General features: G+C 51.3%; 7 protein-coding genes across 17 annotated transcripts; 3 read left to right on the top strand and 4 right to left on the bottom strand.

Moving 5' to 3' along the window:
• The first annotated feature begins 8,848 nt into the window (after window positions 1-8,848).
• CTSF (cathepsin F) lies at window positions 8,849-13,950 on the top strand. 3 transcript variants are annotated; one of them, XM_068555888.1, is made up of 14 exons: window positions 8,851-9,209; window positions 9,471-9,569; window positions 9,886-9,970; window positions 10,062-10,123; window positions 10,250-10,325; window positions 10,899-11,012; window positions 11,123-11,268; window positions 11,357-11,453; window positions 11,534-11,614; window positions 12,413-12,532; window positions 12,613-12,677; window positions 12,771-12,861; window positions 13,271-13,329; window positions 13,409-13,950. In XM_068555888.1, the coding sequence occupies exons 1-14, from the start codon at window positions 8,997-8,999 to the stop codon at window positions 13,481-13,483; spliced, it is 1,383 nt and encodes a 460-aa protein (XP_068411989.1). In that variant the 5' UTR covers window positions 8,851-8,996; the 3' UTR covers window positions 13,484-13,950. The 3 variants fall into 3 exon arrangements, with proteins under 3 accessions (XP_068411990.1, XP_068411991.1, XP_068411989.1); XM_068555890.1 differs by lacking the exon at window positions 12,771-12,861 and having other exon boundaries at window positions 8,850-9,209; XM_068555889.1 differs by lacking the exons at window positions 12,771-12,861; window positions 13,271-13,329; window positions 13,409-13,950 and adding an exon at window positions 12,904-13,145 and having other exon boundaries at window positions 8,849-9,209.
• A 153-nt stretch (window positions 13,951-14,103) lies between these two features.
• Window positions 14,104-27,127, bottom strand: ACTN3 (actinin alpha 3). Its single transcript, XM_068554067.1, has 21 exons — window positions 26,947-27,127; window positions 23,262-23,376; window positions 22,964-23,083; window positions 22,575-22,661; window positions 22,406-22,493; window positions 21,850-21,928; window positions 21,680-21,761; window positions 20,847-20,932; window positions 20,435-20,527; window positions 19,740-19,970; window positions 19,467-19,614; window positions 18,282-18,432; window positions 17,610-17,718; window positions 17,373-17,513; window positions 16,943-17,125; window positions 16,130-16,264; window positions 15,855-16,034; window positions 15,285-15,431; window positions 15,124-15,189; window positions 14,469-14,627; window positions 14,104-14,386 (listed from the first exon to the last, which is right to left on the bottom strand). The coding sequence occupies exons 1-21, from the start codon at window positions 27,094-27,096 to the stop codon at window positions 14,228-14,230; spliced, it is 2,709 nt and encodes a 902-aa protein (XP_068410168.1). The 5' UTR covers window positions 27,097-27,127; the 3' UTR covers window positions 14,104-14,227.
• Window positions 27,128-27,982: 855 nt separating this feature from the next.
• ZDHHC24 (zinc finger DHHC-type containing 24) lies at window positions 27,983-35,960 on the top strand. The gene is made up of 3 exons (XM_068555312.1): window positions 27,983-28,308; window positions 29,492-29,769; window positions 33,064-35,960. The coding sequence occupies exons 1-3, from the start codon at window positions 28,028-28,030 to the stop codon at window positions 33,357-33,359; spliced, it is 855 nt and encodes a 284-aa protein (XP_068411413.1). The 5' UTR covers window positions 27,983-28,027; the 3' UTR covers window positions 33,360-35,960.
• Window positions 35,961-38,790: 2,830 nt separating this feature from the next.
• BBS1 (Bardet-Biedl syndrome 1) lies at window positions 38,791-57,183 on the bottom strand. Of its 3 annotated transcripts, none has more exons than XM_068555310.1 (17): window positions 57,109-57,183; window positions 56,686-56,762; window positions 56,536-56,570; window positions 53,599-53,871; window positions 53,437-53,483; window positions 53,257-53,295; window positions 53,062-53,134; window positions 50,940-51,071; window positions 49,989-50,095; window positions 48,483-48,603; window positions 48,148-48,306; window positions 46,974-47,043; window positions 46,228-46,386; window positions 43,610-43,743; window positions 42,428-42,562; window positions 41,525-41,611; window positions 38,791-38,995 (listed from the first exon to the last, which is right to left on the bottom strand). In XM_068555310.1, the coding sequence occupies exons 1-17, from the start codon at window positions 57,153-57,155 to the stop codon at window positions 38,918-38,920; spliced, it is 1,773 nt and encodes a 590-aa protein (XP_068411411.1). In that variant the 5' UTR covers window positions 57,156-57,183; the 3' UTR covers window positions 38,791-38,917. The 3 variants fall into 3 exon arrangements, with proteins under 3 accessions (XP_068411411.1, XP_068411410.1, XP_068411412.1); XM_068555309.1 differs by lacking the exon at window positions 38,791-38,995 and adding an exon at window positions 39,121-41,291; XM_068555311.1 differs by lacking the exon at window positions 38,791-38,995 and adding an exon at window positions 39,121-41,291 and having other exon boundaries at window positions 42,428-42,517.
• Window positions 57,184-57,869: 686 nt separating this feature from the next.
• DPP3 (dipeptidyl peptidase 3) lies at window positions 57,870-91,612 on the bottom strand. Of its 5 annotated transcripts, none has more exons than XM_068555304.1 (18): window positions 91,559-91,612; window positions 90,099-90,373; window positions 81,247-81,336; window positions 80,500-80,637; window positions 79,844-79,918; window positions 79,125-79,218; window positions 75,557-75,687; window positions 75,317-75,447; window positions 75,183-75,241; window positions 72,259-72,453; window positions 71,928-72,040; window positions 71,471-71,563; window positions 69,939-70,001; window positions 69,715-69,839; window positions 69,471-69,591; window positions 67,540-67,719; window positions 60,646-60,808; window positions 57,870-58,419 (listed from the first exon to the last, which is right to left on the bottom strand). In XM_068555304.1, the coding sequence occupies exons 2-18, from the start codon at window positions 90,366-90,368 to the stop codon at window positions 58,247-58,249; spliced, it is 2,214 nt and encodes a 737-aa protein (XP_068411405.1). In that variant the 5' UTR covers window positions 90,369-90,373; window positions 91,559-91,612; the 3' UTR covers window positions 57,870-58,246. The 5 variants fall into 5 exon arrangements, with proteins under 5 accessions (XP_068411405.1, XP_068411404.1, XP_068411406.1 ...); XM_068555303.1 differs by having other exon boundaries at window positions 91,564-91,606; XM_068555305.1 differs by having other exon boundaries at window positions 90,099-90,376; window positions 91,559-91,597.
• A 3,690-nt stretch (window positions 91,613-95,302) lies between these two features.
• On the bottom strand, window positions 95,303-104,158 carry PELI3 (pellino E3 ubiquitin protein ligase family member 3). Of its 3 annotated transcripts, XM_068555106.1 has the most exons (8): window positions 104,075-104,158; window positions 102,784-102,936; window positions 102,171-102,242; window positions 99,936-100,065; window positions 99,239-99,340; window positions 98,247-98,441; window positions 97,741-97,929; window positions 95,303-96,375 (listed from the first exon to the last, which is right to left on the bottom strand). In XM_068555106.1, exons 2-8 carry the CDS (start codon window positions 102,933-102,935, stop codon window positions 95,806-95,808), a joined length of 1,410 nt encoding a protein of 469 aa, XP_068411207.1. In that variant the 5' UTR covers window position 102,936; window positions 104,075-104,158; the 3' UTR covers window positions 95,303-95,805. The 3 variants fall into 3 exon arrangements, with proteins under 3 accessions (XP_068411207.1, XP_068411209.1, XP_068411208.1); XM_068555108.1 differs by lacking the exon at window positions 97,741-97,929; XM_068555107.1 differs by lacking the exon at window positions 102,171-102,242.
• Window positions 104,159-121,728: 17,570 nt separating this feature from the next.
• On the top strand, window positions 121,729-124,651 carry MRPL11 (mitochondrial ribosomal protein L11). The gene is made up of 5 exons (XM_068554983.1): window positions 121,729-121,949; window positions 122,325-122,420; window positions 122,845-122,938; window positions 123,023-123,182; window positions 124,372-124,651. Exons 1-5 carry the CDS (start codon window positions 121,827-121,829, stop codon window positions 124,475-124,477), a joined length of 579 nt encoding a protein of 192 aa, XP_068411084.1. The 5' UTR covers window positions 121,729-121,826; the 3' UTR covers window positions 124,478-124,651.
• The last annotated feature ends 1,018 nt before the right edge of the window (window positions 124,652-125,669 follow it).

Genomic DNA, 125,669 nt, shown 5'->3' with positions numbered 1-125,669 from the left:
TTATAGTTTTGCTTTTGAAATTATCTGACTTCATGTAACTTGTTTAAATTATGATTTGCTAGAAAAATGTAAAAAAAAAAAAGAAAACAGAAACAAACAAAAATAAAACAGTCCAATGGGAATAAGCAAAATAAGGACAGGGTATGATGGATGCTGAAAGATATAGTGTTCTGAGAGAGAGGGAGGGGGCTCCTTTAGACGAGGTGGTCCTTACTCTGAAGAAATAGCATTTAGGCTGAGACAGGACAGCTGGGAAGGAACCTGCCCCCTACAGAGCAGGGGGAGTCTCTCCAGGCAGAGGGAACAGCCAGTGCAAAGGCCCTGAACCTGGAAAGCACTTAGCTTGTGGACAGGAAGAGGGTCATTGAGGCAGGGGCTGAGTGAGGGGCAGTGAGAGAGCACGAGATTAGTTCAGACAGGAGGGCAGGGGCCAGGTGATGCCCAGCTGTACAGACCATGGTACGGAGTTGAGATTTTGTTCTAAGTGGAGAGCGCCACTTAGGTTGGGCCCCCTGGGGAGCAGATTCAGAGAGGGTGATTGGCGGGCAGGAGGTCCATTAAGGAGTGCTCTCAGGATCAACACCAGGGGAAGAGAGGGGAGGGAGGCAAGACTGAGCAGAGTGAGAATTTGAGCTGCCGTGCAGTCTCAATGGACACCTCCCCTGACGCAGCAGGGAGTTCTGAAGCTGGGATGACCCTTCAGATTTGTCATTAGATGCAGCTGCCTGGGGGAGTGGGTATGACTCTTCAGCCGAGGCCCTGAGGGGCTGACAGCGGAGGGCAGTGAGCCAGTAGCTGGACACCAAGTCCATCCCTGAAGGAGAATCTGGTCTGTGCGTCACAGCCCACAACCTGATCCAGTTTATGTTTAATGAGGTCCCTCTAGCTGCTGCGTGGAGAGGATTATTGGAGGGAAGAGTGGGTCCAGCCAGGCCAGCAGTGATGGTGGTTTGGCCATGAGCGATGGCTGTGGGAATACAGATAAGTGGATGTTTCTTGGAGACATTGGGAGGTGGAACCAGGGCACTTGAAGATGGATTAGATGTGAAGCATGCAGGGAAGGGAAGAAGCAAGGACGCTTCAGGTCTGTGGACTGAACAACCGAGGGAACAGAGATGCCATATGCTGCGATGTGGGATTCCTGAGGGAAGTGGCTGGGTGGGAGGTGAGAGAGCAGGGAGAGAGCGCCCCTCAACTTCTTTACAGGCTCGAGACCCTGGGAGTGTCCAGGACCAAACCTCAACAGCGCCATCGTGTGGTGGTAATAAGTCATAACAGCAGTGGACTCCAGACCTCAGTTGCCTGCAAGGTGGGGAAAGAGGTCAGACCGCAGGAAGTACCCTCAGAAACCAGCCCCACGGCGCCTCTTTCGGACTAAGTAAATCACTGCGGATTTTGGACAACTCAGAGTGGGACGGAGATGAGGAGCCTCAAAAGAAAGAGATAGCTAGGCAACGGAGTTTGAGGAATTATTTGAGAATGATAAAATGGTGTTATTGTACCTGTGCCATAAAGGAATCAATCAACATAATAATAATGTTGACAGCTACCATTCAGTGAGCAGATAGGAGGAGCTGCATGAGCCCTTGTAATCTACACGCATCAATACAAGGAGGCTCAGAGAGGTGAAAAGATGTGTCCCAGGTTATATAATAGTAGATGGTGGTGGAGTTAGGATTAAAACCCAGGTCAGCCTACCAATGGATCTCAACTCTGTCAGATCCAACATGCCATTTTAACAGTAAATATTTTACAATGCCCTCTTTACATCCCAACATCTGGATTGTGCCTGATGCATTATTGTGCACTCGGTCAATATTTGTTAAATGAATTAAATAAAATTCATGGATAGTATCCTACCTAACGACATAATTTTTTAAATCAAGTAAAAAGAAAATGAAAGCAATTTATGCTAAAGAAATCTGCATTTCCACATGTACATGCTCAGTCAGGATCACATGGGAAGACGTAACAAGGTGATTATTGTGAACTGGGATCACCCCAAATACTGATCTAGGCATGATCTTTTTCTTTTCTTTTTTTAAATTAATTAATTAATTAATTTATTTTTAGCTGCGTTGGGTCTTCGTTGCTGCATGTGAGCTTTCTCTAGTTGTGGCGAGCGGGGGCTACTCTTCCTTGCGGTGCGTGGGCTTCTTACTGCTGTGGCTTCTCTTGTTGCAGAGCACGGGCTCTAGGCGCGCGGGCTTCAGTAGTTGTGGCACGTGGGCTTAGTTGCTCCGTGGCACGTGGGATCTTCCCAGACCAGGGCTTAAACCCGTGTCCCCTGCCTTGGCAGGCGGATTCTTAACCACTGTGCCACCAGGGAAGTCTGAGACATGATCTTCTGAAATGGTGAATGCCCTTTGTAAAGATCTGAACTCATACAAGGAAAATTCTTCCCTGGATTTTCATTTTAGTAGACTTCCTGGAAAATTCAGTGTACGCTATAACTGTGCACATAATATTACATGTTTACATATATAACAGAGTTAGTGTTCTTGGCACAGATAATTATAAACAGGTTTTTCTTCTTACATAAATGACCAGTGGGACATCAGAAAGCTGTGCAGGACACGGAACAATTCTTCTATGTGGGACTGTCCTGAACATTGAAGGATGTCTAACATCTCTGGCGCCTGTCTACTAAGGACCAGAAGAGCCCCTATCAATGTGAAAACAAAAATGCCCCTACATATTTCCAAATTCAAATTTCCAGGGACAGTAGAGCTCCCTTGAAACCTCTGGTGTATGTGAAAGCCTAGCCACCTAAGCTTTGCTTAACTGGCCTTCTCCTCTTTCCGAGCCCACCCCTCCCCCCCCCCCCACCCCCACCGCAAAGACCTGGGCTTTCACACTCTCACTTCTCATCCCACCCTTTAGGACTCTCTCTGCAAGTGTTTGTTTGTTTGTTGCTAGAAGACTAGAACTGAGGTAATGAATGAGCTACATTTCTATCTTATTTCTGCAAATAGGCTCAGAGAAGTAAAGTAACTTGCTCATAGCCACACAGCCAATTTGAAGTGGCTAAACCAGAATTAAAAGCTAGTCAGTCGGGCTTCCCCGGTGGCGCAGTGGTTAAGAATCCGCCTGCCAATGCAGGAGACACGGGTTCAAACCCTGGTCCGGGAAGATCCCACATGCCGCGGAGCAACTAAGCCCATGCACCACAACTACTGAGCCTGCACTCTAGAGCCCATGAGCCACAACTACTGAGCCCACGCGCTGTATCTACTGAAGCCCGTGCGCTCTAGAGCCCGTGCTCTGCAACAAGAGAAGCCACCACAGTGAGAAGCCCGCGCACCGCAACGAAGAGTAGCCCCCGCTCGCTGCAACTAGAGAAAGCCCACACACAGCAACGAAGACCCAACACAGCCAAAATTAATAAATAAATAAATAGAAAATTTAAAAAAAAAAAAAAAAAAGCTAGTCAGTCAGTCTGACTCTAAAGCCTGTGATTTTGCCCTCTTTTCTAATCCCTCCTCACTGTCTCCTACCTCTCAGTCTTGGGGAAACAAGTCTTAGGAAACTGAAGTACTTCACTTACTGGGTAAAATTTTTAGAAGTTGTCCACCATTTCCAAAGGTCAGGAGGTGAGCTAGAGGGATCTGGAATGGATTCAGACCATACAGCTGTTAACTACCATTTTCATAAATCAGGTGAAATTCCCGGAAGGAAACCCTGCTGTTTGCCCTACCTTGTCCTAGAAAGGGAAGTTCCATTTGGCCAGGTCCAGGGTGTTGGGCCATCCCCTAGACATTTTCATTTCTGGGTAGCGTTTGCTTCAGTGTAAATGCAGACCTTCTCAAACCCTAGTGGCAGAAGAGGGTGAAATCAACCCCTTATCCTGGGACCTAGGGATGAGCTGCAAGCAACTACCATTTCATTGAAAATTCAGGTCTTTAAAGAAGTGCTGCTGGAATTCCCTGGCAGTCCGATGGTCAGGATTCATTTGGCGCTTTCACTGCCATGGCCTGGGTTCAATCCCTGGTCAGGGAAATGAGATCCCTTAAGCCACTTGGCACTGCCAAAAAAAAAAAAAAAAAAAAATACTGTAAATTTTGCACACCATCCCTAATATTTGGGGGACGTTCCAATGGAAAATAAATTTAAAATAAACTTCATCTCAGTGTAGAAATTGACATATAAGAGCATACTTTTCAAACATAAATATTTCTAAGATTCACCCACATATTCCAAGTTCCTTACCTAGACCTACCTAGACCTGAAGCAGAAGCCAGGACCATGCATTGTCAACTACTCCCCCATTCCTCACTCCACACCCCCAGGCCACTGGGTGACTGATCTATTTTTTTTTTTCTCTTCTTTTTTTTGACTGCGCGGCTTACGGGATCTTAGTTCCCAGACCAAGGATCGAACCCGTGTCCCCTGCTGTGGAAGCGCAGAGTCCTAACCACCGGACGGCCAGGGAACTCCGGTGGCTGATCTATTTAGTTCATTGAGCTTACTTGGGGGAACAATGCTCTGTTTATCCTCTGGCTTTAAATGGCACCCCTCCTGTACTCCGGGGTCTGCAGAGGCCAGTTTGAGAAGCAGAATCTCTATCTGTATTAGAACTGGATTCAAACCCTGCTTCCATCTTCACCCTTTCTACAACTTGGGCAAGTAACTGAATCTCTTGTTGCCTTAGTTTCCTTATCTGCATCACAGCTGTTTTGTGGGGTTGTTGTGGGGTTCAGCGGGCTAATACATATGCATGTACTGAGAATGCTGAGTGCCTAGCATGTAGTTAACTGCTCATAAAATGTTAGACATTATTTTTACTGTTGTTAATATTTTTGTGTACTGGGCTCTCTTCTGGGGAACACGCATGCAGACAGACCTCTAAGGTGGGCCCCATGATCCCCACCTCCTGGTGTTCACATCTTTGTGTAATCCTCTCCCCTCCCCTTGAGTATGGGAGAGACCTGTGACTTGCTTCTAGCCAGCAGAAAACAGCAGAAGTGTGAGACTTCCCTGGTGGCGCAGTGGTTAAGAATCCGCCTGCCAATGCAGGGGACATGGCTTCGAGCCCTGGTCAGGGTACTAAGATCCCACATGCCATGGGGCAACTAAGCCTGCGCACCACTACTACTGAGCCCACATGGTCTGGTGCCTGAGCACTACAACTAGAGAGCCTGTGTGCCACAACTAGAGAGAAGCCCACACTCCGCAACAAGAGATCCCGGCTGCCGCAACTAAGACCCGATGCAGCCAAAAATAAATAAATAAATAAATAAATAGTAAAAAAAAAAAAGGAAAGGAAAACAGCAGAGGTGATTGATACAAGTGATTACATGTGTGATTATATTAGACAAGACTTTAATATCCTCGCTTTCCCTTTCCCGCTTTGAGGAAGCAAGCAGCCGTGTTGGGAAGGTCCACATGGCAAGGAGCTGAGGGTGGCAGACAGCCATCAGCCAGCAAACAACTGAGGCCCAAGTCTGAGGTCCCACAAGGAGCTGAGTGCTGCCAACAGCCCCATGAGCTTGGAAGCAGATCCTTCCTCAGTCCAGCCTCCAATGAGACTGCAGCCCTAGCCATTCGTTTTGTGATAATGTTCCACACAGCGATAGAGAACTGATACACCACCCCTCTCCTTTCAAACTCTTGGTTCCTACAATTCTCCCCTCACTCTCCTGAATCATCAATATCTCCCTTTCTATTCCATCAACTCATAAGCATACTCTAGTGTCTCTCATCTTAAAAACACGCTTTTTGGCTGTGCCCCAAGGCATGCAGGACCTTGGTTCCCCCACCAGGGATCGAACCCTGGACTCCTGGCAGTGGAAGCATGGAGTCCCAACCACTGGACCACCAGGGAATTCCCAACTCACCACTCTTAATGAGGTCCCCCATGACCTACATGTTGCCCAATCCCAAGGTCACTTCTGTCTCCTCATCTTACTTGCCCTCTCTATGGCATTTGACACAGCCAGCCACTTCCTCTTTCTTGAAATCCACTCTCTTCTTCTACTTTCTTGACCTCATCCTCTCAGACTTCCTTCTCTCTCAATGTCCATTTCTTCCCAGTCTCCTCTGCTGCCTCCCTCTTTTCAGCTCAGCTCCTGAATGTTGCCATGCCCCTGGCTTCACTTTCCTCATGTGTAATTGTACAATTTCTCTCTTGAAGGTTTTTGTGAGAATTGCCTGAGATAACATACGTGTGACTTAAAAAAAATTCCTCCCTTTCGTTTGTGAATTACAAGTATGCGCTCTTCCCTCGCTCTGATGAGAAAATGAGGCACCCTTTCCCCCAGACACTTGTCAGGTGGCTCCGGTGTCCAAGGAACAGACTTTGGGGAAGATGACTGTTTCCCACGAAGGTGAAATATGACAGCAATGTGGATCTCTGGAAACCCAGATCTAAGAAAAGTCTCACTGCCTCTGCTGGGCCTTAGAAATTGCTAGACCTTTCAGGAGGAGGAAGTTCAGGGGGCTAAGAGTCTAGGAGTACAGAGGCAGTGGCATTGAGCTCAGCCAGGGTCAGTGGGGGTGAAACCATGCACCTCAGATTGGGACTCGAACCCAAGCAGCCGGGACTCAAAACTGACCAAAAGCCTTGGTCTTCCAACTGAGAGCACACACCTGCTTTCAGAACTTAATGCAGCTCAGGTTCTTGATGTCTCATTGCAGAAAGAATTCAGTGAGAGACAAAGTGATAGGTAAGAAGTGGATTTATTAAGAGAGAAACACTCTCCACAGACAGAGTGTGGGCCACCTCAGAAGGTGAGAAAGGCACCAGGTATGGCGTTGTCAGTTTTTATAAGGGTGGGTAATTTCTTAGGCTAATGAGTGGGAGGAGTATTCTAGCTATTTCGGGAAGGGGCGGGGATTTCCAGGAATTGGGCCACCGCCCACTTTTTGATCCTTACGGTTGGGCTTGGAACTGTCACGGCGCCTGTAGGTGTGTCATTTAGCTTGCTGACGTGTTACAGTGAGTGTATACTGAGGCTCAAGGTCTAGTGGAAGTCGACTTGTCCGCCATCTTGGACCCATTTGGTTCTGATCAGTTTATGTCATGTCCTCGGGCTGTGTCATTCTTTCAAAGGTTGTGCCCTGCCCCCTTCCCTCCTGTTTCAGGGGTGGGTCAGGGATGCCTTCCTGAGGAATCGTCCTCTAAACCGAAAGCTGAAAGGTTTCTGGGAGTTTGGCCAAGGGAAGAGCAATGTGAAGCTTCCAAGGTGCGCAAGAGCTTGAACTCCTGCAAATAGAATGACACTGGAGTGTCAAGTGCACAGCACAAGGTGATGGCCAAGGTGCTTCTGGACCTGGAGGGGGCCTTAGGAGCCAGATTAAGGACCTGGGACTGTCTCCTGTAAGAGAGACAAAGGGAGCCCCGAAGAGCTGCAACTGGGGAGGGCACAAGCAGAGATCAGCCACTGCTGGGCTCCCTCAGGCCCTCCCCTCTCAGACATCAGCTGGGAGCTTGGAGCTGACTCTGGTCTGGCTCCAGCACTCAGTTTTGAGTAGCTGAAAGTCACTTCGTCTCTATAGCCCTCTGCTACCAAAAGAAGTCAGGTGTGGACCGGATGATCTTTAGGACCTGCTCTCCCCACTCTCCATGCCCAAACTAACCCTCTACCCACTTCTGGGGCTTCCCCAACTCCCTTAAAAACTCTCTTCCCTGTTTCCTGTCCCCCAGCTGGTAACATCTTGGAGGAAAACTCCTTTTTCTCATCTCTCTCCACTAGACTGGGAGCTCCGAATAGGCAGCACTATGCCTAGTGTATCTGTTCATGCTTCCTCTTGCTAGGCCTTGAACACAGTGGTGAGTGCTTGGTGGAACAAAAGAACGGTCCCAACCCTGTGCGCTTTCCCAAGTTTGTGTTTGATCCCCATGACAGCCTGAGGCAGTACCAGTGCAGGGAATTTTAGCTGCCATTTTCCTGATGAGAAGAGGGGCCTGGAAGAGCTGGTGGAGCTGTGAACTCAAGCTCTGAAGCCAACTCTCTGGGTTCAAGTCCAGCTCTTTCACTTAGAGCAGATGTTTGGCAAGCCACTTAATCTCCCTAAACCTGTATTTTCTCAGTTATAAGTCGGGGATAATAACATCTACTTCACAGGATTGCTACAAAGATTAAAGGGAGATGGCATATAACATGTATAATAAGCATGCAATAAATGCTAGTTATTTTTATTCTCAGGCCAGCATCCTTTCTCCTCCCCAAATGTTACCGAGTCCAAGCTCGCCCTGCTCGCCGCACGACAGGCCAATAAATCGGGAGACGAGGTGTTGAGGCAAGGAAAACGACTTTATTCAGAAAGCCGGCAGACTGAGAAGATGGTGGACTAGGGTCCCCCAAAACCATCTTATCGGGGTCTGGATGCCAGTTTCTTTTATAGAACAGAGACGGGGAGGAGGTGAGGAAGTAAAGTAAAAATGCCACTTATCTTGCAAAATAGGAGGGGATGTGTTAATCTCTTCTTTTGTGCAGCCACTCACAGATGGACAGTGTCAGAATGTCTCTCTGTGAGCTGAACAAAGGCACTTTAGTTTAACAGGCAGAGGGGCAGGGTTCCCTGTGGCAGGATGCTCACAGCTATAGACAGTGATTATAATAACAAAAGCAACGAAAAGCAAAGGTTAAAGTAAAAGAAACAGATCCAACAGGGAGTCAGAACTGGCTCTTCCCTGCTACACAAACAGCAGCTCCAAGACGTAAGAAGATTACTTCAAGGCTGCGGCTGGGGCCACCCCTCCCCAGACCCGGCTGGTGCAAGGACGCGTTAGTCAGCGCGGGACTGACGCCAGGCTGCCCGCACAGCCAGCGCGCCCCATGAGCCTCACGTGAATAAGCGAGCGCGCAGGCGCCCCCACCCGGCGCCCATTGGCCGGCACCCCGCCGCCCTGGAGCTGAGGGAGGGGCGGAGGGAGGGACCCCCAGGGCTCCCCCCAACACCCCCGATCCCCCGGGCCGCGGGCTGCTCCGCCCGGTCGGTTGGGCGGCGCGTCTGTCAGAGCGTGAGGACGGGACGCCGGCTTCGCCCTCGCCATGGCGCCCTGGCTGCAGCTGCTGTTGCTTTTGGGGCTGCTCCCGGGCGCCGCTCCGGCCCCCAACGAGCCCCGAGCGGCCGGCGCGCAGGCCTGGGAGCTGGCGTCCCCGGAGCTGCTGGAGCCCGCCCGCTTCGCCCTAGAGATGTACAACCGCGGCCGGGCTGCCAGGACGCGGGCCGCGCTGAGGGTCGTGCGCGGTCGCGTCCGCCGGGTGAGGACGCGCTGGGGGCGGCGGCGGCGGCGGCGGCGGGTGGGGGGCCGGTGCGGGGTGAGCGGGGCTCTCGTCCGAGGGCTGGGAGCTTTGGGGTAGACTTGGGGCTGGGGCGTTGGACGCCTGACTTGGGATGGGGGCGTTGGACCTCTAGGGATTGGGAAGGGGAACGGCACGGTGGGGCTGTGAGCCCCACGAAGGCCGGACTGAGGAGGGAGTGGCTGTGCCCGCCTCACGGCGCCCCCCTCCCCCCCCATCCAGGCGGGCCAGGGGTCGCTGTACTCCCTGAAGGCGACCCTGGTGGAGCCGCCCTGCAACGACCCCACGGTGTGCCAGCTCCCTGTGTCCAAGAAAACCCTGGTGAGTGATGGGGTTCCTGCAATACCCTGCCCCCAGACTGAGTCTGGCAGTAGTTGGGATGATCGGTCAAGTCTAGAGGGAGGGATCTGAGGCCGCAGCTACCCCACCGTGAGTCACTCCCCAGGCCTGGAAGGGCAGAGACCAAGATGCTGTAAAAGGGAGGGTGTCTGGGTGCTCACTCCCGTACTGTGCCTCGCTGTCCCCTATGGGGATGGTTGCCTTGGAGGTGGTCCTCATTGGGGGACCCTCCGGCTCCGTCTTGCCAAGGCCTTGCTCCTGTCCCAGCCCCGCGACGGGCTTACTCCTCTTCCTCCAGCTTTGCAGCTTTGAAGTCCTGAATGAGCTGGGGAAACACATGCTGCTGAGGCGGGACTGTGGCCCAGTGGATACCAAGATTACAGGTGCTGGGTTAGCCCAGGGATGCTGGGATAGCTCAGGTCAGACTTCGCTCAGGGGTCAGTCCTGATGCTTCTCTGTTCCAACCCTCTCCAGATGACAAAAATGAGACTTTCAGTTCATTCCTTCCACTGTTGAACAAGGATCCCCTGCCCCAGGTGAGGAACCTGTTTGTCTGGGGAACTGGCTGCTGCCTTATATTCCCTCTCTTCCCCTCACCCTGGCCTGGGGCTCCCGGGTCATTCTGAGAAGGACGCCTTGTAAAGACCCCTCTGCCTTTCCAGGACTTTTCTGTGAAGATGGCTTCAATCTTCAAGGACTTTGTCACCACCTATAACCGGACATATGATACGAAGGAGGGTGAGGACCTAGCCTTGGCTGTACCTGTCCCGATCAGATCAGGACCTTCCCCCCAACTTGGCACCTTGGTGTGGGAGAGGGGAAGGGCACAAGGGGCAGTGCCTCCTTTCAAGGGCCCCTAAATCCCCAACTTCTTGCTCAGCCTCCCAGGACTTGGCAGCCGTCTCAGGCACCTGGCCCCTTCTCCCATCTGATTTTCCTGGTCAGAAACCATAGGTCTCCATCATCCTGGGTAGAGTGGGATGGGGCAAAGGCCAGATTTTCTCTGCTGGAGGACCCCTGGCATGGTGGCCTTTTCCCACAACCTCCTGTCTCAGGATGTCCTCTGGAGCCCATTTCGGTTCTGCCTTCGTACCTGGGAAGTCATCACCCCGGTTTGGCCCCATTATTATCACTTGCAGGTCTGGCCCCCTACCCTCACCCACCCCAGGGTTCTGCCCTTCTTGAAATAAGCTTCAGGCCTGATCCAGAGCTTACCATTCCCCAGGGAAACCTCTGCCTCTTATCCCCAAGCACCTCTCCTTTTATGATCTGCCTGGGGCCCAAGCCTCTCTTCTACTCCTTGTTCCTCAGAAGCCAGGTGGCGCATGTCCGTCTTTGCCAGTAACATGGTGCGAGCGCAGAAGATCCAGGCCCTGGACCGTGGCACAGCTCGGTATGGGGTCACCAAGTTCAGTGACCTTACAGGTAGGGGTGGTGGCCAGAGCCATCATGGTACCTGGAAGAGACAGGGCCTGCTCCCAAGGCCCCTGGTCAGGACTGGCTTAGAATACTCTTTTCCCATCCCCTGCCCACAGAGGAGGAGTTCCGCACCATCTACCTGAATCCCCTCCTAAAAGGGGAGCCTGGCAAGAAGATGCGCCTGGCCCAGTCCATCCCTGACCTTCCTCCACCTGAGTGGGACTGGAGGAGTAAGGGGGCTGTCACCAAAGTCAAGGACCAGGTTGGACCCCCAAGAGGTGAGGGTGGGACATGAGGACTGCACTGGCGTTTGGAAGGGACCCAGCCCTGACTCTCCCTGTCTCTCGCAGGGCATGTGCGGCTCCTGCTGGGCCTTCTCAGTCACAGGCAACGTGGAGGGCCAGTGGTTCCTGAAACGGGGGGCCCTGCTCTCCCTCTCTGAGCAGGGTGAGCACCCCGCTCTGCCCGCCCCGCCCCCAGCCCAGCCCCTCCGGAGGGCTCCTCGGGACCAGCCTTGTGTCTCCTAGAGCTCTTGGACTGTGACAAGGTGGACAAGGCCTGCCTGGGCGGCTTGCCCTCCAGCGCCTACTCAGCCATAAGGACTCTGGGTACGCAGTCATGGGCTTCAGGAGGGGCAGCGGGAGCCCCGGCTCCCTCCACAGGAAGTCACTTTGGGAGGGGAGAGACAGGAGTGTGGCAGTCACGTGAACTGGGTTCAGGTCTCAATGCTGACCCTTACCGGCTGAAGACCTTGGGCAGGTCAGCTCTTTCAGAGCCTCAGTTGTCTCACCTGGGAAATGGGGCTCCTCGTGCCCACTTTGTAGGATCGTCTTAAGTGTCAAGTGAGGAAATATCTGTGAAGTCCCTGGTGCACAGCAGGGGGTCTCGGTATTTTCACTGCTTGGCGGTCTGTATTTCTATAATGCTGCTAAAGCAGGGAGCAGCACACCTCACCCCTGAGAGGAGGCATTGTCCTAAATTGGCGATTCAGTTGAGCAGTGGCAGGAAAATGAGGGCTGAGGGATTGAGGTGGCTGTACCAAGATTGGTGAGGGAATCTGGCGGGGGTCTGGGCCAGATTGGGAGCAAACTGTCAGGGCCGGACAAGCAAGCCAAGGTCAGGAGTCCCAGGAATGCTGGGATGAGTGAGGAGTCAGAAGCTGGGAGCTGGATTCCATCTCTGCCACATTTCTCACTGGTGGCTCCCCCATCCCTCTGGGCCTCGGTTGTGTCACCTCTAGAACGAGGCCTCCCTCAGAGAGGATGGCCTGTCGCTGGGGGTGGATAGAGAACGTGAGGCCTTGTGTAGGAGGGGCTTAGCACAGCCCCTGGCTGGGAGCAGATGAGTATTGTGAACTGGGGCCCACGTTTTCTCTAACCCCCGATCTGCCCCCCGCCATTCCCCAGGAGGGCTGGAGACAGAGGACGACTACAGCTACCGCGGCCACTTGCAGACCTGCAGCTTCTCTGCAGAGAAGGCCAAGGTCTACATCAACGACTCAGTGGAGCTGAGCCAGAATGAGCAAAGTGAGTGAGGGAGGGGGTGAGGACAGGCCAGGTGGGGCTGGGGCCTGGATGCCCCTGACACTGCCCCTCTTCTGTCTTAGAGCTGGCGGCCTGGCTAGCCAAGAAGGGCCCCATCTCCGTCGCCATCAACGCCTTTGGCATGCAGGTAGGACCCCAGCCTCACTGCTCCTGCTCCAGTTCTTGCTGACTCCTCCCCCACTTCTCAGAGCTGGCCCCCTACTCGTATTCTCCCCCTCAGTTCTACCGCCATGGGATCTCCCACCCACTGCGGCCCCTCTGCAGCCCCTGGCTTATCGACCACGCTGTGCTGCTCGTGGGCTACGGCAACCGTGAGTTCCGCTGACCCTGCTCTGCCCATCCATCCACCCCAGGTCACAGGCAGAGGCTGGACCACAGCATCTCAGGACCTCTGGAGGGGGCATCAGGGGAACGCCGAGGAACCTTGTCCTTACCTCTGCCTCGGGCTATGGGCCAGGCAGGATCATCCGTCCTCTCTATGAATGGGAAAGCCAAGGCACTGGGAGGTTGAGGTGTTATGAATGGATACCCTGCTAGAGGCAGGTGGGGGTGTCCTCCCCAAACCCCAGAGCCGCACCAGGTCTCCAGGAGCGTGGTAGGTGGGCCTGTCTTGCTTTCCGCTCTTTTCCTAGTACCTGGCACACAGTAGGCCCACAGCAGACGTTTGAAGAGTGCAAAGTGCTTGGGGCCCTGACCCCCTGCTCTCCGCATTGCTCCCAGGCTCTGCCACTCCCTTCTGGGCCATCAAGAACAGCTGGGGCACTGACTGGGGCGAGGAGGTGAGTGTCGCCTGCTTGGCCCCAGCCCTCCAGCCCCCATCCTGCCCCAGTGCCCTCACCCACGCCCCCTCTCTCCCAGGGTTACTACTACTTGCACCGTGGCTCCGGGGCCTGTGGTGTGAACATCATGGCCAGCTCAGCAGTGGTGGACTGAGGCGCACCAGCTCAGGGCCTGGTGCTGACCAGAGCAGCCCCTTCCCCTGCCTGACCTGCATGACCAGGCCCCTCCCCAGGAGGCACAGCTGGCTGAGGGATGGGCACCAGGTACCTCAGGGTGAGCAAAGGCCACTGGGCTAGGGGCACAGCCCCTACTCCCACCCTGAAGTTCCCCAACTGCACCTTTGTTGAATTGTGGTAGCTAGGAGGATCTTGGGGTGAAGGATGATGTCTTGGCAGCCAAAGCTGGGGCAAGAACCCTGGGCTCGGGTAAGGAGCAGGGGGAAGAAAATATTCTGGTCTTAAAGCCAGCTTTGTCCTCTGTAGGCTCTGGCTTCCTGCCCCAGCTTTCCTCTGATGCTATAAATTTTCTGGTCCCCCTGGATCTGGGGACAGTGTTGCCTTCCATGTCTAGAGAAACTGTTGTAACCAACCTTTTCTAACACAATAAAGAGGTGTCCTGGACCCCAGTGTAGTGTGAATGTCGGACCCTGAGGGCAAGGAGGGGTGGTGGGGACCCCTGGAGGAGGGTCAAGGTCAGGCATCTGGTCCTGCCCAGAAGCCTGAGGGCCCAGCTTCTGCTTCAGGAAGCAAAAGGAGATGGAGAGAGGCCCACTATGGCTTTTTATTGAGAAACACTTGGCCGGTCATTCTCTAGGGCCCTTGCTCCGAGGGATGGATGGGATCAGCCAGAGGAAGCACCCTCTCTCCGGACTTGCATAGAGAACCTCAGGGGTCGAGGTCAGAGGTCGCTCTCCCCGTAGAGGGCACTGGAGAAGGCCACATAGTCCAGGGCTCCAGCTGGAGCCCCGGCCCCCTTGTAGGGTACCATGCGGTGGATGCAGTACTCGGCCTGCTCAGCTGGGAGTTCCCGCCGCAGCTCCTCAGGCATGATGTAGTTCTGGGGAAGAAGAGGGATTGAGGGCTCACAGGTCCTGTTCCCTGCCCCCGCCCGCCAGCCCCCTGCACCGCCAGGGACTCACCTTGTCTCCCGCCAGGATCTTGAACGAGGCCACAACCTGCTCAGCCGTGTCAGTCTCGGCTGTCTCTCGGGTCATGAAGTCGATGAAGGCCTGGAAGATCACGACCCCAGCTGCGTTGGGGTCCACCATGGTCATGATTCGAGCAAACTCCACTTCCCCCTGCAGGGTTAGAGGCCGGGCACCGTGCCCGGGGGTGCTTAAGCCAGGAGGGCTCCTGGTGTCCCCCTGGCCTGACAGCTCCAGTGACAAGGTGCCCCCTTTCTCCATAGACCGTCCGCTGCAGCCTTAGCTCTAGGTCTGGGAAATCCTTTCTGCTAGGCTGTGCTCTGCTTCCTGCCCGCGGCAGTGCTTCCTGCCCATGGCAGTGCCCCCTGCTGCCCGTCGGTCCTGACCTTTTCCTGGGCCTCTCTGTAGTGCTGTTTCTGTGATGTAGAAACGTTGCAAGCTCAGGCTTTGGAGTCACACAGAACAAGGTCCAAATCTAGTGTCTTTGGGCAAGTTAATTTACCTCTCTGAGCCTTTGGTAGCCCCTGTGTGAAATGGGGTAATTCTCCCCAGCCCCAGGGGGTGGGTGAGGAGGAAATGAGGTCATGTGTGATGTGGAAGGGACACGGGCACAGGTGGGATGGCTGGGACGCGGCTGGGGGACACTCACCAGGTCGTAGCCCATGGAGATGAGGCAGGCCCGGAAGTCGTCGGGCTCCATCATGCCATTCCGCTTCTGTAGTGAGGGAGCAGATGTCAGGCTCAGTCCCCAACACCCGCCCCCCCGCTGCCCCTAAGTCCACCACCGCACAGGGCTAAGCCCCTGCTGACCCGGTCAAAGTGGTTGAAGGATGCCCGGAACTCGTTGAGCTGCTCCTGGCTCAGGCCCTTGGCGTCTCGGGTCAGTATCTGGTTCTCCACCTCGTTGATGGTGCGGGCAATGGAGGTGAGCAGCTGCTCCCAGCCCACACGGATGTGCTGGGAAAGCAGAAAACAGGCTGGGTCAGTGGGTGGCCAGTGCCTGGCCACTAGGTCTGGCTCCACCCCCAATTCACTGTATGACCCTGGACAAGTCCTCCCCCTTGCTGGGCCTCTGTCCCCATCTGGAGTTTCCACAGAGTGACGTCCAGTGGCCCTTCCTGCCTTAAAGTTTGGTGATTTATTATGTATTACGTATTGATCAACCAGCCATGGCCAATCCAGGCCTGGGTTTAGACTGCTCTGTGACTGGCCAGGTCACTTTCACTCGCTGGGTCTCAGTATCCCCACAAGTACATTGGGGGACCTGGCCATGCTGAACTGGGGAACCCCTGGGGCAGATGTGCTGTGTCTAGCTGTGGCCGCCCCAGGCTTCCCCAGCCACTGCCGCCTCCCCTCTGTCCTGAGCGGGTGTGATCCCACCTCCATGCTGTAGACGGTGTGCTTATTGTCGAACACCGAGCCCTCCTGCAGCAGCTGGTGGTCACCCTCCAGCCGGTCGATGTTGCTCTTGTAGTTGATGATGTTCTGCTCCTGCTGCCGCAGCCCCGCTATCTGCTCCTCCAGAGAGCCAGCCATTCCCGCTGCCAGGCGCCCCACTTCCTGCAGGGGGAGCCGGGCAGAATGAGGGCTCCCAGCTGCCGGTGGCCCAGCCCTGGCCCTACTCCCCCGGGCTGGCTTCATGATCCCAGCCTTACCTCCACCTTCCCCTGGATCCAGGGCCCGATGGCATTGGCCTGGGCTGCAAACTGCCGCCGGAGCCTCTCGTTCACCTGTTGCGTTGTCAGCTCCTCGTGCAGCGTCTGGTCACGGCTGGGTACCAGCTTTAGGACCTGGGAGGGAGGCTGGTTGTGCCAGGGGCAGCTCTGGGAGTGGGAGATGGGCTCCAGCCCCTCACACTGCTCCTGCCGCTCTGAACCAAGGCCTCAGGGCTCTGTGGGGGGCAAGCTCTGAGCACTCAGCCTCTCTAGGATCGTTTCCTCGTCTGCAAAATGGGGCCCATGACATCATTCTTAATGAACTTAGATTGTTTTATAAAGGATGTCCACACACCGGATCTAATTCTGCTTCAGTCAGGCCTGACAGGGGCTTCCCTGGTGGCACAGTGGTTAAGAATCCGCCTGCCGATGCAAGGGACATGGGTTCGAGCCCTGGTCCGGGAAGATCACACATGCCGCGGAGCAACTAAGCCCATGTGCGCCACCACTACTGAGCCTGCGCTCTAGAGCCCACGAGCCACAACTACTGAAGCCCGCGTGCCTAGAGCCCGTGCTCCACAACAAGAGAAGCCGCCTCAATGAGACGCCCGCGCACCACAATGAAGCAGTCCCCACTCGCCGCAACTAGAGAAAGCCCGCGCGTAGCAACAAAGACCCAACGCAGCCAAAAAAAAAGAAAGAAAAAATCACGCCTCACAGGAAAATGCTGCTGTTACGGCCATTTTACAGATCAGGGTGGTTAGAACGCATCTGAGCGGGGGGAGGCAGGGAAAGGTCACAGGTGGCACTGACCGTGTCCCACTTGGTGTTGATGTCCTGTGGGCTGAGGGCGATGTAGGGGTTGGTGGAGCTGGGCCGCAGCCCGTATGTTTGGCAGATCTTCTGGATCTCACCCTGGATGTTCAGGATGGCTCCCCTCTCTCGGTCGGCCTCGGGCAACGTTGCCTTGAACTGCTCGTGTGCTGTCACCAGGCTCTGGGGAGGGCAGGCAGGAGGCATCAACCAGCGCCCCTACTTCCCGCAGCAACAAAGGGCAGCAGCGTGCTCTGGGCCATCCAGTGGGGCCAGGGCAGCAGTGGCAGGAGAACCCAGGCCTTCCGTCTCCCAGCACTCGTTTCTCTGGCCTCCCATTCCCCAGGAGCCCAAAGGGGTGGCTGACAGAAACAGGCCGCTTCCCTGTCATCTCATCCCACCGCCCCACACCTGGAACCCCTGTGCCCACCTGGGTCTCCTCCACCGAGCGCACCAGCCACACGTCCTGCAGGTCCTCCACGGCGCCGTCCAGCCAGTTGTTGAAGGGCGCTACCCGCCGGGCAAACTCCAGCTGCAGCTGGTCGATGGTCTCTAGGAGCTTCTCCATCCGCTAGGGGCCACAGGGACGGCCAGTCAGCAGCCTGCCCAGCAGGCCCTCTCACCTCCTCCAGTGTCCAGCCTCCACCTCCCTGAACCCCAACCTCACCTCTAGCGCATCCCGCCTCTTCTGGGTCAACGTGCCCAGGTTGTCCCACTGGTCGCAGATGGCCTGGCAGCGGCTGTTCACCGAGGCCACCTCGTGGTAGTCTAGATCACTGGGGGCAGGAAGGGGGGCAACTTTGGGGCCAGACTCCAGCCCAGATTTCTTCCTGACTGCCCTCCAGGGGCTGGAACCTGGGCACAGTGGTGGTGAAGGCATAAGGGAGCCAGGGGAGGTGGGGGCGAAGCGGGGCTTTCCTAGAGCAGGGGCTTCCCAGCGCATTCCTGGGAGAAGGGGGTCCTCAGCTCCAGTCCCTGGAGGAGCTTGGGTGGAGGGGCAGGGCCTGGAGTTTCGGGGGCCGGTTTCCAAGAGGTGGCACAAGGCCCGGGCTGCTGGTGAGGATTGGGCCTGCCTGAAGCTGAAGGGAGCTGCCAGGTTTGGGGGCAGGTCGAGCGCCAGTGTGGGAAGAACGTGGGTAGCAGAGCGGGGTCTGGAGATGGGGAGAGGGTTACAGGAGGAGGGCAGAGTAAGTGGTGACGGGGAAGGACATGAGTACCAAGGCAGGGTTACCAAACCAGGGAAAGCAAAAGGTCTGGAGGGCTATGGGAGCAGGGAGAAGGGGTGGAGCCAGGTAGGGGCATGGTCACCCCGGGCTGCCCGGCGGCAATCCGCGCCTACTTGAGCTCCTGGGCCAGCGCAGCGATGTGCTCCACGCGGTCCTGGTGCGCCGCCAGGTCGCCCTCAGAGGCCTCGTGGCGCCGCAGCAGCGCCCGCACCTCCTGCAGCGAAGCCGACTCGTAGTCCCGCTGGCTCAGCATCTCCTCCTTCCCTGCTCGGAGAGAGGCCCGGCTCAGGTCAGCCAGCAGCAGCCGCGGCAGGAGCAGGGGGTCCAAGCCGGGCTGTGTGACCATGGAGGGCCCTCATCTGTGAAACGTAGGTGACCACACCTGCCCAGCCTACCCTCGGGGTTTGCTCTGAGACACTAGTGTGATAAAGCTAAGTGAAGCTCCTGTTCCAGGGCATGGCCCGTGAGTGATGTCAGGGTCCCTTGACCCTGCACGATTTGGGGTGGCCCTTGGTACACTTTTGGTGTCATTCGATCGCAAAGTGCTTTCCAATGACTCTGTGAACCCAGTGAGCCCTTGATCCATTTTTCCTTTGCTTACCCAGTGCCTGACACTTGGTAGACCCTCTATGAATATTTGTTGGATGAATGAATAATGAATGTAAAAGTGCTTTGAGAATGACAGTTACCATAATTATGCAAATAAGACCACAGTCACAGTAATTGCAGCAGCAACCATTTATTGAGTGCCTCTGCATTTTGCAGAGAAGGTAACTGAGGTTTAGAGGTTCAAAGACCTGTTAGGATCACATAAGTGGCCGTATATTTAAGGAATTATTCTGTCAAACCACTGCTATGCAATATGTCCATAATCCATTATTAGCGTTCATTATTTTTTTAAGCAGGACTCATTCAGTTATAGGATTAAAATCCTTGATAGAATACAGAGCGAATGTTTTCACCCAGTGATATATTTGATTCATGCAATATTTTGGCATCAGTATACTTTGGGTATAATGTAAATGATGTTAGTGTGGGGACTCACCTTTGGACACCTGCCACATACACAAATAAAGTGCTAAATGACAAATTAATCAGAGCAGACCTACAGAAGACCAGAGCCAGGAGAAAGGGGCCTGAGTCTACAGATAAAGAAACTGTGGCCCCAAAAGGGGCAGTGACTTGACTGCACAGCAAGTCAGGGTGGGACTAGAAAACAGATCTCCAGCTTCCTTGCAGAACACCTACCCCCGACCAGTCTCCACCCCAGGACAGAATCAGGCCCCAGAGGTACCTACTCTGGGTCCAGGCTTCGTGCAGGGAGGCCTTCTGCTGGAACTTCTCTGCCAGGTGCTGCAGCCGCTGCAGGCGCCGGATCTCCGAGAGCAGCCAGTCCTCATAGCCCTTCTCCGCTTGCTGCAGCGCCCCCCATGCGTTGGCGATGTCCTGTGGGGCAGGCAGAGGTGTCCGCCATCACAGTTCACCCATTGTACAGATGGGGACAGAGAGTCCAAGGTCACCCGGAGGATGTGGGCAGGGCTGGGGTCACCACCTCCCTTGGCCTGGCTCACCGAGACCAGCTTGCCCTCAGATGGCATGAAGGCGGGCCGTTGGCTCAGCCGCAGCTTGGTTTGCAATGTGTTGAAGTTGATCTCCAGCTGGCACTTCTCCTGCACGCGGGGTGGCTTGTGCAGGCGCCGGTAGTCCCGGAAGTCCTCCAGCCTGCGCTGCATGGCGTTCATGCTGGGCTCGCCGATGCGGTTCTCCAGCCACGGCACGGTGCGGCGGATCCATTCCAGCAGCTGCGGGGCCAGGCAGGGGCAGAGCAGAGAGCGCTGAGTGGGCCTGCTCACCTCGCCCACCCCTCTCCACCCACACCCAAGCTGTGGCCAGAAGGCCGGGCCTCAAGCAGGGTGGGGGTCCCCGCTTGTCAGGGCAGGAGCAGGATGGTTAACTTCTGAGTCCAGGGACCAGTGTAGGTCGGCAAAGCACAAAGGGCCAGGAGACTGGCTAAAGATGAGTGAATGGAGAAATGAACGAGTAGCTGGATGGATGATGAGTGAATGACAGGAGCCTGGGTGGGCGGAAGGGGGCAGGGGGTGGGTAAAGATGGCAGGAGGAGGCTGGGAGAGGCCACGGCTACTCTGAGGAGAGGGAGGCTCTGCAGGTCCAGGCCAGGGCTCAGCTGGGTTGGGAGGAGCGGCAGGGCCGGGTTGGGAGAGCACAGGTAGGGGAGAGGGGGCGGTCCTCTCAGCCCCAGCCTCACCTCACTGGCCAGCTTCTCGTACTCCTCCATCAGCTTCTCGTTCTCCTGGTTCACGGCCAGCACCTTGCAGATCCTGTTGGCGGCTGTCTCTGCCTGTGGTGGGAGTGGGCAGAAGGGCTGGCGTTAGAACAAGCTGCCACAGACACCCCCGACCCAGCCTCCCTCTGTAAACCCTTCAAACCTGGGCCCATGCAACAGAGGAGAGGATGAGGGGGCACATCTTGTAGGGTAAGGATGGGCTTCCAGGCCAGAGGCCTCCGCGCCTGAGCTCCCCCAAGGATCGACTATGTGCGGCTGGGACGGTGGCACTCCCACCCACGTGGGGCCTGGCACCTCCAAATGTGGAGGTGCTGCCAAGCCTGGGCCCCTGGACCCACACGCCCAGCCCAGGCAGCAGCAGCTGAGCCCCTACCTGCTCCGCCCCCGCGAAGGCGTGGTAGAAGCAGGAAACGTAGGTCATGACGGCCTTCTCATCGGGCTTTGGGGTGTTCACGATGTCTGCGGGATGGCAGCGAGGTGTCGACTGGCTGAAGCCAGGGATGGGGAGTGGGCCCCTGTCCCCACCCAGGCAGAGAGTTCCCTCGGGACGGTAGGGTGCAGAGACATCTAGTCATGTCCACTAGCTGCCAGATGCCCCAAACCCAGCTGTTCCCTGGAGCCCTCTCGGATCACCCCAGGGCCTAGCAACCTCCCCCTCCCTGGGGTGAGGGGAGCATGAGGGCGTGGGTGAGTGAGCAGACACTGTAGCCCTGATGAGGCCCCAGTCCGCACTGCCTGGTGTCTCTAACCATCCCATACCTTGGTCTGTCTGCCTGTCTGTCTTTCTCCTAAGTTCACATCCAGGGTACCAGGCACAGTAGGTGCCCAGAAAATGTTTGCTGGTTCAACTGACTAAAGCCTTTATGGGCACAGGGACAAGAGGCAGGACCCACCCGAGAGCAGCTCCCAGGATGGGTGACCGTCATGCCGCCAGGTGACCCAGGTAACTGGGCTATGAGGTAGAAGGTGGAGCCATTACATAAGGCAGAGGCGGCAGAGCCTGGTTCCACTGGGTGGAGAGGGACAGGGGACCGGATAAGGGCTCCTGGAGAAGGGGGCCTGTTGGCAAGGAGGATTCCGCCCAGGGAGCAGGGTGAGGGGCAGAGCATTCCAGGAGGAGGGAGGAGCAGGGGCAAAGGTGTGGAGGTAGGACCGTGCCGACTGGTGCGTAAGCGGAGTCCTCGCCCGGGCGAGGCTTACTCTCACCTTCTGCATCCAACATCTTGGGGATGTCCAGGTACTTCTCTGCCACCTCGAAAGCAGTGTTCAGGTTGCCGATGGGGTCATCCTAGATGGTGTGCGGGAGGGGGGTAGAGGTGAAAGGTCAGCTGAGGGCAGAGACTGGGGAGTCGGGGCTGGGGGTGGCGGAGGCCTACCTTGCGCAGTTTGGTGTAGTCAATGAGGTCGGGGCGGTGCCGGTGGATGAGAGCACAGAGGGCCAGGCCATCCTTCCAGCTGGACAGAGAGAAGGGGAGTGTGGGCGTCAAGCCTGGGTTCAAGCTGCGGCCCTGTCCTACCCTCGTCCCAGGAGCACCCCTATCAGGACGGCCTCATCTGTAAAATGGAGTAAAGTCCAAACTCCTTGGCTTGGCATTTAAGGCCCTTGATTGCCAACCTGGGACCATTTCCTCCAAGCTCATCATGGTTCCTTCACATCCTTGTGCTTAAGCTACACCAGTTTCTAGATGTTTTTGGTCTCCAGGTCTTTGCTCACAAGGTTCCCTCTGGCTGGAACACCCTTCCCGGGATGTCTCCCGTGCTCCCTCCTCCAGGAATTTCCCCCCTTGCCCTCCTGGATTCGATTCAACATTGACCGAGTCCTCCTATTTTCAGACACTGTTGCAGGAACTTGGCTGTGACCTCTTCTGCCTCGTGGCTTATGCCAGGGCCCAGAGCCCGGCTGAGGCCCCACACGCTGATGGGCAGACGGACCTGGTATGGAAGTTCTGCACGTTGACGTTGCGGTACGGCGCCGTCTTCCGCTGACACCACAGGAGCAAGCCCTCCTTGGCCGAGGTTTCTGGGCGGGGACGGGGGTGAGTGTTGGTTGGGGACGGCTTTGGGCCAGCCCTCTCACCCTACCTGCCTCCTTGCCGCTCACCTTCCACGGAGATGTCCTGGATGGCGAAGCGAAGGATGATGGTCCAGATCATGCCCAGGGTCATCTTCAGGTTCCCGTCGACAACCTCTGAAGAGTGGGGGGGTGGAGACACACTCCGCCTGGCACTCGAGGCCTTGGCTGCCCTCCCCCTGCTCCGCCCTCTGGCCCTTGTCCCCATCCCAGGGCCGGCACCTAGTAGGTAGGTGCTCAATCATTTTCCTTCAAAATGATTCACTGAACACCTACTGGGTGCCAGGTCCTGCGCTGGCACTTTGCGTACCTTGGCTCCTGACAGTCCCGCCTGCGAGGCACGGACGGTTATCCCCATTGTTGCGATGAGGGACCGCACCCCCGGCCCCTGCCCAGGCCTCCTCCTGCCATCACCTCACCTTCGGCACCGATGGACACCAGCTTCACCCCCTTGCTGGCAATGAAGTCCAGGGCCTTGTTGACATTGGCGATCTTGTGGAAGCGCATTTTGCCTTTGTCTGGCCTGGACAGCCTCTCTCCTGGGTGTGAGGGGAGAGGTCAAGGGTCAAAGGTCATGAGAGGAAGCTGAAGACATGGTCCTCAAACTTCCCCCTCCCTCAGCAATCCCCCTCCAGCACTCTGATGCCACTACTCCCCCAGCTCTCTGGGTTTTCCCCTGGGTCCTGGGGTCCCTGTGCACTGATTTGCACCCCTCACCTGAAATGACCTCCAGGAGCAACATGAGTTTGAGGCCATTGCGGAAATCCTCCTCGATGTTCTCGATCTGGGTGCCAGCCTTGCGCAGGTGCGAGTTGCACCAGGCAGTGAAGGTCTGGGGGCAGAGGACAGTGCTCAGACCCTAGTGCTGAGGACAGCGCCCTGGCTCCTCTGTCAGGGCAGATCTCAGAGCCCAAGGCCCTGGATTCAAGTACCGGCTCAGCCACTGACTTGCTGTGCATCTGGGGCCAGCCCCTTTCCCTCTCTGAGATTTAATTCTCCTGGAAAAGGAGAAATGGGGTCTGGGGCCCATTCAGGTCCCAGTGTGGACTTGGGGTGCCTCACTGCCGGCACAACAGCTTGTGCCAGTCTCAAGCACTGAAGGGGGAATTAGAAACCTGTAAAGCAGACACTCCAAAGTGTGGGGCTCTCTGAGGCACAAGGGTCAGTGCAGGGTGATACTGCCTCAAATCTGAAAAATTCTGGGTCGAAGCACAGATAGCTCTGAGGGACTGTGCACCTGTGTTTTTATTATCTCAGCCTCACCGACCTCTTAAGGCTGTTGTGAACTGGCCTTCAAGCAGACCGTGAGGCTGCAAGAGCTTTCTGCAGGCTGTAGAGGATCAGCTGGACACTCAGGCCCAGCCTGACCTAGTTTCTGGAGGAGACTGCCCTCCCTCTCCGGCCAGTGTGCTTCCGCCTCAGCCTCTGTCTGAGATGGGCGGGGTGGTATATGGCTGTGTGTCTTTGGGGGATGGCAGTGACCTAGAGCTTGGTGCACAAGTTTCTACCAACCTACCAAGGCTCAAGGCCCTGGATTCTGCCATCAGCACTCCTTGGTGGAATCCATACTTGGGCTCCAATCCCAGCTGAGCTACTCACTCTCTGTGACCTGGGATGTGCCCCTTGACCTCTCTTGGGCTCAGTCTCTCCATTTGCACAATTAAGGGTTCAGACTCAGTGATGTCTCAGGTCCTTCTTCCCCTGACCTTGCAGGATTCTGGAATTGAGAGCATCCCCCTGCCACCGCAAAGCAGATACTCCAGGGAGGTGGCCCTGGAAATCATTTGGAATTCTTTCCCTCCGCTGTGTAAGTGGGTGCTGAGCACTAAATTGACGGGGCCCCGAGCACAAGAGAGGGCAGTTGGATTCTCTGGACTTCCTTCCAACCCTGGAGTCTCAGATGCTCTGGGTCGAGATAGGGCAGGAGGAAAGGCAGGACTGGGTGAGGCCTCCGTGGTGGAGGAAGGGGCATTCTTTCATTTGACAAACATGACTTTTAATGAGATTTGCTCCTTGCCCTAAAGGAACTCACAGTCAGTCAAAGAGTCCTGTTGGTCTGAGAAGTGCTGGGAGAGACAAGTATTGGGGAGACTAGGGGAGGAGTTCTTCATATCAAGTGAGGGACCTCTTGGGGAAGGTTAATAATTGATCAGAACTGTGATGGAAGAGCAGGAGTTACTCAGGCAGGGAAGGGCAGGCAAGGGCATTCCAGGCAGGGGCAGCCACATGGGCAAGTGCTTGGCGATGAGAAACAGTTACTAGGTCTGCGGGGCTACAGCTATCTGGGCACTGCTCTGGGGGTGTTGGGGTATACGTGGTGAGAGGCAGGCCAGAGGGGCGGCAGAGGCCAGGTCATGCACGATCTTGAGTGCTAAGCCAGGGAGTCTGAACTTGATCTTGAGGGCAACAGGGGAAGCTTTCAGGCACAGGAGGGGGAGGGGCAGCACTGTGTTTTAGAAAGCTCATTCTGGTTGCAGAGGGGAGGCAAATGGCTTGGCAGAGCAGAAGGGAGAAGTGAGGAGGTGCCGACTGAGACCAGGGTGAGGGAGGAAGGGTGTCAGTGAGTGGGACAGGGCAGGATCAAGTGGATGAGATGGAAACATTTGTCCTTGCTAGAATATAAGCTCCCTGAGGCGGGGTCTTTACTTTTGTCCCCTGCTGAATTGCTGGCACCTAAAACAGTGCCTGGCACATACTAGGACCTCCCTAAGAAACAATGAATGAATGTTTGCAATGAGGTTGAATAAAGAGGACTCGGTTATCAGGTGGGAGGAGGCAGGAGTGCTTCAAGACATGGAGGAGAAGCAGGCATGGGGGTGGGACTAAAGCTGAGCACAGAGATGTTCATTACATTGTAATAAACAATGTTAGATGAGAAACAACCAGAATGTCCAACTCCAGGGGGTGCTGATGAATTTACAGAGCATCTACTCTATGCAATCATTGAATGAGTCGATGAGGTGGGTGGCTGTAAGTTGGGTTGGAAGGATGCTCCTGATATTTTAAGTGATGAAAGCAAGTTACAGACTAGCCTGTATCTTATGAGGGGCATGTGGACCTGGATCTGGGAGAGGCCTGGGTGGGTGGGTGGGTGGGGGGATAGGAGTTGTTGCAGAGCAGATGGCAGCTGGAGCCAGGGGCAGGGATGACATCACCGGGAGATTGCTGGACCCAAGGACCACAGCCCTGCTTGGAGACAGGTGCAGGAGGAGCCTGGGGGGAGGCGTGTCACCCCGGGCACCCTAGCTGAGTCAGCTGAGCCTCCCAGCCCCTGGGGTCATCTCCTGTCAACTAACCCAGTGGAAATGCTCTGATTCTAAATTCTGGGATTCTCAGATCCTGCAAATTCCACCAAACACCCCTGTTCCCCTGCCCTTTCCTGGACTTATACACTGTTGGCAAGTGCTGAGCAGGGTCTAATGACCTTGTGGTACACTCCTACCGCTGTCCTGCCACACTCCCCAAAGTTTCCTCACTCCAGCCTGGATCATTTTCTCTTTTGGGTCCCCAGGTGTCCTGCCCCCTCCACTTGGGAAAGTCTGGGAGTGAAAATAGATCGGGGAGGGGAGGCCCGAGTGCCTTACAAGGCTGGGCCTGGGCAGCAGCTGCCCATGTGCCCCTCTCAGCTCCTCCAAGGTGCTGCCTCAGCACGAAATGTCTATCTGGCCAGAGAGTCAGGTTACCTACCACGAAAGGGAACCCAGGGCTCCCCTCCTCCCCGACCTCATGGCCTTTTCAGCAGATTCAGGGCCGCTGGGGTGAGGAGGGGTATCTTGGGAAAGAATGGGGGTGGGGCAAGCAATGGGCAAAGACCCTCAGGTTGCGGGGTGTCCTGTTTTCTGACAGCATATGATTTGGGTCCTATCTCAGCCCCCGTTTCCTCATTTGACAGTTGGGATAGAGTGACCACGGACACCACGCTGGAGAGAACATAGAGAGGGTGGGGAAGGGGTCTGGGACGGTTACCCCTTCCCCACACTCCCAAGTCCTCTAGCTGCCTGGCTGCAAGTCCGCAGGTGGGGTCTGGGAATATTTCACTAGAGAGTGGGGTTGTGGAGACAAAGATCATTCTTCCCGACCCCACCCACACCCCGAACTTGGATCTCCCGGGCTTTGCCCAAACCATATTCCTTAGCAGAAGTGGAGCAGTGGGCCCAGGGGAATGAACCCTGTGGGGTGGGGACCCCAGAAACTCTTCTTGTCCTCCTAAACCCCTCGTGAGGGTCTCCAGCCCTCTATTCGGGCCCTGGGGGACAGCAGAGGACTGATGGGCAGAGCCTGGGGGAGGAAGTGGCACTGAGGGTTAAGACAGGCTCTGCCCTTGACCTGCTGAGATGCCAAGGACAAACCGCCTGGCTTCTCAGGCCTCAGTTTTGCCATGAGGAAATGGGCTAGCACTCACTTTCCGCTGCTGCTTCTCCCAGGCCGGGTCCAGCAGCAGGTCGCGGTCCCAGTCCTCCTCCTGTTCCATGTACTCGCCGCCCCTGCCGCCGCCGCCCGCGAAGGGCCCCTCCGCGGTCCCCAGACCCTCGGGTTGCATAACCATCATCATCTCGCTCGGGCTCCTGGCTCCGCTCCGCTCGGCGGGCTCCAGAACATGGGGGCCGCGTTAAGTAGCGCCCGGCCCAGCCCCGGATCGGATTCCCGCTAAATATGGGGGAGGAGGGAGGGGCCGGATGGGGGCGAGGCCACTCGGGTCGGGACCAGGCAGCAGGTTGTCCTGAGGCTAGGAGACTGCAGAATTTGGGGGCACTGGGGTGTACCCCGTGGCGGAGGTCCGGGGTTCGCGTTCCGGCTCCGCAGCTTGGGCGCTGTGTGACTCTTGGGAAAGCCACGGGCCCTCTTTGAGTCTGTTTCCTCACGTGTACAACGAAGATGACGATAATAATAGTGGCTGGAGACTGCTCTAGAAGCTACCTTTTGGGCCTCCTCATGACCCTTTTCCTGCGCCGCGCTGGTGGGGAACAGGGAGCACTATTCCCATTTCACAGTCAGAAACACCGAGGCGCCGAGCTGTTTTGAATGTTTTCTGGGGTGATGAAGGGAGACACTAGAGCATGGGGATGGGCTCCAAGCCAGCTGGATGGGCCAAGGCAGGGGTAATATCGGGGCGACTAGGGTGAGAGGGGTAATGTGCTGAGCCGCGAATCCCCGACGCCACCGAGGCTGCAACTCAATCCTCCCGGAGTGCCGGCCAGCGGCACCAGTGTGCGGGACTTCTGCGGGAGGGGCGGGGCCTGCGCGGGTGGGCTGTAACCGCGCTGCCCTACCGGCTTTAGCGCCAACGAGATTCCAAGCATCTCTTTGGCTCGTTCGGCCGTTCAATCACATCTCCGTATCTGCGGGCCCTCCCCGTGAACCAGAACGCTCACTCACCCCTTCAGAGCTTCTATTGGTCGTAGCAGACGTCCGTTTGCCACTCTCCCCGCCCCAATACGGAAGCGGCGGGGTACCCGGGATCCGACCGCTAGTGGGTCCAGGCCATGGGGCAACCCTGGGCTGTGGGGGGCGCGGAGGTGGCGTCCGCGCGGCTTCCTCTTGTGCTCACCGCGCTGTGGGCCGCGGCCGTGGGCCTGGAGCTGGCCTACGTGCTGGTACTGGGTCCCGGACCGCCCCCACTGGGACCCTTGGCCCGGACCTTGCAGCTTGCGCTGGCAACCTTCCAGCTGCTCAACCTACTGGGCAACGTGGGGCTCTTCCTGCGCTCGGACCCCAGCATCCGGGGTGTGATGCTGGCCGGCCGTGGTCTGGGCCAGGGCTGGGCGTGAGTGGGGCACGGGATCTGGCGGGGGGAGAAGCGGGAGCTTTGGGCAGGGGGAGGGCCTCAGGACCTGAAGATGTTAGAACCAGTTTACAGTAAGATCCGCTTGAACCAGACGGCAGAAGGAGTATCATTCATCCACTTACAATATTCGAGTACCTACTACGTGCAAGGTACTATTCCAGGCACTGGAGGTACAATAAAACATATTCCTGATTTCAGGGAGAGGGCAGATGATAAACTTTAGGCGTAATAAGTCAGCAAATAATGTAGTATGTTAGAAGGTGTTGGTGGTAAGGAAACAGAGAGAGCAGGATAAAGGAGACTCAAATTGCAGTTTGAAATAGGATGGTCAAGGTAGGCCTCATTGAGAAGGTGGCATTTGAGCAAAGACTTGAAGGAGGGGGGAGAGTTAGCCACAGTCATCTGGGGGAAGAATGTTCCAGGCAGAGGGAACAGATAATGCAAAGACTCTGAGGCATTTGTGTGCCCAGCATGTTCCAGGAACAGCAAGACAGCAAGTGTGGCCAAGGTGGAGTGAGGGGGGAGAAGTCAGAGACATAAAGACCTTGTAAGACCTCGAAGACTTTGCTTTTCACTGGAAGTGAAATGGAGAGCCATTGGAGGGTTTTGAGCAGAGGAGGGACATGACTTAGATTTTATTTATTTGATTTATTTTTTTCTTGGCCGTGCCAGGGATCGAACCCGGGCCCTCGGCAGTGAAAGCACGGAGTCCTAAGCACTGGACCTCCAGGGAGTTCCCCTGACTTAGATTTTTAAAAGGATCAGTCTGGCTGCTGGGGTGAGACTACACCAGTTGGGACAAAGGTGGAGTCAGGGAAGCCAGGCAAGAGGCTGTTGCAATAATCCAGGGGGGAGCTCATGGTGACTTGGACGGAGGTGGTAACAGTGGAGGACAGGAGAAGTTTGCTTCCGGATGTTAGAGACCAGAGAAAGGCCTCAGGACTGGGGCTCTCAGAGCTGGAAGAGCCCTCAGACCTGCTGTGCCAGGAATGGAAGGGCCTGGGAAGTGGTGTTTAGCCTGCATTTACCTGTGAAGAACCTGAAGCTTAGAGAGGGCAGGGGCTGTGCCTGCTTCCCCAGGATGGGCTCAGGGGCTGACCGGGCATGAAATGGGGCACTCAGAGCTGCTGGGGGAACTGACCCTGTGGTTCCTTCCCTGCAGTTACTGCTACCAGTGCCAAAGCCAGGTGCCACCGCGCAGCGGGCATTGCTCTGCCTGCCGCATCTGCATCCTTCGCCGGGACCACCACTGCCGCCTGCTGGGCCGCTGCGTGGGCTTCCACAACTACCGGCCCTTCCTGTGTCTGCTGCTTCACGCCGCAGGTGTCCTGCTGCACATCTCTGTGCTGCTGGGCCCTGCCCTGTCAGCCCTGCTGCGAGCGCAGACACCCCTCCACACCGCCGCCCTCCTCCTGCTGCCCTGGCTCATGCTGCTCACAGGTGGGGGGCCGGGGAGGCCTGCACAGGGAGGCAGAGGCCCATTCTGGTGGGCGATGGGATTTCCGGCTGGTTCTCCGGGCAGCGCCCTGGGGACCTAGTCCCAATGTCAATTACGGGAGGTGAGGGGGGCCTGGTATTCACTTGGGTGTGCGGTCTGGTAAAATACAGGGCCTCAACGTAGGTACAGAGTTCTGGCTGAGCGAATCAGGGGAGGGTTCCAGAAGGTGGTGGCAGGGGAGGAAAGACTAGTGGGATTTCACCTAGAGGGGGATGGGACGGTGAGAGAGCATTCTAAGTGGGGGGCATTCGGAGCTAGGGGAGCAGCGTGAACAAAGGCTTGGAGGTTGGGCACGGAGTAGTGAAGGCATTTGATGGGAATTGTGAGAATTAAGGCTAGGGCAGTAAGTGAGGACTGGATGGTGGAGGGCCTTGAATGGAGTGTGAGGAGATGGTCCTTACTTGACTGGGCAGTGGGGAGCCAGTGAAAGTTACAGGCAGGGGAAGGTCCAGTCTTGGAAGTGGGGAGGGGACGTTTTGAATCAGGAGACTGATTGAGAGGCTGTGTGGTTGACACTTTCCTCTGACACCACCCAAGGTAGAAACCCCACTGGTTTTTTATACTTTGTTCTCTGCCCCCCAAAATGCTTCGGGCTTTCTTTTCCCTGACTCCTTCCTCCTGACCTGTCCACGGTCCTCTCTGTAACCTTGTCCTGCAATTACTAAACTCCCTGACCACTCTGAATAGTGGCTCTGTCTCCTCATCCTATCCAAGCCCAGCTCTGTCCCCAGGACCCCCCTCCCTGCAGCCCAGAGGGGGTCTTGGGAGGCCCAGTGGGGCTGTCAGGGTCTTCCTGTGCCCACACTGGCTTCCTGAGCAGCCCTCCTCTGCCCTCCTCATGACCCCCTGCCTCCACTGAGACTCAAGCCCTCCAGCTGCTCCTGTCTGCGCGCCCCCAACCCCTGGTCATCCACGGTCTCCCACTCGTTCCCCGCAGTCACTGAAGACTTGCGCTCCGGTCCCTCGTCTCCCTCTCAGCCCTGGGCCTTGCTGAAGGCATAGGTATCTGAAAGCGTGGGTGAATGGCCCCAGTCGTTCAGCCTCTTGACCGTCTCCTCCCCTCCTCCCTTCCCCTACTCCCACATCCCCCCGCCCCGAGTCGTGTCAGAATCCAAAATGTGTCACCTCCCAGAGCACCCCATGTCACCCCTCTCTCTGCCCCCACCGCCTCTCCTATCCATCTCTCACTCTGTGCTCCGAGACACCTGCTCCGGAGCTCCTGGCCCTCACCTTTCTGTCCATCAGCACCTTCCCCGCTCACTGCCCCAGGTCCAGCGCAGCGCCCTCATTCCACCGGCCTTCTGCAACATTTCATCTCAAGCCTTTTTGCTCCGTCCTCCTTCCGCTGTGCCTTCCTGGCTTCTCTGTGTCTGCCCTTGGCTGCGGAGAGCTGCCAGAGATGCCTGGGACTATGTGGCAGTTGCTATCATGCCACGTTCATGGCTGCTGACCTCAACAGGCCCTCAGCGGTGCCTGGCTGCCCTGCTTTCTCATAAGCTTCCTCCCCCTAATGGCTGCAGCTCAATTCTTCCCACTTTCCTGTCCTCCAAGCCCCAACCTCTCTTGAAAATACACCACAGAGGAAATTAGACATCAGATGGCACGTCCAGAATCGGCTGTCCTGTCCTGGGGGCAGAAGCTGACTGCCCCAGCTCCTCCTGGTGCCCGACCCCTCCTCCCCGCTTGGAGGCCTCACACCGTGTGTCGCTTCTCCTCCTGCCACTCCAGGCTCCCTCCACTGGCTTCCTTCGGGTTTTCCCACCTGGTACAAAGCCTCTCTTCACCCCACGTCCTCCTCTTCCAGCTCATGCCTTCTGGCTCTTCCACCAGCAGCCAAGTCAAAGGACTTGCCTGGGCTCATAGGCTGCTTTTCCTTGCCTCCCACCCATTCCTCCACCTGCTCCAAACTGACTTCTGCCCCGACCCGTCCTCCAAGACTGCCACAGTCCCCAGGCCTCTGTCTCCACAAAACCCAGAGGACCCTTCTGTGTTCTTTTCTTGCTTATGAGACCTTTCAGCCTCATAAAACTGCTGGCCTTCAGCCTCCTTAAAGGGCTCTACGCTTGACGTCCCCGACAGCTTGTACTTTGGGGTTTCCTCCTTCCTTCCTGGTTTCCCTATATCTGATCCCTAAGGACCTGGTTTCCTGGCTGAGGTCGAGACGCCGTTCTCATCTCCCTACACACTCTGCCGGGTCTCGGAACCGCCCGGGTACCAACCACTCACAAATCTGCGCATCCAGCCTGGGCTTCTCTCCTGAGCTTCCAGAACTGTCCACTCACTTGTCTCGCAGGCACCTCTCCATCCTGCCTCAGGACCTTCAAACAGAATGTGTTCTCCCCTCTTCACTTAGCAAGTACCTCCTTAACCTTCAGGCATCACCCAAAATATCACTGTCAAAATAGATGAAGTTTATTTCCCTGAGCCTCTTAATAAGTTTCCATGTCATCTCCCCGCCAGTAGGCTCTCTTTTTTTATTGAAAAAACATTCACATAACATGAAACTCATAATTTTAACCATTTTCAAGTGCACAATTCAGTTGCATTTAGTATATTCGCAGTGTTGTGCAGCCATCACCACTGTCTAATTCCAGACCATTTTCATCGCCCCCAAAAGAAACCCTGTACCCATTAAGCAGTCACTCCCTATTTCCCCCTAGTGCCCCCAGCCCCTGGCAACCACTAATCTTCTGTCTCTATGGATTTGTCTGTTAGGGACATTTCATATAAATGGCACCATACGATACATAACCTTTTGTGTCTGGCTTCTCTCGCTCGACATAACATTTCACGGCACCTTGTAGTTCATTAGTTCACCTGATACTTATTACCTACTGTGGGTCAAGATGATGCAAGATGCTGTACTTTTCCATTGTCACACACATCACAGCTGTAATTAAGTAACTGAGACATGATCTCTTGAATGTCTGTCTGTGAGCTCCCTGAGGTCGGAGATGCTACCTGCCATTCATCCTGGTATTCATGGGGGGTGCTCACAAGTTTGTGATGCATGAGTGAAAGTCACATCTAGGGCAGGGGGCTGTGTCTGCCCGTTTCACCAGTGTGTTCCCATCAGCCGGCATGGGTTGGCCAGGGAGCAACAACTCAGTGTTTGCTGAGCGGAGCAATGCGCCCTGCTTCATGGTGGAGTAGGGGACGGGAGGAGGGCAGGAGCTGGGCTCTGGGACGGCTGTGCCTGCTGCTTCTCCTTGACCCTCTCTGCTCTCTCCTTGCAGGCAGAGTGTCTCTGGCGCAGTTTGCACTGGCCTTCGTGACCGACACGTGTGTGGCGGGTGCACTGTTGTGCGGGGCTGGACTGCTCTTCCATGGGATGTTGCTGCTGAGGGGCCAGACCACGTGGGAGTGGGCTCGGGGCCAGCACGCTTACGACCTGGGCCTCTCCCACAACCTGCAGGCGGTCCTGGGGCCCCGCTGGGTCCTTGTCTGGCTCTGGCCCTTCCTGGCCTCCCCGTTGCCGGGGGACGGCATCACCTTCCAGACCACAGCTGATGTGGGACTCATGGCTTCCTGACTCCAGGAAGAGCCTGAGCTGTACGAGGAGTGGGGAACAGGAGAGGGGACTCAAATAACTCATTTCAGGCCCACCCCCAGCCTCAGAAGGGGAGGCAGGCTGGTACGCTGGTACTTGATGCCTGCTTTCAGCAACTCGAGCCCCGCCCTTAGCCTTGCCCTTGCCCAGCTTGGACTCCTAGTGTCCAGGGCTTGGGCCCTGCGGCTCTGCCTCTATCAGTGGCCCCTGAGTACAGCGAAGGGTCTGGCAGGGGGCTGCTCGGCCTGCCCAGCTGCCCCTTTGCCAGGTTAATAAAGTGCCCACTTGGTTCTTGGACTCCCTCCATCTTTGTGGGTTTCTGGACCTTCAATGTTTCCCGGGCTGCTGTTTTTAGTTCCTCTGATTGTCAGGCCTGGGAACCACAGAATGCCTGAGGGTGTGAGGAGCCAGGGCTCTGCCTCCTGCGGCCTTGGGGCGGGGGGTGGCCAGCAGCTTAAGGCAGAATGTAGTGATCCAGGGTATGAGAATCCAGAATTCTTTCCCAGGTTCAGTGCTTTATAGTTAGGAACATTTCACAGCAACAATTTCAATGAACTTCTCTCCAGCTAACCCGGTGCACTGGGCAGCAATTATGTGGGTGATAAAGCCCTGAGAGTTGATGTGATAAGATCACGTGGTAGTAAATGGAGGAGTCCAGATTTGAACCCAGATCTTTGTGCTTTCTCCTTCACCCTTGAACAGCCGAAAAAATCAAGGCAGAGAAATCAGGTGGGGATGTTCAAGCATCTGTGCTGGCTGGATGGTGCTGAGACTGGTAAGCTCCTCCTCTCTGGACTCTTCAGGAGCTACTTGTTAAACACTTTTATTTAAATATAGTAAATAGACATTTCCAGTTAAATGTGGCAGGTTTAAACATGTGAGTTTGTTTCCTCTTAAAATCTAAAATGATAGTAAAGAAATTAAAAATGATGTAAATTTACAAAGACAAAGAAAATAGGAGGGAGACAGCACTAGACCAAAGAGCCTGACAACATTCTGAAAGATGGAAAGTGGATAGAGGCTAATTTACTCTCTTAGAGAATTAGAACTTGAAATTAAGCGTTCCCCTCTTGGAGGGGCCGAGAGGCAGCCCGATTGCCCCCAGGAGCCCTGGAGATGTTCACCGTGGAAGGCAAGGTTTGGGGCTGACAGTAGGGACGGGACTGATTCAAGGTCTCTATGAGAAGCAGCTAGGTTGCCCCGCCCCCCAGGACCCACCTGACCCCTTGCTACCCCGCTGGGGTGGAGGCGGGGGCTTTTCGAAGAAGCTTTGCATCTCGGGGGCCCTGGGGAGGGTGGGGGTGAGGGACTGGACCAAAAATGGAGTTAAGTGAAAACCTACAAGTGCTGCTGGGGGAGGGGGGTAGTCCTTCAGTGACATGGCAGGCTTGCCTTCCAAGAACCCTCAGAGAAGCCCACCCTTCTGACAGGCCCCGCCCATGCCCACAAAGGTTTGAGCTGCTAAGACTTCTTTGTTTTTCTGAACAGCATGCTCTGTTACTAGTTTTTAACTCTGTTAGGAACTTGGTGTACTTGTCACTTTGTGCTGTACATAAGCATTGGCAGACTTCTGTTTCCTCTACTGCTTTACCCCTCACCCTCCAGAATATATTTTCGTGTTTTTTTTTTTTAAACTACAGCTTTTTTTTTTTTTGTATTAATTAATTTATTTATGGCTGTGTTGTGGGTCTTCGTTTCCGTGCAAGGGCCTTCTCCAGTTGCGGCGAGCGGGGGCCACTCTTCATCGCGGTGCGCGGGCCTCTCACCGTCGCGGCCTCTCTTGTTGCGGAGCACAGGCTCCAGACGCGCAGGCTCAGCAGTTGTGGCTCACGGGCCCAGTCGCTCCGCGGCATGTGGGATCTTCCCAGACCAGGGCCCGAACCTGTGTCCCCTGCATTGGCAGGCAGACTCCCAACCGCTGCGCCACCAGGGAAGCCCTTGTTTTTTTTTATAGTGAAAATATACAAGGAAATATTTATAAAATAGAAACAACACCCTCCCCCCCCCCATTTAAGAAATGGATACTATTTCCTTTGAGGCCCCTGCTGTGCCCCTCCCTGGTAGAGGAAACACTGTGCTGTCTTAACCATCCCCTTGCTTTGCTCTGTGAATTTATTACATATGTTTGTACTGGTTTTGCATGTTTTTGAATTTTATATAAACGGAGCCACACCTTGTTTATTCTTCTGTGATTTGCTTTTTCCTTCAATAATGTGTTTCTAAGATTTATCCAAATTAATGTGTGTGGCTGTAGAGCATTCCTTTTCCTTGCTGTATAGCGATCCATTGAATATACCACAATTTATTTTTCTCTCTTGTCCCACTGATCATTTTATCTACCCCTGTGTATGATCTCCTAAGATCTATACTTGGCCCTTGCTCTTCCATATAAATTTTAGAATCAGCTTGTCAAGTTCTACCAATAAAAACCCCCCTTGAAATTGTGAATGGAACCTAACTGACTCTATATAGATCAGTTTGGGGAAAATCAACATCCACATGAAATTGAATTTTCCAGTTCGTGAACATGGTGTATCTCTCCATTTAATGTTTTCAATAAAGTTATGTATGTTTTCTCATAAAGATCATGCCTTTTTTGGTGAGATTTATTCTTATGTATTTGATATTGTGATGCTATCATTCATAGTTTATGAAAATAATTTTCTTATGTCCAGCAAATCTAAAACTTATTATTTACTTGAAAATTCTTCTGGGTTTTCTGTATTTATAATCATATCTATGAAAAGATAGTTTTGTTCTTCCTTTTTAATTTTTATATCTCTTACCTTTAATTTTTTTGGCTGTGCCACGTGGCCTACAGGATCTCAGTTCCCCGACCAGGGATTGAACCCAGGCCATGGCAGTGAAAGCCAAGCATCCTAACCACTAGACCACCGGGGAACTATCTCTTATTTTTCTTGCCTCTCTGGGTGGAAGAAAGGGTGGCTACCCTTGACTTGTTTCTCACATTAGACGGAATGATTTCAATATTTCACCATAAAATATGTTTGCTGTGTTTACTTATTTAATAGATGACTTTTATTAGGCTGAGAAAGTTCCCTTCTATTCCAAGTATGTTGAGTTTTGATTCTTTTACTTTCATTCTCTGCCTCTTAAGAATGGCCTGTAGATGGATTGTTTAAATCTTTGTCTTCTAATAACTGAAGTATAGTCAATTTTTTTTGGCCACGCCACACAGCATGTGGGATCTTAGTTCCCTGACCAGGGATCAAACCTGTGCCCCTTGCAGTGGAAGCACAGAGTCTTAACCACTGGACTGCCGGCCAGGGAAGTCCCAGTATTTAGTCATTTTATCTGTTGTAATTAACGTTCTTGGATATATTTCTACTCCTTTATTTTGTGCTATTGTCCTATCTTGTCTAGTTTTTTACCCTTTTAAATTATTTTTTGCTGGGTGTAGAATTCTAGAATAAATTCTAGTTATTTCCTGTCAACATATTGAAAATATTATTCTGTCTTCTGGTGTCTATTGTTGCTGTAAGTCAGCTGTCATCTATTTCATTGTTTTGTTGTTACTGTTCCTTTGAAGATACTTTCTGTCTCCAATTGCTTTTAAGATATTTTTGTCTTTGGTATTCTACATTTTACTGTGATGTGTCCAAGTGTGGTTTTCTTTATATTTATCTAAATGGGATTCCTTAGGTTTCTTGATTCTATGAATTGATGTCTTTCATCAGTTCTAGAAAGTTCTCAGTCATATCTTCAGATGTTTTCTCTGCCTCTACTGGAACTCTGATTAGACCTTCCTACTCCATCCTCCTTGTCTTTTTAAAAAAAAATATTTGGCTGTGTTGGGTCTTAGTTGCAGCACACAGGATCTTTAGTTGCAGCATGCGAACTCTCAGTTGTGGCATGTGGGATCCAGTTCCCTGACCAGGGATCGAACCCAGGCCCCCTGCATTGGGAGCACAGAGTCTTAGCCACTGGACCACCAGGGAAGTCCCCCTCCTTGTCTCTTAATAGCTCCTATTTTCTCTGTTTCTGGCATTCTGAATAATTTCCACAAATCTATCTTCCAATTAAGTCTTTCATCAACTGCTAAACCAATCTATTGAAGTTTTTTTGTTTTTTTTTGTTTTTAGTGGTTGTACCAACTCATCGAGTTTTATGTGTCAAATGTTTTTTCATTTCTAGAGGTTCTGTTTGGTTCTTTTTCAAGTTTGCCTGATCATTTTATATACTCTTGCTGTCTTACATTTTAAGTTTTTTTAAAAATAATCTTTTTCTTATTTATTTATTTTTGGTTGTGTTGGATCTTTGTTGCTGCGCGCGGGCTTTCTCTAGCTGCGGTGAGCGGGGGCTACTCTTCATTGCGGTGCACGGGCTTCTCATTGCTGTGGCTTCTCTTGTTGCGGAGCACGGGCTCTAGGTGTGCGGGCTTCGGTAGTTGTGGCTCGTGGGTTCTAGAGTGCAGGCTCAGTAGTTGTGGCACACGGGCTTAGTTGCTCCGCGGCATGTGGGATCTTCCCGGACCAGGGCTCGAACCCGTTTCCCCTGCATTGGCAGGCAGATTCCTAACCACTATGCCACCAGGGAAGCCCAAGTTTTTTTTTCAAATTATTATTATTATTTGGCCATGCCATGAAGCATGTGGGATCTCAGTTCCCTGACCAAAAATTGAAGAATTATGAAAAAAGACATGGGGTCCAGGAATTAGGGAATCTAGCCCAGAACATGGCAAACAGAATTCCCAGGAGAAGTGCTCACTGCAGTTCTAGAGAGCCAACAGCATTCACTTAGGCGGGGGATGAATAGAAGTGTACAGAAAAAAGAGGAACCGTCAGACTGGGTTGAGGAAGAATTAGCAATCGGTATAATATAGAAAACTAAGCAAATGAAAAAAACAGGGCAATTATTAACTCCATGAAAAATAAGTACACAAAAAAAGTAATTTAATTATAGCCCAATTCTTGGCTCTGTAGTAAGTAGATAACTTTCACACAGTAATCCAAACAGTGAGTATGGATTTACCTAAAAACTGGGGAGAAAAGGAGAGGGCAGGGTGCTCCCACAAGAGAGCTATAAGCCTCATCTATTACGATAGGGAGCCAAGAAATAATGTCTAAGCATAAACATACTTAAAGAATAGCTAAGAGAACTGTAGCATGGGAGGAGTACTGGGGAATGGGGAGAGGCTTGCAGGATCTTAGTTCCCTGACCAAGGATTGAACACGGGCCGCTGCAGTGAAAGTGTGAGTCCTAACTGCTAGACCGCCAGGAAATTCCTGAGAGGCTGTTTTCTTGTTATAAACTGCGTAATTCCATAGTACTAAGTAGGTACATGTTTTTAGATACTTAAAAAAAAAACAAAAAAAGAAGGCGGCACCACTCTCCTCATCTTTTTTTTTTTAAATTAATTAATTAATTAATTAATTAGTTTATTTTTGGCTGTGTTGGGTCTTCGTTTCTGTGCAAGGGCTTTCTCTAGTTGTGGCAAGCGGGGGCCACTCTTCATCGCGGTGCGCGGGCCTCTATCGTGGCCTCTCTTGTTGCGGAGCACAGGCTCCAGACGCGCAGGCTCAGTAGTTGCGGCTCACGGGCCTAGCTGCTCCGCGGCATGTGGGATCTTCCCAGACCAAGGCTCGAACCCGTGTCCCCTGCATTAGCAGGCAGATTCTCAACCACTGCGCCACCAGGGAAGCCCTCTCCTCATCCTTAATGTACAGTTTCTTGGAGCTCTAACTGGTGAGGGCATTGGGTATCATGCACAGTTTCTTGCTTTGTATTGCTTTATTTACACTGTCCAGACCAGTACAATTCACATATTTTTTAATAATAGGTACATTGTATTACATCATATAAATTCACGTTAGGTGTTGGGCTTAGGAATAGTTTCTCCACTTTCATCATCATGAATAACTATGAGTAGAACCCAGATCAGACTCCTTTGTTCCGAGTTCGCACAGTTCATCACTTCACTGGGGTGAAAGGGATTGTGAGGTCATCTGGCCCAGCCCCAGTGACACAGCTCCAGTGACAAGGGGCCCAATACCTGCTAGGGCAGGCCCTTCCATCTCTGATAAGCTCTCTCAGAAAACTCTTCAGGTTAAGCTGACATCTCTCTGACTGACAGCGACACTCGCTCTTCCTGTCTTTCCATTTCCAGACGAAACCTCCTGCTTATTCCAACTGTGCCTCAGTCGCCTCGATCTAGAAAGTCCAGACCACCCTGATCCAATTGGTCTATGTTTGCGAGTGGCTGGACTGTGCAGAGAGGAGGGGGATGGGGCTCTTTCTCTGGTCCAGTCCCCTTGCTTCTCTTAACCTGGCCCCAGAATGCATTCCCTGGGGAGAACAGGGGGTGACTGTGGGCTGTCCCTCACTGTCTCCGGCACAGAGGCTGTCGCCCGGCAGAATCGATCAGCTTGGGGCCCTTGGTCTCAAGAGCAAAAGCTCTGCACTTACTCCTGTCAAGTACCCCCTTTCTGGAGTTGACTCCTTGTTTCCTCTAGAGGGGCTGCCAACTCTGGGATGTTAGAGCTGAATCTGGTCAAACTGCCTCATTTTACGCTTGGGGAAACTGAAACACACAGGGATTTGGGTACTTCCCACAAGCCTGAGCTGTCTGCCGCATGCTAGGCTGTACCTGGTCAGACAGAAGATACCGGTCCTTCCTCAGGCAGTAGGGTTCCTGGCTCACAAATGGCTCAGGGCGGCCCTGGCAGCGCTAACCCAAAAGAAGGCTGTGAGGTGGGCCAGGCAGACTAGCCAGGGGGCTCCAGGAAGCACCAAGGGCCCAGACTGTGGGTCTCTGATGCTTATGGTCTAAGCATGTACCTTCGTTCAATCTTCAACCTGACTCAACACCTATGGTCCATGCCTTTCCAGTGAATCTCTCACACTATGGCCACTGCCCAGTGAACTTGCCACTCACCTGACCGATCTGGGCTCCGGGACATAGAAGAGCATCTCGACTGGCAGTTCTAGGCTTCTGCCTCCCGAACCCCCTCACCAGGACCCCAGAGACGCCCCTCCTGTGTGCCGCGGCCCCACCTCTGCTCTGCCTAGCTGAGCCTTCCTCTCCTGGGATGCTTTCTGGGCACGAGCATCCAAGTCAGGAGCAGCAGCTGTGTGGTCTTCAGAAGCCTGGTGGGGGGCTGGGGCCACTAGGTCCTGCATGGCACTCTCTGCCCCCCCGCAGCAGCTTCTCCCTTGGTGATCTTCATGGAGGATCACAGGCCTGAGACCTTGGCTGAGCCCAAGAATTCCTGTGGGAAGGCAGCTATTCCCTGGGCCCCCTGACTAGAAAGAGGGGCCACCTGCTGAGCTCACGAGGGGAGATCAGAGCATGTGTTTTGCCTGCAAGCTGAGCTGGCAGGAGCCAAGCCTCTGGAACCCCAGGGAGCGACAGGGGGCTCAGTCTCACCCAAGAAAAGCCTCTGACTGTCTCAGGCAAGGCCCCAGCCAATTCTGCAGCAGCAGCAGAGTGACATGCTTAAGGGAAGTGGCAGACAAGGAGGCTGGGCCTATGCCCTCATCTCACCTTGAGCACTTCAGAACTCTGCCTTCAGACCTGGGAGTGGTTTCTGGGGAAAAGTGGGGAGAAGAGAGAGCCCAAAGGGCCAATGCCTGGGTTTCCCTGAGGAGGACGGAGCCCAACCTCCTGGGGACTCACCGACCTGCTGCTGCAGGTCACCCAGTGGTCAGGGTGGTGAGAAAGGGGCACTAGGAGAGGAGAGGGAGGCCGTCGCCCAGCACACTGCTGCACCGGAGTGGGCCTGGGGCCGTGGACTCTGCCCGGCTCAGTGGAAGGGGCTGGATCTCCCTGGTCCTGATTCCACAGGGGCTTTAACACGGGCTCAGGGGTCAGGCAGCTGCCAGCCCCTCACTCACAGGCATGCTGATGTGGGCGCTCAGCAGGGGTGCGCTCTGGCCTTCTCGGAGCACCAGCACCTATGGAGAAGGTGCCCAAGGTGGTAGGGGGCATTCCCCCTCTACCCCTGCTCCTGCAAAGGCCAAGCACGGCCTGGTCTGCACTGGCCCTAGTGCAGGGCTCTGTCAAAGGGGAAGAGGAGGCTGGGAGGCCTCTACTGGGCAGACACCCAGCCCGTCCTGGCAGCCACCCGGGGGCCTTGTCCTCACTCACTCACACTGACCTCCCCAACTAGTACCAACGGGCAACCTACCTTGATAATGTCTGAGATGCCCTTGTCACTAAGACTCTCCACAAAGGTCTCCAGGGGGTAGTTGAGCCCTGGCACCAGCAAGGGGACCTAAGTTTGGGGACAAAGAGGTAAGGAAGTCAGCCCTCACGCCTAGATGGTGTTTGGTAGATTCCAAAGCACTCTCATACCTGTTGTCCCCGCTGAACTTCAGTGTGCCCTGGCAGGGTGGGCAGGGATGACAAGCCCGTTTGAGGAGGATGTGGGCTCAGTGGTGGGAGTGAATGCTGCAGGGCTGCATGCATGTCCCTAATTAAAGCTAAACCTTTTTTTTTTTTTTTTTTTTCTTTTGGCCACACCGCACAGCAGGCGGGATCTTAGTTCCCCGACCAGGGATCCAACCCGTGCCCCCTGTAGGGGAAACGTGGAGTCTTAACCACTGGGCCGCCAGAGAAGTCCCTAAACCTAAACCTCCAACCAAGTCCAGGGCTATTTCTTTCATATCCCGAAGTCTTTCTCAGTTTCTGGTCCTTCCAACTTAGGGTCAAACCTGGACCCGGGGGGAAACCAGGCTCTTCACTCTGTAAGAGTCTCCTTGGGGCTCCCATTCCTGCTGCAGGAGTGGCTGGAAAACAGGGGGGGCTCTAGGACCCCAGAGCACCAACAGGCTTCTGCGAGCAGCACCGGTGAGGCCTGAACTCTCACTGTTCTCCCAGAACCTGCAGTGTGCCTCCCTGAGACCTCGCACAGGCTGGGAGAAAAGCAGCTGAGGCAGGTCTCGGGGGCTCCCCCAGGGCCCCTGCTGCACCCTAGTCTGGTCTGTGGCTGTAGCCACTTGCCAGCTCCCTCACCTCTGACCTGTGGACATCTAATCCGGCCCCGCCCCACCCTTTCTCACTCCAGGTCTCAGTAAGGTGGGTCCAGTACCTTGAAGAAGGCCCGGGGCAGAGCATAGAGCCCCTCGTTGTACAGGAAGCAGACCAGCAGCCCCAGGATGGGTCGGGCTGTTGAGGTGTTCTGCAGGTGAAGGGTGAGCTTAAAGGTGGGGCCCAGGCCCTGAACCTGTGCAGAGGGTGGGGTGGGGAGAAAGCCCGTAGGACCTAGTGGCCTTGGGGGCCGAATACGGCCTACCCCGGCCCTGCCCACCTGCTCCCCCATCAGCACCCTCAAGTCACCTTCCTCGAACTGCTCTAACGCACTGTCCATCCGCCCCTCAAAAGGCACGGAGCTCAGAAGCTTGGCTCCATGTGCAAGGGATGAGCAAAAGCCCAGAGCGGAGAAGGGGCTCAACTGAGGCCACGCAGCAAGTTGGTCGGAGGGACAGCTGGCCTGGGGAAGCCGGCCCTGGCTCCCACCTGCGTCCGCGCCCCGCTCCACCCCACCCAGCCCCGCCCCGCCCCGCTCTTCGCAGGGCCTGGCCCACCTCCTCCTCTCCTCCTCTGGTGGCTGCAAGGATTTCACTTTCCTCCCTCTTCCCCTCGACTGCTCTGCAGCCGCTTCCTCTCTGTATCTATCCACTTTCTTTAGGGAAAGAGACATCAGAAGCCCAACTGGATCAGACAGCACACCTCAGAGACCCATTCAGAGCCGGCTGGAGCCCTGACGACCTTGAGGTCACTTGTGTCTGAGTACAAGGGCCCCGCATCCTCCTTGTGCCAGCGTAAGTCTCGGGATGGCCCCTTCCCAGTACCGGGCAGTCTGAGCTCCTTGGGCTGCCGGCAGTTACCGAAATGAACAGGTTTCTTCCCTGTACCACAGCTGTAAGAGTCCCTCCAGGCTCCTGGGAAGAAGCATCCCAAGGTGACCACCTGTGTGCCCTGCCCCAAGTCTGGGGGCTCGTCTGAGGCACCGCATGGAATGAGGGGGCTGGAGAGCGTGCCCCACTCTGCGGCCAGCCAAGGGGAAGAGGCGGCACAGGCAAGAGAAGGTGAGAGCGCTCTCACAGAGGAGGACATGAGACTTGGGCCCTGGGCCTCTGGGAAGGCGAGAAGGGGCACAGGGCCTAGTTGCCTTGGGATCCGCTCCGGGGCTGGGGGGGCCCGTCCAGCCCTGACCTCTGCCCCTCTGGCCCTGAGGTGGCCTGATGCCCCCCGCCACGTGGGTGCTCACCACGGCGTGCAGCTTGAGCGGCTCCCGCGCCGTCGCAGACACGGGGCTCAGGCTGGACTCGAGGGCCTGCACGTAGGCACGGGCGGCCCGGAGGCGCAGCAGGTAGAGGTCTGCCTGGAAGGTCCGGTGCATGGCTGAGGAGGCACACAAAGGGCCGATGCTGGACGTGAGGCGGGAGGAGGGGGCAGGGCTGGGGGAGAGCGTGCTCAGGCGGCCGTGGGGAGAGTGCAAGAGGAAGGCACAGCGGGCAGAGGCTGGGAACGCGGGGAACAGGAGCACCGAGGGCCCACAGCCAGCCTCTGGTGACACTGGACGCTGCGGACCACTCCCTGCTCCTCCTTCCTGGTTCTCCCACCACCTGGCTGCCCACACAACCTCAGCCTCCTTTGCTGGCTCCTTCTAGTAAGGGCTGGGGTTCCCTTGAGTTTTGTCCTTGGTCCTCTTCTCATCCTGTCTTCCTCGCTGCACCATCCATGTCCTGCCCCGGCTGTGACCACCCCAAAGAGGAACAACCGCGAGCTCCTGAGGGCAGGGGCGCATCAGGGCCTGGCCCACGTCTGCACCTGGTACTGTGCGCTCATTTTTGGCAGCTCGGCGCCCAGCCTGCCTGCTGCTTCTAACTGCCTGATGGGCACCTCCACCTGGATGTCCCATCAACCCCTGGAGCTCAACGCTGCGGAAACCAACCTCACTTCCCTAACTCCGTCACTGGATCCCCATGCATCAAGTCACCAAGGTTCACCCCTCACAGCTAATCATTTGCCAAGGTCGGATGACTCTTCCTCAAGGCCTCTCCAGAGCCCGCTCCCTCCCCTCCATCCCACTGTCCCTACTTTCCAGACTGAGCACCTTGGTCAGCCAGTCTGTCCTTGCTCCTTGTGCCTGCGAGGAGCCTTCTGCCATTCAGAAGCTTTCATCTTTATGTTATCCCATCCTTTCATCTTTCCTTTTTCCTCTAATACTTTCACAGTTTATTTTTAATTTACCCAGAATTAACTTTTGTGTTTGGTATGAGGTAGAGTTCTAACTTTTTTTCTAGAAACAAGTTGTCCTAATTATGTTTTTTGGACAGTCTCTCCTTCCCCCACTAATTTGAAATGACACCTCTATCATATACTGACTTTCCACGTGTACAAGGGTCTGTTTCTGGACTTCCTAAACGTGCCACTGACCTGTATCAATTCCCATACTGATGCCACAGCTGCTAATTCCTACAGCTTCATAGTTCATTCTGCTATCTGACAGGCTGAGTCTCCTCATTCTTATTTTCCCCAAACTTCTTATATGTACTCTTAGAATCAACTGGTCAAGTCCTCAAAATAAACCCCATTGGAATTTTAACTGTAACTTTGCTATGTTTCTAGATTAATTTCAGAAGCTGTTAACTAATCAACAGCTTTACAACTTTAGGTCTTACTACCCTGAGACTTCGTAAGTCTCATCATTTAAATATTCAGGTGGTCTTTCCTGTTCTTTAAAGCAGTCTTATAATTTTCTTTATTAGACTTTGTATGTTTTCTTGTTAAGTTTATGTCTAAGGATTTCTTTGCTATTGTGAATGGAGACTTTCTCTTTTCTAACTGGATACTGTTGGTATATACAAAAGCTATTGATTTTTGCTATTTTCATTATACCTTAGAGAACTTCCTAATTATTTCTCTAATATATCAATTGCTTCTCTTGGGTTCTCTAGGCTACAACAGCCTGCTAGCTATTTTCTTTATCCTGTAATTTATCCTTTAAACTGTAAGCCAGATTCCTTTCAAAGACAGAGGGGGTTGAGTTACTGTATTTTTCTGCTTAACATCTTTCCCATCTCTCCACTACACGGAATAAACCAAAACATCTTAACTTTGCATTCCAGGCCCTTTTGGAGCCAGCTGACCTGCTTTTCCAGCCTCCCCTCTGGCCACTGAACCTTCCTGCAATGCACCCGCAGCTACATGGCAGATGCTGCTTATATCCAGGTAGGGCCAGCCCTGTGCCTTTTCCCAAGCCTCTGCCTAAATCGCCCTCCCCTCTCCCTCTCTGGCTGGTAGGCTTATAATCATCTTTTAGGGTCAAATCCAATATCACCTGTCTCTGAAGCCTTTCCCAGGCTCCCAGGCAAACACACTCCCTTGTGTGTCTCAACAGCCCTCTGCAGAGACTTATTCTACACCTGTCATGCAACATGAAGTTAGCAAGGTCTACTGAGCTCTTTAGGTAGGGACTGGCCTAATTCTAGGCACCTGGCACAAGGCCTGACATAATCATAGGTATTAAGTGAATGAATGAATGAATGAATGAACAAAAAGAGCAGGAAAATCAAATAGGATAAGGAAGAACCTTGATCAAATTCTACTTCTCTCATGAGAATTCCTGCATCTAGAAGTGGCTGCTCCTTCCTCGAATTCTAGGGGCTCTCGCCCTCACCCACAGCACCTTCCACCTTGAGGTCTAGCTCTTTGTTGGCAGGGTGTACCTCCTAGGCTGTCTCTGGGCTTCCAGAGGCATGAGACCCACCCGGTTCACCCAGGTCTCCTCCCACTGCTCAGGGCACCCAGGTGGCATTCACCCAGTTCCTGCTGCTTTGGCGCAAGGGAGGAGGAAGAGGAAGGAGCCAGCCTGAATCTCACCGGTGCCGGCTTCCCGCTCTCGCAGTGTCTGATCCACATAAAGCCGGGTCTTTCGGGGCATGTTAAGTTTCATGGCCTGGGCTGGTGGGGGACCTGCTTCACCTCCCCCCTCCACAAACACTGCTGTGCGCTTCAGGATCTTGATAATCAGGCCACCACCTAGGGAGGAGGACAGACAGAAGCAGATTTGTCCTCTCCAGTTCTACCCTACATTCCCATTCTTTCTTCCCAAACAATCTGTCTCATATCGACCCATTTCAGTCTTCCTGCTGAGACTCTGAGTTTCTGGAAGGAATGAAGTGTGTCCTACCATTAATTAATTCATTCATTTAGCAGTTGATTTACTTGTTTATTTTTGGCTGCGCCACTCTGCTTGCAGGATCTTACTTCCCTGACCAGGGATCGAACCCGGGCCCCCTGTAGTGGAAGAGCAGAGCCCTAACCACTGGACCGCCAGGGAATTCCCTAGCAGTTATTTATTGACCACTGTGATGTTCCTGGCATTGTGGCTGATACTGGGGTGAACTGGAGACACAGCCAGGGCCTGGCCCCCAGGTAGCGACATCAGACTGCTAGTGAGCTGTCCCCAGTGAAGGCCCAGCCCAGACAGGACGTGTGTCTGCAAGCCCTGCTTTCCAAACCCAGGCCCACCCATGTTCCACATCCGCCTCCTCTTCTTTCCCAGGATCTGGCCTATCTCACTGACTCCCAACTTTAAAACCCTTGCCAGGCCTGACTCTCCTCACCTCGTGTAGTCATGATGAGGGTGTGATCTTCCCGCCCGTAGCGGCCAAAGCAAAGGCTGGTCACTGCATCCTACGGTGGAGATGTCAGAGTTTAGCTGGGATAATGACTCAGTGAGGAGAGCAAGACTGGGGGGAGGGGGATAAGGCTGGGAGACCCCAGGTATGACGTAAGAGGTGAGATGTGAGGCGAGGCCTGGAGCCACGCCGCCTCTAATCCCAGCCCCCTCCTCTCTGCCACGGCCGCAGTTCCAGACTGAACGTCACTGGCTTTGGGGTCAGCTTTCTAAGAGGTCTCCCAGCCTAGTCTTCCTCCCCAGTGTCTTTCACACTGCTGCCTCTGCTGCCTTTCAAAAATACAAACACGACCACGCCTATTCCCTGCTGAAAAACCTCCAGTGGCTTTTGCCCTCCTTGTTAGGACATTCAAGACCTTCCGCATCTGACGCCAAACTGCCTTTTCTATCAGTTCTCTCCCTGCCCTTTCCCCAACCCGCACACCACACCGCCTGCCCTCCCAGCAGCCTGTGGTCCAAACCAGCTGCTTTCCAATTTTACATTGTGACATACGACACTTTATACATACAGGTACACAAAGTTTCACATGTGATATATTCTGAACTTCTTTTTTCTGGTTCTGTTGCTGGCCTATTAAATTGATTTTGTTTGAAAAACTCTGGTCCAGGTTCATCAAACTACCTGGATTCCTTTAAAGAACACTCATGCCTCTCAGCCTTTGTTCATGTTATTTCCAGTCTGGAATATTCTATCTCCATTTATCCACTCCATTTATCGAAGCAGACTGCTTCAAGGCCCAGCTGAATTGTGATTTGCCCTGTGAAATGGCTCCTGAGTTCCGTCCCCATTTATCCTTCACCACCGCCCCCAGTCACTAGGCTGCCTCTGTGCTTTTTCAGTGCTTTGCTCTGCTTTAGTCTGCCTTGTATTTGAATCAGCTGTGTCTCTAGCTGGCTATCACTTCAGACTGTAAGTTCCCTGACAGTAAGGATTCAGTCACTGATTTATCCTTCTAATACAGTGAGTTGTCCATAGGAGATGCTCAGCGAATGTTTTCAAAATGCATCAGAAGTTAAGGATGGCAGGTGGAGTGGGGTCAGGAGAGGCAGCTAAGGGGCCCCACCGGCGGGAGCGGGGCAAGGAGGAGTCAGCAGCTCACCGGCGTGCGGATGACGCTGAGCAGGGCCTTGTCGCGGTAGATGCGGACCTCTCCGTTGGCCAGTCCGGCCATGACGGCCTGCAGGCCCCGGGAGCGCTGCTCCAGGAGGTTCATGGTCAGGATGGCCTCGGGCATCTGCACTGTCCACAGCCTCTTACCCTGCAGGGGGGACGGGGGACGGCTAAGTGTCTGCAGGGGGCTCAGGGCTTAAGAGCGGAAAGAAGGGGTGGCTGGAGTTGCTGGGAAGGGAAGGCCAGAAGGGCTCGCCTGCTGCGGGGGGTGCTGAGGAGGCGCGGGCGGAAGGGCTGGGGCTGCTGCTTGCCCGGAGGCCGCACCTTGTGGGTGAAGCCGTGCAGGCTGTCTTGGTTGCTGCCCACCACCAGGACCTTGTGAACCCGGACAAGCCCCACAGGCTGGGCGCTCAGCTCAATGCAGTACTTGGGGCGCTTGGAGTCTCTGTGGAATAAAGACACACTCTCCCAGCCCCAGAGAAACCCTCTCTCCTTCCCCGGCTGACCTTCCTCTTTCCAAGCCCCACAGACCATCCTGGCAGGAACCTTGGCTCACAAGCAGATGACTGCGGTATTAGTTCCACCTCTATGACTTAGTAGCTGCATGACCTTGGATAACAGGAAGTGTGTCTTCCCTCCTAGCCTTCCTCTCAACTTCACCACAGTAATTTGTGTGATAACCTGGCATTTACCAGTTTACAGTGAGCGTACCGCAGGTTAGACAAAGTAATGGACTGATGCAGTTTAGTAATTTATCAGAAAAGCATGAGGAGTTTACTCTGTAAATGCACTGTTCTCAGTTTCCTGGCCTCTGAGTCTTAATTTCTCTTATCCAGAAAGTAGGGATAATTCCTGTCTGTCCATCACAGGCTCTAGCCCACCTTTCTTAAGTCTGAGCCAGAGTCATCTCCCACCTGCTGACTCGTCTGAGAGCTTCCCCACTGGTCTCCGGGGCTCCTTCCAAACTACCCTCCACCCAGCATGGTAATCTTTAAAAAATGTAAACGGGTCATGTCATTCTTCTGAGTAAAACCCCATAACAGTTTTCTACTGCACTTCGGATAAAATCCAAAATCTTTACCATGTCCCACCAGGTCCTGCATGACCCGACCCTGGTCTCTACGTCATGTCTTGCCACCAAGCTTGAGTGGCACATGACAATGTCTTTCCCACCTAGAGTTCGCTTAAATTTCCTCTGCCTGTAACACTCTTGCTTCACTTTTTGAACAACTGGCTCCTTCTTAACCTTCAAGTCATCTCCCCAGACAGGCATTTGCTGATCACCCTGACCCCATTATTTTTTCCCATTGAGCCTAGATTTTTCCTCCATAGCACGCATCCAGTTTGCAATATTATCTTGGTTTGTTGACTTTAATATCTATCTTCCCACAAGGGCAGGGACTTTGTTTATGTTTTGCTCATCAATATATCCCCAATACCTTATACGATGCTTAATACATAGTAGGTGCTCAAAAACATTTCTTGAATTAAAAAAAATGACTGTTGAGAAATATCAAACTAATGCATAAGGAAATTTCACATACCTATAAAAGCAACAGAACAAATATGAGAGACTATTTTTATTTCTTCTAATATCTGATTGCATCACTCGTGTTACGGCCACCCAGCCCGGTCTCTCACTTTGCCAGGCCCCATCGGACAAGCCTCCACACGTCCCCTGTGCTCAAGGGCTCTGCCTCCTATATGAAGTTCTCAGCTCTTTCCATTCCCACATTCCAGCCCCAAAGCCCCCAGCTCATCCTACAAGCCCTCAAAACCACCAGGTTTCTGAGATGTTCCTCTGGCCCCAGAGACCACGGATGTGGCTACCTTCTCAGCATATAGATGTTCCCGTTGCGGCAGGCAGCAGCAAGACGGAACTCCACATCAAACTGGCCAGAAACCTCCAGGAAGACGGGGACGCTGGGTAGGCTCATCTGCAAAGAAGAGACTCAAACATCCGGATTTCCCTGGAGCCCCAGCCCTTCCCTGACCTGAAGTAATTCCTCCAAGTCCCAATCTCCTCACTCACACCCTGCTGGTCACAGTTTAAACTTGTACAATTTTTCTGGAAGGAAAGTCGGCAACATGTAGCCCTTTGACTAAACGAGGCCACTTCTAGGAATGCATCGTAAGGAAGCATTTAGATAAGCACGCAAAGATGTTTGGGCAAGGAAGCCCACTGTGGTGGTGTTAATAATAGCAAAAAACTGCAAACAAGTGTACAATAGGTGACAGGGTACATCTATATAATCAATGTTGTGTGGCCTTTGAAAAGGCTGGTGTGGTTTTATATAGATATGGAAAGATATTGATACGCTTCTGCTACATGAAAACAGTAGCTTACATGATCCTATACCACGAGGCCATATTTGTAAAAAAAAAAAAATTATGTAAAGTTATATATCTGTGTCTAAATATGAAAATGTCTGGGAAGACTTATGCCAAAGACTTATCTGTGGGTGGTGGGATTTGGGCATATATATCCTTTTCTTTTCTTCTTCTTTTTTTTTTTTTTGGCCCCATCACATGGCATGTGGGATCTTAGTTCCCCGACCAGGGCTTGAACCCGTGCCTCCTGCAGTGGAAGCACAGAGTCTTAACCACTGGATTGCCAGGCAAGTCCCTATATCTCTTTCTTTACGCTTATCTACATTTTATAATTTTCTACAATGAACACATATTACCAAGAACTAACTGGGGGGGCAGGAGATATTGGGGAATGGGGGAGGGAATGGAGCCTGGACCACGGGTGTGCCCACGGCCAGGCCCCACACTGACCTTGGCCAAAACAGTGAAGGCCTCTGGGTCCAGCACCAGGAGCTCCTTGTTCTCAGTGCCCAGCACCAGGCAGGACACAGCGTCCTCGTCAGCCAGGTTCTTCTTTAAGGTGGTCATGGTGGTGATGACTGTCTGCAGAGGGACTCCAGGGGTCACCCAGTAGCTCCCCTCACACTGTCCCCCCAGATGCTCCCAGGATGCCCCAGGAAGAAAGAGGGCAAAGGAGGAGGAAGAGTATCAGAGATGCGACAGAAGATTTATGTACAAAGGTGTTTACTGCAACAAACCTAACTTTCTAACAAAAGAGGATTGTCTAAGTCAATTATAAACTATCTGTATGATAAAAAACCCATGCAGTCATTTACAAAAATCACATTTTACAAGAAGACTCAATGACAGGGAGGATGCTTCTAATGTATTAAGAGAAAACACAGGTAAAAAGTTATGTTAGTATTACCCCAGTTTTAAAAAAATATATGAATAAAAAAACATGCTGGAAAGCTAAACCCTTAAATACAAACACTGGTTATCTCTAGACAATGAGATCATAGGTGATGTTTAATTTCTTCATTGTGATTTCCTACAGTTTCTACAGTGGGCATATGTTCTTCTTCTAATTGTGATTGGAGAGAAAACAAGAGAAGGGGATGATCCCTTTTTTAGGAATTTCTCCTATGGAAATAATTTAGTGGGACTAAAATGTTTCTTTGGATAAAGCTGTTCATTATGTGACTATCTTTAAGATTTAAAAAAAAGGAATGATCCTCAATGCCTAGTGGAAGGAGAAAAGTTATAGAAATCTGGATGTTAGTGGCTCCCAATCATGTAACCATGGCACATACTTGGAACGATGGCCTCCCCAAAACTGCATCTCTTAAGCAATACTTACTTAATTCACTTACTGATTTTAAGAGCACTCAAAGATAGTGACAACTGTGAACCTGAGCTGCTGATCAGGAGGAGAGAACAATGTCTCTCGCAGAACTGTCTAAGGCTAGCCAGATGCCGAGGTATGTGCTGGTCAGTGTGTTCGGCCCACGTGGCCTCTACCGGAAGTAGCCAGTTCCCCTGTGGCTTTCTGAAATGCAGGGACAGCTATGGGAGCCCATCCCTGGGCTAGGGTCAGGAACTCCTAGGTCAGGAACCACTGGAGTTCATCAACGAATAGGATCATCAATAAAGCCATTAAAAGCATAACTAAGAAGAATATGAAGTGCATAAAAAGGAGACATTTCTTCTCCAATGACCTGCATGTGAATAGTTACATAAACTACGAATGAAATAATGAATAATCAATGAAATAATCAAGGGGCCACTTGATTAAAAATGGAGTTCTTCAAGACTAATGCTCAAGATATAATGTTATGTACTCAAGGGAAGCAGGGTATAAAAGCATATTTATAAAGGAAATGTACCAAAATGGTAAGAGTACCTCTGAGTAGTGAGTGTGGTCACTTATATTTCTCCTTTATATTTCTCTTTATTTTCAAAGTTTTCTCTAATGAAAATATATTACCTTTACCCCCAAGATGATAAAAGTTATATAAAGCTACATAACTATATATCAATTCAGAGCTGTCACTGTGGGGCTTCCCTGGTGGCACAGTGGTTAGGAATCCGCCTGCCAGTGCAGGCGACACGGGTTCAAGCCCTGGTCCGGGAAGATCCCACATGCTGTGCAGCAACTAAGCCCATGCACCACAACTACTGAGCCCGCGTGCCACAACTACTGAGCCCGCGCACCTAGAGCCCATGCTCCGCAACAAGAGAAGCCACTGCAATGAGAAGCCTGCGCACTGCAACGAAGAGTAGCCCCCGCTCACCACAATGAAGAGTAGCCCCCGCTCACTGCAACTAGAGAAAGTCCGTGAGCAGCAACAAAGACCCAATGCAGCAAAAAATTTTTTAAATGAAAATAAATAAATAAATTTATTTAAAAAAAAAAAAGCTGTCACTGTTAACTGGAAAGTAGAAGCCCTGCAGCTTTGTGACTATATATGTGGAAGGGTAACTGCAAAGTAAAACTAGTCGCGTTTGTCTGTAGAATTTACCACTAATGTTACATGGTCTTTTTAAAAAACTTTCCATATTTTTTCTAGGGAAATAAGAGAGGGGGCAGTACCTGCCGCCTGATGGACTTGGACTTGTGCTGGTTCACAAATGCCTCCATTTCACTCAGCTCCAGCTGCAGAAACCTGGACACACAGAGCACTGACACCTGCATGCCTTGGGTCTGGCTGCCCTCCCCAGGCCACTCCACAGCCGCTCCCTCCCCCCTGGGAGCTTCTGGAGCTCTGGCCCTCCAGAGGTCCCTTACCTGAGTGACTGCACAGACAAAGGCACCTCTGCCTTCTCCCTGTAAGGAGAGGGACCATCATGGCAGGTTTAGTTAAGGAACAGGGCCTGGGGGTCAGACTGCGGGCTCTGGGATGAAGGCGTAGGGGTGGGGGAGTGAGGGAGGGGTAGGAGGCATACGAAGGGGGAAGTGGGATCTTACCGGATGCCCTCCAGCATCTCCTTCAGGGTCAGGGGGTCAATGCGGTCCTGGGCCAGCATGGGAAGAAGGTACAGCGTGTGAGCACCAGAGCCAGGCAGGGAACGAGGACAACCCCGAGGCTGCCCCCTTCGCCTTCTTGTTCTCATTCCGCCCATCACTCACCTCTTTGGCCTGGTTCCAAAGGTCTTGTTCCAGGGGGTTTGGAGGCAACTGGGGCAGGGTGAACTTGAAGTAGGGCCTGAGATTCTTATACACATACACACAAGGGCCTGACGCGAGTGCCAGCGCTGGTGTCCGGGGTTCGTGTTGCTCCATGAGGAAGGTGGCAGCAGCGGCTGGCAGGGCAGGTAGCGGGCTTTCGCTCAGCACTGTGGGTCCTTTAAGCACCTTCAGGCGGGGCTGCTGCCCACCTGGGCCAAGGTCCCCCACCACCAGCTGCAGAGAGAGGCTGGTTGATTCCAGGCTCAGGGTATAAAGACCCCCCTACTGCCCTTCTTCTTGGGCTTAGCTTTTTGCTGGTACACATTCATATATGCTCACAATGCACCATGGGTGGGTGGGGGAAGGGCAAAGGCTTTACAATAAGGCTTGCAAGCCGTGTGACCTTGGGAAAACTGATGCAACTTCCTGAGCCACAGTTTTCCCACGTGCAAAAGGGGAATACCTACCATATGACACTTGTAGTGAAAATCAAACGAGATAATCAACTAGAGAACCTAGCGAGGAATAGGTGGCAGCCGATGTTTTCATCGTTTGTTCAGTAAACATTTCTTCAGGGCCTGCTCCATGCCAGGCACTGTTCTAGACACTGGAACAGTTGCTGAGGTCAGTGGGGGGCCTGAAACTCATATCTGGGCTCTGAGGCCTGGCTTCCAAATGAGAACAGAGCTAAAGATGCAGAACCAATCACGCAGAGCAGGATGTGCTCTATGGACCCAGAGAGGAGAACCAAGCTCCTCAGCCTGTCTTTTCCACCCTCCAAGCCACTGTAGCTGTCATGCAAGCCCATTCTCCTGAGTGAGGCCTTCAAGGCCCCTCTGATCTGGTTCCCAACTTGTTTTCTAACACCTCCCTATCCATGCTATGCTCCAGCCAGAATGGGGGCTGCCACAGAATACCCAGATTCTGAGCATGTACAGTGTGCTAGGAGCCACACCAGTAACTTCATGCATCCTTTCATTTAATCCTAGCAACAGCCTGTGAGGTAGGTACGATTATTAGCCTCATTTCACACATGAGGAAGCTGTGGCTTAGAGATGTTAGGTAAAAGTCACACGGCTAGTAAGTGGTAGAGTTAGGACCTGAACCTAGGTCTGTCTGGATCCAAAGCCAGCGGTCTTAACTATTATTTCATATCGGCCTCAACTTTCTAATTTCAAATTTACTCTTTCCAAATATGCTGTGAACTTCCAAGCCTCTCTGCCTCTGCTTGTGCTGTTCCCTCTGCCTGGAATGCCCTCCTCTCTTCCATGCCTTCTTGGTACACTTCATTCATTCTTCAGCACCAGTTCATGTTACTGCCCTCTAGTGCCTCCTGATAGATTCACTGTTCTTTCATTGGTGCTCCCGTAATACTTTCCATATATTCTATTTTAGCATCCACTCATCTACCCCCAAAATATTTATCAAGTATCTAATTTGTGCCAGGCACTGGGTTAGATGCTGGGAATCGACAGTAAGCAAACTAGCCATTGAAAAAGTTATTACACAAAAGCATTACCATTTCACATTAGTTATTGGGTCTGTGATTTCTCTACCCTTCACTGCTGTCAGCCCAGCGCCAAGCATACACTAGGTGTTCAGTCAACATTATGGATGAATTAAGGACATTGTCTATATCTCCTTCTGACTATGGACTGACTCATTTCTGAGTTTAGTGTGTGCACAACACCTGACACACAGAAGGGGTTCACTGTATGCTTGCCGAATTGTTGAATGATTTATGGATAGGAATTTGGGGGCCAAAGTCACCAAATCCTACTGCACAGTCCATGTAGGGTATGATTCCCTTCAAGCTGCCCACATAACACACCCATTGTGGGTTCACTGCCCTTGCTGAGGGCTGAGCTGACAGACCCAGGTCTGCCACCTTTTACAAACTCGGTAAACTCGGCCTCTCAGAATCTATTTTCCCACTAATAAATAATATCTATGTATGTGAAACTGCCTCAAAGAGAGTCTAGTCCAGACATGTTAACTTCCTTTCTTTAGCCCAATATATATCTCAACCTTTTAAAAACCTGTGCCTTCAAAATTTTTTATCTTTTTTTTTTTTATATTTTCTTGACTGCACCATGCGGCATGTGGGATCTTAGTTCCCCAACCAGGGGTCGAACCCACACCCCTTGCACTGGAAGTGTGGACTCTTAACCACTGGACCGCCAGGAAAGCCCCCCAATTTTTTATTTCTTTATTTACATTTTATTTACTTACCTTTATACTTTAAATTAAATTTAAAATTTAACCTTTTTATTATGGAAAATTTTCAGTCATATACAAAAGTAGAGAGACTCATATAATGAACCCCCAAATACTCATCATCCAGCTTCAACAATGATTAGCTCATGGCTAATCTTAAAATCTATGCCTTTTTTAAAAAAAAATTTTTTTATTTATTTATTTGGCTGCACTGGGGTCTTAGTTGCGGCACGTGGGATCTTTAGTTGCGGCATGCGGGATCTAGTTCCCTGACCAGGGATTGCACCCGGGCCCCCTGCATTGGGAGCATGGAGTCTTAACCACTGGACCACTAGGGAAGTCCCTATGCCCTTTTGATAAACATAAAACTCTCACTCTCCTCCCTTCTACTTTCCCTCCAGAGTAACGCCCACCCCCAACCAAGGGATATGCCGTTCCAGCAAAGAATTACCTCAAGTTAACAAAATTAAGAGGCTTTATCTTAGTATAATTTCCAGCAGCATTTTGCTTTGCTTTACTTTCTGCAGTCTGTACTGTGAAATCAACAGGTTCTCTTCACTTTCCACATTAAAAATAAAATTTAACCCTAAATGTGCTTTTTCAAAGTACACGTTAATCCCAGATTATGCTGAGCTTCTTTGGAGCCATCGGGAAGTCTCACCTATGGGGTGATATGCTTACCTTGTACTCCCCGTCCCCATGCAAATCTGCCAGCTCTGGAAAACATAAAACAGCCATAAGCCAGGGTCTCAGAATTCTAGAGGCTTCACTACAGAACCATCTGACTCCTCCGTCCCCCAAGAACCGGGGTTCCTGGTCCCAGAGACTCACCCAGGCAGGCGGAAAAGGTGTGGATGTTGGCCATGGGGTCGTAGTGTGCATCCAGCCATTTCGAACTGGCTTCACTGCTGGGAGAAGAGGGAAAGAGTTGCGGGGGGCGCGGAAGATGAATCCCAAGGGAGGGGAAGAAAACTTGCCGGAGCTGGTTTCTGAGAATGAGGTGTGTAGGGAGCTCTGAACTAGGGGTATAGAACATCTGGGTCCAAGTCCAGGCTCCACCACCGGCGCACAGAATGACCTCGAATCACCCACACGCACCCATTCACTCCTTGGGCCTCAGTTTCCCCACTTGATCTCTAAGAGCCCTTCAAGGACCGCCAGCGCTGCTGAGAACCGCAGGAGCCCAGATCCCGGGGACCAGGGCACCCTCTTTACATAGGTAGGAAAAGAGGCCTCCAGGACCCCAGCCTTCACCTCTCAGCTCTGCCGCTGTCGGAATCCGACGAAGACGCAGCAGCCATCTTCTCAGGCGTCACCTTGGCAACCAGCTCCGGCAAGCCGCCGCGCAGCGCCTAATAGAGCCCGGGTTCTGCAAAGCTCGCGTATAAAGGTTCCGGGCGCTCAGCTTTCCGGCCCGGGACGGAGAGGCCAGCGAGCAGGATGCTCTGGCTTCTGCCGGGTTTCTAGCTACTGAGATGCAATCCCTCATTCCAGCTCATATCATTTATCCTTGATCCTTCCAGTAGGAGCTTCTGGGCCCTGGAGCTCAGGGTCAGCGTGAGGGCCCTCTGGCTTTGAGCCCTGGAGAGGAGCCCTTCTAGTGTTTATGAGCAGCAAAACTAACTCCTCCCCTCTTCATCCTCATGGTTAACCGGGTGGAAAAGAGGCCACTCCTTTTCTCCCTCCTTACTCTAGAGGTCCAGGCTCAGAGAAAAAACACAAAGGGTAAGACATCAAATCCTAGGATTGTGACTGAAGTTGAGGCTTTCCAGTTTTTAGGTTCCTGGAATATTTTAAAATAGAAGAAAAGCCACGAAGGAGGACAGCAAAAATTGTGCTATGTTCATCTCTTGACTCTCTGTACATCCACATTTAGAGGTGATGTCAAAATCCCGTTGTGGATGGGAGCCTAAAAATGATCCTCCTCCCTCCGCAGGCCTTGATCCCAGCACCCTGCTGGGAGCAAATGAGAAGTGAGGCAAAGGCAAGGAAGAACCACACAAATTGCAAAGATGGTGGTGGTTTCTAATATTTATTTTTCTGGTTATAAAAGTAATACATGAAGAGCACTGGATTGGGAGAGGTTTTGAGTCCTGCAGGGTGACAGGTCACTTTCTCAGAACCTGCATTGCCTCATCTGGGAAGCCGGATACGGAGCCCTGCCTTGCCAACCCCACAGAGGGCAGTGCAGATCAAATGAGATAACACAGGGGAAGCACTTGGTAAGCTGGAAAGTGCTGTCAAATGGAAGGGCTTAGTGTCACCACCCTCGGCTGAGGTAGCACCAAGGTCCGAGCTCCTGCCCCTCCCCTGGCCCTTAAGACACACACAGAAAGGGGGCCACTTGCAGCCTTGGTTTAATGGAGTGGGGGAAAGGCCGCGCAAATCTGCCTCAAGCCTGGCCAGATGGGGTTTCACTGGGGCACTTCCAGAACCGGGCATCAGCTGTGGCCAGCTGGGTGAGGATCTCCTCCAACTCGGGCCCATCCTCTGGGAAGCGCTCAGAAAAGGATCGGATGAGGCCAGCAGCTGAGGCCTCATACTCAAGAAGCTGTACTTCTGAGCCTGGGGAGGAGATGGAGAAAAAAACAGCAGCAGGAAAAGGTCTTAATAGGGAAACAGAATCATAATCATAATCATAGGAGCAGCTAGTTCTTCCTGAGCTCTTACCATGTGCCAAAAACTGTGCTCAATATTTCTTTATCTAACTGAATCCTTAAAATAATCCTATGAGATAGGAAATATTAAAGGGGGAGTATTCAGTGAATTGCTGCATTCATTCATTCATTCATTCATTCACTTAATAAAGATTTACACTAGTGCCATGTTAGGTAAAACAGACACAGTCCTTGGCCTCCAGGAATTGCCTTATCTCTGTCTACTGTTGGACCCTGGGCAAGTTTCTCAACCTCTCTAAGCCTCAGTTTCCTCATCTGTAAAGTGTGGGCAAGCACAGTACTTGTTCTCTCAAGAAGCTGTGGTGATTAAATACAATAATGCATTGAGGGAATGCTCACCAAGCGCTAGCTACCACGAGCACCACGACCTCTGAACCTATTACTCATCTGTTAAATGGGGCTGTTCCCAGGGTACCCATCTAACTTATGGGGTGTTCCTGAATACTCATGGGAAGCACTTCCCTCTAACATCCTTCCACTGCTCTACCCGCTCACAGCACCTTGTTGTGCTCTGTGGCATCATGGGATGGACGCAGCTAAGAGCACAGGCTCTGAGTTCAGATGGCCCAAGTTCAAATCCTGGTCCTGCCACCCACTAACTGTGTGACCTCAAGAAAATACATTCCCTTCTGTGTCTTAGTTTCCAGCTGAAAAATGGGGATAATAACTCCCTCATTGAGTTGTTGGGAGTTGATCCACGGAAAGTTTTTACCCAGACTCTGGCACATGGACGTCCTCAAAAGTTAGCTACCATCATCATCAGCATCCTCATCCTCGTCACCACCACTACCTTGGAAAATCCAACCTGTTCTTCAGGCCTTAAAGTTTTACCTCCCACTTCCTCCCCAGACCCTTCCCTGAGTCCCTCAAAAGTAGAGGTGATCTTCCCTTCTCTAAGTGTTCAGACCACTGTTTGTGTCTCTTGGGCACCCATGAACACTTCCCTTATAAGATCATTTCTCTCTCTGGCTTATTCCTAATGGGCTGTGAACTACTTGAGGTGGGTAGTCCGACCCCAATGCCTGCCCAGGGCTGGACAGTCAGAGCAATGACGATATTGTCCATGTAATGAGCACTGACTATGTGCCCGGCATGATCCATTCCCTCACTCGTTTGACAGGCACTGAGAGGCTCCTGTGGGCCAGGCCCTGTGCCAGTTGTCAGGGATGTGCTGCTCCTGCTGCCACGGAGATGAGCAGACGAGCAGACAGGAAAATGGCAGAGTGACAGCCGTATGAGGAAGAGGAAGCTGGGTGATAGCTCAGGGGGTGTGCCCGGAGGGCGGGGAGCCGGGGAGAGGGTTGCCAAGGGGTGGGGGCCGAACTCCGCTATTTTATTTTTTAAATGAGGTATATTTTCATTGTTATTAATTTTTTCTTTTGGCCACACCACACATCTTGCGGGGATCTTAGTTCCCTGACCAGGGACTGAACCCATGCCCTGGCAGTGAAAGCGCCGGGTCTTAACCACTGGGCCACCAGGGAATTCCCCAGAATAGAGTTTAGAATAAACCTTTCAAATGCTTTTTCCTCACCAGGAGGAGGTAATTATTTCATTTAACCCTCACAACTGCCCATGACTATGGTAGTGAGGAGCAAACACTCTTAATACAAAAGGGCCTTTAATACAAGAGGTACAAGCGCAAGGCAGACAGGGCCAGGGATTCTGGAAACAGCATCATTGCTTGAGGAGGGAGAAGGACCACGGGGATGCTGATCTCCCCCCGGGCTCTGCCGAGTCCTGTTGTCCCCTGGGCTCAACTCAGCCTGCGGGGTGCCACCTCTCTGCCTGAGCTGACCTCACTCCTGGGCCCCCGACAGGCCTGATTCTCCGGTGTGATGCCTGGCCTCCTCACAGGCCCGGGGTCTGCCTGTTCTACTAGCCCCTGCTCTGCTGGCCTGACTCAAACCTTCTGTTGCCGTCTGAGAAGCAGCATGACCCCGTGTGTGTGGGGGGGTGGCGGTAGATGCCAAGGTGTGGGCCTGAGGTTTGGCATGGGGAGGAGGGCCACGCCAGGTAGCCTTTCCTGAGCCCCGGGTTGGTTCCAGGCCTTCTCTGTGCTCCCAGAGGGCCCCGCACGGCCCCCATCAGTGGGGGCTCAGGAGCCCATTACCTTTGAGGCGAGTGTTGGGCTGAACGATGAGCTTCCGGGCTTCCTTACGGAGCAGCACTGTGTCCCTGAGGGAGAGGAAGCACTCGGGGGGCGCATCGGTGACCGCCGCATACCCCTCATACAGGGCCCGGCCTCCGGCCACATCCCCCGTGGACTTCAGCACCTGTGGGAAGACAGGAGTTAGTGCCTATCATGGGCGCCCTCCCGGCATCCACGGGGCTTTGCCAGGGGCTACAGCCAACGGTGCCCAGCTCTGGACTACATCTGCTCTCTCGCAGCTTTCCTGTGCTGAATACGTGAGGAATGCAGATCACATGTTAGCACAGAGTAAGGGCCTGTACTAAAGTGAAGCTAATGGTCTCCTCTGCTTGTCTCACTTGAGCAGTAGACAAGGAAGGTATTATCATCACCCTCTTTTTTTTTTTGGACATTTTTAGGGACTTCCCTGGTGGTCGAGTGGCTAAGACTCTGTGCTCCCAATGCAGGGGACCCAGGTTTGATCCCTGGTCAGGGAACTAGATCCCACATGCTGCAACTAAGAGTTCGCATGCCGCAACTAAAGGTCCCACGTGCCACAACTAAGACCCGGTGCAGCCAAATAAATAAATAAATATGGGGCTTCCCTGGTGGCGCGGTGGTTAAGAATCTGCCTGCCAATGCAAGGGACACAGGTTCGAGCCCTGGCCCAGGAAGATCCCACATGCCGCGGAGCAACTAATCCCGTGCGCCACAACTACTGAGCCTGTGCTCTAGGGCCCGCGAGCCACAACTACTGAGCCCACGTGCCACAACTACTGAAGCCTGCGCGCCTAGAGCCCATGCTCCGCAACAAGAGAAACCACGACAATGTGAAGCCCGCTCACCACAACGAAGAGTAGCCCCCGCTCACCGCAACTAGAGAAAGCCCGTGCACAGCAACGAAGACCCAACGCAGCCAAAAAATAAATAAATAAATTTATTAAAAATATAAATAAATAAATAAATAGTAAAAAATAATAATGAAATTAAAAAATAAAAACATTTTTATTTTCACCATGACAAACGTTCAAGCAATTATTCTGTGTTCAACAAATACTTTTCCTCGGCTGCATGGCATGCGGGATCTCAGTTCCCCAACCAGGTACTGACCCTGCAGTGGGAGCTCAGAGGCTTAACCACTGGACCACCAAGGAAGTCCCCACCCTCTTTTTTTAGTAAAACATTTCACACACCCAAAATATATAGTATGTATGTTATAAAGAATAAGACACCTGTACAACCACCACCCAGCTTAAGAGTCAGTCCAATTGCCCCCTCCTTGACTGCACCCTGTGGCCTCCCCCATCTGAGGAATCAGCACTCGACTTGGTGCTCATTAGTCCCTTGTTTTCCCTGAGTTTTACTCTCAACCATAAATTTTTGCCCTCATCCTGTGATTTGCTTTTTCTGCTCGAGTTACATCTGAGATTCATCTGTGTTTGTGTGTGTAGTTTAGTTCACCCTTCTCACGGCTGTACATATTCCACTTACAAACACGCCACAGTTTCATCTCTTCCACTGTTGCTGTGTAACCTGTGCTTTTTGCCCTTTGAGGCTGCTGTGGACATCCTGTACGTCTCCCGATGCTCAGAGGCAGGTTTCCCCAGAGAATCAAGGTCTGGAGGTCAAGTGAATGCTCATCCTTAAAGGACGATGCCCACATTGTTTTCCAGAGTTGTTGCACCTGTTTACATTCCCAGAAGCAGGGGCTGGCAGTCCGTCCTGCTCGGCACACCAGGGTGGCGTTGACAGTTTTTCATTTTGCCAAGCTGGTGGGTGGAAATCTCATGTTGTTTAAGTTGCGCTTTCCTGATGACTAATGAGATGGAATAACATCCCACAAGTTTGTGGGCTACTTATTTTCCTCTTCTGTTCATGAGTTTTGCCTATTTTTCTGTTAGGTTGTATTTTCCTCCCCCCCTTTTTTTTTTTAAAGTTCTTTATATGTTTAGATGCTAACCTTTTGTTAACACATATGTGGTAAATACCCTATCCTAGTTTAAGACTCATCTTCTCACCTTCTTTATGGTAAGTTTTGATGAATAAAAGTTATTATTATTGTTATTATTTTGGCTGCACCGCATGGCTTGCGGGATCTTAGTTCTCCGACAAGGGATCAAACCCAGGCCCACAGCAGTGGAAGTGCAAAGTCGTAACCACTGGACCACCAGAGAAGTCCCTAAAAGTCATTTTTAATGTAGTTAAAGGGATCGATCTCTTCCTTGATGGCTTGTGCTTCTTGTATGAGGAGAAATTCTCCTCCACCCTGAGGTCATAAAGATATTCTTTTCTCAGTTTAAAACTTTGCCATTCACGTGTAAGCCTTTAATCTCTCTGGGATTGAATTCTGTGTGTGGTATAACGTAGAAATCCAAAGTGTCTCTCCATAAGGATAATCTATTGTCCCAGGGCCGCTATTAAATGGTCCCTCCTTCCCCAGTGGTCTGCAACGCCACTTCTGTCATATACCAAACAATCAAGCTCTTGGTTCTGTTCCACTGGTCAATTCGTTTATTCCTGCCCCAGTGCCACACTGAATTTAGAAGTCTCAGAATAAAATTTGATATCTGGTGGAACAAGTCCCCAACCTGTTTTGCCTCTAGAGTGTTTTGGCTCTGATTCATGGTCCTTTATGCTTCCATCTAAATTTTACCATCAGCCTGTAGAGTTCCATGAAAAACCCTCTTGGGCCTTTATTCAACCTTGCTGAACTCTTTTATTACTTTCAATAATTTATAGATTCTTTTGGCTTGCCTATGTAGACAGTCATATCATCTGCAAAACGATGTTTTTGTTTTTGTTTTTGTTTTTAAATTTTTTGGCAGCCCACATGGCATACGGGATCTTAGTTCCCCGACCAGGGATAGAACCCGTGTCCCCTGCAGTGGAAGCACAGAGTCCTAACCACTGGAACGCCAGGGAATTCCCAAAACGATGAGTTTTGTTTCTTCCTTTCTAATGCCTAAACTTTTTACTTGTTTTTCTTGTTCCCTTCTAAAAGCTAGGACCTTCAGTACACTGTTGATCAGAAGTGGAAATAGAAAGTATATTTGTCTTCTTCCTGATTAAAAGGAATGTTCTAGTGTTTCAACAAATGACATTTACTGTACTTTCTTTTTTTGAGACACTCTTATCGGTTAAAGAAATTCTTTTTGACTCTGAGTTTCTTAAGCGTTTTTTATCATAAATACATATTGACTTTCAAGAGCTTTTTCTAAATCTATTGAGATGATCATGGTTTTTCTCCTTTAATATGGTGATTTTCATAAATATATTTTATAATGTTAAATAAACATTTCTGGGATTTCTTTCATTTCTGGGATTAAACCCAAATTGATATTTTCTGGATTTGATCTACTAAGATTTTGTTTTAGAATTTTGGCATTTACATTTTCCTTTCCTGAACTATCTTAGATTTTGGTATCAAGATTAAACTGGCAGGGCTTCCCTGGTGGCGCAGTGGTTGAGAGTCTGCCTGCCAATGCAGGGGACACGGGTTCGAGCCCTGGTCTGGGAAGATCCCACATGCCGCGGAGCAACTGGGCCCGTGAGCCACAACTACTGAGCCTGCGTGTCTGGAGCCTGTGCTCAGCAACAAGAGGCCGCGACAGTGAGAGGCCCGCGCACCGCGATGAAGAGTGGCCCCCGCTTGCCACAACTAGAGAAAGCCCTCGTACAGAAACGAAGACCCAACATCAGCCATAAATAAATAAAAATTAAAAAAAAAAAAAAAAAAAGATTGAACTGGCATCTTACAATGAGGTAGAGAACATTCTCTTTTTCTATTATATGGAAGAGTTTATATAAAATTGATACCATCTGTTACTTGAATATTTTGTAGGATTCATCTGTAAAACTCTGTGGGCTTAGCTTTTTTTTTTAAAATTAATTATTTATTTATTTTTGGTTGCGTTGGGTCTTCGTTGCTGCGCGTGGGCTTTCTCTAGTTGTGGCGAGTGGGGGCTATTCTTTGTTGTGGTGCTGCAGGTTTCTCATTGCGGTGGCTTCTCCTGTTGCAGAGCATGGGCTCTAGGCGCACGCGGTTTAGTAGTTGCGGCTTGCGGGCTCTAGAGCGCAGGCTCAGTAGTTGTGGCCCACGGGTTTAGTTGCTCCGCAGCATGTGGGATCTTCCTGGACCAGGGCTCGAACCTCTATCCCCTGCATTGGCAGGTGGATACTTAACCACTGTGCCACCAGGGAAGTCCCGGCTTAGCATTTTTTGTATGAAGATTTTAGACCACCGATTTAATTTCTGTAATGGCTATAGGATTATTCAAGTTATCTATTCATGAGTCAATTTTAATGTTATTATTTTTCTAGGAATTTGTCCATTCATCCAAGTTAAAAATTTATTACCATAAATTCCTGCTATATTTACAGTTATGTCCCCCCTTAAATTTCTACTCTTATTTTGCCTTCACTATATTTTTGGCCATGCAGCATGCGGGATCTTAGTTCCCCGACCAGGGACTGAACCCGGCCGGGCCCCCTGAAATAGAAGCGCAGAGTCCTAACCACTGGACCCAGGGAATTCCCATTCTATGATGTTTCTAGACAGGGGTTCCACTTGTCATTCTTGGTATTTCTAGAGCTTCCTGGATTTATGAACTGGGTCTTTAATCAGTTCTATAAAATTCTCAGCCATTATCTCTTCTAATATTCCCTCTCTTACCTTTTCTCTCTCCTTTCCTTTTGGAACTTCAGTTTATGTACATTAGACCTTTTCACACTATCCTCCATGTCTCTTAATCTCTCTTTTAAATTTCCTAGCTTTGTGTCTCTGTGCTACATGCTGTATAACTTCCCTTATCTTCAGCTGGATTTAAAACCTGTTTCAGCTGCCTATTTTTAGTTTCAGTGATTATAAAGATTATTGCTAGGAGGTCTATGTGGCTCTCTTCCAAATATCTGACATTTTGTGGCTCTGATCCTTACTTATTTTGCCAATTTGCAGGTGGCAAAGTAGGATTCCTACTAGGGCACCCTCCAGGTAAGCCTCCCCCTCTTAGACCCAGGGTTAGAATGATTTTCCCTAGCTTTGGAGTAATTAAAACCGACTGGGAACTCCTGGGGGAAGGTTAGAGAGAATACCTCACCTTTCTCTCTTCTGCATGATACTTAACACCCAGAATGTGAACACACATTCATCAGGTCGACAGGTTAGACCCCAGGAGCTTAAACCAAAGAGTTGGCAACAGGGGTGCTGACGGGACCCAGGTGTTCACATCATGAACAAGTGAGTAAGGCAGGTAGGCAGTGAACCCAGCAAACTGGAGAGTCATGCCATGTCCAAATGTCCAAGTGTGCAAATGCGGTGGCCGCTGCTCAGTTCCAGCCCATCATTCACGTGGGAATTACGTCTATTGATGTCAGACCTTCCAAGAAGTCAGAAATACACATTTGTATCTCACCTCACCAACTTTCACCATACGGGTGGGCCAAAGCTATGACTGTGTTTGTGACCCATGGCTGAAGCCTTTCCCTATGGAAAAGCCTTCATCTTCCCTGGGGCTGGCTCCTTGCTGTGCTCTTGGCTTTTCCTGGGGGGCTAATAAAAGAAACAGCAACACCAAAAATGCTTCCATATTCCATATCTTCTGTAAAACTACTGCTGCAGACACTGTCCATTCTGCTGAATGACTCCTCTCGTACAGAGACCCACCTGCTTCAATCTCTAGAACGGAATGCTGTGTTCACTCACTACTAAGTCACAATTCAGTACTGGCCGAAGATTTGGCAGATTTGACTCCTTTATCTAGTGACTTATTATTATTATTAATAGACTGTTTTGCAATAATTTTAGATTTACAGAAAAGTTGCAAAGATAGTACAGAGAGTTCCCGTGTGCCCCTGGCCCAGTTTTGCCTGTTTTCAACATCTTACAAAATTGGTACATTTGTATTAACTAAACTCTAGACGTTATTTAGATTTCACTAGTTTTCCCACTAATGTCCTTTTTCTATTCCGGAATCTAACCCAAGACACTGCACTGCGTTTTGCATCTAATGATTTTTAATTTCTAATTTTATTCTACTTTAATGGCCAAACACGTATCTTTTTAGGAAAAATGCCTTACATCCCTTCTGGAAATAGGTGGGAGTACAATCATAAAGAGGTATTTGCTGAATTGAAGGCTGGGCCTTCTTCAGGTTGAAAAAGCCAGCAGGACCCTGTTCTGATGGAAGGCACTGCCCGGTAAGGAGTGGGTCACCATCAGTGGTCCTCCAGCTTTGTTGAGTGTCAAAATCACCTGGTAGGCTAGTAAACATGCAGGTTCCGGGGCCCCGCACTCAGAATCTCTGAATCAGGAGGTCTGGGGTGGGGCCTTTGAGTCTGTATGTCCTGGGCGACGCTGCTGCTGGTCCCTGGACCACACTTTGTGTCACACTGGCTTGGATAACACGACATTCTATTGCTCAGTTCCACATATACGTTGTTTCATTTAATTCTTATCAGGTGAGGCAGGTGATGTACCTCATTTAACAGATGAGAAAAGTGGAGGCCAGCAAGGCAAAGTATGTTACCCCAATTACACAGCTGGTTAGTACTGGCACCAGAACCCCAAAAGGTCTCCTGACTCTAAACATCCCTACATGGGAGGGATGTCAGGGCTGCAGTGACTACTGTCCCTCCCTCCTTCACTCACCAAGCTCCAGGCTTCCTCCTTCTGTCTCTCAACCCACCAAGCTCCTTCCAGTCCCAAGACCAGGCTTTACGCTTTGTTTCTTCTGCTATCAGATCTTCTAATAGCTGGTTCCTCCTTGGCACTCAAATTCCAGCTTAAATACCACCTCCTCCAAGAAGCCTTCCCTGTTACAGGTTGGGGAGACAGGGTGAGGCTGGAGGGGGCCTCCAAGGTGAGAGGCCCCTGTTTACCTGGAGTCTCCGCAGGAACCTCTCCAGGGCGGGCTTGCCCACGGTCCGGATCTTGTTGCGGTCAAGGTGGACCTGGGCATCTGGGCGCCCATCGGAGCCTGTGGTGGGAGTGACGGTAACAAGTCCCTCGCCAGCCTCCAGCAAGACCCTCAGGATCACAAACCGGGCCTGCATGTGGGCCTGCCGGGGCCAGAGAAAGGAATCATTTGCAACCCCGAGGCAAGAAGTATCAAGAGCTCATTCCAAGGCCTGATATATCACATGTGCGCACTAATAGTCAATTATTATTGTCGTTTTATTCTTCCCCAGCCTGTGGGTCCTTTTGTGCCTATTCCTCTCCCCTCAAATGCTTCCCTTCTCCTCTCACAAGGGAGGGCAGCTTTCCTGGTAGACAGGAAGGCCATTTCCAGGCAGGACCCAGAGCCCCATGTTCCCCCTTGTCACCCACCATCCCCTCTGCTGCTCCACAGCCCACCCTCATGACAACAGTTACCCCCAGAGGGCCCCTCGCCACCAGGACCCCGAGCACTTTCTTCTCCACAATCCTGTTTGCATTCAACAGTGGGATCAAGAGGGCACCGTTATCCCCAGTTTACAGATGACAAAACAGAGGCCCAAAGAGGTGAAGTGACTTGCTCAGGGTCACACAGCTCGTAGGAGAGAGCAAGGACTAACCCAAGTTTCCTGACTCTAAAACGTGTGTTCTTTTTTTTTTTTTAAATAAATTTATTTATTTTAAATTTATTTTTGGCTGTGTTGGGTCTTCGTTGCTGCGCACGGGCTTTCTTTAGTTGCAGTGAGCGGGGGCTACACTTCATTGCGGTGCACAGGCTTCTCATTGCGGTGGCTTCTCTTGTTGCAGAGCATGGGCTCTAGGCGTGTGGGCTTCAGGAGTTGTGGCTCGCGGGCTCCAGAGCGCAGGCTTGGTAGTTGTGGCACACGGGCTTAGTTGCTCCACGGCATGTGGGATCTTTCTGGACCAGGGCTCGAACCTGTGTCTCCTGCATTGGCAGGCGGATTCTTAACCACTGCGCCACCAGGGAAGTCTCCGTGTGTTCTTTTGATGACACAATATTGCCTCCTCAAAACAGACTTACTTGACTTCTTTTTTTTTTTAATTTTTATTTATTTATGGCTGTGTTGGGTCTTCGTTTCTGTGCGAGGGCTTTCTCCAGTTGCGGCAAGCGGGGGCCACTCTTCATCGCGGTGCGCAGGCCTCTCACTATCGCGGCCTCTCTTCTTGCGGAGCACAGACTCCAGACGCGCAGGCTCAGTAATTGTGGCTCACGGGCCCAGTTGCTCCGCGGCATGTGGGATCTTCCCAGACCAGGGCTCGAATCTGTGTCCCCTGCATTGGCAGGCAGATTCTCAACCACTGCACCACCAGGGAAGCCCACTTGACTTCTTAAAAGATTTCAATTGCTTACCCTGTCTCTAAAGTACATCTCATCACCGAACAGTGTAGCCTAATGGCTCTGGAGGCAGGCTGCTTGGATTTGAATTCTGGTTCTGTTACTTACCAGCAAGTTACTTAATCGCTTTGTGCTTCAATTTCCTCATCTCTAAAATGAGGGTAATAACAGTACCTACCTCCTGGGTTGACAGTGGGGACAAATGGGTTAATTCACATAAAGCGCTTAGAACTAAGTGGCACAGAGTAAGTCCTATGCAAGTCATCTGTCAGTGGTCATAGTAAAATCATCTCATCTGATTCACCCTCAAAGGTGGGCAAGGAGATTATTACTCCCATTTCACAGACAGGGACACCGAGACTCACAACAGTGACGTGACTTGCCCTCATATGCAGTGGACTCTGGGATCAACCTAGTTTATGCGCCTCGTAGGTACGGTTGTCCCTTCCCTACACCCAGAATCCTGATCTTGGTCCCCACCTCAGGCTCCTCCCTCCTGAGGGGTCCCCTGGCCCCCACCTGTCTCCAGCTGGAGGCCTCAGGGGTGTAGAACTCCAGAGCAAGCAGCCCGGCCCGAACCATGTTGAGCCAGTTCACGTAGACCACATCTTCTGCATCAGCCCCCTCAAAGCCAAAGATCCTGGAGGAGGGAGGGGAAGTGGCAGGGGGGAGGGGGGTCAGAGGCTACCCGGGCCCTGCCCTCCCTGCCAGCACCCCCTCCATCCACAGAGGAGGCCCAACCCCCCAGGCCTGATGCTCGTACTCCAGCACTTGGGGGTTGAGGCAGAGGTAGAGGCCCACGCTCTCTGCCCGGCACTCTTCATAGCTGGAGGCGATAGTGCTGAACTTGCTGTCCCAGGTCTCCCCGCTCCGGTACCAGCTCTGAATCTGGGAGGGGAGGCCCAGGAAGCAAGCTTAGGGGTGCCTGCCACTCCCCTGGGCCGCCCCACACCCAGCTCCCCAAGGCTCCACCGAGGCCACCCTCACCTGCTCCCCCGTCTCTGGGTTGATCACTGTCTCCTGGTCAAAGTTGAATGCTCCTTTCTCATCCTGCAGGGGAAGGGTCATGAACGCGGGGCAGGTGAGGGCAAGGTGCCCCTGCCCAGGCCAGGCCTTCAGCCCTGGATCCAAGTGGCTCAGAAAGGTGACCGGGAGCAGTGAGTGGATGGCAGGAGCAGCAGGTCCACCGACACACTGCTGCCTCCAGACCTGTCCTGTGACACATCTCGGAGGCCCCGGAGGTAGAAGAACGTGAGGCACCTACCCCTGCACGGAGAGTGACACTGCAGGCCAGATGGGGAGGGACATGCCCAAAGTCACATGAAGACTTGGACTCAGTATCTCCAGAGCCCAGCTGGAGATGTCCCAGTGGGTGGACCAGAAGGCCTGGCCGCTCCTCACCTTCCTGGCCCCTCTGCTGGCAGAGGAGGTCACAGCATGTGACTCTGCCTCAGAAGCATCACCCTCACCGGCCTCTCCATGTGCCAAGTGTCTTTCGTGCACCACCCATTTCACCCTTGCAACCACCCTCCAAGGAACATTCTATTACTACCCCACTTCACAGAGGAGGAAACTAAGGCTCAGAGACTAAGAACCCCAAAGCGGAATCAGAGCACATAATGTCTGTGCACACTGTCTCTTAACAATAACACCCATTTTCAGAGGGCCTATCGAGTGCCAAGCAAATCCCAGGGCTTTGCCTTTATTCCTCACAAAAGCCATACAGTAGGAGTCAGGAACCCCATTTTACAGATGGGCCAACTGAGGCTCAGGGAGGGGAACTGTCTTGTGCAAGGCCACCGAGGGGCCACATGTGTCCCCGCTTCCCTGGGACTTCAAAGCCTGGACAAATCCTAATGCCAAGCTGCTCCCCCATCAGCTGCTCTCTGGATCCTCCTGACTTGCAGGCCCAGCCCGTCCCCATTCGGGGAGGCAGCCCCACCCCACAAGGAGCAGGCCCAACCCTGCACTCTCTGACAGCCCTGCCCCACCCACCCCCAGTCATGTCATCCATGCAGCTCCGGGCTGGGGGTCCACAATGGGCTCTCCCCGGCCTGCCAGAAAGGCTGTCTGTCTTCTCATATTCCCTGAGTGGGTGTTGAGGGGGCTCCAGCCACTCTGGCTGGCCAGGAGGAAGGGGCAGCTCTGGGGAGAAGGGGCCCCCTACAATACCTGGAAAGGTACAGGCTCCAGGGAACAGCAGTGCAAAGACAGACAGTGCTGCAGCCTCAGGACTAGGGGCTCCAGACACTGCCCCCTCCCGGCCTCTCTAGCCCTGGGGCTGCCTGGGTCACACCCTCAGGGCAGGCTTCCCTGGCCTGAGCCAAACAATTCTTCCTGTGGGGGGACCTTAGCTGGACAGTCCTGCAGGTCCCACTCAATCCTGGGACATCTTGGGGGAGGCTGAGACACTGAGGGCCAAGACTGGAGCCCCTGAGGGGCTGACTGTGGAGGAGGGGAGCTGTAGGCCTGGCTCTGCGGAGGCTCTGCGGGCACCAGGGCCAGCCCCGTGTTCTTACCTGCACGAAGAGCTTGCCGCTGCCGTGGCCCAGCAGCTCATGCAGCCCCACCTGCACGTCAAAGGAGGGTCCCTTCCAGCGGATGTACAGGTCCTGCCGAGACAAGCGGAGACCCACGCTGCCCACTGTCCCACCACGGCCACACGGCCTGCCCACACCCTCCGTGCCAGGCCGAGGGCCCATTGTGATGCACACATTTGCTAAAGGCCTACTACGCTGGGCACCGCAAAGCCCATCCCATCCTTGCAGCAACCCGCGAAGAGGGGGTTGCCTCCACTGTTTGCCAGCTGGGGAAACAGGCTCCAAAGACACAATGCCAAAGGTCACAAGCGGGGAAGCAGCAGAGCCAGGCCCGAAGCCGTGTTCTTTCCTCTCCGCTGCACTGGCCTGTCCGCCTTCCTGCATCAGCCGAGGTCAGGCCAGGCCAAGTGCCGGCGCTCGGGCTGCCGGTGCCCACCTTGTCCTCCTCCTCCAGGAAGGTGAGCTTCTCCCGCTGCGTGGCGTAGGCCACGGCCAGCACGTTCCCCAGCGACACGTTCTTAAAGCCTTCCGTCTGCCTTAGGTCGTCATCTGGAGAAGCCGGGGGCGGGGACCAGGGAGAAGGGGCAAAGGTCAAGGGTCACAGACGAGGAGTCTGGACAAGAGGGGCAGGCCGGGATGGTGAGCGGAGCAGGGTGATTTGTGGCCAGGGTGAGTGTGTGGAGGCGGAGGGTGCGACTCTCAGTGGGGTCTCCTGGGGGTTTGGGCCATCCTGTGGTGTTCGAGGGGCAGGGCCCGCGGAAGCTCACAGTTGGGGATGTTGATGCCGGCAGGGATGCCGGAGCCGGCGAAGGTGAGAACATCCAGGGAGGTGAAGTCGGGGGTGAGGAACTTGTCCTTCTCGAAGGCTGGGGGCCAGGGAAGCTCCTTCAACAGCTGCTCCGCACTTGCCACCAGCCACTCAAACTTGGCACTCATGGCCTTGTTCACCATGGCCACGAAGCCTGTCGGGGGAGAGAGTGGGCTGTGGGTTGGCAGGGTTTGGAAGGGATCCCACACCCTCCTCAACCCCTCTAACCCTCCAGCCGTCACGCAGGTATTGAACGCCTGCTGTGCACGGTGACCCTGTGCTGGCCACTCGGGAGAACAGTGACCCAGGCCCGGGCCCTGCCTCCACGAGGTCACTGTTTTGGGATGGGTGGGGTACAGAGAGAAGGCTTTGCTGAGTAACGCCTGAGGTGGATCTTAAAGGAGATCGTGGGGAGTACACAGGGGATGATGGGGAAAGGATCAGATGCCCAGTGGAAGGGACGGCGTGAACAAAAAAAGATGCTCTCGTTTTTTGCGGGAACTGTGAGCTGTCCTGCATGGCTAGCGCACCTGGCTTATGCGGTGGTGAGTGAGGCTGCTGCACAGGCGGCTGGGGCTGATCCGTTCAGATTCGGTGCAGCAGAGTTCCTGGCTCAAAGCAGTGTTTCCAAAATTGTACTCCATAGAACACATTTTCTATGAGAGCCTTCATAAAGAAAGAGCTCCCTGGTCAGATAAGTTTGGGCAACACTATACACTCTACCTCCATCTTCTTAAAGCTTCCCAATGCACATCTGCACGTTAAAGGTACTGAAGAGTCCTGCAAGCAGAGACTCCCTGCTGCTCAGCAACAAATCCTTCTTGATGTAATTCCTGCTAACCCTGCAGGGACTACGCCCTGGGAAGGCCTGACCTAGACTGAGGAAGGGGTCAACCTTAACCGGCCAAGGGATGGGCTTGGCAATGCCTCCCCATCTGGATTTGCTCTGTCTGATGAAATCATCACACCAGGGCAGGAAGAGAGGATGATTAAAATAGCAAAGAAGGAAAAGCGACCTAAATAAATGTCCAATGATTGGGGATTATTAAATAAATCAGGGGGCAGCTATGTGATGGCATGCCATGCAGCTGTTAGATATGTAGTACAATATCAAATGTTGTGGGAAATTATTTATGATACATTGTGAATTCTATACACCTATTAAAAAGAATGTGGTAGGTCTATATGTACTGACAGGAAAAATATCCACAATACGTGATTAAGTGAAAAAAGCAAGTGACAGAACAATACACAGAATATAATCTCATTTACCTGGATGAGTTAAAAGGAATGCGTGGGGACTTCCCTGGTGGCGCAGTGGTTAAGAATCCGCCTGCCAATGCAGGGGACACGGGTTCGAGCCCTGGTCCGGGAAGATCCCACATGCCACGGAGCAACTAAGCCCGTGCACCACAACTACTGAGCCTACGCTCTAGAGCCCACGAGCCACAACTACTGAGCCCACATGCCGCAATTACTGAAGCCCGCGTGCCTAGAGCCCGTGCTCCGCAACAAGAGAAGCCACTGCAGTGAAAAGCCCGCGTGCCACAACGAAGACCCAACGCAGCCAAAAATAAATAAATTTATTAAAAAAAAAAAAAAAGGAGTGTGTGTGTGTGAGTGTGTGTGTGTGTGTGTGTGTGTGTGTGTGTGTGAATGCTTTGACAAAGGCCTGGAAGGACCTGTACTCAACTGCGAACTGTGGTGATCTCAGGAGGGGTGTGACATAGGAGAGGGTAGTAAAGGAGGGATTTCACATTTTATCCTACATACGTCTGTACTGTTCCAATTACTTGCAACAAACGCAGATTTTAAATCACACACACACGTTTTTAAGCATAGCACTATATAAAAACAGAAGACAAAAAGTACATTCCAAATTTTAACCTTGGGGTGGGTACAATCACAGTTGATTTATTTTGGTCTGTATTTTCATAATTTTTGACCATGAACAGAGACTACTTTTCTAATAATCACAATGAGTTATGTAAAAGGGGGGGACCTCTGAGACTGAGGCTGCTGAGGAGGCCCTGGGGTCTTGGCCCTCAGAGCAGGCCTGGCAAATCAGGACCCGGGCAGGAAAGCTGTGAGTGTGCACACCTGTCTCACCCTCCGGCCCCTGCACTGCCTGCCCCTTACGCCTTGTCCCTGGGCCTGGATCTCTGGGCTCAGATCCAAGCCCTCACGGGCTGTCGGGGCTTTCCTCTCTCCTCGAAGGCTAATCTCGCGGGCTTTTGGCAGCTGGATGCTCCAGACTCTACATCCAGGGGCTGGGGAGGATAAAGCTTGGCAGAAACAAGTCTAAATCCTCAGGCTGGATGCCCTGCCCTGCACTAGTGGGTCCCATGGGGGCTTGGGCACAAGGGCCGAGGCAGCCTGCCACCTGCCCTGAGATGACAGCAGCCGAGTCAAGTTCACAGTCTCAGTGTTAATTCTGCTCCCATCAACCCAGCCCCGTTTCCGTGCCTGGCGTTGTGCTGAGCCGTCTGCATATAATACCTCACTTCCCACGACACCCGAAAAGCAGTGACGGATGTGCAGAGGTGGGGTTAAGTGGCTCAAGGTCACACAGCCATTAAGTGACAAAGCTGGAGCCTATGCCTGGACCAGACACGAGAGGCAGCACAGCAAAGTGGCTCAGAGCCAAGGTGCCTGGGCTAGGCCACCCACACCACCTGTGCCTCAGTTCCCACATCTGTGAAGTGAGGAGAGACGTTCTCATAGGATGATGGTGTCAAAATGAGCTAGGTGTCCAGTACATGACAAATCATCAATGGCTGTTGTCATTGTTATTATTACTGCTGAGGGAGGAGGGGGGAGGGGAGAGTCCTCAGGGGACAAGGGTAAGGGTTTCCATCTGACCGCCCACCTCCCAGAAGTTACCTTCAAACTCTCCGCGGGAGCCAAAGGGGTCTCGGTAGCTCTCGATGAACCCGATGTAACTGGGGGAGAGAAGGGCTGAGATGGAGGTGGGGCGGGGCAGAGGGGGCAGGGCGGGGTGAAGGCTGGCGCCTCACCTCTCCACGATGGGGCCTTTGTCCTGGATCCAGAAGCGAGAGCCCTTCTTGTGGGCCTCGATAGAGCCGTGGGTGAAGCTTTCTATGTACTGGGCCAGCATCTGCTCCTGGTGGCTGGTGGCTGCATAGGCCTGGGGGTGAGCAAGGGTTGGTCAGCTTTAGGCCACCCACCCATCCCCATACCCGCCTTTGCTGCCCAGAGGGGCCTGGAGAAGCACCTCAGCCCCTAGCCAGCCCTACCTTGGCTTTCTCCAGGTGCTCCACCACCTTCTGGAGGATGGGTGCATAGTCTCCCCGGGTCACCCGGAAATTGCTTCCCTGGAATTCATAGCTCTTCAGCTTGGAATTCATTTCGGAGTCCAGAATAGCCTCTGAGGGAAAAAGGATGGCTCAGGGAAAAGGCTAATATAAGACACCCCAGCAGGCTTCTCGCTGTGACACTCCTTTACTCTAAGATCTTCGATGGCTCCCCACTGCCCACAGAAATTAGTATAAACTTTCATCTTCAAAAATATAGATATTGGGTTGGCCAAAAGGTCGTTCGGCTTTTTCCGTACCACCTTACAGAAAAACCCAAACGAACTGTTTGGCCAACCCAATGTTATGTTACATGAAATGTTCTAAGTGATTTACATGTTAACTGATTTGAGCCTTGCATCAGCTCTGTGGGGAGAGGGAAATTATTATCTCTATTCTACAGATGGGGAAGCTAAGGCACCGACAGGTTAAGTCATTTTTTGAAGGTCACACAGCAGCAAGTAGCAGAGTCGGATTCAAACCCAGTGTGGCAGATTGTATTTAAAAAGCTAGCCATACCCTAGATGTAATCACAAGAGTCCTTATAAGGAGGAGACAGGAGGGTGAAGGGAGGTAGGAGATGTGATGAGATAAGAAAGAAGGGGGAGAGATGTGAGGAAAGGGCCACAAGCCGAGGAATGCAGGCAGCTTCTAGAAGCAGAAAGAGGCAAGGAAACAGATCTCCCCTGAAGGCTCCAGAAGGAACTGGAGTCTTCTTTTAGACTTTGGACCTCCAGAACTGTAACAGAATAAATTTGTGTTGTTTTATGCCATCAAATTTGTGGTGATTTGTTACAGAAGCAATGGGATATTTTTTTTTTAAAGGATTTTATTTTTTTCGCTGTGTTGGGTCTTTGTTGCTGCACGTGGGCTTTCTCTAGTTGTGGCGAGCCTTCGTTGCGGTGCGCAGGCTTCTCATTGCGGTGGCTTCTCTTGTTGCAGAGCATGGGCTCTAGGCGCGCGGGCTTCAGTAGCTGTGGCTCACAGGCTCTAGAGCGTGGGCTCAGTAGCTGTGGCGCACGGGTTTAGCTGCTCCGTGGCATGTGGGATCTTCCCGGACCAGGGCTCGAACCTGTGTCCCCTGCATTGGCAGGCAGATTCTTAACCATTGCGCCACCAGGAAGTCCGCAATGGGATATTCACACTGTTGTATTTTGCCTATTGTCTCTGATCCATACAACATACTTCTAGCTTATATTTTAAAAAAAAAAAAAGATGGCCACAGTATCTCCCATCTCCCAAAGTGATTTCTCCTATCAGGACGTCTCCTCTTGAAGCGGGGCAGGCAGGCTTGTGGCTACAGCAGAAGTGACGCCATGTGACTGCCAAGGCTAGGTCATAAACGGCGACACAGCGTCTGCCGGGCTCTCTTGGGGTGTTCACTCTGGAGCCCAGCCACCATGAGCAGTATGGAGATGCTGTGTGAGGTGTTTTGCTTGACAGCCCCAGCTGAGGTCCCAGCCAACAGCTAACATCTACCACTGGACGTGTGAGTCGGTGAGCAGGCAGAGGATCCAGCCCCTAGCTGTTGAGTCACGCCCCACCTCTAAGTCTTCCCAGCTGAGGCCTCAGACATTGTCAGCCAGAGACATGCTGTTCCTAGCAGGCCCCATCCAAACTCCTGACCCACAGAGCCCGGGAGCATGAAAAGGTGGCTTTATATCACTAAATAAGTGGGGGTGTTCGTTACATCAGGCAGCCTGGCTCCAGAGCCACACTCTTAACCACTGTCCTCTGCTGCATCCTATAGGCCCAGCTCATATTCCCGTGCGATCTCCTCCTATTCCCTTGAACCCTTATCCTCTTCCCTAGTCAAATCGAACCACGTACGTGCTGATCCCTAAACTTTCCCACCACCTTGGTTTGGCTCATGCTGTTCCCTCCACCAGGAGTGCTGTTCCCGACCTGTCCTCCTTTGCTTGGTATCTGAGGATCAACCAAGACCCAGCTGCTGGGAAGGCACCGGTGAATGAAACACAGAGTTCCTCCTCTCAAGGAGCTTGAAGTCAACAGAAAAATAACTGGGAAATTACTGGGCGTGCTGATGAGCAAAGAGGCTGTGGGAAGACAGGGAAAGGTCCTGGGAAGGTGAGGTCCAAGCTTGGCCTACAGGACGATTAGGGTTCATCAGTGGAACACCTAGAGGGGAGGGAGGACATTCCAAGTGGGAATGGGGAACAGACTGTGCAAAGGCCTGGAGGGGGTAGGTGAGAACATGGGGTTTTCAGCGAATTGGAAGCTGCTGAGCGTGGCTGCAGCCCAGAGTCTAAGTGGGAGGCTGGGGCTGGGAGGTGGGAGGTGGGTGGGGAAGGGAGGGCCGGGTTACAAAGGTCCTCACAGGGGCCTGGATGCTTCTCTTAATGCTGCATCTGTATCCCCCTCACCTGGTAACAGACTCCAGTTTTCTTTTGAGAACCACCCCCTCACAACCACCCCGAGTCCAGGTGGTGGGTCCACCTGGCTGTGAGCCCACCTGGCTGTGAGGTAGGCTTGGGACCAGCGTCCCTTAACCACAAGGACTGGTTCACAGGTAAACAGGGGACCCGAAACAGAGAAACGTGAGCCACTCCCAGACGTTAAGACACTACTTCGGGGAGAAAAGGGCTCTCTTTGCTGGAATGGCCCAGCTGGTGGCTATCAGGCTGTGTGTTTTGGTTGACAGCCCCAGCCGAGGTCCCAGCCAACAGCTAACATCTACCACTGGACGTGTAGATGGGAGCAGCCTGCTGTGGGTGAAGTCAAAGAGAGCTGAGCCAAGAGACAGAGAGAGAAATTTCCGAGAATACTGTCTGAGCAGCTGGATCCAGCTGTGCCTGAAGCTATTGTATTCTGGGCTTCTTAATTACTCAAGCCTATGAAGTCCCCTTTGCTGTAGGCAAATTTGAAATAGGTTTCCTCACTTATAACCAAGAAATTCCAAATGATGGAGCCCTTAGAAGTGCATCTGGGCTTTGCCTTGAAGGTACTTTGGGAGATATTTAGGAAGTGGATTTTAGTAAGTTCACCACCCCCACCTTTCTGTATTCTCCCCAACCTCCAAGACACACGTGGTCACCTTTTCCATTAAGCCTTCACTGAGGTGCAGTTTGGATTTCTCCTCTAGGCTGTCATGGGACATATGGTCCAGCCTCTACTTCCATTGTTTACATGGATTGTTATCTTCTGCGCCACTGCCTGGAGGATGGGGACCATGGCCAACACGTGGCCCCTGTCAGAGGCTTGCAGCAGTGATGTTCGCCAAGTGGAACGAAGGCCCTTCCCCTGCCCTCGTGCCTCCGTTTAGCTTTACATCACCACCAGCACCGGGGCTGGGGGTGCTCACCTCACAGGAACACCATTTGCTGAGCACTAGGGCTTGCACCTAGCAAGCCTTCGATCAACATCTGCCATAACTATTACAACTGTGGTTACTCCCTGCAGCTACCGTAGTCGGCTAACCCCTGTCCTGGGTTCTGGCCCCCTCCACGCTGGTCCAGGAACACAGGAAGGAGGAGAAGGGGCGTGAGCTCACCTGTGCTCAGCACAGAAGCCAACCGCACCTCGTAGCAGGGCTTCCCATCCTGGCCGACCTCCTTGAAGAGCCGTGTGTTGTAGGCACTGAGGTTCTGGAAAAGACCAGGGCAGGGGTTTGGGGGAGAGTAAGTCCAGAGCGGGCTGTGGGGTGGGGGGGAGGGAAAGTGGGTCACACCAGGGAGAGAAGATACACAGGTAAAGCAGTCCAGGGCCTCCGGTGGACCTGCCTGAGTTGTCTGCGAGGGGAGAGAGCAGGGTGGGCAGGCCAGGGCAGACTCCCGCTCTGCTCAGTACACTGAGCGCTAACTTTTACTAAGCGCTGTGCAAGACACTTCGTGACCTCAGCTAACCCGGGGTACAGGAGGCAGGTCCCATTCCACAGATAAGGAAATGTCGCTGTGTGGCTGAGCTGGGAGGTGAAAGAGACACATGGATGCCAGAGCCCAATCCAAGCAGCTCTGACGTTCTGTGTCCTCCTGCCCTGAGGCTGTCACAAGGCCCTTCAGCCCACGGTGGGGCAGGGGCGGCTCCATCAGGGCACACACGGGGACATCTTCATTCAAGCCAGGCTGACCCTTAGACGAGGATTCCCAAGTCTTCTCCACCTCAAGGACCCAAGATGCCCATGCCTCTGGGCCCAAGCTGAGACCCAGGAGTGGGCGCCAGTGCCAAGGGGACCCCCAAAAACCACCACCCAAAGTTCCCCAACCCCCAAACCTGTGAGTCCAGAAAGTCTTGGGCTAGTTTGGCATCTTCCATGGTACAGTTCCCAGAGAAATAGGTGGTGATTCCCTGTCGGGGAAGGGGCAGATGGGAAATAGGAGTTGCTGAGTTGGGTTGGGGAAGCTGGTGAATTCCTTCCCAGCCACCCTCTCCAGCCTCTGGCTTCCTCCACTTCCTCTCAGCAGCCTCCACTGTCCCTCTCCGACTCTTTCCAGGGGAAAAAAATTATAACACAAACAACAAACAGAGGCCCAAGTCCAGCCTTCCTGCAGCTCTGTGCCAGCCTCTCGCGGGCCCGCCCCTGAGGTTTGCTGCATCCCTCACCCCACGCAGCTCCCAAGCAGCCTCCAGAGGTGGGAAGCTTTGGCCCCCTCCTTTCCCATGCCCCCTCCTCAGCTCCCTCCGGCTCTCAGCTTCTCTCCTTCCTTCCTCCTGCACATGGCATCCCAGGATGTCAGAACTGGGAGGGCATTCAGAAAGCGTTCCATCCAACCTGCTTACAAACGATGACGCTGAGGCCCGCGGTGGAGGGCAGCTTGGCCTCAGGCGTGACGGACAGCCCGCTGCCTCCCCATCGGGTGCCCTTCCTTCCATACCAGGCGGCCCCCAAGGATGCCCTCCACTCCCCAGTGTGCCTGGGGGCGCCTCACCTCCTTCCCCAGCCCGAGGTGTCGAAGCCTCGATTCCAGAGAGAACATGAGCTCCCCGCAGGTCTGCCAGAGGCCCCTGACTTCCTCCGGGTGCTGCTCTGCGGCCTTACTGCCCAGGATCACACGTTCCAGCTTCTCCTGCAGGGGAAGGGAGGCCCGTGGCCTGGCCACACCACCCGAACCTGCCTCCTGGAGCACCCCCCCTCCCCGCCCCCATCGACCCCCAAGCTCTTCTCCCACAGTCTAAGACCTTCTGGCTCTGAGTGCAGTTGACGGACCGGCAGCATTGACATTGCCCGAGAAATGCAGACCCTCACGCCCCACCTGCTCAGGACTGCTGGGTCAGAAGCTGCATTTCAACAAGCTCGCCAGGCAATTCGTGCACTCAGTAGGGGCTGAGAGCCCTGGTGTAAGAGCTGCCTCTGCCCCAAAAGGGCCCGAGCCCCGTGGTCCCAGAGAGGGACTCCTCATGCCCAGGCTCCTCCGCTGTCCTCAGTGGTGACCAGCAGGCTCCATCTCTGCAGCACCTAACAGCGCACAGAGCCCTTTCACAACCTCCGCTCATTTGTCCCTCGGGTCAGCAGGGTCAGGTGGCTGCAGCACCCAAGGCCGTGCAGTGTGGTAGTGACAAGGTCAAAGCTCCTCTCAGGGCCCGACTCCCACTGGGGCTCCATGTGTTGCATGCCCCGCCCCCCCCCATCCCACCGGCCCCAAACTGCCCACCTTCCCCAGCCCTCTTCAGCTCACCTTGGGCAGGTTGGGAACAAACTTGGTGTCACCAAAGGACTTGTAGTTGCCCATGTTGGAGTAGACACCTGCAGTGTAGACCAGGAACGCCTGGGGGAAAGGCGGTCAGAGGAAGCACAGCCTCCCTACCCCACGGAGGTTCCCTCCTGGGATATTAACACCCCAGAGAAAGCAGTATGGGTGAGGCTGGGAGATCGGCGGGGCAGGACCCACATCCTGGGAGGCCCCAGTCTGGCCACAACATGCTTTCACAGCCCAATCTTCACACACCCATCGTCCAGCCAAACTGGTCTTCTCAACAGCTACCAAATACATCCAAGCCCTCATGCACCTCGTTCCCTTTACATCAGCACCCTCTCAGCCACCTGCGGCCCTCTCATGTGACCCCTGAGGCCCAGTGCAAACACCACCTCCTTCTGCAGGAAACCTGTCCGCAGCCCTCACCTGGCAGGCAGCCAGCACCGGAAGCATCAAACGTTAGGGCTGGAGGGGCCTTGGTCAACTACTCTATGGCCTTTGCTGGCCCCAAATCTAGTCTCCCTTCCTCTGGCAATAAGGCCTCACATCTTCCTTTTGGGACAGGGCGAAATCTCCCTTCCCCAACTCCAGGGGTGGGCACAGGCCCAAGCTGGCCAATAAGAGCCGAACCAGGAAATTTCCCAGTGGCAACGAGCCTCTGTTTTATACCAAGAATCATCAAGCCTGAAGCCCCTGGAGCTCCCCTACTGGGGTGACGGAAGAAAGCAAAGCTGAGAGATGAAGACTGCATCACCACGGTATCACCGAGTCCCTGAATCTAGTCGTGCCTGAAGCCTCCCTAGCCCTGGACTTTTCAATTATGTGAGCCAGTAATTCTCTCTTTTTTTAAATAGACTTTATTCTATAGAGTAGGTTTAGGTTCCCAGCAAAACTGAGCGGCAGGTACAGAGATTACTCCAAAGTCCCCTATCCCCACACAGGCACAGCCTCCCCCATTTTAATAGGCCGCACTAGACTGGTGCATTTCTTACAACTGATGAACCTACACTGACACGTCATCACCCAAAGGTCATAGTTTACATTAGGGTTCACTCTTGGCGTTGTACATTCTATGGGTTTAGACAGATGTATAATGACATATATCTACCATTATGTATGATACATTACTCTGTATTATACAGAGTAGTTTCAGTGTCCTAAAAATCCTCTGTGCTCGTCCTCCCTCCCAACGCCTGGCAACTACTGATCTTTTTACTACCTCCATAGTTTTGCCTTTTCCAAAATATCATAGAGTTGGAATCATACAGTATGTACCCTTTTCAGATTGGTTTCTTTCACCCAGTAATATGCATTTAACTTTCTCCATGTCTTTTCATGGCTTGATAGCTCATTTCTTTTTAGCCCTAGATAATGTTCCATTGTCTGATGTACCACAGTTTGTTTATTGATTCAGCTACTGAAGGACATCTCAGTTACTTCCAAGTTTTGGCAGTTATGAATACAGCTGCTGTAAAAATCGTGTGCAGGTTTTTTTGTGGACGTAAGTTTCACTTCAAGTTTTCACCTTGGTAAGTACCAAGGAGCATGACTGCTGAATCGTATGGCAAGAGTACGTTTAATTTTATAAGGAAGTGCCAAACTCTCTCCAAAGTGGTTGTACCATTTTGCATTCCCACCAGCAATGAACAAAAGTTCCTATTGTTCCACATCCTTGCCAATATTTGGTGTTGTCGGTGTTTTAGATTTTGGCCGATCTAATAAGTATATAATGGCATCTTGTTTTTTTAGTTTGCAATTCCCTAATGACATACGATGTGGAGCATCTTTTCATATGATTATTTTCCATCTGCATATCTTCTTTGGTGAAATATCTGTTAAGGTCTTTGGTCCATTTTTTTTTTTTTTAATTATTTATTTATTTATTTATTTATGGCTGTGTTGGGTCTTCGTTTCTGTGCGAGGGCTTTCTCCAGTTGCGGCAAGCGGGGGCCACTCTTCATCGCGGTGCGCGGGCCTCTCACTATCGCGGCCTCTCTTGTTGCGGAGCACGGGCTCCAGACGCGCAGGCTCAGTAACTGTGGCTCACGGGCCTAGTTGCTCCGCAGCATGTGGGATCTTCCCAGACCAGGGCTCGAACCCGTGTCCCCTGCATTGGCAGGCAGATTCTCAACCACTGCGCCACCAGGGAAGCCCTTTGGTCCATTTTTAAATCGGGTTGCTCGTTTTCTTACTGTTGAGTTTTAAGAGTTCTTTGTACATCTTGGATAACAGTCCTTTATTAGACATATATTTGCAAATATTTTCTCCCAGTCTGTGACTTATCTTTTCATTCTCTTGACAGTGTCTTACACAGAGCAGAAAACTTTAATTTTAATAAGTTCAGCTTATCAATTATTTCTTTCATGGATCATACTTGGTGTTGTATCTAAAAAGTCACCTGCATACCCAAGGTCATCTACATTTTCTCCTATGTTATCTTCTGGGAGTTTTATAGTTTTGTATTTAACATTTCAGGCTGTGATTCATTTTGAGTTAATTTTTGTGAAGGATGTAAGGTCTGTGTCTAGATTCTTCTTTTTTTTTTTTTTTTAACATATGGATGTCCAGTTGTTCTAGCACCATCTATTGAAAAGACTATTTTTGATTCATTGTATTGCCTTTGCTCTTTGTCAAAGATTTGTTGACTATATTTATGGGGGTCTATTTCTGGGCTCTCTATTCTATTGCACCGATCTATTAGTCTATTATTTTGCCAACAGAACACTTTTTTTAAAATAATTAATTAATTAATTAATTAATTTTTATTTTTGGCTGCGTTGGGTCTTTGTTGCTGCACGCGGGCTTCCTCTAGTTGCGGCGAGCGGGGGCTACTCTTCATTGCGTGCGGTGCGTGGGCTTCTCACCGCAGTGGCTTCTCTTGTTGCGGAGCACGGGCTATAGGCACATGGGCTTCAGTAGTTGTGGCACGCAGGCTCAGTAGTTGTGCCCCACAGGCTCTAGAGCACAGGCTCAGAAGTTGTGGTGCACGGGCTTAGTTGCTCCGCAGCATGTGGGATCTTCCGGGACCAGGGCTTGAACCCGTGTCCCCTGCGTCGGCAGGTGGATTCTTAACCACTGCGCCACCAGGGAAGCCCCAGAACACTGTCTTGATTACTGTAGCTTTATAGTAAGTCTTGAACTAGAGTACTATCAGTCCTCCAACTTTGTTCTTCTGCTTCATTATTGTGTTGGCTATTCTGAGTCTTTTGCCTCACCATATTAACTTTAGAATCAGTTTGCTGGTATCCACAAAACAACTTGCTGGGATTTTGACTGGGATTGCATTGAATTTATAGATCAAGTTGGGAAGGAGTGACATCTTGACAATATTGAATCTTTCTATGCACAAACATGGACTATCTCTCCATTAATTTAGTTCTTCTTTGATATTTTTCATCAGAGTTTTGTAGTTTTCTTCATATAAGTCTTGCACACATTTTGTTGGATTTACGACTAGGTATTTCAACTTTTTTGAGTGCTATTGTAAATGGAATTCTGTTTTAAATTTCAAATTCTACTTGTTCATTGCTGGAATATAGGAAAGCAACTGGCTTTTGCGTATTAACTTTGCATCCTGCAAACTTGCTATAATTACTAATGAGTTCTAAGAGTTTTTGGTTGATTCTTTCAGATTTTCTACATAGACAATCATGTCATCTGTGAACAAAGACAGTATTATGTCTTCCTTCACAATCTGTATACCTGTTATTTCTTTTTCTTGTCTTGTTGCATTAGCTAGGACTTCCAGTACAATGTTGAAAAGTAGTGGTGAGAGGGGACATCCTTGTCTTATTCCTGATGTTAGTGGGAAAGTTTTTCACCACTAAATATGATGTTAGCTGTAAGATTTCTGGTTTTCTGATAGTTTTTATCATGAATGGGTGTTGGATTTTGCCAAATGCTTCTTCTGCATCTATTGATATGATCGTGTGATTTTTCTTCTCTAGCCTGTTGATGTGATGATTTACATTTATTAATTTCTGAATGTTGAACCAGATTGGCAGGATAAATCCTACTTGGTCGTGGTACATAATTCTTTTTATATGTTGTTGGATTCAATTTAGTAACATTTTATTGAGGATTTTTGCATCTATGCTCATGAGACATATTGGTCTGTAGTTTTCTTTTCTTTCATTGTAATTTTTGTCTGATTTTGGTTTTAGGGTAATACTGGCCTCACAGAATGAGTTAGAAATTATTCCCTCTGCTTTTCTCTTCTGAAAGAGATTGTAGAGAATTGGTATGTTTAGTACCAATTAAGTTAGTACTACTAACTTAAATGTTTAGTAGTGAACCTATTTTGGCTTGATGTTTTCTGTTTTGGAAGGTTGTTTATTAATTATTGATTCCATTTCTTTAATAGATATAGGCCTATGTAGATTATCTATTTCTTCTTGTGTGAGTTTTGGCAGATTATGTCTTTCAAGGAATTGGTCCATTTCATATAGGTTATCAAATTTGTGGGCATAAAATTTTTCATAGTATTCCTTGATTATCATTTGAATGCCCATGGATCTGTAGTGATGTCCCTTCTTTCATTTCTGATATTAGCAGTTTGCGACCTCTCACTTTTTTTTCTTAGTTAGCCTGGCTAGAGGTTTATCGATTGCTATGATCTGAATGTTTGTGTCCCTCCAAAATCAGTATGTTGAAACCTAACCTCCAAGGCCACGGTATTAGGAGACGGGGCCTTTGGGAGGAGATTAGATCATGAGGGCATAGCCCTCCTCATTGAGATTAGTGCCCCTACAAAAGAGATCCCAGAGAGCCAGCTCAAATGATCCATCATGTGAAAACACAGTGAGAAGTCAGCAGTCTGCAACCCAGAAGAGGGCTTTCACCAGAACCCGACCATGCTGGCACCTGTCTTCCATTCTTTTTCTGCCTTCTGTGGTTTTAACTGAGCGTTTTATATGATTCCATTTTCTCTCCTTTCTTAGCATATCAGTTGTACTTCTTTTTCTATTTTTTTCAGTGGTTGAGTTTGCAATATACATTTACAACTAATTCAAGTCCACTTCATGGGCAGTTTGAGTACCTTATAATAACAAAATAATCCTAATTCTTGCCTCCCCTCCCTCATATCACTTCTGTCATTCATTTCACTTCTACATAAGCATACATAAGCATATACATACATGTACACATAAGCACACATAGTTGGATATGTTGCTGCTATTATTATTTTGGACAAACTGTTATCTCTGAGATCAATTAAGAATAAGAAAAATAAAAGTTTTTATTTTACCTTCACTTATTCCTTCTCCAATGCTTCTCCTTTTTTTACTGTACATCTGAGTTTCTGACCTATATCATTTTCCTTCTCTCTAAAGAACTTCTTTTAACATTTCCTGCAAAGCAGGTCTATTGGCAACACATTCCCTCAATTTTTGTTTGTTTGAGAAAGTCTTTATTTCCACTTCACTTTTGAAGGGTAATTTCACAGGGTACAGAATTCTAGGTTGGTGGCTTTTTATCTCAACACTGTAAATATTTCAGTCCACTCTTCTTGCTTGCGTGATTCCTGAAAGGTCAGATGTAATTCTTATTTTTGTGCCTCTGTGGATAATTTTTCCTTCTGGGTTCTTTCAGGACTTTTTCTTTCTCTTTGATTTTCTGTAGTTTAAACATGATATGCCTACATGTAGGTTTTGTTTGTTTTTCTTTTTTGTTTTGCACTTACTATCCTACTTGGTGTTCTCTGAATTTCCTGGATCTGTGGTTTGGTATCTGACATCAATTTGGGGAAATTCTCAGTCATTATTATTTCAGATATTTCTTCTGTTTCTTTCTTTCTTCTTCTGGCTTTATCACTATATATATGTTACACTGCTTATAGTTGTCCCAGTTCTTAGATATCCTATTCTGTTTTCTTCAGTCTTTTTTCTCTTTGCTTTTCAGTTTCGGAGTTTCTATTGAGATACCCTCAAGCTCAGAGATTCTATCCTCTGCTATGTCAAGTCTACTAATAAGCCCATCAAATGTGTCCTTCACTTCTATTAGTGTTTTTTTGATCTCTAGCACTTTTTGGATCTTTGTTGGAATTTCCATCTCCCTGCCTACATTGCCCATCTGTTCTTTTTTTTTTTATTTTATTTATGGCTGTGTTGGGTCTTCGTTTCTGTGCGAGGGCTTTCTCTAGTTGTGGCAAGCGGGGGCCACTCTTCATCGCAGTGCGCGGGCCTCTCACTATCGTGGCCTCTCTTGTTGCGGAGCACAGGCTCCAGACACGCAGGCTCAGTAATTGTGGCTCACAGGCCCAGTTGCTCCGCGGCATGTGGGATCTTCCCAGACCAGGGCTCGAACCTGTGTCCCCTGCATTGGCAGGCAGATTCTCAACCACTGCGCCACCAGGGAAGCCCTGTTCTTTTTTTTTTAATTGAAATATAGTTAATTTACAATATTGTGTTAGTTTCAAGTATACAGCAAAGTGATTCAGATATATATATGTATATATCTATATGTATATATCTATATATGTATTCTTGTTCAGATTCTTTTCTATTATAGGTTATTACAAGATACTGAGTATAGTTCCCTGTGCTATACAATAGGTCCTTGTTGTTTACCTATTTTATATATAGTAGTGTATATATGTTAATCCCAAACTGCCCATCTGTTCTTGCATGCTGTTTACTTTATCCATTAGCACCCTTAGAATATTAGTCATAGTTGTTTTAATTCCTGGTCTGATAAGTCCAACATCCCTGCCATATCTGAGTCTGGTTCTGATACTTGCTCTGTCTCTTCAAGCTGTGTTTTTTGCCTTTAAGAATGTTTTGGAATTTTTTTCTTGATAGCCAGACATGATGTGCTAGGTAAAAGGAACTGTCATAAATAGGCCTTTATTAAGGTGATGGTAAGGTGTGGGGGCAGGGGAAGCATTCTAGAGTCCCATGATTAGGTCTCAGTCCTTTAGTGAGCCTTTGCTGCTGGACTATGAACTTCACATGTGCTTCTCAGTCCCATGTTCCCACCACTCCTCTTAGGTGGGACAGATGGTCAGAGCTATGGAGTTGGGTATTTCCCTTCTTCCAGATCAGTTAGGCTCTGATAAAACCCTAGCAGGTTTGGTTCTGGTTAAACAGTTTCTCCTGAGGGCAGACCATGTTAGGAAGAACTGAATGTTCTAGCATATTTCAAAAATGGTTCCTTTTCCTCTCCTCCTGTGAGGAGCATGAGGGACTTTTTCTCGGAAATTCATTATGAGAACCAGGTCAAGCTCCTGGAGGTAAAATCCCCCAAACTGTGGGCCCCCCTTATGACTGGGTCCCCTTGGAGTTTTTAACTCTTAGAATTGTCCACACTGAGCCTCCAGCAATTCATCAGTTACAGTTCAGGTTTTCCTACCCCAGCACTGGTTCTGTGGAGGTTTCTGCTCATGAATTTTTGCTCTGGTAAGTTGTGATTCTCTGTACCTGCCTGTCTGTCTCTCCAATTTTGGGGGCAGCAGTTTGCCCTGTGACCTCACTTCTCTTAAGGATCTAAGAAGAGTTGCTGATTTTTCAATTTCTTCAGCTTTTTACTTGTTGTTAGAACAGATGGGCAACATCTAAGTTCCTTACATGCCAGACCAGACTGGGAGTCAAGGTTCTTTTTGTTTTTCTTCATTTAAGCCAATTTGAGGTGGGTTTCTGTTACTTACAAACAAAAGAATCCCACTGAAAATAATGAATACTTGGGTAGCACTTTTCCATTAATAAGCACTTCCCCAGCTATTAGCTCTTTTAATGAGTAAATCAAGGCCTAGAGGCGGGATGTGATTACTCAAAGTTCAAAAAAACGTAGAAGAAACAGCCTGGGCCTCAGCGCAGAGATAAGCAATCCAATCCCTTTATTTTACATATAGAAAGACAGACCATATCCTCATACATTCTTGGTGAAGCTTTTTCAGATGATGATTTAACAGCACCAATCAATTGCCAATGTACAGAGTCTTTGACCCAGCAATTCTACTTCTACAAATAGATCCTACTCACACATGTGCATAAGTATGCTCATCGTGGTATTGTTTGTAAGAAGAGTAGAGAAAAACCTAAATGTCCATCAATAAAGAAAAGATTAAATTGATTATAGTGTACATTGCTGTGGAATGCTTCACAGCCAATAAAAAAGAATGAGGTGGATTTATATGTACCCCATGTAAGTTCCCCAAGACATGGTGTTCAGTGAAAAAAGCAGAACTCATAAGAATACATAGAATGTGATCTCATATGTAAAAGAGAAAATAAGGAACTAATACATGTGCATATGTACATGTACAGGTAGGCAATACAGACAGAGAACTGAAAAGGTTATATATCCCACCATCTTCAGTGGTTACCTCTGGGGAGGGCACTGAGAACAAATGATCTTTTTGTTTTGTTTTGTGTCTTTCTGCATTGCTGTAATGCATTAAGAATGCATTAATGTATTCCTTGGCCAACAGACCCACAGACAGACAAAAACAAGGGGACAGGTAGAACATTCTGCCCAGGGACACGCAACACGGTAGAGGAAGATATGGTCCAGAACGCAGACCTCCTGATTCCTACACTGGACTCATTCCTCTACCGCCTCCGAATCTCCACGGCTGTTTCCTTTACTCCACAGCCCTTGTTATAATCACAGCAGCCACCACTTATCTGGCGTCAGGTCACTACAACCCTAAGAGGTACAGACTACCCTCATGCATATCTTGCAGATGAGAAGACTGAAGCTCCAGGAGGGGATGTCCCTGTGTTTGAAACCTTTCATCTAATGCAAAGAGACAGAAAGTCCTTTGTACCCCTGCTTCCTGGCCCCTCACACCCAGAAGCCACTCAGGAAATGCAGGTTGGCCTGAGAGAACTGACCTGATATTCCTCCTCGGTAAGGCCCTCAGCCAGGGCATGCTGGCGCAGCTGGTCGGGGTCCTGCGCACGGAAGAGGCGGCTGAGCAAGGCATAGATGTAGGGGGCCTCAGGGGAGGTCTGCAGCAGCACGGCCAGGCCTCCATACCAGGCAGCCCGTGACAGGTGGTGGGCATAGAGGCGCTCTGTGGGTAACAGCAGGCGGAAGGCCTCGCGGCAGTCCAGGCTAGACACGCCGATGTCATTGGGGAGGATGTACTGGGTGTCCGCCATGGGCCCTGCTGAGAACCATCACCATGATCACAGCCATCATTTATCGCACGCCAACTGCACACCTGACTCTGTACTCTCACAGTCTGATTTAATCCTCTCCAAAGTCCATGAGGAAGGGAATACCATTGTACCCATGCACCAGATATGCTAACTGAGGCTCAGAGACGGTTAGGTGACTCACCCAAGGAGATTACAAAACATTCTGGTAGGCAATGTTTGGCCCGTGGCCTCTCAAACTTAAAGATTGAATCCAACTACCTAGTATTACAGTTGGGGAAACAGGTCCAGAGAGGCTAGAGCTTTGCCTAATAACACAAGGGAGAGGTCAGAAGCAGAGATCTGCATCTCTGGACTCCCAGCCCCAGGCCTCACTCCTCCCCTCCTCCTTCTCTGACCTCCTAGCCTCCTCCTTCAGAATTATCCCGCAGGTTCTTCAATTCTGCCCACCACTGTGTTCATAAGGACAAAGTCCCAGTTGGAAGACCCAGGTTCCAATCCTGGCTCAGCCCCAGACTCCTAATATCAAGTCAATTGTTTTACTTTTCTGCCCCTCCATTACGGCCTCTGTAAGATGAGATTGATAGTAACCCCAACCTCACCGGGTGGGTATGCAAATTAGACGAGGTCACGAGGTCACAAGGTCACTCCAATCGAATGGAATGTACCTACAGCAGTAAATGATTTTCCCTGAACTCTTCCTCTTGCACTGATCCCAGGATCTGTCCCACCCTCAGCTCTCTGCCTTTTCTTCGGTCCTCCGTCCTCCTGTCCTCTCCCTGTACTGGGCCAGGGGAGCTACCCTAGCTACAGAAGTTCAGAGTTGGGAGAAAACTCATTTTACAGTTCGGGAGATTGAGGCCAAGCAACTTACCGAAGGTCTCACTGCCCGGTTGGGATCCGGGTGTCTCCCAACCCAGAGCATACTCCACAAAGCCCTCTCTTACTAGGAATGAGTTTCCAACCTCCCCCGCCCCTCCCGATGCTGCTCCCCAACAGCACAATCCCCTGGGTTCTGAAAGGAGTGTTAACCCTTTGCTGCCTGGAGCATTCCTTGGCCTCAGGGCCGCGATGAATTTGGCAGGGGTACGGGATGGGGGGCAGAAAGAGAATGATCTTGCGCTCGGCCCAGACTCGCCCTGTCCCCCGAGGGTGACACATTGTGACCCCGAAACCCGGGCGCCGCGCCTCACCTCACCTGCAGCAGCTGCTCCGATCGCAAACTCACTTCCTGCTTCCGGCTCCCCCCATTCATTGGGGCTCCGCGAACTCCGCCCCCACCAGCCAATTGCCGGGCCTCGGGGCCCGGACGGGCATCGCCTCCAGCCAATAGGCGCGCCGAGGCGAGCTTCGCCGGCATGCCGGCTCCCGGCCCCAGGCACCACGGGGTCGTAGCGCAACTGCCCCTGCGGTCTTGGCCTTTTGTCGGCAGGTGGCGCCCGCGCGGGGGTCAGGAACCTCAGTGGCCTGGCCGGTGGCGGCCTAGTCCCGGCTTACGGGACCCCGAGCCCAGGCGGGAAGGCGTGGCTGTCACGGCCAGAGCACCAGGGACTCCCCCCACACAGTCCTGACCTCCGCTCTCCTTTGGGGTTTTTCCCAGTCCCCCGACCTCAGTTTTGTATGCGGGAACCTGCACCGTGGGAGTGATGTGGTCCTTCCTCGGTGGAGTCGAGGGCCAGGGGGCGGAGACTCTTCCGAGACTGCAAAACCCTTCGTGCAGGGAATCGAGGCTACAGGTGAGCGGGCTCCTGCCAGGGCTGACATGGTTCTACCGTGTGGGGGGCGCGGAGAAACGCCCCCAAGTGCTTCCCTGCACCGCTACCGACTCACCGTGGGCCTGATGGGGGCTGTAGCTGAGTATCGTCAAGCCTCAGTTTCCTCAGCACAAAGGGGCGAGGGGCCTGGCAGTTCCCCGGCGCTTGCTGGGTGCCTGACGGATGAGAAAGCCGCCTGCGACCCCAAAAGGCTGTCCAGGGCAGAGCCGAGCCTTGGATGTCTGGAGAGACTCACAGGAGGATGGCCTGGGCAGGGAATGGCATGTGGAAGGGCCAAGCGCCCAGCCTGGGTGAAGTGGGGAACATGGTGAGGGTCCCAAGTCAGAGGTGGGGCAGAGCCAGGCCATCTACGGTCCAGTCAGGCCTCCCCTGCCTACTGGCTGTGTGTCCTTGAGTGGGACACTTTACCTCTCTGAGTCTTGGCTTCCTCAGCCAGAGAACCAGGCTAAAAATCGTCTTTACTCGGAGGGATGTTGTAGGCTTCAGTGAAGTGTTGACAGGGTAGTGCTGCCCCCTAGTGTTGTGCAGAGAGGGGTGGAGGAGAGGGGATACCCTCCTTGCCAGCCTTGGCCACACCTGTGTCTAGGCCCAGAGCAGCAGCTGCCCACCACTGGCACCAGTTTCTCATTCACAAAAAGTGCCCAAGGCCCTGCTTGGCACAGCGGTGTGAACTGTTGACTCTGATGGTGATTATCATTATAGGGAGGAACTCAATAAATTGGTCTATGTCCTTAGAAAATCACTCTTCTTCCCTGTGCCTTGATTTTCATTGTCTTTAACATGCGTGTAAAGTCTTCCTTGACTTGGGAGAGGTTGAAATGTACACAGATAAAGAAGGAAGTGCCGTGCATGGACACCGGCGGGCAGCTCAGGCCAAGGAGAGATCCCAGTACTCCTGGGAAACCCCCAACCAAGCTGCATTTTTATCTTCACAGCTAATATGAGCACTTCCTGAAGGTCTGTGCTAGCAGCTTGACATGGAGGATCCCATTTAATTCTTGCAAAAACCCTGAGATAGGATATCATTTTACCTATTGCACATATGGGGAAATGGAGGCTGATGGATTCATTGACTTGACTTCCCTAAGGCCACCCAGGAAGTCCTCAGGTGTCCCTGAACTGGGGTCTAGCCTTCCACCACAGTGTCCCCTCCACCTGTCCCAACACACACACACACACGCACACACACACACACACAGTATCACATGCAGCAGTCCACTCCCTGGAGTCATGACCATCCCCAGCCTTGGCTCTTGCCCACAGGAATGAAGAAGGAGTAGGTGAGGAAGTAATTTTAAGTACATACTATGTTACAGGTGTCCTCCACACATTCACAACCACCTGGCAACACAGGGACTGTTATTCCATTTAACAGCTAAGGAGACTGAGGCTCCAAGAGTTGGAAAGGGGTAGAGCTGAACCAAGACCAGGGCTGTCTGACCCCCTCCACCAACACCTCTGAGTTCTCCCTCGTGTGGCACCTGTGCCTTTTGCTTGCCTTTCCTCCTAGAGGGTCTGAGATTCCCTGACAGAAATGGCATGGGAGTGTTCCCCCGTTTGGTTCTCAAAAGAGAAGAGAGAACTGGAAAGAGTTGGATTCTTACTGCTCTGGCTGTGTTTGTGTGTGTGTGTGTGTGTGTGTGTGTGCGTGCGCGCGCGCGTAGGAGTTGCAATGCTCCCAAGCCCACCCCAGCATCCCCATCTGGGCTCCCCCTCTGTGACAGTGTGATGCTCTGGAAGCAAGAGTCTGATCCCATCCTCCTCTCACCACCAGCAAGTGCCCTCTCTCCTCTCAACAGTCCCAGGTCTGGTCTCTGTGGCTCCAGCCGGTGGCTGTGTGGATTAGGGCAGGCCCCTCCCCTTGGAATCTGTACTCCCTAAGGCTCTGTCTTCCACTGGGGATGATGCCCAGGTCAGGCTGGTACTCAGAGCCTCTTCTTCAGATTTTTCTATTTCCAGAACCTCCATCTACCTGTCTTTCCAGCTTGTTTGCCCCAGAAGAGCTCTGGGGCAATCCCAGCAGCACCCCGAGCTTGCCTTGGCTCTCAGGAAGAGGTGACACTTAGCCAAGATGAATAGGGATCCAGTTCAGACTTGGCCTCTATGGCAACCAAAGCCCACCAGACCCCAGCCCAAGCCAGAGCACTTTCCTGGCCCAACATTCCCACCCCTCGTTCCTCTTTTCTGCCTCCTCCACACCCACCTCATTGGTCGTCAAGCATTTTCCCTGCCACACCTTTGCCCATGCTGTTCCCCTTGCCTGGGTTGCCCTCCAGACCCCTCCCATCCCTGTCCAAGGAAAGCAGCCCAGTGTGATGGAGGAGAGGGCAGGCTCTGAGGCCAGGCAGGCAGCTGTGGATTCGAATCTGACTTGGCCACTTCCCAGCTGTGTGACTTGGAGCATGTGTTTTAATCTCCCTGTAAACAGAAATGGTAACACCTCCCTCCCTGGGTTACTGGGAGGATTAAATAACAAAACCTCTGAGAAGCAGAGCCTGGTGCCTGGTGAGTGCTCAATGAACATAGTTATTATTACCATTAGCACAGTGCGGGGCACACAGTGGGCATTCGGTGATGGTAGCCCCTGTGTCACAGCCAACACTCTGGAACCACAAGTCCTCTCCCCGCCCGCCCCCGCTCAACTCCTGACTGTCCAGAAATGAGGATCGGAGCTTTCACCCAGCACCTTCCCTGTCAGCATGGCGCCAACATCTCGTTCCAGCCACCTTTCTGCCCCCTGAAGCCCGTGCTCCAGCCACTCTGAACCTCTCACTCAGTTCCCTGCATACTTGCACCTGAGCCTGTGCTCGGCCTCCCTTCTGCCTTAAGTACCCCCACCCCCCGACTTCCTGTGGATCCTTCCTGCGGGGATTCCCAGCAGTCCAACGAGGCAGAGCCCTGACACACCTCCTCAGTGAAGCCTCTCTCACTCCTCACTTTTCTACCCTCCGGTGAGACCAGCTTCACAGCCCCTGATGATTCTCTGATCCTAGCGCACAGGAAGCCATGCTGTCCTTCAGTAATTGGTCTGTCATCCACTAGACTGTGAACTCTGCCAGGCAGGGAACCAGGTCTGACTGTCTCTGTGTCCCCAGATCCCACTTGGCAAAGGAGTCCAGCCCACAGTGGGTATCCGCAGATGTCGGTCCCAGCCTGCCGCCCCCCTGGCACACCCTTAGGGGCTGGAGGCGTTGCACGCATGCAGGACACAAGGGATTTGTGAGGGCAGCTGAGCAGCAAGGTTTATAGAGGAACCCAGGGCAGCAGCAGGGTGATTATCTGGAACTGGGTTGGCAGGCTCAGGGCACAGCCAGCCTAAGCTGGGGGTCAGGGGCCCATGGCCCCTTCATTCCCCCAGGGGCACAGTGTAGGCGGCATGATGTGGGATGCCCCAGGAAGGGCCAGGGCGTAGGGGTGAGCCTCCCTCCATCAGCCTGGGACAGAGCTGGTGCTGAGGCCCCATCATTCTGACCAAGGTGGGGGTCCCAGAGACCCCCCTTTGGAGCCAGAGTTAAGAGGGAAAGGGCACCACCCATCCAACGCGTCCATCTGGTGTGGCGATGTGCCAGCAGGTAGAGTCCCACATGCAGAGCTCCCTCTGGGCTGCAGGAGGTGGGGGACCTGGGTGGGCAGGCGGGCGCGGCAGCAGGGGGCCCCCAGGGAGCCTAGTCCAGCGGCCCCTGGAAAATGAGGCGGACACAGCCATGCTCGCCGGTGAGCCAGGCCCCGCAAAAGGGACAAGCAGCGTGGAAAGCGTGGGTGCCATGGGGCAGTGGCGTCTGAGCCCAGTAGCGGGCAGTCTTCTCAGAGCAGACGTGGCCACAGGGTGCGAAGGCGTGGCTGGGCGGCCCGGGGTCCAGGCAGAGGCCGGCCTCCTGGCCGAGCCAAAGGGGCACGTAGGGCCCCACGAGGCGGCAGAGAGGACACTCGCGCTGCTGGGGGCCCCGCTCACGCCGGCAGCCCCAGCCGTGGTAGCCGTGGACATGGCCACAGCGGACGTAGACCCAGGGCTGCTGCTTGTCGGGTGCCGTGCGGCCACGGGCCGGGCTGGGGAAGGCGAGGGTGCTGAGGCCCACGGGACACTGGGGCCGCGCCGCATTCGCCTCCTGCCTCTGGGCCTCCAGCTGCTTCAGCGTGGGCGCCCGCAGCAGCCCCGCCGGCGTGCGCCACAGCAGCGTGGCTCCACAGAGGTCAATGAGGGAGCCGTCCTGCAGCACGTTGGACTCGTTTACCACCTGCAAGGGCAGCAGAAGAGCCTTATTGCCCAAGAGGCTCCTGAACCCCCTGCCCCTGGGCCGCCATGACCCCAGTCAAGCCACCCATCCATCCCACTGAACCTCCCTAGAGAGAGCACTCTGGACCCGTGGGGCTGGCTGGGTCAGAGGAGGGGGTTGGACTGGGGCTGAGGAGGGGGGAGGGCTGGGGCAGAGGAGCAGAAAAGACTGAGAAGCCGCGTGGGAGGGGAGACAAGTGGTCCCAGGCAGGCACCATTCCTTACACTCAGTGGAACGTGGGGCTTGGTCACCTCATCTGTCAAATCAGAAGGCCTGGACCAAAATGGGAGTTTTCTAAAACATTTTCCCAGGCTCTCCCCTAATGGCAGAGGCCAGAAACTCCTCTGTCCAAAACACTGGGGACTTAGCCCAAAGCAGGGGTCCTAAGGGCTGAGGTTAAAAGCAAGGACTCTAGCACTAGATCGTCTGGGTGTGAATGCTGGCCTCAGCATTTACTAACTCTGTGTCCCTGGTCAAGTAACTTATCCTCTCTGTGTCTTAATTTCCTTACCCTCAAGATGGATTTTACTTCCCTGTATAGCAAGTGGTTCTCATGAATCAATGTAAACACTTGGAACGCTGCCCAGAACATAGTAGGTGCTCAATAAGTGTGTCCTAGTGAAACGTTCAAAAGCATAATTTTAAAAAATAATGTTTCCCCAGATCTCCCAATAGAATTGATGCTCTGGAAAGATAAGCCATGCTTTCCCTCGAGGTTTGGAATCTCCTTGCCCGAGGTGCTCATACCTGGGAAAAGCTCTGCGTGGCCCATTTGAGGATCTTTGCCACATGACATTGGGCAAGCCCCTATGTCTCTCTAGGACTCTCCCAGCTCCTAACATTAGTTCTCTGATCTGTACCACATGGAGCGTTCACTGTCACCTGTGTCAGAACTACTCCAAGGCCCCTTCTTGCTGGGAGAGAATAAAGCTAAACCCGTGTGAACGTGACAGACATGTTACAAACTGCCAACACTTCAGGCTACAGTAAACTGCTCACACACAGGCCAAGTGTCACCCTCATAGGAGGGTGTGAATTTTTCAGCTGCTGGCATCCTCAAAGCCACTTGGTACTGCACGGTGTGTTGGTGTGGGTGCCACTTCACATCACCCCAGGGACCTCCGGCAGTATGTGGGCTACACTTGGAGATGCTGGTCTGGTCCCCTCTGTGGTGCAAGTGGCACGTGCCCCCAGATGGACCCTGTTGGGGATCCCTTGTGCCGCAGGACTGGAGATCATCTGTCCTGGCTTGAGAAGGGGGAAGGGGAGATTGGGAGGACCCAGGAAGGATGAGGGGGTGGGGAGGAGGGTGGACAGGCCACCTACCAGCTTCCCCCGCTGCTGTGCCGAGCGGCTGTCCCTCAGAGTATATACATTCCCACAGACCGAGATCTCCCGCCAGACACCCGGGGCCGAGTCCTCAGAGAAGCCGCCTGCTGGGTGCATCACCAGGACCCCGTTGGTGGTTAAGCCGTCCATCAGGCCGTCAGGGGTCCGCCATTTGGCTGCCCGCTCCTGGGACCACATGTGGGATCAGATCACATCCCCGAGTGGCCCCCAGCAGGCTGCGAGCCAGGAGTGCTGTCCCTCTACCCTCGAGCTCAGAGGTGGCCCGGAGAGGACTAGAATTGGCGCTGCATGACCTTGGGCGTCACCTGACCTCTCTGAGCCTCGCTTTGCTCATTTGTTAAGTGGGGTTGCTAATCCCTGCATAGGTCATGGCTATGATTACTGCAGGCTGGTCCATCACCCCAGGATGCTGCCCCTCCCCAGCCTACCCCTCAGCTCACTGTCAGATGTAGTGCTGGTCCCTGCCCGGGGGGCTCACTCACTCCAAGGAAGATGTTGCTGGAGGCATCGAAGCCAGCGGCATAGATGCGGGAGGTATAGGGCGGCCGGCGGTCACAAAGGATGCGGCAGGCATAGCGGGAGATGGTGCTCTGGGCAGAGGGGCCCTCGGCAGCCCCTCCTCCAGGGGACGTGTCTGTTACCACAAAGTCGATCATGTTCTCCGTGGAGCGGCCAATCTGTGAAGGAGGGGAGGGCAGGCACAGGAATGCCGTGTGCACAGGTCAGTCCTGTGGGCTTCCCATCCCAGGGTTCCCAGCAGCTGCTCTGTGTGCAGGGTCACCAAACAAGGAGGGGACAGCACCATCCCAGCTCCCTGGGGGTCTCCACATCCAATCACTGGTGTCTGTGTTTCTCCTTCTCTGTCTCCCCCCCAGTTCCTGGAAGCACCCCGCTCAATTAAAAACTAGCTGATTTGCGGATAGAACAGTGAAAGGGTAACTGACACCCATAGCCTGGGAATGTTCAAATGTTAGTAGAAAATGGTGAATTTTTGATAAATATTTACTATATATCATGTTAAGCATTTCGTGCGCAATATCTCAGTTAATCTTCCCAACGATGCCCTGCGGTGGGACTATAATGGGCCCCACTTTACAGATGAGGAAACCGAGGCCCAGAGAGGTTAAGCGACTCTTGCCCAAAGTCATCCAGCTACTAACTGACAGAGCTGGGAGCAGAAGCCAGGCAGTACGACTCTCACAACACACTCTGAACTCCTAAACTGTATGCCTCCCGCAGGTGGGACTCCAGGCTTGGGTTTGAATCTTGATCCAGCCACTGACTTCCTGTGTGACTTGGAAGTCAACAGCCCTCACTGGGGTGTCCTGCTTCCTCCTCTGAAGAGTGGTCCACTGCGCTGAGGACACAAAGTACCTGCCCCGTGGCCACGAGCCACCCCCTGGAACACCTGCAGAGCTGAGCGTCCAGGCCTGGTGGTCCAGTGGCCAAGGCTTGTGGAGGCGCCCGAGCATACCTGGAACATGTCTGTGTCACTGTCATGTGTGTACTCGACTATGACCGAGTGGCTCCGGGACAGTGTGTACGAGATGCTGTGCTGGCCACGGTTGCTCAGTGCCTGGTGACAGAAAGGAGAAGTCACTTTCCCAGGCTTGTGGCCAGGAGAAGGGTGAGCCTCTAAGCCAGAAGCTGGAGCCCAAGGCCCAGTGGCCACTCCTAGGGAAGGGGCAGTTCCACCCTCTGCAGAGGGTGTATTGTGCAGCTGGCATTTTACACACGTTACCTTATTTGATCCTTAAAGCCACCCGAGGGAGGCATGGTTATCATTCCTGTTTTACAGTTGAGGGAACTGCAGCTCCCAGAGGAGAAGAAACTGGCCTAAGGTCTAACAGCTGGAAACAGCAGAGCCCGAATTCTAACCCAAACCCTCTGCAGCCAAAGGCCTTTCCTTTGTCATTGCTGTGTGACTGTCACATCCCCTCTCTGAGCCTTGGCCGCCTCTAAAGTGATGCTGACCACTTCCATCCAATGGATGGGGTCTGGTGGTCAAGGAAACACTTTGCAGACTGCAACACATGGCAAGGGATCTCCCACCAGCACCATTTCTCTGGGGCAGTGAGTGAAGACACAGTGGGCTCCCCTGCTCCAGCGGGGCTGTGGGCAGGTAGGACTGGGAAGACCAGCACCCAGGACTGCTAGGACAAGCTGCTTGCCTTGGACACAAGCGGTGTGGAGATGTGGTGCATGACGTCCGGCTTCACTCCGTTGGCGTGTGGCCGGCGGCTCAGTGCCAGGCGGCTTCGGCGGCGGCCCTTGTCCCCACTTGCCAGACACCCATTGTAGCTGTGGATGTGAGGGTTAAGAAGAAAGGGTTGCAGGGAGAGAGAGAGAAAGTGAGCCCCTGAGAGACTAGGAGGAACTGCCAACTTCTGGGCAGATCCTACCTTAATAGACAAGCCCTAGAACCACCCACAACTAGAAGACCCTACTGTATCAAACTGGGGCCTTCGGGGAGTGGGGTGGGGGGTCAGAATATCCTCAAAAGGCCTTGCATCCAATTAACCAGTGTCTTCTGGACTCTTGAACCATGCCTGGCCAGGTGCCAGGTGCTGGCATGGTATAGCGACACACCACGGTCAGTTCTGTGCCCTAAGTTTTTCAAGGAACCTGGGTGCCACCTGCCATAATCCAGGCACAAGCCAAGTATGCCCCAGGCCCAGAGACAGGAGAAGGGAATTCTGGCCCCAGGATCGGGTTTCTAAGAGAGGGGACACCCATACTGGGCCTGGAAGAACTAGAAAGGATTCACCTTTAGCAAACTGTCATTAATTATATCACAAGTACTACCGGAAACCAGAATGAAAGAAAACAACAGACCCACAATGCCACTACCTCCATATCGCCACACACATCAAATTTCTACCTTCCTTTCCAGCTCTTGTCCAGAGGGAATGATTGTGGAAGGCAAAGATGGAGTGAGTCATAACCTTGATCGCTGCCATGTACCGGAGCCTCCCGTGTTCCTGGTGTTTCACATTATTAATTACCTAATGGAACGTGTGCAGCGTCCTGCCAGGCAAGTATCTTTCTTCTCATTTTACGAATGAGGAAAACTGAGGCTCAGGGAGATAAAATGGCTTGCCTGAGGTCCCAGGCTAGTCAATGGGAAAAGTCTAGATTTGAACTCGGGTCTGTCTGACTCCAGCCTCTTCTGCAGAAGACTTTCTGTAGGGAGGGCTCACCCTGAGCAAAGGTCCTGAGGCTGGAAGGGTTTGGTGAGATCAGAGAGTGATGACTTGGGTGGTAAAGTGCAGCAGGGGAAAATGAACTTGGTGGGAGGGCCCTGAACACCAGGCTGAGGATTCCAGACTTTATTCCATAAGCAGTGGGGAGCCATGGAAGGTTTGGTGGCAAGGAGTGAAAAGGATGAATAGCTGGCAAATACAGCCGAGGACCACTTGAATCAGAATCTTCCCCGGCCCCACACATGGAGATTCTGATTCTGTAGGTTTGGGATGGGCCTGTTAATGGGTATTTTCCAATGTGCTCGCCAGGTGGCTCTGATGTCCAGCCAGTGTGGGCCTTCACTGCCCTGCAGAGAACAAATGGCAGTCAAGAGGGCCTGTCCCCTTAGGTCTGAGCTCTCCCTCATCAGTGGCCTCACCCTCAGCTGCAATGCCAGCTCTTCCTTTGGGACATCGAGCAGCTGCTTTTTTTTTTTTTTTTTTGGAAAGTGTGGAGTCCTAACCACTGGATCACCAGGGAATTCTGAAGCAGCTGCTTTTCTAATGCAAGCACCCCTGAGAGGGGCATCACTTTTGCCCTTGTAAGCTCTTCCCACATATGGGGGGTGGGACAGTTCAGGACACAGGCTGGGGCCTCAGACGGGCCTGGCTTAAATCCTGGCTTTTCCGCTTATCATATGACCTCTGTAAAATGGGGCTAATTTATCAGGACCTACCTCACAGGTTCATTGTGAGAACTAAAGGAGATAAAGCATTTTAAAATGCTTGGCACAGAGTTTGGCATATATATAGCAAGCCCTTGGTAATGTTAGCTATTATTATTATTATTACTGAAAAAAAAAGTACATGGCATATACATGTCAACAAACAGTAGCCATTATTATTTCTAAATAATCATCACAATGATAACATAGCTTATCAGATACTTTCTTCGGGGTAGAGAGAGAGGCCAAAAGGAGGTACAGACCAGGGAGGAAGGAGAGGAATCTGTGCCTGGGGCAAGAGCTAGGTGGGTGGTGCAGAGATCCTGGTCAGGTGAAGACCAGGAAGGGATGAGCTCTACTCAGCCACCAACTCATGTCTCTTCCTCTCTCCTGGCCTCAGTTTCCTCATCTGTAGCGTGAGGGTCAGCTGTAGCTTAGCAAAAGTTCACTAGACCTAGAGTAAAAAGCCCTGGGTCCAAATCCCAGCCCTGCCACTTACCAGCTGTGTGCCCTTGGGCCAGTCACTTCCCCTCTCTGAGCCTCGGTTTCCTCACCTCCTTCCTCACAGCATCTTTGTGAAGATTGAAATGAAATAACGTCCATGAAAGGGCTCGGCACAGGCCTGCCTCCCAGAACACTTGGTGCGTGCCAGGCACTGTCCTACATGCTTTACAGAAATCACCTCATTCATTCCTTCCGACAACCCTCTGAGGTATTATTATTAGCATTCCTATTGGGAAATGGGAAAACAGAGGCACAGGGAAGTAAAGCAACTTGCAGAGGCAGGATTTGAACTAAGCAGTTTTGCTGGAGAACCAGAGTTCTTCACCTCAGACTACACACACTAGGTGCTTTATGAAAGGCAGCTGGTGTTACTTTCTTCTGCTCAGAAACGTGGGTGGGCAGTTAGAGTTGTCTCAGTAATTTATGAAAAATGGGAAGATAAAATAACAATTATGAATTGAGGTGGGCTTGGTCAACTTTGTCTCTCAGCTGGGAAGGTGAGGAGGGACAAACAGCAGAAGGCCCTAAGTGGGGAGAGCCGGGGCCCTTGGTCTGGCTGTCCTGTGGGGTGCCTGGTGCCCCACCCCACCTGGACCAGGGAGGCTCACCCCAGAACGATGAGTTCACCATACTTGATGGGCTCCTCCCCTGGCTGTGCATCTTCACCGGGAGAAGAGAGGACACAAGAGCCCTGGTTCTCCAGGTGCTGGAGGTCTGAGGTTCGGGGGGAGCCCACTTCAGGGTTTCCTTCCAACACCATTCTGGGCAGAGTGGGAGAGGAGAAAAAGAGCTTTGCAGCCTCCCACCCCAGCCCCCTCAATGCCAGCTCTAGCCTGCTGCAGGCCACCTAGGCTAACAACAGAGTGACCTTTCACCCACTCTGTTGCTATGGCAACCACTTCACTTCTGCCTCCCCTAAACTGACAGGGTTGCTGGGATACCAGGGAAGGGAGATGGATGGGATGGAACCAAGAGGGTGGGGCTGCACAGAGGGTCAGAATATTTGGCAGGGGCAGAGGGATGGACCAACTTGGGGCGGCCAGAAGCTTCTTTTTGGCCAGGACCTCAGTCTGGGATGTGCTTGGAAGAAAGTCACCCCAGGAGTTGGGGGCCCTTACTGCTCATCCTTCACTCAGTTCCTGGGTTTGGCTCTCAGCGCCGGGACCCCTGAGTAACACTTCTGTCAGGTTTTTGGAATCTACCTGTCCATCTTAATCTTTCTGTCCCTTTGCTGGTCTAGGCCTCTGTCTGTCTGTTTTCTCAGTGACTCTCTGTCCCCGCCGCTGTCCTTTTCGCCATCTCTCTACCCACGCTCCTCCCCGTCTCCGCCTGTCTGGCCACCTCTACCTCCCCATCCACCTGCCCCAGTCTCCCCATCTTGTCCTCGCCCTGCGGGCAGGCCTCTGGACCCCTCCCCGGCGCACCCCCCTCCCTCCCTCAGGTGTCAGTCTGCAGTCCCCGGGCCGCCCGGGTCTCTGGAGGCCTGTGGGGGCGGCGCTCCCCCCTCCCGCTCGGGCTGCAGCAGAGCCAGTCCCCGCAGGAAGCCTGTTTGGAAAACATCCCAGCGCAGTAGGGACTGCGCCGGGGCAGGCCGGCGCCCCGCGCCCGGGGCAGGCACAATGACAGACCAGCGCATACGCAGATACACACCCGGCGGCCCCTCCACACAAACACGCGCGCTCACACACACAGTCCAGCACAACCCGAGCCCCGCGGGCAGTGCCCGGACGGGCGCAGAGCCCACCCTCGACCCGCGACAGCAGGCGCGATCGCGCAAAGAGCCACAGGCGCCCGCCCTCAGACCAAGTACCCCTGCCACCCAGACACTCAAACACGCCCCCAGCGTCCGCTGGGGCCCGCCCGGCGAAGCCCCCGCCCACTCCGCCCCGGCGGCCTCACCTGGCCGCGCTCCGGCCCCCGCTCGGCGCCGCTCCCTCGGCGCCTCGCTCCTGCTCGGCCCTGGGGCTGCTGCGGCGGGATGGGCCCGGCCCGCGGCGGCTCCGCGCTGCCTCGTCACGGAGACACCCGGAGCCGGGGGAGGGGTACGGGCGCCAACAGCCACGCTCCGCCCCCTGTGCTTATGCCCCGCCCCGTGGAAGCCCCCGCCCCCACTCAAGACCCCGCCCCTTGCGGCGAAGCTCTTCCCCAGTCGGCGGAGCCCCGCCCTTTCTCAAGAGACCACGCCCCTTATAGGGCCCCGCCTTCGGGCCCTTGGAAGCCCCGCCCACCACTCTATTTTGGGAACGCCCCCGCCCAACTTCGCCAGCTCCGGGACTCTCAGGTAGTCTACGAGACCCCTCCCCCAGTTCGGGCTCCCCTGACCCCGCCCTCATTTCTGGGGACTCCCGGGTTCTCCTTGAGACCCTGGCGCCCCCTCCCCCACCGCGGTCTAGGACCTTCCCACTGGGCTGGAGGCCCCTTTCCCCACCTTAGGCCAGGGACTCTCCACCTCCTGCCCGAGAACTCGCCTCCCAGATGGGGAAGCCGCGGAATTAGAGGAGAGAGGCAGGGGCGGGAAGGAGATAGAAGGAAAATACTAGAGGAGGCGGAGGAGGGGGTGTGTGTCAGCAGGAAGGCAGAGGAAAGCCGCCGCGTTTGACTCCAGTCGCAGACCTGCCTTCCCCCCACAAGCTCGGCTGCTTTCTCGCTGTGCAACCTCCGGCTGACTCTGGGCCCCCCAGGTGTCTAGGAACACCTCCCTCTCTCCCGCCAGCTTGCACACACCACCTGAGATGCCGCAAAGGGGATGGGAACATTTTGGGGTTTGCAGTCCCCTCCGGTCCTGGGCTTGCAAGAGATCTCGTCTGTCAGTCTGTGCCAGGTGCTATGTGCTGTGCTTTGAACAAAATAAGCCCTTTAATTCTTGGGAGCCAGGCACTATAATCACCCATTTTACAGATGAGAAAACAGAGATTTAGGAACCTGACTTGGTCGTGGTTATTTTCCTAGAAAGGGCCCAAGAGTGGATCTCAGCTATGTGACTCCAAAGTCTGGACTCCTAACTTCTATACCTTCTTGTTATGACTTGGGAAGGCTGGACAGCACTCAGAGGTGCAGAGCCAGAGGGACCCAGAGATGCATCAGATAAGATCCCTAGAGCTCACTATCTCTTGGTCTGTTTGGGACTACAACCAAGAGCTGGGGGAAGCCCAGAGGGTGGACCTTTCATTTGCATCTTTGGAGTGCATGTTTTATTGAGGAAATCAAGGAAGGCTGCACAGAGGAGGCCACCTTTGGCCCCAGTCAAGAAGGATAAGTGAAAGTTTGCCCACACATTCCTGAGAGGGGACACACTTCCCCTCTGTCTCCCCAACTTGTTGCTTATGAAGCTGCCAGTCTCCACGACTCCTCCTGGGCCCCACCACATCCACACACACCACTAACTCCGCCACCTAAAAATAGTCCAAGATACCAACTGCTTTGCCAACTGTTCTGGGGCCCCAGCAGCCAGATGAAACAAGAAAGCAGCTGACAGCACACCCTTTGAGGACAAAATCACTCATTAATCAAAGAGAAACTCCCTGAGAGGCCACCACAGGGCAGGCTGGACTGCTGAGCTGCCGGCAGCAGGGCATACAAATCCTGCACCACAGGGTAGCTTCCATCCCTGACTGCCTACAGTATGCCCACCTGCATGCCAGGTATGCACAGCCATAATAGGACACAGGGACACTGGGACAGTCTTACTCCCCTTTGCACTCCCAGCTTCCAGCACATTTTCTGCCAGAGCAGGCCCTCTGTGAACATGTACTGAATTACTATTAGAATTCCCAGTTTACAGATGAGAAAAGTGAGGCTGGAGGTGGGGGGCAGCCAGGTCACACAGCCAGGCAAGTATGGAACTGACGTTTGACCAGAGCCCCCGTGCTACGACCTGACACCAGACTGCAGGAAGGGCTAAGAGAGGTTCCAAGTCTTTGTCCCAGGAGGCAGAGATTTCTCCTGTGGTAGAGCACTGGGCTTGGAGCTGCATGGTGGGTACAGTCAGACCAGGAGGGACCTCTGGGAGCATGTGATGAGCCTGATTGAAGCATTGCATTGTCCAGGTCAGGGAGAGGAAGGGTGAGTTGGAACACCACCAACAGACACAGATTCTCAAGTCCCAGCCTTGGCTTCTGGCTCTAAGGCCCATGCTCTGTCCTAAGAACTCCAGCTTCGGAACTTCCCTGGTGGTCCAGTGGCAAAGGCTCCGTGCTCCCAATGCAGGGGGGCCTGGGTTTGATCCCTGGTCAGGGAACCAGATCCCACATGCCGCAACTAAAAGATCCTGCGTGCTGCAACTAAGACCCGGTGCAGCCAAATAAATAAATAAATTTAAAAAAAAAAAAAGAAAAGAACTCCAGCTTCTTAATCTCTCTAGGCGTCACTTCCTGTATTTATAAAATGGGAATAATAATAGTACCTTCCTGAAGTGGGATAAAAGTGTGCAGTATTGTTTTGAAAAGCTTTTTGTTCAGCCCCTCCCTTCTCTCTTCAATCAAGATCTTGACCCTATTGCTTCTTTTTTTTTGGCTGCGTTGGGTCTTAGGCGAGCAGGGGCTAATCTTTGCTGCGGTGTGCGGGCTTCTCATTGTGGTGGCTTCTCTTGTTGCAGAGCACGGGCTCTAGGCATGTGGGCTTCAGTAGTTGCAGCATGCAGGCTCAGTAGTTGTGGCACGTGGGCTCTAGAGCGCAGGCTCTGTAGTTGTGGCGCACCGGCTTAGTTGCTCCGTGGCATGTGGGATCTTCCCGGACCAGGGCTCAAACCTGTGTCCCCTGCATTGGCAGGCGGATTCTTAACCACTGCGCCACCAGGGAAGTCCCGACCCTATTGCTTTTTAAAAAGGGGACAAAGAAAGGAACAAGGGCTTCCCTGGTGGCGCAGTGGTTGAGAATCTGCCTGCCAATGCAGGGGACACGGGTTCGAGCCCTGGTCTGGGAAGATCCCACATGCCGCAGAGCGACTAGGCCCGTGAGCCACAATTGCTGAGCCTGCGCGTCTGGAGCCTGTGCTCCGCAGCAAGAGAGGCCGCGATAGTGAGAGGCCCGCGCACCGCGATGAAGAGTGGCCCCCACTTGCCGCAACTAGAGAAAGTCCTCGCACAGAAACGAAGACCCAACACAGCCATAAATAAATAAATAAAATTAAAAAAAAAAAAAAGAAAGGAACAAGATACAGCCTGTATTTCTTCAATTCTTGGGTTCAAGTGCCCAGAGATAGGGGTGGCATAAACAGTTTGGAAGAATATTTGTGCATCTAGTGGAGAAAGGATGTTGAAAACAAACAAACGAACAAACAAACCAACAACAAACTCTTTCTGGGCTAAGAGATTTACAGAGGAATGGATAAGGAAGAGCTAAGATGCTGAGCTGTGCCTTTGAGGCCTTGTTGTAGATAGAAGCATGGGGCTGGGAAAAGACAGACCCCTCAGATAGATTTAGGGATCAAAACCCTATTCCTTCAGAGTCCAAACTTGATTGGATCAGCTTGTGGAACAATTTATGTTCTAGGACATTGTTGAAAACAATAGAGAACTCAGCTGGCAATGAGTGGAGTTTAACAGCTGGTTGTGGTCAGGGAAAGAGTCGGTCAAGGAGAGCTCTGCCCAAATCACTGTCATCCCAGGTGACTGCGGGCGGGCATGCAAACTGAGGACCAAGGACAGAGGCTTTAAACTCAGGCTGTGGGAAAGGGGGATGGACTTCACTAAAATAATCCACCCAGTCACTAAACAAGCAAATAACAATAGTAAGCCCTTGGGGGGTGGCGAATGCCAAGGTGCCACAATATGTTATCTAAAATCTTCAGTTTCCGACAGGAAAGAATGACACATAGACTAGGAAAAAAAACAGGCAGGTGTTGTCAGGATGTGGGGAAATCGGCACCCTCACACACTGATTGTGGGATTGTAAAATGCTGCAGTCACTTGGGAAAATAGTCCAGCAGTGCTTCCGACAGTTAAACATAGTTACCATGTGACCCAGCAATTCCACTCCTAGGGATAAGCCCAAGAGAAATGAAAACATATGTCCACACAAAAACTTTTACACACATGTTTATGGTAGCATTATTCATAATAGCCAAAACGTGGACAACCCAAGTGTTCATCAATTGTTGAATGGATAAACAAAATGTAGTATATCTATACAATGGAATATTATTCAGCCATAAAAAGGAACAAAGTACTGATATATGCTACAACCTTGAAAACATTATGCTAAGTGAAAGAAGTCAGTCACAAAACACTGCATATTGTATGGTTTCATTTACAAGAAATATCAGAATAGGAAAATCTATAGACAGAAAGTGGATTAGTGCTTATTTAGCCAGGGAGGGATGGTGGAATGAGGGGTGATAGCTAAAGTGTATGAGTTTCTCTTTGAGGTAATGAAAATGTTCCAAAATTGACTGTGGTGATGGTTACATGTATCCATGAACATACCAAAAACCACTAAGCTGTACACTTTAAATTGGTGAATTGTATGATATGTGAATTATATCTCAATATAGCTTTTACTAAAAAAGAACAAAATAGAACAAAACAAAGCAAGCAAAAAAAACCCAACATAACATTGAGCAAAAGAAGCTAAACAGCAGAATTCATACTCTATAATTATATAATTATATTGATTATATTAATTATATAATCATACTCTATAATTATATTGATATAAATCTCAAAAATAGTCCAAACTAAGCTATGTCAGTTCAAGATGCTTACTTTGGTGGTAAAACTAATTAGAAAGGCAAGGAAGTTAACACCATGAAAATCAGGCTGGAAGGAGAAGAGCGGGCGCTCCGGGGTGCTGTCTGGGGTGCTGTCCAGTTTGCTGTTTGGTGTCTTGACAGAGTGACACTCACCTGAGTGCTCGTCTAATGTTTGTTAAGCTGTACATTTATGTTGTATGAGCTTTTGGTTTGTTTATTGTATTTTATAATAAAAATGTTAAAAATAAGATGAGTTGGTTCAGGGGCGTCCCTGGTGGCGCGGTGGTTAAGAATCCACCTGCCAGTGCAGGGGACACGGGTTTGAGTCCTGGTCCGGGAAGACCTCACATGCCGTGGAGCAACTGAGCCGGTGCGCCACAACTACTGAGCCTGCACTCTAGAGCCCATGAGCCACAACTACTGAAGCCCACGTGCCACAGCTACTGAAGCCTGTGCGCCCAGAACCTGTGCTCCACAACGAGAGAAGCTACCACAATGAGAGGCCCATGCACCACAATGAACAGAAACAGGTAATAGGAACATACATATCGATAATTTCCTTAAACGTGAATGGATTAAATACTCCAACCAAAAGACACAGTCTCACTGAATGGATACAAAAACAAGACCCATATATATGCTGTCTACAAGAGACCCACTTCAGACCTAGGGACACATACAGACTGAAAGTGAGGGGATGAAAAAAGATATTCCATGCAAAAGGAAATCAAAAGAAAGCTGGAGTAGCAATACTCATATCAGATAAAATAGACTTTAAAATAAAGAATGTTACAAGAGACAAGGACACTACACAATGATCAAGGGATCAATCCAAGAAGAAGATATAACAATTATAAATATATATGCACCCAACATAGGAGCACCTCAATACATAAGGCAACTGCTAACAGCTATAAAAGAGGAAATTGACAGTAACACAATAATAGCAGGGGACTTTAACACCTCACTTACACCAATGGACAGATCATCCAGGCAGAAAATTAATAAAGAAGCACAAGCTTTAAATGACACAATAGACCAGATAGATTTAATTGATATTTATAGGACATTCCATCCAAAAACAGCAGGTTACACATTCTTCTCAAGTGCACACGGAACATTCTCCAGGATAGATCACATCTTGGGTCACAGATCAAGCTTCGGTAAATTTAAGAAAACTGAAATCATATCAAGCATCTTTTCCGACCACAATGCTATGAGATTAGAAATCAATTACAGGGGAAAAAATCACAAAAAACACAAACACATGGAGGCTAAACAATACATTACTAAATAACAAAGAGATCACTGAAGAAATCAAAGAGGAAAGCAAAAAATACCTAGAGACAAATGACAATGAAAACACGATGATCCAAAACCTATGGGATGCAGCAAAAGCTGTTCTAAGAGGGAAGTTTATAGCAATACAAGCCTACCTCAAGAAACAAGAAAAATCTCAAATAAACAATCTAACTTTACACCTAAAGGAGCTAGAGAAAGAAGAACAAACGAAACCCAAAGCTAGTAGAAGGCAAGAAATCATAAAGATCAGAACAGAAATAAATGAAATAGAAACAAAGAAAACAATAGCAAAGATCAATAAAACTAAAATCTGGTTCTTTGAGAAGATAAACAAAATTGATAAACCATTAGCCAGACTCATTAAGAAAAGGACTGAGAGGACTCAAATCAATAAAATTAAAAATGGAAAAGGAGAAGTTACAACAGACACCGCAGAAATACGAAACATCCTAAGAGACTACTACAAGCAACTCTATGCCAATAAAATGGACAACCTGGAAGAAATGGACAAATTCTTAGAAAGGTATAAGCTTCCAAGACTGAACCAGGAAGAAACAGAAAATATGAACAGACCAATCACAAGTAATGAAATTGAAACTGTGATTCAAAATCTTCCAACAAACAAAAGTCCAGGACCAGATGGCTTCACAGGTGAATTCTATCAAACATTTAGAGAAGAGCTAACACCCATCCTTCTCAAACCCTTCCAAAAAATTGCAGAGGAAGGAACACTCCCAAACTCATTCTATGAGGCCACCGTCACCCTGATACTAAAACCAGACAAAGATACTACAAAAAAAGAAAATTACAGACCAACATCACTGATAAATATAGATGCAAAAATCCTCAACAAAATACTAGCAAACAGAATCCAACAACACATTAAAAGGATCATACACCATGATCAAGTGGGATTTATCCCAGGGATGCAAGGATTCTTCAATATACACAAATCAATCAATGTGATACACCATATTAACAGATTGAAGAATAAAAACCATATGATCATCTCAATAGATGCAGAAAAAGCTTTTGACAAAATTCAACACCCATTTATGATAAAAACTCTCCAGAAAGTGGGCACAGAGGGAGCCTACCTCAACATAATAAAGGCCAAATATGACAAACCCACAGCAAACATCATTCTCAATGGTGAAAAACTGAAAGCATTTCCTCTAAGATCAGGAACAAGACAAGGATGTCCACTCTCACCACTATTATTCAACATAGTTTTGGAAGTCCTAGCCACGGCAATCAGAGAAGAAAAAGAAATAAAAGGAATTCAAATTGGAAAAGAAGAAGTAAAACTGTCACTGTTTGCAGATGACATGATACTATACATAGAGAATCCTAAAGATGCCACCAGAAAACTGCTAGAGCTAATCAATGAATTTGGTAAAGTTGCAGGATACAAAATTAATGCACAGAAATCTCTTGCTTTCCTATACACTAACAACGAAACATCAGAAAGAGAAATTAAGGAAACAATCCCATTCACCATTGCAACAAAAAGAATAAAATACCTAGGAATAAACCTACCTAGAGAGATAAAAGACCTGTATGCAGAAAACTATAAGACGCTGATGAAAGAAATCAAAGATGACACAAACAGACAGAGAGATATACCATGTCCTTGGATTGGAAGAATCAACATTGTGAAAATGACTATATTACCCAAAGCAATCTACAGATTCAATGCAATCCCTATCAAATTACCAGTGGCATGTTTTACAGAACTAGAACAAAAAAATCTTAAAATTTGTATGGAGACACAAAAGACCCCGAATAGCCAAAGCAGTCTTGAGGGAGGAAAACGGAGCTGGAGGAATCAGACTCCCTAGCTTCAGACTATGGTACAAAACTACAGTAATCAAGACAATATGGTACTGGCACAAAAACAGAAATATAGATCAATGGAACAGGATAGAAAGCCCATAGATAAACCCACACACCTATGGTCAACTAATCTGTGACAAACGAGGCAAGGTTATACAATGGAGAAAAGACAGTCTCTTCAATAAGTGGTGCTGGGAAAACTGGACAACTACATGTAAAAGAATGAAATTAGAACATTCCCTAACACCACACACAAAAATAAACTCAAAATGGATTAGACACCTAAATGTAAGACCGGACACTTATAAAACTCTTAGAGGAAAACGTAGGAAGAACGCTCTTTGACAGAAATCACAGCAAGATCTTTTTTGATCCACCTCCTAGAGTAATGGAAATAAAAACAAAAATAAACAAATGGGACCTAATGAAACTTAAAAGCTTTTGCAAAGCAAAGGCAACTACAAACAAGACGAAAAGACAACCCTCAGAATGGGAGAAAATATTTGCTAACGAATCAACGGACAAAGAATTAATCTCCAAAATATATAAACAGCTCATGCAGCTCAATATTAAAGAAACAAACAACCCAATCCAAAAATGGGCAGAAGACCTAAATAGACATTTCTCCAAAGAAGACATACAGATGGCCAAGAAGCACATGAAAAGATGCTCAACATCACTAATTATTAGAGAAATGCAAATCAAAACTACAATGAGGTTATCACCTCACACCAGTTAGAATGGGCATCATCAGAAAATCTACAAACAACAAATGCTGGAGAGGGTGTGGAGAAAAGGGAACCCTCTTGCACTGTTGGTGGGAATGTAAATTGATAACAGCCACTATGGAGAACAGTATGGAGGTTCCTAAAAAAACTAAAAATAAAATTACCATATGACCCAGCAATCCCACTGCTGGGCATATACCCAGAGAAAACCATAATTCAAAAAGATACATGCACCCCAATGTTCATTGCAGCACTATTTACAATAGCCAGGTCATGGAAGGAACCTAAATGCCCACTGACAGACAAATGGATAAAGAAGTTGTGGTAAATATATACAATGGAATATTACTCAGCCATAAAAAGGAATGAAATTGGGTCATTTGTAGAGACATGGTTGGATCTAGAGACTGTCATACAGAGTGAAGTAAGTCAGAAAGAGAAAAACAAATATCTTATATTAACGCATATATGTGGAACCTAGAAATATGGTACAGATGAACCGGTTTGCAGGGCAGAAATTGAGACACAGATGTAGAGAACAAATGTATGGACACCAAGGGGGGAAAGTGGAAGAGGGGGTGGGAGGGGGTGGGTTGAATTGGGAGATTGGGATTGACATGTATACACTGATGTGTATAAAACTGATGACTAATAAGAACCTGCTGTATAAAAAAATAAAATAAAATTCAAAAATTCAAAAAAAAAAAACTTAAAAAAATAAAAATAAAATGTTTCCACAACCTACTCTTTGGGTTCCATCATTTGCTAAAACTGCTCACATAACTCAGGAAAACAGTTTACTTATACGATTGCAGTTTATTACAAAGAATATTTCAAAGGGTACAAATGAACAGCCAGAAGGAAGAGATTGCACAGAGGTATGGGGATGGGCCATGGAGTTTCCAGGGACAAGACCTTCCCAGCAGCTTCACACGTTCACCAACAGGAAGTTCTCAGAACCCTGTCCTTTTGGGGTTTTATGGAGGCTTCATTAAGTAGGCATGATTGATTAAATCATTGGCTATCAGTGATTAAGTCAACTCTTTATCCCTTTTCCCCTACCCAGAGGTCAGAGGTTGGGGGATGGGTCTGAAAGTTCCAATCCTCTAGTCACGTGGTTGGTCTCCCTGGCAACCAGTCCCTATCCTATGGTTACCTAGGGGTTTTCAGAAAATCACCTCATTAACATAAAGTCACCAGTTGTTGAAAGGGGATTATTATGAATAACAAAAGACTCTCCTTTCACCTTTATGGCTCTTATCACTTAGGAAATTCCAAGGGTTTTAGGAGCTCTGTACCAGGAACAGGGACAAAGACCTACCTGGATTCCACATCCACGGATTCAGCGAATCTGGAGCTGAAAATATTTTTTTTTAGAAATTCCAGAAAGTTCCAAAAAGCAAAACTTAAATTAGCCTTGCACCAGCAACTATTTATATAATATTTACATTGTATTTACAACTACTTACATAGCATTTACATTGTATTAGGTATTATAAGTAAGTTAAAGTATATGGGAGGATGTGTGTACGCTATATGCAAACACTATGCCATTTTGTATAAGAGACTTGAACATCCTTGAATTTTGGTATCTGCGGAGGGGAGGGTGAGGTAGGGTGGAGGGGGCCTGAAACCAATCCCCGTGGATGCTGAGGGGCGATTGTATATATTCCTCATCATAAATCACAGTATCACAAAGAACAAGGAGGTCAGTGTGCCTGGAGTGGAATGAGGGAGGGAGGGAGGGAGGAGAAGGGCCTTATAGGGCAGATAAAGAATTAGGATTTCAATTGGGTTCCAGTGGGAAGTCACTGGAGTAGGTGAGTGGCATGATGACTTTGGGGTGACAAAACCTGACAAGCTTTAGAAAGACCCCTTTTGGCTGCTGAAGGAGGGCCTGCAGAGGAGCCAAAGTGGAAGCAGACACCTGTTGGAGGCTGTTCTCATCCAGGTGAAAGATTTTGGTGCTGAGACTAGGGTCACAGAGGTGGAAGTATTCGAGCAGGCAGTTAGCTAGATATGAACAGAGAAAGGGGAGCACAGGCCAGGTCCAGAAACCGTGCATCTTGTGAATGACAGGGGTCCTAGGGGCCAACAAAGAAAGAGAGAATCTCCGGCATCTGAATGTAACCTTTTGCTCACTATCCCCTCATTACAATAAAATTAGCCTTGCAAATAAGAAGTACCCATCACACACCATGACACCTGTGTTGCACCAAGAAGTACCCATGAAGACGCCATGACACTTCCAATCAAGACCAAATAAGGGTAAAAATCCCTCCTCCCCTTGGGAAGGTGGAACTGGGATGAAATTCAGGCAATATGAACCAAAACCCCTCCCTACTCAATGAATATTCTGCCCAGTCATTTTCACACCCCGTATAACCAGCTTGCCAAAGAAACTCAGGGCAGCTGCTCCCCTGAGCCTGCCTGCTCTCCCTCCTGAGAGTGTACTATTGCTTAATAAATCCTCGCTTATGCTTTGTTGGCCTCCGTGTCTCATCTCTGAATTCTTTCTGTGACGAGACAAGAACCTACTCTCTGGTAACCAAAGCAGAGGAGGTAATATACGCAAGGATCGTTGCATTTGCCCCACAAGTATTTCCCAAAGACCTAACCACATAGACCTGCCAGGTGCTAGGTCGGGCATTGGACTTGTTTGAAAAACAAGACAACAGGCCCAAAGTGGAGTCACTTATGCTAAGTTTCACATCACCAGACTTAATTACAATATCCACTCTCCCAGAATCTTAAACCAGTCAACAGAAATCACCTGATCAGCACTAGTGAGACCCCTGATAGATCCCTGCCGTCCCCTAAAGGAAAGTGACCTTGCAATAACCAACCCACTTTTTTGCCTCCTATAACCGCCTTGTTCCTGCTCCCTTCTGCCTATAGAAGTCCTTCATTTTGTACTGCTCCTCTGAGCCCCTTTCTATCTGCTAGATTGGATGCTGCCCAATCTGAATGATATTATGCTCAAATAAACTCTTAAAAATTTTAATATGCCTTAGTTTATTTTGCAGCAGAAACACAGAAATGAACAAGGTGCGACATTATTTTTCAGGGTCATCCAGGCCACTGCAATGACTTTCTATATATTTTGGCCATGAGCAAGTAAGAAATACATTTTCAGGAATTCCCTGGTGGTCCAGTGGTTAGGACTCTGCGCTTCCACTGGCCCGGGGCCTGGGTGTGATCCCTGGTAGGGGAACAGCGAGGCCAAGAAAAAGAAAATGAGTTACAACTAACTTTAAAAAAAAAAAAAAAAAAAAAAAATACATTTTCATTGTGGCCCAACACACACACAAGGGAAACACAGGTTCCATGAGATAGTACGTACCTTTACTCCGTGTGACGTACTCTGCTATTTTCTGTTTTGTTCTTTTTTGTTAAAAATGCTGGTTGAACTCACAAAATCAATTTCATAACCCACTTATAGGTCACAACCCTAGTTTGAAATAAGCCCTGCTTAAGATCAAGAGGTCAGCAGGTCTGGTTTCTCCTGAGGCCTCCCCCCATGACTTACAGGTGGCCCCCTTCTCCCTGCGTCTTCACATGGTCTTTTCTCTGCACACACATCCCTGCTGTCTCTCTACGTGTCCAAATTTCCTCTTAAAGGACACCAGTCAGATTGGATTAAGGCCTCATTTTGACTTCATCACCCCTTTAAAGGCCCTATTTCCATATACAGTCACATTTTGAGGTAGTGGGGGTTAGGCTTGCAACATATTACTTTCAGGGGGAGATAATTCATCCCATAACAGTCACCTTCCTGAGGTGGAGGCAGGCAGAGGGAGCCAAGAAGAAAAGGGGAGAAAGAGTATCCAGGTACGTATATGCACAGACAGGAGGGCACAGGGTGACAGGGAAGGGTGTGCTCACTGGTGTGACTGGATGGTAGGTGTGAGGTAGGGAGCAGCAGGTTAGAGAGGTTAGTGGGGCCTTGAATCCCATCTACACCAACAAGTGTAGACTTTAGCTTGTAGGGTAAGGAGTCTCAGCAGGGTCCCCTGGGCTCTGTGAAAAGTACAGGTACCCCTGGATGGGGAATCCCAGGAAGATGCATTTTAATGAGTGTCTCAGATGGACGGAGAGCTACACTGTAGGGAAAAGAAGCTGTAGGTGCCAATGACAAGCTTTACACAAGGGCCAAGTTGGAGAGGCTAGATTGGAGGGGCAAGAATGGAGGCAGAGAGCCCATAGAGGGGCCCATAGAGCATCCAGCCCAGGAAAGATGAAGGCTGAAACTGACAATAATAATCGTTAACTTCCATAGAGTGCTTACCATAGGCCCTGTGCCAGCCTGAGCTAAGCACCCAACCTGGCTAATCTCACTGAATTCTCTCAACGGTCCTGTCTGGTAGGTATTGTCATTATTCTTATTTCACAGTTGAGAAAACTGAGGCCCAGAGAGGTGAAGGGACTTGCCTGAATTCACATAGCTGGCGAGAAGTGTGTGTGTGTGTTGGGAGAGTGAGAACCTGGCTGTCAGCCCTACTCTCTGGGCAGCCACAGAGGGGATGGCAGAATCGGTGGGAGCTGTAGGGACATAAGTGGGCGGGACTTGCGGACAATTTGAATGTGGGGCCTTAGGGAGGGGGCGGACTCTATGCGGGTAGTTCTAGGTCCCTAACGCCCCACGTCTGCAATCAAAGTTGACGGGAGCCCTGGCAATTCCCTGGAGGTCCAGTGGTTAGGACTTTGTGCTCTCACTGCCAGGGGCCCAGGGTTCGATCTCTGGTCAGGGAACTAAGATCCCTCAAGCTGCGCTGTGTGGCCAAAAGAAAGAAAAAAGGAAAAAAAAAGTTGAAGGGAGCGCAGCCAACTCCTTCTCTCTCTGCCTTCCCCCTTCTCTGGCTGCTCCTCCACGATGCCCCTGGGTGCCCCCAGGGTACCAGGCATGGCGCCAAGCGTTGTTTGTGTGTGACAGGTACAGATCTCGGTCCATACTTCCTGCATGTAAAATGCAGAACTTTACTTTTCTTTAACTCAACTTCATCTCTGTTTCCATTGATGGAAATTCAGAATCCCTTCCCTTTCCCCCAGCAGGATGCACCCGGCACCCAATGCTGTCTGTTCACACAGGTCCCCACTGAGATGGCCTGACGGGACCCGCACCCTGAGAAGGCCTCTACATTGTCAGCCTTTGCCTGCAGGACTGGTGGCTTCCTGCTCTCTTCCTGTCACGCTTCAAAGCATAGGAGCTTTTCTGCCACACAAGGACACAGGCATTTCTGCCAAGCCTTCCATAGTCACTGCACAGCTGCTCCCTCCCCGGGTCTTGCTGCTTCCCTGGGGAATGGGAGTAGCCACCCCTTACTCCTGCCCTCACCTGCTTTTCTGGGATTCATTAACCCACCTGAGAAGCAGGCTATGGGCTTTTCCAGCTGGGACCTTCTACATCCCTCTACTTGTCACTCTATCCCTCTTTCCTCTTTCCTCTTGCAGCCCAGTGAATCTTTGATACTGTGTACTTTGGGGGTCTGCGAAGCCCCCACCCACAAATATTTTGTCCAGGCTTTTCCATTTTCCGTGGGATACAGGCTCAGTTTTAGCTTGATCTCCACTTTCTCATTTCCTTTTTCTCTGACTCTTCTCCTGCAGCTGCAGGGATGCCTCACTCTCCTGCTCTTCCTCCCAACTCTGTAACTGCTCCTTCTCCGTTTCCTTTGCTCACTTCTTCCCTTCTTTTCACTCTTTATTTTTTTATTTATTTTAATTAATTTATTTATTTTTGGCTGTGTTGGGTCTTCGTTGCTGCGTATAGGCTTTTCTCTAGTTGCAGTGAGTGGGGGCTACTCTTCGTTGTGGTGTGTGGGCTTCTCATTGCGGTGGCTTCTCTTGTTGCGGAGCGCAGGCTCTAGAGCGCAGGCTCAGTAGTTGTGGCGCACGGGCTTAGTGGCTCCGCGACACGTGGGATGTTCCTGGACCAGGGCTCAAACCCGTGTCCCCTGCATTGGCAGGCAGATTCTTAACCACTGCGCCACCAGGGAAGTCCCTTCACTCTTTATTTTGTTTTATTTATTTTTAAAAAATCTTTGGCTGCACCACGCAGCATAGGGGATCTTACTTAGTTCCCCGACCAGGGATCGAATCTGTACCCCCTGCAGTGGAAGTGAGGAGTCTTAACCGCTGGACCGATGAGGAAGTCACTCTTCTTTTCACTCTTTAAATGCGAGTTCTCTTGTCGTCTCTTCTCTCCACCCCAGGCAATCTCACTCCTGGCCCTGGCCTCAAAGACTACCAGTCTCTGTGTTACAGAGGCCAGTGTTCCTGTCTGCTTCTCTCCCAGATCATACCCTTCAGATGGGTGTCACACAGACACACCCAAACTCAACTCATTGTCTTCTACCTGAACCTACAACTCTTGTGTCTCCAGCGTTAAAAGTGAAAGGCCTAATCATTCATTTGCATGATTATTCAGGCCAGAATTCCGGGCATCACTTGTGATGCTTCTCTCCCCCTCCTTCCACAAATTACCCATCAAGCACTAACTTCTGCTGATTTGTGTGGCAGCCTGGGGAATGGTCAAGTGCACGAATCCTTAGAGCCAAACAGTCTGGGTTCAAATCCTGACACTGCCACTTTCTAGCAGTGTAAGTTTGGAAAAGTAACTTAACCTCTCTGTGCTTCATTTTCCTCATCTATAAAGTGGGCATAATAATAGCAGCTACACATCATAGGATTGCAATGAGATTTAAATGAGTTACTCTTGGACTTCCCTGGTGGCACAGTGGTTAAGAATCTGCCTGCCAATGCAGGGGACACGGGTTCGAGCCCTGGTCTGGGAAGATCCCACATGCCGCGGAGCAACTAAGCCCGTGTGCCACAACTACTGAGCCCTGTGCCACAACTACCGAAGCCCACGCGCCTAGAGCCCATGTTCCGCAACAAGAGAAGCCACTGCAATGAGAAGCCCGCACACCGCAATGAAGAGCAGCCCCCATTCACCGCAACTAGAGAAAGCCCGCGTGCAGCAACGAAGACACAAAGCAGCCAAAAATAAATAGATAAATAAATTTATTTTTTTTAAAATGAGTTACTCTTCATAAAGATGAACACACTTCATACTACACAGGCATTTGCTGACTAAAATAAACTCTATATTCTAAGTATCTCTTGGATTGGTCCCAAGCTACCATTATCTCAGCACCATCTTACTGCCCTGACCTAATGGGTCTCACTGCATCCAATCCCTGCTCTCCTCCAATCCCTCTACACATCCAAGCCAGGGTCACCTTTTCAAAATGCAAATATGATGCAAATACTTAACACTCTTCAATGGCTTCCTACTGCACAGCCCGCACTCCTTAGCAAGCTGGCAAGGCCTGTGAGATCCGGTCCTCACTTGCCTGTCCGGGCTCATCTTCGCCACTGAACACTCTGGCCTCCCACATATCCAAACACAGACTAGGGAGTTGCTTCCTTATAATCCGTAAGAGCTGGAATAATCAAAACTGTCCTTTCATTGACAGGAAGTGGAAATTGCACCCAATGAAGCCCAGTTTGTGCCAGGCCACATTCTTGGCTCCCTGAGTACCTGCCATGCCCATTTGCTTCCTGATTCCTTCATTCAGGAAGGATTTATTTCTTTATTTGTAAATAAATTTGTAAATATAGGGTGGGTGATGTGGGGCACCCAGAGATACATCCTACCCAGCTTGGCTTGCTCTGGGCCAGGCCCTCTTCTATGTGCTTTACCTGAATTAACTAATTTCCTGTGAGGTAGGTACTATATTCAGCCCCATGTTACTAGTGAGGAAACGGAAGCACGGGGAGGTTAATTACTGTGCCCCAGGTTTTACGGCTAGTAAATCAAAGAGCCTTCTTGGTTCCAGAGTCTTGAGAAGGGTAATGAGGCTGAGCGTTATAAGAACCTGATAGACTTCAGAGACAGGAGCAATCACATTTACTTAGTGGGAGTCCAATGCGAAGGCAGAATGTAAAGTTTATGTGTCTCACAGTTTACAGTGTGGTTTTACATGGATCATATCATTTTACATGGATTATATCATTTAACCAGGGATTACAGCAGTACAGACTTGCGGTAAACAGAACAAGGTCTAGAATCAGATAATATCATATTTCTTTCCCAGCCCTGTCACATACAGGGTAGGTGTTTTAGGGCCTCTTTTTGTGCCTCAATTTCTCATTTGTAAAGGGGGGTATATAATAAAACAATTTACCTCATGCCATTGTGAGGATTAAATGAGATAATAATGCTCTTAGCACAGTGCCTGACATGTAGCAAATGCTAAAAATAATAATAACAACAATAATAATAAGATGCTGGCTTATTTTATTGGACACGGGTGATGTATCAACTACGTTCTGGGCCTCTTAAGCCTCACCAGAGCTCTGCAAGGTTTTGTCCTTATTCTACAGTGAAGAGCACGTGCTGACTAGGTGTCAGGTATTGTTCTAAAGCACTTTGCTGACTCAATCCTCACAACAATCCCAGGGGTAGGTACTACCTATTGTAATCCTCCTTGTACAGAGGGGGAAACTGAGCATAAATTAAATAAGTTGATCAAGTTCACAGCCAGCAAGACAAGCAACCAGGCAGCTTACTTCCAAGGTCCGTACTCTTAACCATCTTCCCTTTCAACAACAGGTGAAGAAACAGGCTCAGAAAGTGAAGAGATCCCCACTCCTGAAAAGGAACTCTAAGCTATTTTCCAACCCAGGGATTATCACCATGTCCAGCAGATGGCGCCCCAGGACATAGCAAGCTGTGGGAGTCGCATACGCGGTCAAAACTACCATACCCACAATGCAGTGCGGATATTAGGGGCCACCTGCCAGTTTAGCTGTCTGAGGCACTGCCTGTGTGCCCTCCAGGAGGAACTTGTGTATCCGAGACATTCGGGTCCTTCCTCAATCTTAAGGTAGCAAGTTAAAAGTTTTTTCCGCTTCATCTCATCCTCCTTGTCTTACTGGTTGGAGAGCGGAAGGACTGAATCAACCCTATTTGTTGGCTTCATCTGCCTTACCCTAACGTGAGGACCCTTGACCTTTAACCCAAGGTGGCGGCGTCCGGAGCCTTAGCTCTTGTTGTGGACTTGAGATGAACTAAGGCTGGGAACTCCGCCTCATGTCGAAGCTAAGCCGGGCCACTCGGGCCCTCAGGAAGCCCGAGGCCGGCGGCGTGATCCGGACCATCGTGCGGGCAGGCCAGGCCATGCCCGGGCCCCCACTAGGCCCCGTCCTGGGTCAGGTGCAGCCGCGGCAGGAACCTGGCGTGGGAGGCGTCGGACGGTGGGAGCTAGTACGCGGGTGGCGGGTGCGGGCTGGGCCAGGGCGGCCTCGGTTCAAAACGCGGCTCTGCTGCCCACACGTTTTATGTGTTTGGGTTAGTTACACAGCCTCTTCGAGGTTCAGCCTTCTCTGTTCTTCGTCAACGAGCTGTTGTAAGGCTAGAGAGGCATGAAACATACGAGTCATCTGGCACATAAAATGAAAGTTGGATCTGGGTAGAGAAAAGAGAATGGGAGCTTAGGGAAGGGATGACGGAGGAGGGAATGGATGGAGCCTCTGGGGGAAAGGAAGCCGTCCCGTCCTCCTCACGCTAACTCCTATGCCTCCCTCACAGCGAGGCGTTTCCATCAACCAGTTCTGTAAGGAGTTCAACGAGAAGACCAAGGACATCAAAGAAGGCATTCCTCTGCCTACCAAGATTTTTGTGAAGGTGAGGAGTCGGGGCTCTGATCCCCAGTTTCCTTCTCATTCTCCCCAGGCCCTGGAGCTGGTCACCTGGGGTTGCTACTCTTCTCATAACTTGGGGCAAGTGTTTTCCTGTTACCCGGCCCCACTTTCCCCATTTATACCGTAGAGACTAGGCCATATCTTTCCTGAACCCGCGCTGCCGTATTGCAGATCTTTCCTTTGTCCCTCCAACTTGCTGGGGCTTCCAAAGCAGAGTTGGACCTGGAATAGAAGGGACAGGGATGTTTGTTGCAGACTTGTTTCTTCTGTGGTTTTGTTGCCAGTTAAAGGGAAGGAAGGTGAGCTGAGGGAATGGGGGTACAGGAAGTTAGAAGTTCCCTGGGCTGGGGCAGCAGGGGTTGGGGGAGGTGGGAAGAAAGATTCTCATGTTTCTTTTTTCCGTTCAGCCTGACAGGACATTTGAAATCAAAATTGGCCAACCCACTGTTTCCTATTTCCTGAAGGCAGCTGCTGGGATTGAGAAGGGGGCCCGGCACACAGGTAAGGGGCAGGGCGGGCATCCGGGTTTCTGGGCTCCGAAAGGAAGCAGTGACACCTGAAGGGCTATTTGTTCCTTGCTCCCAGGGAAAGAGGTGGCAGGCCTAGTGACACTGAAGCACGTGTATGAGATCGCCCGTGTCAAAGCTCAGGATGACGCCTTCGCCCTGCAGGATGTGCCCCTGTCCTCTGTTGTCCGCTCTATCGTTGGCTCTGCCCGTTCCCTGGGCATTCGTGTGGTGAAGGAGTGAGTTTCTGGGGGAAGCTCAGTGTGAGGGGAGGGCCTGGAAAGTTCTTGACTCTGGGACAAAGCTGAGGGCCCAGTGAGTGGGAGAGTCAGCTTCTGGGTTAATGGATCTTAGATTCTTGGGAGTGGGGAGCCTCATTCATTCGTTTGGAATATACTTGTTAAGTACCTATCATGTGTTAGGCATTGTTCTGGACGCTGGATGCAGCTAGGAAGGAGGTAGCCATGCTTGACCTTTGCCTTCTAAGGAACTCAGTCCAGAGATGGAGGCAGATCCAGAATGGAGCAGTATACTGCCAGGTGGTCAGTGTTGATAAAAGGAACTACAGGTATCTTCAGAACAGGGAGTAGGTTGCCCGGTGTGTCAGTGAAGGCTTTGCAGAGCAGTTGACATCTAAGCAGAGCCCTGGGAAGCGAGGTCAAGGACTGGGGCAAGCGTTCCTAGAAGCAGAAAAGTCCTTGTGAAGGATGTAAGGTGAAGGAATGGAGCAAAGACGTTCAGTGTGGTCTGGGTATATCATACTAGAGGCAGAATGGGACGTGGTAGGACGTAGGAGCCAAACAGGGACTAGTTGATTCTCAAATTCAGGCTTGATCCTGAGGCCAACAGCAGGCTGCCTCGTGGGGCTTTGGATGGCCTCAGAAATTGTTTCCTTGAGGTGGGACGTAGGGTGGCAGAGCCTATGGCCAGACCACAGCAGGGGCAACACTCAGCCCTTCGCTGGCCTCTTGCTGCTGGTGTCACACCCCATGCAAAGGCTGACGGTTGGTTGTTTCCCAAGAGGAGTGGGGTTAAGCGTGGCACAGGGATAGACTTTACTTTGCTCAGATCTTTACTTGTATTGGGAGTACAGAAGTGAGCGAATCTGATCCTTGCTCTGAAAGAGATAATCATGCACCACCTGATGACTTCATTTTACAAAACGTTTTGGGGCGCAGAGGAAGGGCACGTTAATTTGGACTAGGGTGTAGCTGTACTCGTCCTCGAAGGATGAGTAGGGCCTTAAGAAAGGAGTAAAAAGCAGAGGTGATAGTGGGGTGGCAATTCTGGCAGAGGAAACAGATGAGCAAAGGTATGGGGGCTGGGATGTCCAGGAGGGGAGAGGGGTTCTGAGACAGTGACATGGTGCTCTGAGCTCCCCACCAGTGACCAGCCCTTCACTTACCGTCTGTTTTTCTGTACCTGTAGCCTCAGTTCAGAAGAGCTGGCAGCTTTCCAGAAGGAGCGAGCCCTGTTCCTGGCTGCTCAGAAAGAGGCAGATTTGGCAGCCCAGGCAGAAGCTGCCAAGAAGTGACCCCTGTCCCCCACCCTCCAGGATTTTGAAAGGGGCCAGTTGGGAAGGCTGGGCCAGAGGGGAGGAAGGGAGGTCACATCAACCCGATTATACTTTTCTGACTTTAAATTACGTATTTTTGCACGTGTGGTTATATCAAAGGATCAAACGTGAATAAACATCTTTTGTCACCCACTGTCAGTTTCTGCCTTGGGACCCCAGAGAAAGGGACCAGTACTGACAGTAGCCACCATGGACAGACTGCCCTAGGAAGCTGCCCTAGGAAGCTGCCCTAGGAAGTAGGGGTCTTCATGCCATTTCTCAGATGTGTGATCTGAGGCTCATCGAAGCAGAGCAACTGCCCAGGATCTGAATTGGCAGGGGTAGCAGAAAATCCTGTGTTTTCCCATTTTCCAGGGGTGAGAGAAAGGGCAAGGTAGGTGGGGGCATGTATGCTGGACTTGGGTGTACAGAGGCAGCAGATGTTGTTTCTGCTTCCATCAGAAATGTCTCCTATCTCTTGGGGACTTGCCACCTCAACAGAAACAGAACCCTTTGGGGACTTCAGGTCACAGCCCCAAGCAGGGTTGCTACGTGGAATGCCCTGGATCCCAAGGGCTACTTCAGGCCCCTCTATTAAGCTGACCCTGGCTCTGAGTCAGGTGATACCTGAATGTGAATTATTGTGGGGTTTAGGGCTACAGACCCACGGAAGAAGCAAAGCATCAGTAGGTACCTGCCCATGGTGGGAGAAGTCCTTGGGGAGCCCTGGCCTTTTGTTTTTCCATTAGTCATAATATCAAGGACTATTGTCCTCTTAGAGAAGAGAGGAGGAGTTGGGGGAAAAATGGGATTCACATTTACTAAGCACCTGTTATGTGCTAGGTACTTGGTTTTACACCGAGAAGATTTGGAAAGCATAGAAAAAACCCTACAAGAAAAGAAAAGCCTCAAGTAATCCCCTCACCTAGATGAGATTCCTGCCAATATTGTGGTATATATCTTTTCCTTTTTTTTTTTTTAGTTATTTCTGAGATACACATTTTAAAGTAATAACTAGAATTATGACTTATAACATTATACCAGAACATACAAGATTTTTAGAAATTTCGTGTACTGATATATATCTTTTCTACTTGTTTTTTTTTTTTTCTTTGTGTTTATATATCATAAACACAAAAAGAAAAAAACAAATTTGGGTCATACTCTAGAT

This window comes from Eschrichtius robustus, chromosome 11 (assembly GCF_028021215.1).
Source record: "Eschrichtius robustus isolate mEscRob2 chromosome 11, mEscRob2.pri, whole genome shotgun sequence".
NCBI classification, from domain to species: Eukaryota; Metazoa; Chordata; class Mammalia; order Artiodactyla; family Eschrichtiidae; genus Eschrichtius; species Eschrichtius robustus.
The sequence above is the reverse complement of the archived record's forward strand: the minus strand, read 5'-3'. Positions and strand labels throughout refer to the sequence as shown.

Bases quoted from the DNA above. Each gene is read 5' to 3' on its own strand.
- CTSF (XM_068555888.1), top strand. From the start codon at position 8,997: ATGGCGCCCTGGCTGCAGCTGCTGTTGCTTTTGGGGCTGCTCCCGGGC. The intron at 11,269-11,356 runs GTTGGACCCCCA...TGTCTCTCGCAG, and splicing joins TCACCAAAGTCAAGGACCAG to GGCATGTGCGGCTCCTGCTG. The intron at 11,454-11,533 runs GTGAGCACCCCG...TGTGTCTCCTAG, and splicing joins GCTCTCCCTCTCTGAGCAGG to AGCTCTTGGACTGTGACAAG.
- ACTN3 (XM_068554067.1), bottom strand. From the start codon at position 27,096: ATGATGATGGTTATGCAACCCGAGGGTCTGGGGACCGCGGAGGGGCCC. The intron at 22,494-22,574 runs GTGAGCGGCAAG...GTCCCCGCCCAG, and splicing joins CCAGGACATCTCCGTGGAAG to AAACCTCGGCCAAGGAGGGC. The intron at 15,432-15,854 runs GTGGGATCACAC...CTGCTTTCCCAG, and splicing joins ACACCGTCTACAGCATGGAG to CACATCCGTGTGGGCTGGGA.
- ZDHHC24 (XM_068555312.1), top strand. From the start codon at position 28,028: ATGGGGCAACCCTGGGCTGTGGGGGGCGCGGAGGTGGCGTCCGCGCGG. The intron at 28,309-29,491 runs GTGAGTGGGGCA...CCTTCCCTGCAG, and splicing joins GGTCTGGGCCAGGGCTGGGC to TTACTGCTACCAGTGCCAAA. The intron at 29,770-33,063 runs GTGGGGGGCCGG...CTCTCCTTGCAG, and splicing joins CTGGCTCATGCTGCTCACAG to GCAGAGTGTCTCTGGCGCAG.
- BBS1 (XM_068555309.1), bottom strand. From the start codon at position 57,155: ATGGCTGCTGCGTCTTCGTCGGATTCCGACAGCGGCAGAGCTGAGAG. The intron at 53,135-53,256 runs GTAAGGGACCTC...CTGTGTGTCCAG, and splicing joins TTGTCTGTGCAGTCACTCAG to GTTTCTGCAGCTGGAGCTGA. The intron at 48,604-49,988 runs GTAGCCACATCC...TTTATTCCACAG, and splicing joins AACATCTATATGCTGAGAAG to AGACTCCAAGCGCCCCAAGT.
- DPP3 (XM_068555304.1), bottom strand. From the start codon at position 90,368: ATGGCGGACACCCAGTACATCCTCCCCAATGACATCGGCGTGTCTAGC. The intron at 70,002-71,470 runs GTAAGAACACGG...CTTCCCCTGCAG, and splicing joins GCGGCAAGCTCTTCGTGCAG to GATGAGAAAGGAGCATTCAA. The intron at 69,840-69,938 runs GTGAGGGTGGCC...CTCCCCTCCCAG, and splicing joins ACCCAGAGACGGGGGAGCAG to ATTCAGAGCTGGTACCGGAG.
- PELI3 (XM_068555106.1), bottom strand. From the start codon at position 102,935: ATGGTGTTGGAAGGAAACCCTGAAGTGGGCTCCCCCCGAACCTCAGAC. The intron at 99,341-99,935 runs GCAAGCAGCTTG...TTCTGTCACCAG, and splicing joins CCACACCGCTTGTGTCCAAG to GCACTGAGCAACCGTGGCCA. The intron at 98,442-99,238 runs GTATGCTCGGGC...CCTCCTTCACAG, and splicing joins GTGACACAGACATGTTCCAG to ATTGGCCGCTCCACGGAGAA.
- MRPL11 (XM_068554983.1), top strand. From the start codon at position 121,827: ATGTCGAAGCTAAGCCGGGCCACTCGGGCCCTCAGGAAGCCCGAGGCC. The intron at 122,939-123,022 runs GTAAGGGGCAGG...CCTTGCTCCCAG, and splicing joins GAAGGGGGCCCGGCACACAG to GGAAAGAGGTGGCAGGCCTA. The intron at 123,183-124,371 runs GTGAGTTTCTGG...CTGTACCTGTAG, and splicing joins GGCATTCGTGTGGTGAAGGA to CCTCAGTTCAGAAGAGCTGG.